We start from the raw sequence: 111,990 nt of genomic DNA, 5'->3' as shown, positions 1-111,990 counted from the left end.
TCGTGATTGTGACGATGTCAGCCAGGCGGACCTCATCGAATCTGAGCTCCCTGAGTGGGGCTGTTAACCTGGCCCAAATCAGGGAGTCCTGGCTGACAGATAGAAACCGGAGTGTCACAGTGGGCCCTATATAGACTGCTACTGCACACCATCTACCTCTTCTCCCTCATCCACCGCTCAGACACACCTTGACGTGCCCATTTACCACCAGGCAGTGGGGATCCCCAGTGGAGGGCTCTCTACGCGGGAGTCCTCCCCCTTTCTCTCGAGGATCTGGGGTGGAGGGTGCTGCACACAGTGGTCCCCTGTAACCGCAGATTGCAGTGGTTCACGGACTCCCAGCCCAACTCCATGTATATATTGGGTGTGGGTGTTTGCACCCCCTTTTTGATTTTCTGAAAAACCTCCTCCTCTCCTTTTGGCTGCACTTCAGTCCCACGCTCCTGATCTTCGGGCACCCGGTACGGAGGAGGGAGGGCAGGTCCGAAGACCTCCTCGTGGGTCTGCTCCTGGGCCTGGCCAAACTGGCCATCAACAGGTCCAGGCAGCGGGCCGTGGAGGGGGTCGTTAGGGCCGACTGCCTGCCCCTCTTCCGGGGTTACGTTAGAGCCCGGGTGTCCTTGGAGAAGGAGCACGCGGTATCCACCAACACTCTGGAGCTGTTCAGGGAGAGGTGGGCGCCGCAGGGACTGCATTATTTCCCTCTCCAACTCAATTATGATTTAATCCCTGTCCTCCCCTTCAGTGTTTGATCACAGCATTGCCCTTTGATGTGAAGGGCAGTGCTAGTCACTGGCCATTTGGGTGTTTCCTTTCTTCCTGGTGGGGGAAACTGAATAAAGATTCGTGCCCCTTGTGTCTTTCACTGTGTCTCAAAAAAGAAAGAAGAGAGAAAAAAAGACAGGAGTGTCAGACATCCTGTCACTCTGAGAGTTGGCTCTTAGGGAGCTGGATCAGTGTCAAGGTAATGGGAAGTCGGTCTCTATGAAATGATTTCACCTTTAATATCTCAGTGTAACCCTATTCACCCATTGACCCTTTCATATTCACCTAGTCCAATGGCACTAAGATGCTGCTGTGCTTTTTTTCCGGTGCCACACTTTATCGACTCTGACTTCTCCAGCATCTGCCCACCTTGAAGAAGTTTTCCTACCTCCTCTGCAGAGATCTCAGCGAGTCTCTTTCCAACTGCAACCCACTGGTCATCTCCTCCGCCCTGAAGCAGAGATGCTGCCTGACGTACTGTGCTTTCCCTAGTGCCATACTCTATTGACAATGCCATTCTCCTCCTCACATTCCAAATCCTCTAATATCATTCCTCATCTGTAGTAAATGTTCAGACGATACAAAGACTAATTGAGTTGTGGATAGTGTAGAGGTTGTCAAAGGATGCAGTGGGATATAGGTAAGTTGCAGATAGGGGTGGAGAAATGGCAGATGGAAATTAATCTGAGATGCTGCATTGAGTCATAGAGATGTACAGCACAGAAACAGACCCTTCGGTCCAACCCGTCCATGCCGACCAGATATCCCAACCCAATCTAGTCCCACCTGCCAGTGCTCGGCCCATATCCCTCTAAATCCTTCCTATTCATATACCCATCCAAGTGCCTCTTAAATGTTGTCATTGTCCCAGCCTCCACCACTTCCTCTGGCAGCTCATTCCATACACGTACCCCCCTCTGTGTGAAAAAGTTGCCCCTTAGGTCTCTTTTATATCTTTCCCCTCTCACCCTAAACCTATGCCCTCTAGTTCAGGACTCCCTGACCTCAGGGAAAAGACTTTGCCTATTTACCCTACCTATGCCCCTCATAATTTTGTAAACCTCTATAAGGTCACTCCTCAGCCTCCGACGCTCCAGGGAAAACAGCCCCAGCCTGTTCTCCCTATAGCTCAAACCCTCCAATTTTGGTAACATCTTTGTCAATCCTTTCTGAACCCTTTCAAGTTTCACAACATCTTTCTGATAGGATGGAGACCAGAATTGCATGCAATATTCCAACAGTGGCCTAACCAATGTCCTGTACAGCCGCAACATGACCTCCCAACTCTTGCACTCAATACACTGACCAAGAAAAGAAAGCATACCAAACGCCTTCTTCACTATCCTATCTACCTGCGACTCCACTTTCAAGGAGCTATGAACCTGCACTCCAAGTTCTCTTTGTTCAGCAACACTCCCTAGGACCTTACTATTAAGTATATAAGTCCTGCTAAGATTTGTATTAGATTAGATTAGATTCCTTACAGTGTGGAAACAGGCCCTCCGGCCCAACAAGTCCACACCGCCCCGCCGAAGCGTAACCCACCCATACCCCTACATCTACATCTACCCCTTACCTAACACTATGGGGCAATTTAGCATGGCCAATTCACCTGACCTGCACATCTTTGGACTGTGGGAGGAAACCGGAGCACCCGGAGGAAACGGGGAGTGTAGAAGAGTAACCCATCCAGACCCATTCCCCTACCCTATTACTCTGCATTTATCCCTGACTAATGCACCTCACCTGCATCCCTGAATACTATGAGCAATTTAGCATGGCCAATTCACCCAACCTGCACACAGACACAGGGAGAATGTGCCAACTCCACACAGATGCTCACCTGAGGCTGGAATCGAACCTGGAACCCTGGCGCTGTGAGGCAGCAGTGCTAACCACTGAGCCACCATGTTGCCTCAGGCAGGACTCGAAACAGCATTAATGGACAGAGGGATCTTGGGGTTCAACTCCATAGCTCCCTGAAAGTGGCCATGCAAGTGGATAGGATGGTAAAGAAGGCGTTTGCCAAGCTTGCCTTTATTGGTCAGGGAACTGAGTACAAGATTCAGGATGTCATGTTATATGACTTTGGCTAGGCCACACTGAAAGTATTGTGTTCAATTCTGGTCGCCACACTAAAGGAAGGATGTGGAGGTTTTGGAGTGGGTGCAAAAGAGATTTACTAGGATGCCTCCTTGATTAGAGGATATGAGCTGTAAGAGAGGCTGGAAAAACTCAGGTCGTTTTCTCTGGAGGCTGAGGGGAGACTTGATAGAAGGCTATCAAATTATGAGATGCACAGATATAGGGTTGATGGTCAGAATCGTTTTCCCAGAGTTGAAATGTCTAATAATGGGGAGCATGCACTTAAGGTGAGAGGGGGAAAGGTCCAAAGGAGATGTGAGGGGCAAGTTGTTTTTACACAGAGAGTGGAACACACTGCCTGGGATGGTGGTGAAGACAGATACAATAGGGGTGTTTAGGGGACTTTAGATAAGTACATGAATAAGAAAGACACGGAGGGGTATGGACCAAGGGCAGGTCGAAAGGATTAGTTTAATTTGCCATCATGTTCGGCACAACATCATTGGCCAAAGGGCCCACTCCTGTGCTGTATTGTTACATGTTCTCATCTGCTATCCCCTTCACCGCCTGCATCCTTTATTATCCCACCTGAACTCAACCCATTCTCCCCCTGACACTCCACCCTCTTTATACCTCACTCAATCTAATCACATTCCCCCCCTCATTCTGCAAACCTTTATATAATCAACTGTCAAATTCCATTCTGCTCCTTCGTAATTGTACCCTTTAATATTCGACTCTGTTTATCCCACTCTGTACCTGCACCCCATCTCCTTTAACATCCCACACAATCTATTCCCACTGTCCCATCACCCATTAATATTCCCAATTATTCTTACCTCTCTTTTCTCTTTAATGCCCCACCTTGTTGAATTCTATTTTTCTTGTAAAATGCACTTACTGTACTCCCCCGTGGCTTTTGTGAGTACAGGAGGAATGGTTAGTAAGTTTGCAGATGACACCGAAATTGGTGGTGTAGTGGACAGTGAAGAAGGTTATCTCAGAGGACCATCATCAGATGGAGGAGTGGCAGATGAAGTTTAATTTATATGTGAGATGTTACATTTTGGTAAGGTAAATCAGGGCAGGAATTATACACTTAATGGTAGGGTCCTAGGGAGTGTTGCTGAGCAAAGAGACCTTGAAGTGCAGGTTCACAATTCCTTGCAGGTGGAGTCACAGGCAGACAGGGTACACTTGCCTTTATCGACCAGAGCATTGAGTATAGGAGTTGGGAGGTCATGTTGTGGCTGTACAGGATATTGATTAAGCCACTTTTGGAATACCACATTCATACCTGGTCTCCCTGCTATAAAAAAGATATTGTGAAACTTGAAAGAGTGCAGCAAAGATTTACAAAGATGTTGCCAGGGTTAGAGGGTTTGAGCTATACAGAGAGGCTGAATAGGCTGGGGCTGTTTTCCCTGGAGTGTCGGAGGCTGGGGTGGGGGGGGTTATAAAAACGCAAAGGTCATTGATAGGGTGAATAGTCAAGTCCAAAACTAGAGGGCATAGGTTTAAAGTGAGAGGGGAAAGATTTAATAACGATCTAAGGGGCATCTTGTTCATGCAGAGGGTGGTGTAGCTATGGAATGAACTGCTAGAGGAAGTGGTGGAGGCTGGTACAATTACAACATGTCAAAGGCACCTGGATTGTGTATATGAATAGGAAGGGTTTAGAGGGATATGGACCAAATGCTGGCAAATGAGACTTGATTAAATTAGGATATCTGGTCGGCATAGATGATTGGACTGTACGATCTGTTTCTGAGCTGTACGACTCTATGACAGAATTGCTACTGGGAACAGAGCATAGATTCTCCATGCACATCCCTTGACAGACCCGTTCATGTGCAAAATCACTGCTCTTCTGTGGTTAGACACGAGGATTGAAGATCATAATTAAAAGCAATTCCGCATCATTTTAATAGGTTCCCATTTTAACAATGGAGGTTTCTCCCCACTCCTGTGCATGCTGGTGAAGGCTCTGTCACCACTGGCACTGTCAACTGGCATCAACCATTTCACATCTTAAAGAAACATGTCTGAACCACCAGACCCTGCTGACTGTGCAACACTGAGGGAAGTGTCAGCCTTCATTTTCGTCTCAGGTCCCTGGAGCAGGGTTTAAAAACCCGCAACTTCCTTACTCAGAGACAGTAAAGGCAGTGATGACCAACACCAAGTTTCTGCACGAGCAAGTTCAGATCTTTGGGATGGGGACAATTCCAACAAGTATGATCAGTGCGTTTGAAGATTAAAAAGGCAGTAGAAGACAAAGGTGGCTTGAGTTCGAGAATCACAGAATCCTTACAGAGCAGGAGGCCATTGGACTATTGTGACTGAGCCAGCTCCTTGAAAGAGCAATTCTTCTGGTGCCATTTTCACGAGTTCTCCCCATAAACCTGGCCATTGATCCTTTGCGAATAACCATCTAATTCCCTTTTGAATCCCTCGATTGAATCTACTTCAATCACACTGTCAGACAGCACATTCCAGATTCAACCACTCAGTTTGATGAGGTTTTCCTCACCCTGCTTTTTGCTGATGTACTCAAAATCTACGCTGTTTCATCTACCATCCTTTCAGGGGTGTTCATTGTCTAGGTTTTTATTCTGACAAGAAAGGTCCTGATCCGATCCAATCGCCTCTCAGCTTTCTCTTTGCCAATGAGAATGCTCCCAGATTTGTCAATATATCTTCATTATTATGATTCCTCACTCCGGAATTATACTCATAAATCGCTGCTTGTGCACTCTCTCCAATATCTTCATATCTTTCTTATGAAGCAACACCCAGAATTGCATGCAATACTCCTTATACAAGTTCATCATAACCTTCTTCCTCTTGTATTCTTGTGCCCTACAATGAAATCTGTGATACAAATGAAATTCCAAAGAAAGTGGTAAGTGTGGGTGCAATTACAATATTTAAAAGTCAGCCGGATGTGTACGCGAATAGGAAAGGTGAGAGATATGGGCCAGGAACAGGAAAATGGGACTAGTTTAGTTTGGGATTATGGTTGACATGGACCAGTTGGATTGAAAGGTGTGTTGTTGTGGTTCTGTTGGCCGAGCTGGGAATTTGTGTTGCAAACGTTTCGTCCCCTGTCTAGGTGACATCCTCAGTGCTTGGGAGCCTCCTGTGAAGCGCTTCTGTGATCTTTCCTCCGGCATTTATAGTGATTTGTCTCTGCCGCTTCTGGTTGTCAGTTCCAGCTGTCCGTTGCAGTGGCCGGTATATTGGGTCCAGGTCGATGTGCTTATTGATTGAATCTTTGGATGAGTGCCATGCCTCTAGGAATTCCCTGGCTGTTCTGTTTGGCTTGTCCTATAATGGTAGTGTTGTCCCAGTCGAATTCATGTTGCTTGTCATCTGTGTGTGTGGCTACTAAGGATAGCTGGTCGTGTCGTTTCGTGGCTAGTTGGTGTTCATGGATGCGGATCGTTAGCTGTCTTCCTGTTTGTCCTATGTAGTGTTTTGTGCAGTCCTTGCATGGGATTTTGTACACTACATTGGTTTTGCTCATGCTGGGTATCGGGTCCTTCGTTCTGGTGAGTTGTTGTCTGACACGACCAGCTATCCTTAGTAGCCACACACACAGATGACAAGCAACATGAATTCGACTGGGACAACATTATTATTATAGGACAAGCCAAACAGAGAACATCCAGGGAATTCCTAGAGGCATGGCACTCATCCACAGATTCAATCAATAAGCACATCGACCCAGTATACCAGCCACTGCAGCGGACAGCTGGAACTGACAACCGGAAGCAGCAGATTCAAATCCCCTATAAATGCCGGAGGAAAGATCACAGGAGCGCTTCACAGGAGGCTCCCAAGCACTGAGGATGTCACCTAGACAGGGGATGAAACGTTTGCAACACAAATTCCCAGCTCGGCGAACAGAACCACAACAACAAGCACCCGAGCTACAAATCTTCTCACAAACTTTGAAAGGTGTGTTTCCATGCTGTATAACTCTATAAATTATACACACATACAAAGTACACTAAATATGTACTTTGCTCCTGCTTTTACCAAAGAGGAAGATGTTACCCAGGGGAAATTCAATCGGCAAGTTTAAAACTGCTAAGGAAAATATATTGGATAGATTGTCCTTAATAGTCGAAAAAGCATCAGGACCAGAGGAGATGCATCCAAGGTTAGAAAGGGAAGCGACAATGGAAATTGCATAGATGCTGGCAATATTTTTTTCAGTCTTCCTTAGACCCTGGGACAGCATTAGATAAATGGAGAATTACAAAAGGTTCAAAAAAGCATGCTAGATTAGTCCAAGTCATTACAGACTAGTCAGTTTAACATTGTTAGTTGGGAAACCTCTAATAGTGAAAGCATAAAACAAAATTAGCAGTTATGTGGTTGAACGTGAGTTAATTAAGGAGCACCAGCATGGAATCATTTGAGCATTGCTTTGTTAAAGCTTTTTGTCATGCCCCTCAGGGCAACTTTAAATAATATCTACTTAGAGATCCAAAGATGTGCAGACGAGGTGGATTAGCCATGGGAAATGCAACATTATAGGTTGGGGGGGTTAGGATTGGGTGGGAAGTTCTTTGGAGCGGTAATGTGGACTCCAAAGGGTCTGTTTTCAGACCGTAGAGATTCTATGAGGGTAAATAACATTTAAACTGTAAAAGGAAGGTGCTGATTAGTTGGAAAGTGGACTCTGGTAGAGTCTCTCTGTTCCTAATTTCTCTTTAGTTATACCCTATGCTATAAACTGTCTCCATGTTCTTCCTAGTAAAATGCATCACCTCACACTTCACTGCATTGAACATCTGCCATTCTTCACCACCACCATCTTACCCTCCTCAGTTTACAATGCTTCTCAATTTCATACCATCCACAGATTTTGAAATTATTCCCTATTCTTCTAGATCTGATGCAGATCACTATATCAAGGGTCCAAACACTGATCCTCCAAACCTAACCCCATTCCAAAAAAAAAATCCATAAAATGTTATCCTTTCCTGTTCCTCAGCCAACATGTATCCATGTTGCTACTATCTTTTTATTGCATGATCTCAAGCCTTCCTCACAAGTCTGTTGTATGTCACTGTATTAACTGCCTTCTGGACATCCAAGTATCCAGATCAACGGCACTGTCCTAACCAAATCTGTTACCTGTGAGAAAAAGTTCCAGTTAATCAGTTAAAGATGATTCTACCCGAAGAAATCCATGCTGATAGTCATTTAGTAGTACAGCGCTAGTATTCTTTTAAAAAAAACATATTCCGTTTTCTCTTGCACTCATCAGGATCATCAGTTAGTCTCAGTGTGTGGTGCTTTTGCATGTCCTGGAAGCCAGGTGTTAATGCCTTAGGCTCTGCTTTTTGTAGACAGAAAGAAAATGTACCCACACTGCACCTATTTCAACTCCAACAAAATATGTGACAGGATTTCTCTGGGGATACCTTGACCAGTCAACTGCCTGGTTCAATCTTAAGCAAAGCTTGGCAGTTAACTATCAATCATCATGACACTCCTGCCTTCTCCATGGTAACACCTCTACCAGAGTCCACTTTTCAACTAATCAGCACCTTCCTTTTACAGTTTAAATGTTATTTGCCCTCATAGAATCTCTACGGTCTGAAAACAGACTCTTTTGAATCCACACCACCGCTCCAAAGAACTTCCCACCCAAACCTAACCCCCCCAACCTATAATGTTGCATTTCCCATGGCTAATCCACCTCGTCTGCACATCTTTGGATCTCTAAGTAGATATTATTTAAAGTTGCCCTGAGGGGCATGACAAAAAGCTTTAACAAAGCAATGCTCAAATGATTCCATGCTGGTGCTCCTTAATTAACTCACGTTCAACCACATACCTACTAATTTTGTTTTGTGCTTTCACTATTAGAGGTTTCCCAACTAACAATGTTAAACTGACTAGTCTGTAATGGCTTGGGCTAATCTAGCATGCTTTTTTGAACCTTTTGTAATTCTCCATTTATCTAATACTGTCCCAGGGTCTAAGGAAGACTGAAAAAAATATTGCCAGCATCTATGCAATTTCCATTGTCGCTTCCCTTTCTAACCTTGGATGCATCTCCTCTGGTCCTGGTGCTTTTTCAGCTGTTAAGGACAATCTATCCAATTTATTTTCCTTCACAGTTTTAAACCTGCCTACTGAATTTTCCCCTGGGTAGCGTCTTCCTCTTTGGTAAAAGCAGGCACAAAGTCAATACTTCAACCACATCCTTGATTTCCTGTCCCTAATCAGCTCCACTCTTTCACCGCCCTTTCAGTATATGTCCATAGAACACTTTGAAATTCCATCAGTCTTATGTTGTTACAACAGGGGGTAAGCCCCCTCTGTTAATTTTAAACCAGCAGCACAGAAAAGATTTATCCCGTGCAGTAATCTGTTAAGAGGCCAAGAACTATTTGAAGTAAAAACTAACAAATTTATTTTTACTTAAAAGCCTAACAGAGAATAATTAGAATATTGAACATTACAGCACAGTACAGGTCTTTTGGCCCTCGATGCTGCACCGACCTGTGAAATTAACCTGATGCCCATCTAACCTACAGTTTCATTACTATCCATACATATGTCCAATGCCCATTTAGATGCCCTTAATGTGGGCAAGTCTACAACTATTGCAGGCAGTCATCCCATGGCCCTCCTACTCTCTGAGTAAATAAACTACCTGTGATATCTATCCTAAATCTATCACCCCTCAATTTAAAGCTATGGCCCCTTGTGGTAGCCTTCACCATCTGAGGAAAAAGGCTCTCAATGTCCACCCTATTTAACCCCCTGATTATCTTATATGTATCGATTAAGTCACCTCTCAACCTTCTTCACTCCAACGAAATCAGCCTAAGTTCCCTCAGCCTTTCCTCATAAGACCTTCCTTCCATACCTGGCAACATCCTAGTAAATCTCCACTGAACCCTTTCCAAAGCTTCCACATCCTTCTTATAATGCAGTGACCAGAACTGTATGCAATACTCCAGGTGCGGCTGCACCAGTGTCTTGTACAGCTGAAGCATGACCTCGTGGCTTCGGAATTCAATCCCCCTACCAATAAACGCCAACACACCCTATGCCTTCTTAACAACCCTATCAACCTGGGTGGAAACTTTCAGGGATTTATGTACCTGGACACCAAGTTCTCTCTGTTCACCTGCACTGCCAAGAATTTTACCATTAGCCCAGTACTCTGCATTCCTGTTACTTCCTCTGAAGTGAGCTACCTTACACCTGTCCACATTAAACTCCATTTGTCACTTCTCCGCCCAGCTCTGCATCTTATGCCTGTCCCTCTGAAACCCACAACATCCTTCAGCACCATCTACAACTTGCCTACTTTAGTGCCATCCGCAAATTTACCAACCCACCCTTCTACGTTCACATCCAGATCATTTATAAAAATGACAAACAGCAGTGGCCCCAAAACAGATTCTTGCAACATACCACTGGTAACTGAGCTCCAGGATAAACATTTCTCATCAACCACCCCCTCTGTTTTCTTTCAGCTAGTTGATTTCTGATCCAATTCGCTAAATCACCTTCAGTCCCAAAACTCCGTATTTTGTGTGATAGTCTACTGTGTGAAACCTTATTAAATGCCTTACTGAAGTCCATATACACTACATCAACTGCTTTACCTTTAACCACCTGTTTTGTCACCTTCTCAAAGAACTCAATAAGATTAGTTAGGCATGCCCTACCCTTCACAAAACCATGTTGCCTACCTCTAAGCAAATTATTCCTTTCCAGATGATTATAAATCCTATCTCTTATAACCATTTCCAACACCTTAACTTCCAACCAAAGGAAGGCTCACTGGCCTATAATTACCAGGGTTATCTCGACTCCCCTTCTTAAACAAGGGAACATTTGCTATCCTCCAGTCTTTTGGTACAGTCCTGTCGACAATGATGACATAAAAATCAAAGCCAAAGGCTCTGCAATATTCTCCCTGGCTTCCCAGAGAATCTGAGGATAAATCCTATCTGGCCCAGGGGTCTTATCTATTTTCAGATTTTCCGAAACCTTTTGCTAAAACCTCCTCATTGTCAACCTAATCTAGTAGCCTAGATCTCTGTATTCTCACTAATATTGCCCTTTTCCAATGTGAATACTGATGAAAAGTATTCATTAAGCACTTGCCCTAGGTCCTCAGATTCACACACAACTTTCCACTGCTATCTTTGATTGGCCCTAATCCTACACTCGTCATTCTTTTTTTTCCTGATATACCTATAGAAGGCCTTAGGGTTTCCCTTGATTCTACCCACCAACAACTTCTCATATTCATTTCTAGCTCATCTTAGCCCTCTCTGTATAGCTTTTCTGGCTAACTTATAACTCTCAAGCCTGGTTCAGTTCATTCCCCCGTACCAAATCATCCTTGTCTACAGACTGTGTCAGACAACCCTCCTGCAAACATTGAACAAAAACTTATCCATCTAAACTACTTGAACTATAGTATTCCAGTCAGTGTTGGGGAGATAACGACTGTTTGTTCGAGCTCTAAGATTCCACCCTAGCTCTCTGAATTACTGCCTTAGATCCCCACTTTTCTTCCTACCTATGTTATTGGTGCCTATGTGGACCATGACTTGATAGTCACGACTTGCTCCCCCACCCCCTCAAGGATACCAAAAACATGATCAGAGACATCATGAACCTTGGCACGTTGGAGGCAACACACCAATTGTGATTTTCTCATTTAATTAACAACTATTTACAACTCATTCCTCTTCTGTAATAGTAGTCCAACAACCCCCCAATTAAGATCTACCTAAAATTCAAATTTCAAGCTGTCGAATCTTCTCTGTATCTTCCTCTAGAGATTTTCTTCTTCTTAGGGATTTCTCTTTCACAAGTCGTTGGTAGATAAATGTACCTTTAAGAGACACGTGTTTTGGGCAGTCTGTACACGCTGGTGGCTTGACATTTCTCCTCTTAACTGTTCAATTCCCCCCCCCCCGGTCTTACACCCCCAAAGCATCGGATTGTGTCATTGGCTTTTAATATTGTCAATGTACTACATTCAAACTTGATTCGAGTTTGGATTATTTTGGGATATAATTTAAATTGATTGTCTTAATTCAAATTTATTTTTGTTTCCAGACAACCAGCTACACCTCGCTGCTGGACCAAAAGGTTACATTGTATCTTGATCAGAACACTTGGTACTGTTAGGTAGTTCTGCTCGCTTTTAACTTTCTTAAAGGTACAGTGCACTTCTACAACTTCATAACAATATACTCTCTTGCTTTCTCATTTCTCCTCTGAATCTCCTATATTCAGCTTGGCTCTCAACTGTACTTTTTAAATTTGACATGCCATAAACACATCTTTTCTTCTTTACAATTTCTACCTCTTATCACCCACGGGTTTATTTGCTCTGATTTTCCCTTTCAAGAAAACGTCTCTTGATTGACAACAAATCTCTACTTTTAAGGTAGCCCACTTTTAAAGCTATCATCTTTGCTGTCCATCCTCAACTCCAATCATCCGTGTGAAGTTTGCTTTCTTTCAACTGATCATTCTTACCTGGCTTATTCATGATCCTTTTTCCATTGTCCTTAAATCTTGCAATAGTGACCACCACCACTCCAAATGTTCCCTCACTAAAAATCAGTTTGGCTCAGGTCATTCCCAAGAACCAAATCTAACTGTGCCACCTCTTGCTAAAGACCTAACGTAGGATGTTCTCTTGAATGTACTGCAGTAACTATGCATCCGTCCCCAACACAACAATCACCCATATTTGAAGTACCTTTATTATAACTTTTAGACCTAATGGACTTGTAGAATTGCTCCTCTGACAAGTTGGTGGCTTATAGATTACACTAAGCAATATAAATGCTTTGACTTAACGCTAGTTCTTAACCCTTCTGGGATGTACTCTTTTCTAGCACTGCAATGCACTCTTTTAATTGATACCATGTCTTCTGCGAATGGAGGTGGATGACAGCACCGCTCGAAGGATGAAAAAAATCAAGTCAAGACAGACACGTGAAAAGATATTTCAGACTAATTTTATTTAATTTTCACTACATGTTACGATACAAACAGCCCTCCCCATCCCTGTCCAACTCTAATTTCAAACACTGGTTCTCTAGTGTAGGCAATTATGACAAACTAAATCATTATCATAGTGTAAGAAAATTAAACAAGCCTCATTTTAAATTGTGTAACATCAGATATGTAAACTCACCCCCCCACCCCAATTCTTCTACTCTTCCACTCTCTCCCCCCACCCCAACAGCCCACAGAAAACCCTCGTTTGCTGTTTCTCTTTCACCATTCACCCTCAGCCTAGACACCAGATCACTCTGGGTCTGTTCTTTGAGGTGGCAGCTCCCCATTGTCATTATCCAGGAAGGTCATTTGTAACACCTCAGGTAAATTTAATGTTCAGCTATAGGTGACATTGTGACTGAACCATATCCTCAATGTCAAAAAAAAAAGCACCCATTTCAAGAAATCTTCAGCTAGCCATCAGACATTAACTCTGCAGGACCTTGACACTGCCCAAGAGGAAATTCAGTCAATTGTCACCCATGTTGGCAGTGTTGCCATGGCAATCATAAGAAACACACATTCCCCAGTATACACATACACACACACACACACACTCACTCTGCCTGGAACATTCTGTCCTCATGCAGCCAATCCGAAAAGTCAAAGACTGGAAATTACCCAGATGCCTGCAGTCTCCCCACCCTGTCTTCCTCTTCACACGAATCCGATGGTACCAATGACAGCATGCCCGTTGCTTTCAGTGGAGAAATTTAGCAGTGAGAATTTTTTTTCTGGTGGGGGAAAAGGGGGGTGCGGGATCAGTTACTCAGCAAAATTGGACCATTACCTGGAAAGCCAGCCGGTGAATTACAGGACACGCACTCTGCCACCCTGCCGTGAGCGGACTCGAGGCTGCAGAAGGATAAATCACTAAAATGAAAGAAAGCACAACCACGCAGGAGACGGCCTGTCTGCTCCTGTGCATCCCTTGGCAGCAAGAATCCCAGCAGCGTTGGCAAGGTGCAGGAATGCAGCATCTGTCTGAAACAGAATGCCTGAAACGCGGCTTTGAATTATGTGGTTGATGATTCACAGTAGTGGTATAGTTAATTAAGTGTGAAGATTATTTAAAGTGGGGGGGAGCCCATTCAGCTTTACAGCACAATCTCTGCAAGGCACCTACAGCCACTGAGATTTACACCTTGAGGGCTAAGCGTTTGCAGAGGTAAGGAAAAGCGGCACAGCAGCAGGAAAGTGCCTTGACAGAAGCTTCCTTCTTGTATGATCCATGATTCGGACACCAGGCACTAACCAGAGCAGCTCCCCACGAGAGCAGCAGCCTGCTGTCAAATCACAAATGGTACTTGGAGATCACAGAACTGAGTGCAACAGCCATCAGTCCCTTAAGGGAAGGGAAAACAGCAGAACAGGCTCCCCACTTCTTTAAAAGGCAGTGTTGGACTGGAAGAGCATTAAGGGAAGGTGGCCTTCACCGTGGGGAGGGGAAAATGCACCTGTGTTCGGTAAGGATAGGACCTGTATAAAGGGAAGTTTGTTTCGTTTTGAAGGGGTCTAGGGAAAGGAGGGGAAAATGGTGACTGGGTGGGCTGGAAGAAAACCAAAACAAAACTGACAAGTAATATCTGATCACAATCATCAGTGAGAAAGAGAGCGTTAAAGTGTGTTTACAGAATCTATGGATCACAAGGCAGGGCTCATCGATTGTATCTTTTTGTTTTTGAGAAAGAAATAAATTTTGTTTTTAAATGCCACGGTGCTGTCATGCTGCGATCGCGGGGTCGTGTATTCGTCTCGAGAGAGCAAACTTCTGTTCGGAGAGCGGCGGCGGCGGAGGAGGAAGAGAAGGAAGGAGGATATCGTCGGTTCATTGGGCATAGCGGGTGTCGGTAGTATTATCGTAGTCAAACTGATCATACCTATGAGAGAAAGCACATTATGTCAATACAGGGTTGGCCGGAAAGGAAAAGTTGCTCATGCATTCACCGAAGTTAGGAAGGGATTTCCAGGCTATCAGGGCTCCAAACGATGATGGTCAGGGATGGGGTTTTTATTTTCACATGGGACATGTGGGGAGAAGCAGGACAGGGCTTTCATGCGTTAGTCTTAAAATGTGCCTTCCTGCCACAATGAAAAGGATAAATATTTTCTCAGAAAAAAGCAGAATGGGGCATCTTGCCGTCCTTCTGCTCTCCCGTGCTGTGTGGGCTCAGTCACCCAAAACAGGGAGCTTGCTGCATGTTAGCCAGTGACCATGTCCTGCCAAGCTTTGAGCAATCACAGCCCAAAAGTATCTTAATGGCTGCGATGTGGTCCAAAACCTCCTAAACTGTAAAATTTCAAGATTGCTTTGCTTTTTTATCTCGTTGCCCAAGATGGCAAGTAATGATGAATAACTTGAATTTATGGATTACACTGGACTGATGGCAATATTACTGCAGAGTACTATTAAAATGTTTTACAGTTTCACAGAATATAAAGAGCTGTGTAATTGTATGTTGGAGGCAATGGAAATGGGGTCAAAACGTTTGACACATTGAGCCTGTTTGGATGCGAGACAGAGATCATCGGGAGGCCGAGATGAATGACCACTGGCCAGTGAAACAGTCTCGGGCACAAGCCTGGGTACAAATTACCTGCCTACTCACAAGTCTGCGAAACATCACTTGCTTCAGGGAGGTTTTAAGGAAACAAGGAGAGGAATGCCGAAAGAACACACCCCAGAATTGTAATTGTGACACCTGTTGGGGGGGTAAAAAAAAGGTTTCCCAAAAGCAAGCAGTTTTGCAGCCTTCTGACTGGGTTGCATCTCAGAACACAAAGCTGCAATCGTCAAGTGCAATTGTGAAAGGGTTTTGACACGCCAGACTCTCCCCACCCCAGAAATCAGACAGAAAGAGACACTAACGAAAGTCTACTACCTAAATATTGGATCCATAAACTTCACACACTAGCCCAGGAGGTGCCCAACTCTGCACTAAATAGAAAGAGAGGCTCAATGAGATTACACGCCTTCACCCTTCAAAGCCCAAGGAAGCCATAACTGTTCATAATATCAATTGCTAATACTGTAAATACTGTACCTTCCTTAAAAGGTGGTGAAACGACCAGCATATAGCCACAGGGACCTCACCCCACACACACACACGCACACACACACACATGCGCACACACACACGCCCCCTTCCAATCCATTCCCACCTCAGTATCTTGGAGTTGTAACACTTCTACAAATCGGGACAGTGGAAGGTTTTTTAAAAAAGTAAATTCTCATGAGGCTAACATTCAACAGCATTATGGTTTACTCAAGAGAAGCCAAGAGTTTTAGAACTTTAAATTCTCTCATATGGGGTATTGCTGGCTGGCCAGCCAGCATTAATTGCACATCCTTGTTGCCCCTTAAAGTGGTGGTGGTGAGCTATCTTCTTGAACTGCTGCAGTCCATGAATTGTAGGCAGTATCCGAGGAGGAGAGTCGACATTTTGAGCACAAGCTCTTCATTGGGTGTGGGGGGAGGGGGACTGAGACGAACGGGAGGGTGCTGGGGAGGTAGCCGAGAAATGTGATAGGTAGATCAAGGTAGGTGGGCGCGGGGGGTGATGGTGATAGGTTGGAATGGAGGGTGGACTGCATAGATGGAAAGGAAGATGGACAGGGACGACAGTGCCAAATTTGAGCATTCGATCTGGGCTAAGGTGGGCAGAGGGGCAATAAGGAAACTGGTGAAATCCACATTGATGCCATGTGGTTGTACAGCCCCAAGACCGAGAATGAGGCGGTTTCTTCTCCAGGCGTTGGGTGGCTAGGATTTGGCAGTGGAGGCGACCCAGGACTTGCATGTCCTTGGCAGACTGGGAGAGGGAATTGAAGTGTTCAGCCACAGGGCAGTGGGGTTGATTGGGGCTCGTGTCCTGGAGATGTTCTCTGAAATGTTTTGCAAGTTGGTGTTCTCTCTCCCCAGTGTAGAGGAGACCACATTGAGAGCAATGGACACAGTAGAGGAGGTGCTTGGAGATCCAAGAAAATCTCGGTCAGATGTGTAAGGATCCTTCAGGGCCTTGGATGGAGGCGATAGGGGAGGTGTGGGTGCAGGTTTTACACCTCTTGCAGTAGCAAGGGAAGGTGCTGGGAGTGCAAGTTGGGTTAGTTTGGGGGGGGGGCGGGGAGCACGGCGTGGTCATAACGAGGGAGTCACAGAGAGAATGGTCTCTCTGGAACACAGATAGGGGTGGAGAGGGGTGAGATATATTTCCCATCCCACCCCTAGCTGTGTTGCACAGAGACCATTCCCTCCTGCAACATCACCGTTAGGTCCATGCCTGCCAACCAACGCACCAGGCAACTTCCCTTGCCACTACAAGTACCCACACCTACCAAGGCCCCAAAGGATCCTTTCACATCTGCCAGAGAGGAGGTCTCCTCTACACTGGCGAGACAGAACACCAACTTGCAGAACATTTCAGAGAACACATCCAGGACATGTGCACCAGTCAACCTCACTGCCCTGTGGTCGAACACTTCAACTCCCCCTCCACTTTGCCAAACACATGCAAGTCCTGGGCCTTCTCCACTGCCAAATTCTACCCACCCTATGCCTGGAGGAGGAACACATCTTCTGCCTTGGGAACATTCAAGCACACGGGATCGATGTCAATTTCAGTCTCCTGATCTCCCCTCCCCCCACCTTATCCTAGATCCAACCGTTCAACTCGGCACCACCCTGTTGAACTGTCCATCTTCCTTTCCACCCATCAGCTCCACCCTACACTGACCTCTAATCATCACCCCTCACCTTCGTCAACCTATCGCATTCCCAGCTACCTCCCCCCACCTCTCCAATACTCTTCATGAAGAGCTTATGCTTGAAATGTCGATCGCCCCACTCCTGAGATGCTGCCTGACCGGCTGTGCTTTTCCAGCACTGTACATTTTGACTCTGATCTCCAGTCCTCACTTTCTCCCTGTAGACCGATAAACAATGGTCCCAGGATTTTGGATCAGTGACACTGAAGGAATTGTGATATATTCAAATCAGAATGTTGAGTGTCTTGGAAGGAAACTTGCAGATCGTAGCATTCTCATATTTCTGCTGCCCTTGTCCTTCTAGATGGTACAGGGTGTGGGTTTGGAAGGTGCTGTTTTAAAAGATTTTTATTGAATTTCAGTAGCATACCTTGCAGGTAATACACACTACTAATGAACAGTGATGGTGGAGGGAGTGGATGCGGTGCCAACCAAGTGAGGCTGCTTTGTCTTGAATGGTGTCGAGCTTGCTGAGTGTTTTGAAGCTGCACTCATCCAGGCAAGTGGGGAGTATTCCATCACAAATGACTTGTGCCTTATAGATAGTGGACAAGCGGTAAGTTACTTGGTGCAGGATTCATAGCCTCTGAAATGCTCTTGTAACTACCATTTTTATGACAAGTCCAACTGAGTTCCTGGTCAATGGTAACCCCCAGAATGTTGACAGTGGGAGATTTAGCGATGGCAACACTATTGAATATCAAGGGGCAGTGGCTAGATTGTCTCTTACTGGAGATATTCATTACTTTTTCAGAGGAACAGGTATGCGGTGGTGGTGATGAAGGAGGTAAAAATCAGCAAAAGTCCCTGAAATCATTAACAGTGGCAGCTCCATCCAAAGCTTATGGAATAAGAGAGATACTTTCGATAAAACTGAGCAGTGATCTGAGTGACAGTGTGCAGTCAGACAGCAAAATCTTTCTCCATTCACCAACATTCACTCAGCAGCCTTGATTCAATTATCATGCTGCTGTTTTTTAAAATCCAGGAGGAGGCCACTCTGCTGCTCATGTCTATGTCAATTCTCCAAACAAGTCTCACCTCACTTATCAAACCTTGGTTAAAGGGGGGGTGGGGTGGATTTGAAGTTCTCTGCTCAATGGAGAATAATCTCAGCAGCTTTGCTGTTCTGACCAGAAATAACTTTCTCCTTGGTACCACGTAAACAAATCTGTTTTATTTCTTAGACCTTGGAATAGGGAAAGATTTTCAACATGAAGGGGTCTTGACTTGACAGACTGATTGTTCGAATGAGCCAACAATTTTCAGGTGTACTGCATAGGGTTACACAGAGTATTAACTCCATGGACTATAACCTTGCACAGTCCAGCAGCTTCTAGCTCTCTGGAAGAGCAACAGTTGTGCACTCATCCCACAATATCACCACCCTTATCTTAACACAGCTCACAACATTCACCAGGCACAACCACAGCCACAAAGATTCTGGAAGCTGCAAAGCTGCCAGCTATCTCACTCTAGTTTGCATGGTTTAAAATGAAGGATACAATTTTTCCTACAATTATTCCCCCAAATTCCCCTGAACTGCACAGTCAACACACAGAAATATTTTGCCATTTTATGTCCAAAAAAGGAAAAAAGCATCCATGGTTAGCAGGAAGGTGACCTCCACTCCTACCAACACAGCATACATAGTTCTGTGGCAGTGCTTGGCAACTGCATTACTTAGTACAGAGCCTGCAAGATGTCCAAGCTGACACTACCCCTCCAAAAACAGGGCACTGCCCAAGTAAGAATGTTCAAGGGACAGCTAGTAATTCCCTGAGGAAACGGAGAGACATGTTAAAATTAACAACAGGTTAGGCTGAACTGTCCACCCCACCACTAAAACCATCAACCCCCAATTGAGAAGCCTCGAAGTCCCCCTTTGACTCTCTGGGTTTTTGGTCTGGAGCAGATACATACCTGCTGATGCTATCGTCTATGAATTTCTCAGTTTGATATTTTGGCACGGTGAGTGGTGACAGGCGGGTACGTTCGTATAGGGTGCAGTTGTTGGCCCCTACTACGGATGTGCCCAACCGGTTGGGGCTCCTCTCCCTCACATATTCAAGTGGCGTGTAAGCTGCAGCAGCACTTGCGGTCTGATAATCTTCGTAATAATCGTAATAGGAACCTTGGCCATAATCGTAATCGTAGTATGAATAGTAAGAGGGGTAATATTGAGCCTGGTACTGGTACTGGCTATACTGGTTATAGCGTGCTGAATGGCAATCTCGGGCCTGGTGACCCTGCCTTCCACAACGTTGGCACACATCCCGTTGCCCACCAGACTTCCCATAGGTTGACCGGGAGAGCTGCACCCGAAGCTTGTTCCCGTTGAATTCTTGATTATCCAGACTGGCAATAGCTTGCATTGCATCTTCCTCCTTCTCCATGTGCACAAAAGCATAGTCTAAAAAGTAAAAAGACAACATCTTAGAAGTTAGTAAAGTGTTTTCATTACTGCAACTAGCAAAGAGAAGGGTCTCACACCCAACACCTGTTGCTACACCAACAAGATACCCATCGCTACCAGGCCTATCTGCACCTGGGGGACCATCAACTCGGTGAAAAATGCTCTTTGGTCTGCCCAAAACGTGGTCTTCCAGAACAAGAAACTGACCTCAATCAAGTGCTGCAAACAGGTACATTCCGATGTCCAAGACTAAGTGCTGACGGACATTGTAAAGCTTGGGGCAGATTCACCAAGGTGCAGTGTTGAAAGATCACTGTTTGAGGTGTTCATGCCTAAGTTAATGGGGGGGGGGGCACTCAGTTATCAGACATGCCCAGTGCTTCAATGTGTATAAATATGGTCTTCTCCGATTAAGAGATGCCTTTGGTTTTTTGGGAGAGAGTTAATCTCAAAATGTTTGTTGACGTGATATGCTACTATACAGAACCAAACTACATTTGCGACAGTGTATATGTAGAGATTTACGAATAAATGTAAATTTACTTTTAAATATATAATTTTTTTTTAAATCAGGCCAAGGAAGAACAAAATGAAGGACATTCTGAACAGCACTAGATATTGCATGAACACATTGTTAGAACAGTCTGTATTTGTGCTGCAAAGCTGTCCACAAAACAATTCAGGACAAAAAAAGTTGCTGGAAAAGCTCAGCAGGTCTGGCAGCATCTGTGGAGAGAAATCAGTTAACATTTATAGGTTGAGCCACCCTTCCTCAGAACTGTTAACTCTGATTGCTCTCCACAGATGTTGCCAGACCTGCTGAGCTTTTCCAGCAATGTCTGTTTTTGTTGCTGATTTATAGCATCAGCAGTTATTTTGGGTAATTTCGCAATATGAATAAACCCTCAGCAAGCCTTGCAGTGAGTTTGATTTGTTACTTTGCAGACATCAAACAAACCTCTGGGTGAAAACTAAAAAAAAAATGTGGGTCACAAAGCATCCACTGAGAGAGAGTAACCTAATGTTGAGTTTAGATGACTCTTAAGAGTCCTAAAGCTGTCCAAAGATGTGCAGGCTTGGTGGATTGACCATGCTGACATAGTGTCTAGGAATATACAGGTGAGCTGGGTTGGCCATGGGAAATGGAGGGTTAGAGGGATAGGGTAGGCGTTAGGATGCTCTTCAGGGAGTCTGTGTGGACTAGATGGGCTGAATGGCCTGCTTCAACACTGGGGATTCTAAAATCGTGAGGGGCATAGATAGGATGAATAGTCAAGGTCCTTCTTTCAGAGTAGGAGTGTCCAAAACTAGAGGACATAGGTTTAAGATGAGAGGGGAAGGGTTTAAAAGAGACTTATGGGGCAATTTTTTCATGTAGAGGATGGTGTGTGTATGGAGGCTGGTACAATTATACAGATGCCTTTTAATGGTGTGTGTTCATGATGGAAGGGTTTTGACGTATATGGGCCAAATGCTTACAAATGGGAATGGATTGATTTAGGATATCTGGTCAGAATGAGCAAATTGGACCAAATGGTTCATGAACACACACCATTAAAAGGCATCTGTATAATTGTACCAGCCTCCATACACACACCATCCTCTACATGAAAAAATTGCCCCTTAAGTCTCTTTTAAACCCTTCCCCTCTCATCTTAAACCTATGTCCTCTAGTTTTGGACTCTCCTACTCTGAAAGAAGGACCTTGACTATTCATCCTATCTATGCCCCTCATGATTTTAGAATCCCTAGTGTTGAAGCAGGCCATTCAGCCCATCTAGTCCACACAGACTCCCTGAAGAGCATCCCAACACCTACCCTATCCCTCTAACCCTCCATTTCCCATGGCCAACCCAGTTCACCTGTATATTCCTAGACACTATGTCAGCATGGTCAATCCACCAAGCCTGCATATCTTTGGATTGTGGGAGGAAACTGGAGCACCCCCATTAAGGAGAGGAATCCAGGATTTTGACCCAGGGAGAACACACAAACTCCACACAGAACAGTTGCCCAAAGGTGAAACTGAATCCAGATCCCCAGTGCTGAAGCAGCAGTGCTAACCACCAAACCGCCATGCCACTTTATAAACTTCTATAAAAGATTACCCTCTGCCCTCAACACTCCAGGGAAAACAGATTCTATCTGTTCAGTGTTTCCCTGTAGCACAAACCCTCCAATCCGAGCAACATCCTTGTAAATCGTTTCTGAACTATTTCAAGTTTCACAACACTCTTCCCGTGGGGGAGGGGCCAGAACTGAACACAGTATTCCAAAAGTGGCCTCACTGATGCCCTGTAGAGCTGCAACATGACCGTCCAACTCCTATATTCAATGCACTGACCAATAAAGGCAAGGATATGAAGCAACCCATCAGAATCAGACACTTAAAAAAAAAATTCATTTAAGAGACGTGGAAGTTGCTGGCTATGCCCCACATTTATTTCCCATCCTTAGTTGCCCTCGAGAAGGTTGCGGTGAACTGCCTTCTTGAACCAGTGCAGCCCACATGCCACTAGGGAGGGACAAAAATCAGAAATCACACAACACCAGATTACCATCCAACAAATTGCTCTGAAGGTACAAGCTTTTGGATCATAGCCCCTTCATCAGGTGAATGAGCTACGCTCCGAAAACTTGTGAATTCAAATAAACCTGTTGGACTACAACCTTGTGCTGTGGGATTTCTGACTTTGACCACCCCAGTCCAACCAGAGCACCTCCCCATTAAGGAGAGGAATCCAGGACTTTGACCCAGCGACACTGAAGCAACTGGCGACATTAGGAAAGGTCAAGAAGGATATGAGCCAAGCGCATGGTAACGGGGTTAGCGTGGATGGACATTTTGGTCGGCACAGTTTGGGCCAAAGGGGTGAAAACAATGACTGCAGATGCTGGAAACCAGAGTCGAGATCAGAGCGGCGCTGGAAAAAGCACAACGGGTCAGGCAGCATCCGAGGAGCAGGGTTAAAAAAGAAAAATCGACGTTTCGGGCACAAGCCCCTCCTCAGGGATCGAGGCAGGGTGGAGGGATAAATGAGAGGAGGGTGGGGGTGGGGAGAAAGCGGCACAGAGTAGAGACTCCCTGAGATTCTTGTAGCAAGAGAATGAAAACTTCTTCAAGGCAGCCCCATTCCCCACTGTACTCTTTGCTACCTTCTGGATTAGTGGTGTTGGAAGAGCGCAGCAGTTCAGGCAGCATCCCAGGAGCTACCTTCCCCCACCCTCCTCTCTGACCTATCACCTCCATCCCCAGCCCCATTCCCCACTGTACTCTTTGCTACCTTCCCCCACCCTCCTCTCTGACCTATCAACCTCCATCCCCAGCCCCATTCACCTACTGTACTCAATGCTTCGGCGAGCCCGTGTTCACCTCTCTGGATGGAGGCAGTGGTGGGGCTTGGAAGGATCCTTGGTGAATTGCTGTAGCGCCTCTTGCAGACCCTACCAGAGAGCATGCTCTGTGTGTGTGTGTGTGTGTGTGATCTTCAGCATGTTTTGTTTTCGGTACAGAGTCCAGCAATTCGCTCCTAAACCATCACCTACTATTACCCACACCCCCCCCCCACAAAAAAAAAGGGGGGTGAGCTCTGTCGACGGGCCGAACGGCCTGTGAGGCGTCATGGCGGCGGCGGCGGCGGCGGGAAAAACCCTCTCGTCGCGTACCCCCCCCCCTCCCCTCCCTCCAACGACCTCCAGCCGAGACCCCGGGCGGTACCTTTGACGATGTCGCACTCCACCACCCGGCCGTACTCCTCGAACTTGGCGCGGAGCTCCTGGTTGCTGCAGCCGCCCGCCAGGTTACCGACGTAGACCTTGGTGACGGCGGCGGGCCGGGGCCGGGACTCGGCCACGTTGAGCTTCTGGCCGTGCAGCTCGTACTGGTTGAGCGCGGCGATGGCCTGGTTCGCCTCCTCGGCGCTGTCCATGTGCACGAAGCCGTAATGCCGGATGATGTCGCACTCCCGCACCGTGCCGTAGTAACCGAACAACGTCTTCAGCTCGTCCACCGTCCCTTCGCTCGGGATATTACCCACGAAGATCTTCATTTTTCTCCCTTCCCCCCCACCCCCACTTTATCCTTTAAAACGCGCCTCGATTCGAATCGATAACTCCACCCCCCCTCCTCCCTAGTCCCCACGCCAATCGCCTCAGATTATAAAGGCCTTTTTTTTTCCCTCTTAAACCCCCCCGATCGAATGGCGGGGTCTCGAACAAAATGGCGGCGGCTCCAACCGTCCGTCCGAGCGCCTTCTCTCACCAGGCCGCTCGCGCTCGCTTTGAGTGACGGCCCCAGCCCGTCCAATCGCGGCCGTCATCCTGGAGAGGCGGCCAATCGGGGCCGTACTGTCTCCACCACCAACACCAACACCCACGCCCCGCTAAAAGGGACGGCGCCGGCTATCCAATCGCGAAGGTCGTCGCGCGCCGACATCCGGGGTGGGCGCGGACCAATCAGGCGGCGCCTCCTCCCGCCCCGCCAGTCACACGCGTCCCTTCTCAGGGCTGCCCCGTGCTTGTCCAATCGCGGCCGTCATCACACGCTGACGAGCCGGAAAGGGTGGAGACCGCGACCAATCACGCTGCGCCGACCCGCGCACACCCGGGGTAGAGCCCGCCTACCACTTGTGACCGACGGCCTTCCAGCCCAATCGCAGCTAAAACCGCCTATCTTTTGTGGATGACATCCCGTTTACCCAATCAATAGCCAAGAACCTGCCCTCCTCCACATGCATTTGCGTGACAAGTGGTCACCTCTTCACATGAACGACATGGCGGCTATCCAATCAAAGTGTAAAGTCCTCGACCGACCTACAGCCACGCAGATACCGCCCACTTTCCTGACCGACAGACCAGCTGTCCAATCATAGCCACCTTTCTGCCACACATACACTCCCCCTTGGCTGCCACCGATGGATTGCAGCCCGCCTTTTCCGTCCTGACTGATGGCCATTAAATCCAACCACAGGCCAGTGGTGTCGGTACGTCAATCTAATTGGCCAGTACCCGCGGCCGGGCGCGCATCGATTGGTGCCGTGGGCTGTCCCTCAACCGAGGAGGCGGGGTCTATGGCGTGTTTTTAAAAGGTGGAGTTGGCAATGGCGGCCATTTTGAGTCGTCTTTGCAGCGGGCTGTGTGTTTCTCTCTGTCGGGGATGATGTTGTGATCGGAGCGGCATCATTTTGGGTGGGAAGAGGTGTCGTGATTGAGACCGTGATTCGGTTCCTCGCCGTCAACGACCCTTCTTCCAGTGTACCCCTTCCTTCCCCCCCCCTCCCCCACTTTACCCCGTGCTGCAGCTGAGGAACCGCGAGGAATCGGTTTTGTTGAGTCGGAGGTGAGAGGTCGCGCTGCTCCCCTCCCCCACCCCACCGTTTGGGCAGATAGGGGGCTTTCACGGTGACGTCACTGCAGCAGTGACCCCGTCGCCATTGCTCCTGTGGAAGGCGCCTGTCTGTTACTTCCTCAGGTCTCCAAATCTGAGTTTCCAAATCTGTCCCCCCCCCACCCCCTTCACCTGTCTCCCCCCCCCCCTTCACCTGTCTCCCCCCCCCCTTCACCTGTCTCCCCCCCCCCCTTCACCTGTCCCCCCCCCTTCACCTGTCCCCCCCCCCTTCACCTGTCCCCCCCCCACCCCCTTCACCTGTCCCACCTGTCCATCTTCCTTCCCAGCTATCCGCTCCACCCTCACCACCAACCTATCACAACCCCCTCTCCTTCCTAGATTCCTTACCACCCTCCCAACATTCCTATCTATCTCTCAGTCCCCTTCTTCCCCACCCTGGCATTGCTGATTAAGGTCTTATGTCCGAAGCATCCTGCTCCTCGGATGCTGCCTGATCCGCTGTGTTTTTCCAGCGTCACGCTGTTCGCCTCTGCCCTCGAGCATCTGCCATCCTCACTTTCTCCATTTCCTCGGGTCTCTCGGAGTAGGCCCAATATTTCTCCCCCATATTGCTTATTTGCCCCTGGAGGTGGTGGTGGATGAACGCATCCTTTGAATAATTGGACCGACCCGAATTGCCCGCCTGTCAACCATTTTGAAGTGGGTCTGAAGTTAAGTGTCCCTAAAGGACATTAGTGAACCGGATGGGTTTCATAAGTAGAGATTGCTGGAAAAGCTCAGCAGGTCTGGCAGCATCTGCCTGTGGGAAATAAGTTAACATCTCGGGTCAAGTGATCCTTCCTCAGTTATAGAGATGTACAGCACAGAACCAGATCCTTCGGTCCAACTCATCCATGCTGACTAGATATCCGAAATAAATCCAGTCCCATTTTCCAGAATTTGGCCCATGTCTCTCTAAATCCTTTCTATCCATTATACCCATCCAGATGCGTTTTCAATGTTGTAATTGTACTAGCCTCCAACATTTCCTGTGGTAGCTCATTCCATACATGTACCTGCGTGAAAAAGTTGCCCCTAGGTCCCTTTTAAATCTTTCCCCTCTCACCTTAAACCTCTGCCCTCATTTTGGACTCCCCACCCAAGGGAAAAGACCTTGTCTGTTGACCCTATCCATGTCCCTCGTGATTTTATAAATGACCATAAGGTCACCCTTCAGCCTCCAATGCTCCAGGAAAAATAGCCCCTGTCGATTCAGCTTCTCCCTGCCAACAGTCTTTTAAATCTTTTATGAACTCTTTCAAGTTTCACAACCTCTTTCCTATAGCAAGGAGACCAGAATTGAATGCGGCATTCTAAAAGTGGCAATTATGGTGTGGAACCATGGAAAAGGTGCAGAAGAGATTTACCAGGATTTTGCCTGGTATGGAGGGAAGGTCTTATGGGAGAAGGCTGAGGGACTTTTGAAGCTATTTTCGTTAGAAGAAGGTTAAGAGGTAACTCAGTAGAAGCACATAAGATGATCAGAGGATTAGATAGGGTGGACAGTGAGAGCCTTTTTCCCTACATGGTGATGGCTCGCACAAGGGGACATAACTTTGAATTGAGGAGTGATAGATGTAGAACAGATGTCAGAGTTAGGTTCTTTACTCAAAGACGTGGAATGCCCTACCTGCAACAGTCATAGACTCGCCAACACTAAGGGCATTGAAATGGCATCGGATGAACATATGGATGATAATGGAATAGTGTATGTTAGATTGACTTTAGATTGATTTCATAGGTCAGAGCAACATCGAGAGCCAAATGGCCTGTACTGCGCTGTCATGCTCTATGTTCTACTATGTTCCCTGTATTCCATGTGATCTAATCTTGCTAACCAGTCTAGCATGAGGAACCTTGTTGAATGCCACAGTCTTGTTCCCCCTTGAGATGTGATTGCACACAATTTGATGCAGCTCCAGCTGAGACCCATCCAGTGTTTTACAGAGATTCATTACGAGATTTTCATAAACCAAACAAAGATCTAGGATCCAACCTTGCCTCAGTGCCATCTGCTCCCTTCCCAAAAATTAATTAATCTCTCTCTCTTCCCCCCCCACCCCCACTCCACCCAACTCTCAGATTGCACCTAGAACACAAAGGAGGAAGTAATGAAAGCTATTAACAAGATGGATCTCGCTGATTTTAAAGGAATTAAGACTAAGGTTCGGCTATCCAAGACACAATCTGTCTGCGGTGTGGTGGAAAGGTTTCGACCGCTTGGAAGATCAAGCCACCAGGAAGCAGAATGCTCCAGGGCACCATGTGATTCCCTAGATAGGTACGGCCAGCAAAAGTCACTCTACACTCGTTCCCGTCCAGACGGTGTTACCCAGCAATCTGTCGATTATCGCGAGTATGTTCCGCCCAGCCCTCAGCTTGGGTCTCAAGCTGCCCATCGTGTGCGTGGGGGCGATCGGCTCCAGTATCCTGTCCCTCCAAGCCTCTCAAAGAACAAATCCCTGTACCACCGCTTCCGCCTGCCTCCGGCCCCTGCACCAAAGCCGGAAATCCGAAAACCCACAAAGAGGAAAATGCCTCAGGAGGATAAGCCTGCCTTCACCAAAAGGTCCCGTCCTTCACTTATCAATGCTCCTGCCCAAGGACAGAGCCTCCACTTAAATACTTCTGAGCTGGGAGAAAGTTCCCAACCGAAACAGTTAGGTGCTCCCATCCTGGGAGGAAGGTTTCAATCTGGTCTGTTAAACAACAACCCTGCCTTTGCAGAGAGTAACCAATCCAGCCTGTTAAATTCCCTCGCCTTGGGAATGCAGGGCCAATCCAGAGTTAATGCAGCCCTGCTTAAAGAGAGTCCTCAACCCGGCCTGTTGAACACCTCCACCTTGGGAGAAAGCGCCCAATCTAAATTATTAAATACCCTCATTAAGGGAATGCGTGCCCAATCTAGTCAGTCAAGTGCCCCTACCAGGGATCAGAGCCAACGAGCTGGTCTATTGAGATCCCCCTCACCAAGGAAGAGTGCTGAATCCGGCTTGTTGAATGATCCCTTGCTGAGAAGGAGTGCTGAATTTGGCCTGCTAGATGCTCCTGTCCTGAGAGAGAGTGCTGAATCTGGCCTGCTAAATACCCCCGGCCTCAGAAAGAATGCTAAATCCGGCCTGCTAAACGCCCCCACCCTGAGAGAGATTGTCCGATCGGGCCTCTCAAATGCCCCTGCCCTGGGGGAGAGTGCTGAATCCAGTCTGAGGCATGTGTCCTCTGGGTCTGCCTCTGCGCATCCAAAGGCGAACCTGAAAAAGCACTTGCTCAGTCTTGCTCCACGTCATTTTACACCTCCCAAGTGATGTCCATTTCTGCACCTCTGTGGTGTCAAACTAATCCCAGCCAGCAGTCTCTTCAGAGATACGTGCTGAGTTTCTGCTGTAATTGCATCACATCCTGAATTGTTAACATTTATTGTAGACTGCAAAGAAACTGATCCTGGTCAGAAGTATAGATACGGTTTTAGTCCACACCTACTCCTCTGCCTCCCACAAGTCTGCCTCACGCCAGCAACATCTGGACCTTCTGTCGGCACCTTACTTTCTTGCTCGTTTCTGGTCCCTCTGCCCTAACATTCATCATTGGCTAGAGCCCTTTTCTAGACTTCAGCAGAACAAAGCGCTGTCTCGGCATGGCTCATCGGTGTGGACTTGTTGGGCCGAAGGGCCTGTTTCCACACTGTAGGGCTTTAAAACAAAAAGTGTCCCTGTTCTGACATGAAGGCAGTGGATGTGTACAACTGCTTCCCTGCACATCTCCTCTGACATTCTTCAGTCAGTTACCTTCCCCTACTTTGCTGCATTGCATTTTTGGCTCAATCTTAAATTTTGCATACCTTCCAGCACTACCACCTACCTACTTACAGCAAGGTGACATTTATATAGTGCAGTTACAACACCAAACCGATGTTGTCCCAGTTATTCAATTGTGCGTAAATGCTTTGTGAGCTTAACTGGATGTAGCAGAGCTTGCATCTAAAGAAAGGGTATCCTTGTCATCCTAATCAGCAGTGGCTATCAGTAATGTCTCCCCTTCCTGAAAGCAGGAACAATGCGCAAAATTTGTACGAAAGCAAAAGATTAATCAAATTACATCAAGCCCCATTCACCATATAAACTGTACTGCCTCTGGTACAATGATCCCATCCATTTCTCCTGGCTTCCTCCACAATTCTGAAAACTCAAGCGGCCAGGAATGGTTAGTTCAATGACACCACCCCTCAGCCAGCACCCCCACATCCCCGTTTTCCAGCAAAGTTGTATTAATCCTCTATTCTTTTGAGGCATCCATGTCAAAATACTCATTAGAATTACTGCATATGCTTGTGAGTTGTTGCTGTTTGTTACAAGCACGCAATCATTTTGAAGCGAGCTGTGGGTTAGTAGCTGGAACCAAAATTTGATCACATTTCAATCTGCAATTCTGACTCGGACTGACTTGCATCTGAATTTACTCAACAATATTAGGCTTAAGCAGATGTGTTCCCATTTTTATCTATCGAAGAGTGAATTCTGCATCACATGATACAATGCTCCTGATTTGATTTGTTTGAACAATGCCGTCGAATATTTGTTAAGTATGTGTTCTGTTATGATCCCAACTGATGTTAGTCTTGGACAAGTCGTATCCCAGATAGAGACAAATCTTGTTTTGTTAAACATCTTTTTTCAGTCGTTAAACACATTCACGAGAATACTCCCGTTTGCTTTTAACACAATAAAACAAGGGCTACGTTACACTAGATAAGATTTAACTGCAGACATCAGAAAAACGTTCAAAATCGCAGTCCCCCTTTTATCGGAATAATATCCTTACACACCCAAACCTCACCGAAGAGTCGTCACCATCTCCATTCTAAAACGTCTTAGTCAGGCTGGCACAGCTGCAACAGATTTCCTTTTGGAAAATTTCTAGAGACTGCTTTTCTTCAGTTGGTACACCCAAAGAAACCTAAAACAAACTGCAAGCTAAACTTGCTGTTACTTTAACTTCAGGGGAAATACAAGGTCCCTAAAGTCACTTTGCAAAATTTCTTACCCGGGGCGGAGAGTTCAATATGTTTATCCATCCATAGCCAAGCACCTAACTTACTGCTTTCTGGATTGTTCTTCTCTGTGTATGTGCCTAGACCCAGTAGGCAACAGCACAGCTTCTTTCTTCTGCCATTTTATAATGTTAACCCCTTCCTCTGCTTTAAGGTTAGAAATCCTCATTAAGTACATCGAAGTGACCATATACAAAACAAATCTACGGAACAAAGCTAAAATCCATCTCCTTCCCCCACTTCTTAACACACAAAATGTAAAACATAATATCAATTTAACTTAAATTATGCATTGTTCTTGACAACACCTGTCAAAACTAAAATGGAAAGCTATCTGTAAGAGACATTTTCATTTTCTATTTGTGTCGTCGTTATTTCTATTACACTTCTCCAGTTTTTATTCACAATAACAATGCATTTACTTCAAATATACAAGGACTCTTCATAAAAAAAATCACATTCTGCACAAGTCTATTTTGACTCCTCCATTTTGTTTTCCTCCATATTTGCTCTTGATAAAACATCTGCTTTGATATTGTCTCTTCCTGTGACATGAATGGTTTTAAAATTGTATGGTTTCAGCATTAAACTCCAACAAAACAGTTTCTGATTCTTGTTATGAAATTTTGTAAGGAAAGTTAAAGGACTATGTTCTGTTGAAATAATAGCCTGCAGAGTTATGTGTCGACTACAAAGTGTTTCAGAGCCAGCACCGAACTCAAAGTCACCTTTTTTTTCCACAGTTATTTCTGATGGCAACAGATCAATTTTTCTGAAAAGTAACTGACTGGCTGTTCATTCCCCATCTCATCCTACTGTAATAAAACTGCACTAACATTCATGTAAACTGGCAACAATAGCGAGTTTAACATAATTTGGTGGCAGTACTCACTACAAGTTTTCACGCTGTCAAAGGCCACTCTTGATATTGCACTGTCCATTGAAATTTATTGGCCCTTTCTTATCAAGATTATCAAGTGAATCACACCCAGTGCTGAAATTTGGATCCAATTTCTGATAGAACACACTCTCACTCCTATATCATTAATTTGTTGTTTTGTCTCAGGCACAGAAAATTCCAGGATAGTCTTTATTTGCTACTTGGCCATGTCTCTCAGTGTTGCCCAAACACTGTAAGTTACTTCTGCTTTGGCAAGTTCGTCTTTGAATTCAATTTGAAGATGACCAAATTGGCCCTTTGTAGCCGATCAAACCATTTGCTGAAGTATTCTTTCCAGGTTTGGCTGAACGCAATCCAAATATATCAATATCTACAACCACAGTTCTGTAATCCTTCAGTAACCTTGTTGGTTAACCTGTGGAATGTTGCTGGTGCATTTATCATCCTGAACGGGCATTACATCACATTGATAAAGTCCATCTGAACTTACAAAATTGCTTCGGTCGTATTGGTCAATGGAACTTGCCGATCTCCCTTTAATAAATAATCACTGTAATAACCTTGCTTGTCCATTTTTAATGTAATCCTCCAAACCTGGAATCGAATGTGTATTTCTGCATTGACTTGACGATGATCTCTACAGAGTCTTGTGACCTCGCTGGTTTCTCTACCATAACAGTAGGTGAGCTCTAGCTATTCTGATTTGCATTTTGACAGATACTTGATCTCCTCTCTCACTTAAGATAACTTACCTGATTAAGTCGGTAAGGATGTTACTTTATGTCTGATGCATCCCCTACATTAACATCAACACAGCAGGGATTCTATGATACTGAAATATTTTTCCTGACTAACTTACATACACGCATGTTTGAGTCTGTCATTGCTTCCAGCAGTTACCTTGAAAGTCGTCTGAGAGAGACAGCATCATCTTATCTCTTGACTTTGTAAGCACCTCTGTATTATCCATTTTGGAGGGTCAAATTTAGAATTTTCAAAATCTGATCCTTTCTCAAATCGCTCTGATTTTACTCCCTACTTCTTTCACCATAAACACAGGACTCTCCTGACTATCCTCCATGTAACTTTAACAGATTAACTTCAATTTTTCTTCCAGTACTCACTACATAATTCCCAACTGCTTAATTCATGAAGTTAACTTCCCTTATGATTTGTTAAGGTCCAGTGAACTTTGCTTTCACCAGAAACAGCTGGCATTGTTTAATACCTTATCCCGAGCAACAAAATTTCCAGTGTGGGCACTTCCATTCACAGTTTGGCAGTTTTCAAATGCTTTTTGGTCACCTCACACTTTGAAAAGTCCCCCATTTACCCTGTCAGATGGAATCAAGTTAACAGAAAACACTCAACAGGTTCCTGTGCTTAACAATGGCTACTTTTCTTGTACAAATAAATAAGTTCCAGATACAGGTAAACAGGTTATGAACTGTCAACATATAATTATTAGATAAAACATAAACCCTGTTTTAAACCCTCAAACACACATTTTTACATTGGTGTTATGGCTGGGACAATGAGTTCAATGAGATGTTCCCTTTACTTCCCAAGACTTCCTGTTCTTCGATCTCTGTCAGGTTCTTTCACTTCTTTGCAGACGGCACAGAGTGATTGGTACACCAATTAAAGTCTCTTCATTGCTGCTTAAAGGCAGCAGCCTACAGCAGCTGGTGGGAGAAGATAACTGGCTTTCTTCAGGCTTCAGGTACTTTTACTGTGGACAGAGAGAGAGACACACACAGAATCTGCTCTTTCAGCAATCCAAAGGCTTCTCCCCTTCTATTGGAAACGCCCACGCTGACTCCTGTCCAGGAGCTAGTCACAGAGCTATTGTCAGGGCTGATAATCTCTGGTATTCACAACGGGTCACAAGTGCACAAACCAGTCAGTGAACTGTTGCTGGCCAAACCTCACTTGCGTGACCCCTGCGCAGTGCCGTTTATCTCACTATTTGCAAAGCAACGATGTAAACACAACTCTCAATGAGTTCCAGAAACTAGTTTTCAAAAGCGCAGTAATTCCTTCTGCATCCTTGGTTTTTAAAACCGTCCTTGGAAGTAAAGAAAATAAAACACTGTGATCCTCATAATAATAAGTAGATGGATGTTCTGACAGGCTGCTGTATACACATTCATAACTGTATCTGTCAGGACATTGTATAACAGAGGTCTTTCAGCCCACTTCAATTTTTCACAGCTATCTCTTCAAATAAGGTAACATTTTTCAGGTGTATCCTCTAAATTTAGGCACAAAGTGAAGATATTTAGTTAAATTCGTCCATGGAATCAAAATAATCTTTTGAGCTATTGTCTTTCTTCCTTTCAGCTTTTCTTCAGATGACTCATGTCTGATTTCTCTCTTCTCTCTCTCTCTCTCTCTCTCTCTCTCTCTCTCTCTCTCTCCCTGGAGTTCTAGGTTTTTCTTAAGTTACACTTCCCACTCCATCGCTTTTTTCTTTCTCCTCTCCTGACGGTTCAGCCTTTTATTTCAGCTTTCCATTCCATTTCTCTTTTTTTTTTTCCCCAGCTTTGTTGTTCCTGTTTCTTCCAATTCAAGTTTTCTCATTCCGATCTGAATCTCAGCTAGTCTTAGATCAGTTTCAGGTTTCTCTCCATTTAACTCTAAATGCTGGGTAATCACTTTAAACACATCATCCTCACAAGATCCTCCTTATATTTCTACTTTCAAATATTCCACAAACTCCCAGTTTATTCTTCAATTTCAAATGGTCTTCTATTACATCTTCTACGCCCAGGGAAGTCTTGGTAGCAATCAAAGAACAATACAGCGTAGGGACAGGCCCTTTGGCCTACCAGGTCTGCACCAATTCCTAATTCTTGTTTAGACCTGCTACTTATTGCCCATACACTGTTTCTATCCCTCTGCATCTTATCAAGCTATGCCTTAAGGTTGCGAATGTGTTTGCTTCCTCCACCTCCACTGGCAGTGCGTTCCAGGCACCTGTCACCACTGTGTGAAAGATTCTCCCTGTACTCGTCCCGTAAACCTTCCCCCTTAAACCTGTGCCCTCTTGCAGTTGACCTTTCCACGCTGGGAAGCAGCTTCTGATTACCCACCCTCATAAGTTTGTAGACTTCTGTCAGGTCGCCCTTCAGCCTTTGTCTTTCAAGTGAAAACAATCCAAGGTTGTTCAATCTCTTTTCATACATTAAACCTTCTAGACCAGGCACCGTCCTGGTAAATGTTCTCTGCTCCCTTGTTCCTTTAAGAATTCACAGATGTCTTTAAGTTTGAGGCCACGTTGTTATGATCCCAGTTAATGTGAATTGTGGATGATTCAGATCTCCGAACGAGAACCTGTCTGGAACAGAGTTTTTTTTTAATTAAGCATGGAGGTCAGTAATAAATTTACAAGAATCCACTAATATGCATTTAACCCAAATAACTATTAAACAAGAATAATAAAACATAAACTAGACTATTCAAAAAGCAGAGTTTAAGAGAGAGATTGGACAAAACAAAATCTCAGGGGTCATGCATCTTTTAAACTCTTCCTCTGAAAAGATGGTGGAAGTAGAGTCCTAAAATATTCAGAGGTAGGTAGATCCCTCTTAAACAAGGGAATGAAAGGTTATTGGGGTAAGGCAAGGATGTGGTTTTAAGGTTACAATCAGCTATCACAACCTCGTTGATTGACTAGATATACTCCAGGACCTGAATAGTCTACTCCCAGTCTTGATTTGTTTGTGTGTTAGTCAAAAAGGTTGGAAGAATTACACTATAGATTGCAGAAAACGATTCAAAATTATACTACCTCTTTTATCCATTGGTCTGGTTAGTTTAGTTGGCTCGGTGAATTGAAAGTGGTGCAGAATCAAGGTTAATAAACACAGGTTCAGACCCTGTACCGACTCTAGCAGTTCATGTTGGTGGGCCTCCTCGTCTGATCCCATGCTCGTGGAGCGGTCACATAAATCAATTTTCTCTGTCATAGAGACATACAGCACAGGAATCAATGCAACTAGTCCATGCCGACCATGTTCCCAAACCAATCTAGTCCCACCTGCCTGTGTCAAATCTTTCCCATTCATGGACTTATCCGAATGTCTTTTAGCGTTGTAACGAATAAAAAGGATTGCTTATGCTTATATGACACCTCATGGGCGCCCTGTGCTGGAACACGAGTCCTGAAGTCAGCTCAAAACTAAAAGCTAAGCTCAACATGCACAGAACCCCTGTATTACCTGTCTTTTTGTAGACCCAGGTTAACGGGAAATAGGGGCTAAGTTTCTGCACTTAACAAAAATGACAATTTATTACAAATGAATAGATCCCAACCACAGATAAACAACAATGAGCTGTCGATATAACCTGTACCAGTTGAAACTATCTTTCGCAAATTACCCTTGCACAAAAAATATACAGACACATGCTGACAGACAAAAAAAATCAGTGCCAAGATCAGTGGATACAAAAGCTAGTAAGGAAGATCAATGGTTCCTGTCCACAGGGTTCACTAAGACCATTCTTTACTCGCTAGTTTTTTCAGTCTTGTCTGCTGCAAATACTTCTCCCACCTTTGCATGAGACACAGTGACTGGTTCACAAATTATAAATCAGTTCAAAGCAGCTGATTATAGCCACTGGTGGGAGAAGAACGTTGCCTTTCTCCAGTTTCAGATATCTTTTATTCACTGAGAAACACACACACCACTTCCCTTTCTGGAGGTCGGGAAGCTTCTGGCGTTAGTGTTTATCCCTACAAGTTGCCTAGGAACCAATCGCCTAGCAGTTAGCAGGCAAGTGCCCTTTGTCATCAGTTGGACACCCCACCATAAACCAATCTGCTACGTATTGCCAGTCGACTCTCAGTTTGCACCCATGCCCTGGTGCCAGCTCATCTGCAACCAACTAGTGTAAACACCACTTAATCGAGCTTCAGTAAGTTGCTTTTCAAAATGCAGCAAATCCTTCCACAATCCTCAGTTTTTGAGAGCAGTCCCGTTTTCCATTCCAGTCCACGATCGAATATGGTATTTACACATTGTTGTCTATCTGTACCCCTTTTTATCTCAGCAATATCCTTACAAACACTCAAGCCTCAGCAACCATCTCCATACTAAGGCTTCTTGGTCAGGCTGGCACAGCTGTAACTGGCTTCCTTTTGGCAAATTTCTGTACATTCACCAGATGCTGTTTTTCTTCAGTTGGTATTTGTCCCTGACAAACCTAAAGCAGACGCCGAACTAAACACTTACTTCAGAGCAAACACGAGTTCCCTAAGCTTAGCAGTTTTCTGCCACATTTCTTGCTTTACTGCAGCAACCTCCTCTCTAGCACGCGCACACACACACACACACCAGATATGTGGGTTTGCTCCTCTGACAGTGATTTCTTCAACAATTCTCTATTTTACTGCACTGTTAGCTCCCGCCTCCACTTTAACAGCACTGAAGCATCATTAAGATGCACACACACACATCCAAGTCTCCAGACCCCTCAGTACCGGGCACAAAACAACTCTATGGAATCAAACGAAAAACCATGCCTCACCCCCACCACCTTTACACACGAAATGTAAAGTTTAAACTTAACGTGATTGTTTTTTAAAAAAAGTATCTATGGAAGATTTATTAAGCAAGAATATTCCAACACACAGCGATCCCATTTTTAAAGATTCAAATGTTGACCTGCAGTTGAAAATTGAGATATTTTCTGATCTGCAGGATCACTGGCCAAACAATTCAAACCAGACCAGGTCAAACTTTGCATCCAGATTTACTCAGCAGTATCGAAACAGAATACTCAGCTGGTTGGGCAGTGTAAGTGGAGAGAGAGAAAAGGGAGTTAAGATTTCAGGTAGATGGTTTTTCCTCAGCATGGAGGGGAGACAGAAATGCTATCGATAGGTTCTGAGCGAATGAAAGAAGTGGAGAATAATAAAAAAGACTTGCATTTGTATAGCGCCTTTCACAACCACCAAAGTGCCTTGCATTTGTTAAAAACAAATTTGAAGTGTAGTGATTGTTTTAATGGGGCGGTTGGTTTGCATTCAATAATCTACAAAGAGCAATGCGATATTGACCAGATAATGTGTTTTTTTTCAAAAAACAATTGTGTATCAAAGCCAGCCCATGCCAAACCTAACCCCCAAAGTAAACGAGTCCCACTTGTCTGTTCCTGGCCCATATCCCTCCAAACCCTTTCCTATATTTGTCTGTGTGGAGTTTGCACATTCTCCCCGTGTCTGCGTGGGTTTCCTCCGGGTGCTCCGGTTTCCTCCCACAGTCCAAAGATGTGCAGGTTAGGTGAATTGGCCATGCTAAATTACCCGTAGTGTTAGATGAAGGGGTAAATGTAGGGGAATGGGTCTGGGTGGGTTGCTCTTCGGAGGGTCGGTGTGGACTTGTTGGGCCGAAGGGCCTGTTTCCACACTGTAAGTAATCTAATCTAATCTAATCTTATCCAAATGTCTTTTAAATGTTGTAACTGTACCCACAATCCACCACTTCCTGAGGAAGTTCATTTCACATGCGAACCACTCTCTGTAAAAACATTGGCCCTCGTGTCCTTTTTTAAATCTCTCTCCTCTCACCTCTCACCCCCTAGTCTCAAAATCCCCCACCCTAGCAGGATGACAGTAGACTGCTTGGTCCTTTAACCCTGCTCCATGACTCAGTATTTGTGATCAGTAAAATCATGTCTGATCTGGTTGTGGTCTCTATGTCTGTTTGCACCCCATAATCCTCAGTTCTGTTATCCGTCAAGCAGCTATCTAATTCGGCCTGGAATAAACTTAAAAGGCCTGTAGCACCATAAAAAAGTTACAGTCCAAAAAAAGGCCGTTCAGCCAGCCAAATAAACAAACCGCCCATTCTAATCCTACTCTACAGCACTTGACCTGGAGCCTTGTAGGTTACAGCAGGTATAGATCCAGATTCGTCTCACGTGAATTGAGGATTTCCACCTCAACCGCCAACTGGGCAGTGAATTCCAGACACGTACCTTCCTCTGGAATAAAAAAAAAGTCTCCTCAAAGCTCCTCCAACCCTTCGACCGATCACCTTAAATCTGTGCCCCCTGGGAGTTGACTTTTCCCCGAGGGAAAACCTGTTTTTCTTGTGTACTCTCCTCAAATCCCTCATGATTCTGCACAACTCAATTAAGTCACCCCACTGCGGCCTCTGTTCGAGGGAAAACAATCCTAGTCCCACCACCTTTTCCCTGCAATTACAATTTTCAAGCACTGGCAACTTTCTTGTAAATGGGACTTTCCCTGGAGCCTGAGAGATGACCTGACAGAAGCTTATAAAATAATGAAGGGTATAGACAGAGTTAGTGATAGTTGTCTTTTCCCTGGGATGGGGAATTTCAAGACGAGGGGACACATTTTTAAGGTGAGGAGAGGGATTTGAAAAAGACACGAGGGCGAATGTTTTACACGGAGGGTGGTTTGTGTTTGGAATGAACTTCCTGAGGAAGTGGTGGATATGGGCTTAAAAGACACTGGATAAGTGCATGAATAGGAAAGGGTTTGGAGGCATATGGGCCAGGAGCAGGCAGGTGGGTCTAGTTTAGTTTGGGATTATGGACTGGTTGGGCTGAAGGGTCAGTTTCTGTGCTGTATGACTCCGTGGAGGGGGTTAGATTGGACTCTCAGGCAATCAGCTGGGGTGTGGGGAATGGGCAGAAAGGTTTAGTTTAGTTTAAAATTGTGGTCAACATGGTCTGGTTGGACCGAAGGGTCTGTTTCCATGACTGTGACTCTAGACATTGTTCTTAAAAGTATATATATTCTTTTAAAATATTAAATGATATTTCACACAGACTCCACTACCATCTGGGGCTGAACATTCCACATCCTCATCGAGAAAATATTTCTCCTCACCTCTGACTTAAACATTAAATGATGCGCCCTAATTTTAGTCTCCCTACAAGGAGAAACGTCCTTTAGGTAAATCAGTACTGACCAGGATATAGGGGATAACTAACCAGATCTTCTACAGCATACTAAACACAGAGGGTGGTATGTAGAATGAACATCCTGAGGAAGTGGGGGATGTGGGTACGGTAACAATGTTTAAAAGACATTTGGATAAGGACGTGAATAGGAAAGGGTTTGGAGGGATATGGGTCAGGAGCAGGCAGGTGGGACGAGTTTAGTTTGGAATTATGAACTGGTTGGACTAAAGGATCTGTTTCCGTGCTCTATGACTCTATATTGCCGTGGCAACTTTTAAAGCTACCTGTGTAGACTTTGGTTTCACCTCTCATTGAGAGATGTCGCCTGTGACAGTGCAGCACCTCCTCTGTGTGACACTGGAGCTTCAGCCTCATTCTTTTTCACGGCGTAGCCTTGAAGTTAGACTTGAGTCTATCGATTCTAACCTGGCCACAGGTGACATACACAGAGCCATCCATGGAACTGTGCTGTGTATAAATCGCCTGCCCTGTTTCGTACTTTTATGTTTCAAAAGCAGTGTAAAAGACGCTAGGGCATTGTGAAAGGTGCTACAGAAATGCAATTCTTTCTTCTTTCTCAAAGCTGGAAATGGCATCGAGGTTCCCCTGTGGAAAGAGTTGAAAGCTGCACAGTTCTTTTTAGGTTGGGCAATCTCTTTATTCCTGATGAAGGGCTTTTGCCCGAAACGTCAATTTCGCTGCTCGTTGGATGCTGCCTGAACTGCTGTGCTCTTCCAGCACCACTAATCCAGTATCCCCAACTGGCTGCCCTGTACAGTCTTTTCTTGTCAAGTCTGCACCCGTTAACATGGGAGAAGATGAGATTCTCCTTGTATTCCCTTAACCTGTCCACTGGACATTTGTTGGTATTGCTATATTCCTCATGATCAATATCCTGGGAGCCACCGTTGACCAGAAACTGAACCAGGTCAGCTGTATAAAAGCTGCTGCTACTACAAGGGCAGCTCAGAGGCTAAGGAATTCTGCAGTAATTAGTGTGCCTCCTAACACCCTCCCCCTCAACCCCAAAAACTTGTCCACCATTGACAAGACACACGTTAGGAGTGTGTTGGAATACTGTCCACTTGCCTGGGGGAGTGCAGTCCCAACAACACTCCAGAAACTTGAAACCACGCAGGACGAAGCACCACGTCCCAACACCTTCCACATTCACTCTCCACGACCACCTTTTCAACTCAGCTGGGGTTTTGTGTAGAGTTCTGGCTGCCACACTCCAGGAAGGGTATGAACGCATTGGAGAGAGCGCAGAAGTGATTTACAAGAATGAATGATTAGGGGGATAAGACGAGCAGGCGCTGGCCTGGTGGTATTATCACTGGACAGCTAATCTAGCGACCCAGGTAACGTTCTGGGGACCCAGCTTTGAATCCCACCTCGGAAGATGGTGGAATTTGAATTAAATAAAAACCTGGAATTAAAAGTCTAATGATGACCAGGAATCGATTGTTGGGAAAACCCATCTGGTTCACTAATGTCCTTCAGGGAAGGAAACTGCCATCCTTACCTGGTCTGGCCTACATGTGACTCCAGACCCACAGCAATGGGGTTGACTCTTAACTGCCGTCTGGGCAGCTAGGAAGGGGCAATAGATGCTGGCCTAGCCAGTGATGCCCCCACCCTGTGAATGCATAAAAAAAAAGACTTCATTGCAAGAGGGCTGGAGTTTAATAACCGGGAGGTTATACTGCAGCTGTATAGGGTGCTGGTGAGGCCATACCTGGGAGTCCTGTGTACAGTTTGGGTCTCCCTACTTAAGAAAGGATGTACTGGCACTGAAGGGGGTGCAGAGGACGTTCACTAAGTTGATTCTGGAGTTGAGAGGTTGGTTTCTGGGGACAGATTGAGTCGACTGGGACTGTACTCATTAGGATTTAAAAGAATGAAGGGGGTGGGGAATCTTCTAGAAACATATAAAATGACGACGGGGATAGATGAGATAGAAGCAGGGAGGTTGTTTCCACTGGGGGGGGATGGGTGAAACTAGAACGAGGGGGCACAGCCTCAAAATAAGGGAGAGCAGATTTCAGACAGAGCCCAGGAGGAATTTATTCACCCCAAAGGGATGTGAATCTGTGGAATTCCCTGTGCAATGAGGCTATGACACTGAATGTTTATAAGGCAAAGAAAGATATGTTTTTGAACAGTAAAGGAATAAAGGGTTATGGTGAGAGGGCGGGTAAGTGGAGCTCAGGTCATGAAAAGACTCAGCCACCATCTTATTGAATAGTAGAGCTGGCTTGAGGGGCCGAATGGCCTGCTCCTGCTTCTAGTTCCTATGTTCTTAAGACGCTTATCTGCCTCCTGAAATGAGCAAGTAAATACTGGCCTTGTGGACAGTGTCCAAGGTGTCGCCTCCTTTAACAGCTTCCCCGTGGCTCTCTGAGAAACCATTTATACCCGAGGGAAGCTGGGAGTTGTGTTCCTGCTCTCGAGTCCGTGGACCCGGGTTCAAGTCCCACCTGCTCCAGGGAGTGGCGATACTGTCCCTGATCAAACTGATTCAAAAATATCTGCTCTATCACTCTGAGTGGGATGTTTGTCAATCTCAGAAACCCTTGGGAGTTCTGCAACGATTTCCTTACTCCCTAAAACCCGTCCGCCATCAACAAGGCACAAGTCAGGAGTGTGATGGAAAACTCCCCCACTTACCTGGAGGAATGCAGCTCCATCAACACTCAAGAATCTCGACAGCATCCAGGACAAAGCATATTTCATTGGCATCACATTCCACTGCCAATGGCTGGCGATATTGGCACAATTTCCTGTGCTTTACCTGTCTTAGGAGTGTCTGATGGGGGCAGAGTCTAGGGACTTTCACTCCAGTTTGAGAGTTGGGGAGATTACTCTGTATCTAACCCCATGCTATCCCAGGAAGTGTCTGATGGGGGCAGTGTCAAACACACTTTACTTTCAGTTCAGAAGTGTAGAGAGAGCTTTACATTGCGTTTAGTAGCGGGAGCTTTACTCTGTATCCAACCCTGTGCTGTCCCTGTCCTGGGAGTGTTTGATAGGGGGACAGTGTAGAGGGAGCTTTACTCTGTATCAAACCCTGTGCTGTCCCTGTCCTGGGCAGTGTTTGATAGGGGCACAGTGTAGAGGGAGCTTTACTCTGTATCTAACCCTGTGCTGTCCCTGTCCTGGGAATACCTGATGGTGAAAATGTTGAGGAAGCTTTACTTTCTGGTTACATTCAATTCAAAGAGAGTAGGGAGTGTTTTACACTGTATCTAACCCCACGGTATTCCCAAGCTTTGAGTGTTTGATAGGGGCAATGCCAAGGGAGCTTTGTTTTGAGTTTTAAAGAGTAGAGAGAGCTTTACTGTGTCTGTAGACATATGAATCATAGAATCCCTATATTGTAGAAGCAGGTCATTCAGCCCATTATGCCCACATTACCCCTTCACAGGACATCCCACCCAGACACACCTTCTCTACCTATTCCTGTGACTGCATTTCCCATGGCTAATCCACCTAGTCTGCACACTATGGGCAATTTAGCATGGCCAATCCACCTAACCTGCACATCTTTGGACTGTTGGAGGAAACTGAGTACCCAGAGGAAACCCACACGGACAAGTGGAGAATGAGCAAACTCCACGCAGTCAGTTGCCCGAGAGTGGGATCAAATCCCAGTCCCTGGCACTGTGAGGCAGTAGTGCTGATCACTGAACCACCATGCTTTCCCCGTCTTGGAGTGTTTGATGGGGATGTAAAGTAGAAAATGGTCCAATCTGAACACCAAAATCCCCCACTGAGATGGAACATAGATATCAGGCAGCATAACGCATATCCAAAAAAAGGTAAGTCAAATTCATTTATTTGTAATTAATGGTTACGTGTCATGTGATAAACCATATAGTGTATAACTTAATGTGTGTCTGCTGCTCAACTGAAAAATAAAGCAATGCTAAATATAAATTATACAAAATCTCCTGTCTTCTAACATAGATTTCAGAATTCTAACTTTATAACATGAACATGAGTTTTGTTTCAAAGTAACAAACATCTCAATTTCATTGTCAGCAAATTACATTGCCAGCTACAAGAGATGAACAGGACAGAAATCCTGGATCACATACTGACTCTTACTTGGGTATGGCTCTGACACACACACTGACCCTTATCAGGGTCTGGGCCACACACATGTACACATACAGACTCTCACTGGGGTATGGACACACACACACACAGACAGACTCTCACTGGGGTATGGACACACATGGACACGGACACACACACAGACTCTCACTGGTGTATGGACTCACTCACACACACACACAGACTCTCACTGGGGTACAGGCTGCCACACACACACACTCTCACTGGGGTATGGACACGGACACACACACAGACTCTCACTGGGGTATGGACTCACTCACTCACACACACACACACACACTCACTGGGGTATGGACACGGACACACACACACACACACACAGACTCTCACTGGGGTATGGACTCACTCACTCACACACACACACACACACTCACTGGGGTATGGACACGGACACACACACACACACACACACACACAGACTCTCACTGGGGTATGGACTCACTCACTCACACACTCTCACTGGGGTATGGACACGGACACACACACACACACACACACACACACAGACTCTCACTGGGGTATGGACACACACACACACACTGGGGTATGGACACAGACACACACACAGACTCTCACTGGGGTATGGACTCACTCACACACACACACACACACACACAGACTCTCACTGGGGTATGGACACACATGGACACGGACACACACTCTCACTGGGGTATGGACACACACACACACACAGACAGACTCTCACTGGGGTATGGACACACATGGACACGGACACACACACAGACTCTCACTGGTGTATGGACTCACTCACACACACACACAGACTCTCACTGGGGTACAGGCTGCCACACACACACACTCTCACTGGGGTATGGACACGGACACACACACAGACTCTCACTGGGGTATGGACTCACTCACTCACACACACACACACACACACACACTCTCACTGGGGTATGGACACAGACACACACACACACACACAGACTCTCACTGGGGTATGGACTCACACACACACACTGGGGTATGGACACGGACACACACACAGACTCTCACTGGGGTATGGACTCACTCACTCACACACACACAGACTCTCACTGGGGTATGGACTCATTCACACACACACACACAGACTCTCACTGGGGTATGGACACGGACACACACTCTCACTGGGGTATGGACTCTCTCACACACACACACAGACTCTCACTGGGGTACAGGCTCCCACACACACACAGACTCTCACTGGGGTATGAAATCTGATTCTGAACAGGGAGAGTTTGCCCTGATTTGGCTACGATTGCAGATAAAAGAAAATTGACTATGGCAGACTGCGTCAGAATGAAGAAACAATCTCTTGCTCAGAATTCCCGAGCAGTGGATTGAGACGACAGGAGAGCTGAGGCCGCTGCCTGCCTGTCGATTGGAATTCGGAATGCATCAGGAAACCAAGACGGTGTGGGAAGGGGAGCTCCAAAAGTGACCAGATGCAATGCTGCTGTGTGTTCTCTCCTCCCTCCCACTTTACCAATCCCTCCCTCTCATCCCAGACCCTGCCTGCCCCGCTCGGGAATCTGTGCGGTCATGAGGCTGCTCTAAGTCCCCGAACAGCGCCACGGGAAAAGAAATCGGCCTTCCTGACCCCTAACCGCCCCATTTAGGTAACGGGAGCCCAGTCTCTCAGCTCACCACCACTTCCACGGGGGATGACAATAAATGCTCGCCTCTGCCGGTGAAAAAACACACCGCAGGAATGAATTTTTGTTTTTACAAAAGGAAAGGCAGAAGCGGTATCAGCGAGAGCGTCTGTTGTTTATATTGTAATGTGGAAAGAATCCTGCAGCCACTTGTCCCGGGAGTTCTGCGTCGGGGGGACTTTCAGACTCTTGTGCGCCATGTCGTCCTTGCAGTGGTCCGAGCCGTCCTCGTCGGCCTCCAACTCATCCTCATCGTCGTAGTCGGCATTTTCCGAGGCATAGGAGTGCATGGACGAGGTCATGTCCTGGTACAGGCCCTTGTAGTCCTGAATGGACTCGTGCAGCGACCACAGTTGGCAGAGGAGGGACATGTCGAGCTGTCGCAGGCCTACCTGTAGAGGAGAAGAGACAAGGTCGGGCAGAGGCAGGGGAAACACACCTGGCGTACCAAAGGGGTGTGGGGGAACAACTGTGAGCTGCCCCCTCCACCACCCCCCGGCGCCAACGACAGAAGACCACAGCTGGGTTTCGAGGCTTTAGGGGAGAAGTCTTCCCGACGATTGTCCGGTGACCCCAGGGGAGAATTAGCCATGATTCCTCTGCTGCCAATCACTGTCCCCAGGGTCAGAGGTAATCAGCCAGGGGTCAGCTGCTCCCAATCTCCACCCCTCCCTGAGAACCCAGCCAGGCGTCCCATTCCCGATCGCGGATGGAAGACCCCAGGGTTAGGGAGAGGGAAGGGAAGGGTGCATCAGTCTGGAAGCCTGCTTATCCAAACCCCATGTCTTCAAACGCTCTTGATTAAACTGTGCTCAGGAGAAGCACAGAATGGAGTGCTTGGGCTAGGGAGGGTGTAGCAAGGGCTGGACTGTCAAGGTGGGATGGGGTGGAGCCCAGGGCTCATAAAGCCCCTCGTGGCTGTTCCTTCTGCACAGGAGCTTGGCAAGTGCAGGGAGTTAGTCCATGCAGAACCTTTCAGCTGGAGAGTTTGCCTGTTTGGAAGTTAGAAGGAAGGGTAGGGGGCTGAGGGAACTGTCCTGATTAACTATATTGCTGGTAAGCGGGTTATTCAGGATGTCCTGTGAGCCAGATGCAAGGACAGGCTGGACAGCCTGAATAAACAGAAGCAGATGTGACTGCAGATCCACTGGGCCTTAAACACAATCCTCGCCTTCCACCAGCAGGTGCTGAATCTGACAGAAAGAAACAAAGGGCCCTTTCAGGCACAGCATGAGCAAAAGCAAACTAGGAAGACATTGTTCACACAAGGCCAGGCCAGGACAGGCACAGCTTGTTCAGAGCACTCCCTGTGCTGAGCTCAGCTCCAGGCCAATACGTACATGCATAGGAAAGGAAAATAGTTCAGCTGTAGTTTGTACAGTATCATGATCTGCAAGCCCCCACCCCAGTGAGAGTGTGTGTGTGTGTGTGTGTGATCCCGTGCCCCAGTGAGAGTCTGTGTGTGTGTGTGGGATCCCATACCCCAGTGAGATTCAGAGAGAGTGTGTGTGTGTGTGTGGGATCCCATACCCCAGTGAGATTCAGAGAGAGTGTGTGTGTGTGAGATCCCGTGCTCCAGTTAGTGTCAGAGTCAGTGTGTGGGAGAGATCCCGTGCCCCAGTTAGAGTCAGAGTGTGTGTGTGTGTGTGTGTGTGTGGGATCCCATGCCCCAGTTTCAGAGTCAGTGTGTGTGTGTGGGATCCCATACCCCAGTGAGATTCAGAGAGAGTGTGTGTGTGTGTGTGTGTGTGTGTGTGTGTGTGTGTGGGATCCCGTGCCCCAGTTTCAGAGTCAGAGTATGTGTGTGGGATCCCATATCCCAGTGAGATTCAGAGAGTGTGTGTGTGTGTGTGTGTGTGATCCCATATCCCAGTTTCAGAGTCAGAGTATGTGTGTGGGATCCCATATCCCAGTTAGAGTCAGAGTGTGTGGAGGATCCCGTGCCCCAGTGAGATTCAGAGGGAGAGTGTGTGTGGAATCCCGTGCCCCAGTTAGTGTCAGAGTGTGTGTGAGGGATCCCGTGCCCCAGTTAGAGTCAGAGTGTGTGGGAGGGATCCCATGCCCCAGTTAGAGTCAGAGTGTGTGGAAGGGATCCCATACCCCAGTTGCTGTCAGAGTGTCTGTGGGATCCCGTGTCCCAGTTAGAGTCACAGAGAGTGTGTGATCCCATGCCCCAGTGAGAGTCAGAGTGTGTGTGTGAGATCCCATACCCCAGTTAGAGTCACAGAGAGAGAGAGAGAGAGTGTGGGATCCCGTACCTCAGGGAGAGAAAGGAGAGAGTGAGTGAGAAAGAGAGTGAGTGAGTGAGTGAGATAATGTACTCCAGTAAGAGTGAGTGTGTGTATGTGGGAGCCATACCCCAGTTAGAGTCAGCATGCCTGCAAATGGATCCCAATACGAACATCAGCTAAAAACTGGCCTATGGAAACCTGTGTGTGAACTGAATTCCAGTCTGACAAAGACTTGAACACACAATGCAGGCTGACATTGGCCTGGCTGTAGTGAGGGAGTGTTACCCTCTCGGATGAGCCTTTTTTCAAGTGAGGCGTTAAACTGAGCTTTTTTCTACCTTCTCACATGGACGTATACAAAGATCCAGCAGATGTAGGAACAGAAGTAGGCCATTCGGCCCATTGGGTCTACTCCAGCATTCAATGAGATCATGGCTGATCTGATTATCTTCAACTCCACTTTCCTGCCTTTTCCCCTAACTGATTAGAAATCAGTCTTTGCTCGCTCTGAATCTACCTAATAACCCAGCACTGAAAGCTCTCTGCAGTAAAGAATTCCTCAGTTTCCCCATCTTATGTGAGAAGAAATTCCTCCTCATCTCTGTCTTAAAATGTGTGACCCCTTATTCTGAAATTATTCCATCAGACCTGGACACTCCCACAAGAAGGAACAACAAAAGGATATTATAAGCTGGAGAGGGTTCAGAAGAGCTTTACCAGGATGGGACTACAAGGTTTGAGTTATAAGGGGGACTTCTTTCTCTGCAGTGTAGGAGGTTGATTAGATTAGATTCCTTACAGTGTGGAAACAGGCCCTTCGGCCCAACAAGTCCACACCGCCCCGCCGAAGCGCAACTCACCCATACCCCTACATCTACCCCTTACCTAACACTACGGGCAATTTAGCACGGCCAATTCACCTGACCTGCACATCTTTGGACTGTGGGAGGAAACCGGAGCACCCGGAGGAAACCCACGCAGACACGGGGGGAGAATGTGCAAACTCCACACAGTCAGTCGCCTGAGGCGGGAATTGAACCCAGGTCTCTGGCGCTGTGAGGCAGCAGTGCTAACCACCGTGCCGCCCAGTAAGGGGTGACCTTATAGAGGTTTATAAAATCATGAGGGGTATCCGCAAGGTGAATGACAGGTGTCTTTTCCCCAGGGTGAGGGATTTCAAGGCTAGGGGTCACTTTTTTTTTAAAAAGGTGAGAGGAGAAAGATTTAATAAAGACATGAGGGGCAATGTTTTTTTTTAAAACAGAGTGGTTCATGTGTGAAATGAATTTCAAGAGGAAGTATTGGATGAGAGTACAGTTACAATGTTTAAAAGACATTTGGATAAGGACATGAATGGGAAAGGGTTGGGGGGGATATGGGGCCAGGAGCGGGGAGGTGGGACGAGTTTAGCTTGGGATTGTGGTCGGCATGGGCCGGTTGGACCAAAGGGTCAGTTTCTGTGCTGTATGACTCTGTAACCTCTGCATATCTACTCTCTCAAGCCCTCTACGAATCTTGCATGTTTTAATAAGGTTGCCTCTCATTCTTCTAAGCTCCAATGAGCACAGACCCAACCTCCTCAACCTCTCCTCATTAAAAAAAAATCCCTCCATAACCAGGATCAGTCAAGTCAACCTTACCTGGACTGCCTCCAATGCTTTAGATAAGGCAACCCAAAATTTACACAATACTCCAGCTGGAGTCTGACCAATGCCTTGTATGGTTTTAGTAAGTGCTCCCTGTTTTTATGCTTCCATTTCCTTTGAAATAAAGGCCAACATTCCATTTGCCTTCCCTATTACCTCGGAATTTGGATTCATCGCAAGGACATCCAATTCCCTCTGCATTGCAGCATTTTGCACTCTTTTCCCATTTAAATAATATTCAGCTCTTGTTCCTGCCAAAGTGCATAGCCTTGAATGTTCCCATATGCCTGGCAAGTTATTGCCAGTTCGCTTAGCCTGACGATATCCATTGGATATAGGAGCAGAATTAGGTCATTCGGTCCACCAAGTCTGCTCTGACATTTGATCCTAGCTTCTGTGTTCCTCAGCCCCATTCTCCTGCCTTCTCCCTGTAACCCTTGATCCCCTTACCAATCAAGAACCCCTATCTCTGACACTCAGTCACTAGGCTTCCACAGCCCTCTGTGACAACGAGTTCCACAGATTCACTGCCCTCCGGCTGAAGAAGTTTCCCTTCATCTCCACTCTCAAGGGTCGTCCTTTCCCTCTGAGGCTGTGCTCCTGGTCTCTGCTAATAGTGGAAACGTCTTCTCCATGTCCACACTATCTAGCCCTCTTTCTGCAAGTTTCAATTAGATCACTTGAGGCTGGTACATGTACGGAATGAGCTGCCAGAGGAAGTGGTAGAGGCTGGTACAATTGCAACATTTAAAAGGCATCTGGATAGGTATATGAATAGGAAGAGTTTGGAGGGACATGGGCTGGGTGCTGGCAGCTGGGACGAGATTGGGTTGGGATATCGTGTCAGCGTGGACAAGTTGGACCGAAGGATCTGTTTCCATGCTGTACATCTCTAGGATTCCATCACAATCTCAGGCAATACATCCCAGAACCGAACCACTTGCTGTGTGAAAAAAAAAGATTTTCCTTGTCTTAACTTTGCTTTATTCCTAATTATCATAAATCCACATCCCCTCATTCTCAAACTTTTGATCAGAGAGGGAAATGGTTTCTCCTTAGCCTGCCCGAGACCCTTCAGAATTTTTAAAATCTCTATCAAATAACTTTCCTCCGAGGAAAGCAGCCCCGATCTGTCCACGTGACCAACGTTCCTCATCCCTGGAACGATCGTCCGATAAGGATGGCAATAGAGCACCATCAACCCAGAGTCATGGGTCTGCATTGTGTGGTCAGGTACCCTGAAGATACAAGGTGGTAAATGCCAGGAGACAATGGTGTAGTGGCAACAACACTGGACAGCTTTAGCACAGATATTGTGAAACTTGAAAGAGTTCAGAAAAGGTTTGCAAGGATGTTGTCAGGGTTGGAGGGTTTGAGCTACAGGGAGAGGCTGTTTTCCCTGGAGCGTCAGAGGCTGAGGGGTGACATTAGAGAGCTTTATAAAATCATGAGGGGCATGGGTAGGGTGAATAGCCAAGGTCTTTTTCACAGAGTAGGAGAGTCCAAAACTAGAGGGGTTTAGGGTGAGAGGGAAAAGATATAAAAGGGACCTAAGGGGCAACATTTTCCACAGAGGGTGGTGCGTGTATGTAATGAGCTGTCAGAGGATGTGGTGAAGGCTGGTACAATTAACATTTAAAAGGCATCTGGATGGGTATATGAATAGGAAGGGTTTAAGAGGGATGTGTGCCAAATGCTGGCAAATGGGACTAGATTAATTTAGAATATCTTGTCAGCACAGACAGCCTCCAACACTCCAGGGAGAATAACCCAACCTATTCACCGTCTCCCTATAGCTCAAACCCCTGGCAACAGCCTTGCAAATCCTTTCTGAACCCTTTCAAGTTTAACAACATCTTTGCTATAGCAGGGAGACCAGAATTGGACACAGTGTTCCAAAAGTGGCCTTACCAATGTCCTGTACAGCCGCCAACATGAGATCCCCACTCCTGTACTCCACACACTGACCAGTAATGGGAAGCCTCACAGTTGGACTGAAGGGTCTGTTTCCCTGCTGTATGTCCCTGTGCACTTGCAAGGCACGCAAGGCCTGGGACATGGTTGTTAAATTGGGCAAAAGTGAGGATTGGAGATCAGAATCTAGATGAGAGCGGTGCTGGAAAAGCACAGCAGGTCAGGCAGCATCCAAGGAGCAGGAAAAATCGACGTTTCGGGCAAAAGCCCTTCATCAGGAATGAAACCTGATGAAGGGCTTTTGCCCAAAACGTCGATCTTCCTGCCCCATGGTTGTTAAATTGTCCGTAGTGTCAGGTGCATTTGTCAGAGGGAAATGGGTCTGGGTGGGTTACTCTTCGGAGGGTAGGAAGGACTTGTTGGGCCGAGGGGCCTGTTTCCACACTATAAGGGAATGTAATCTAAAAAAAAAGCAGGGCTTGATGGGCTGACGGTCCTCTCTTCCCAGTGCTCTATGACTTTTTTTTGCCAATGGGTTGGGTTGGGGAGAGGGAGGGAGGATGGAGGGAGAATGGAGGGATGTATAGTAGGTGCCTTGGCTTACCATCTCCTTCCTCAATAAGGCCAGGGCTGCGTCCAGATTGGCCGGCTTGTTCCTCAGGAACTTCTCAGTGGCCAAGTGGGGCCGGCTCAGCTCGTCCTGGATCATGGTCTGCTTGGCGTAGAGCCTTTCCACGTCCCTCCAGGAACCGCCGCTGGAATTGAGGATCCCGCTCAGACCCTTGGGCAAGGGGGGAAGCCCCTCGATGCCAGAGACCAGGCTCCCAGAGGAGTCCTCCTGACTCCCGTTCATACCCTCTCCTTCTCTCAGCTGTCTACCTGGTGCATGCAGCAAGGTGTTTCCCCAAGCAGTATCTTCACCCGGTATCTCAGTCAAAGTTTCCTCTTTGTTGCAGGAATCTCTTCCTCTCTCTCCCTTCCTCCCCCTCTCTCTCCCTCTTCCTCCCCCTCTCTCTCCCCCCCACTCCTCCTCTCTCTCCCCCCCCACTCCTCCTCTCTCTCCCCCCCCACTCCTCCTCTCTCTCCCCCCCCACTCCTCCTCTCTCTCCCTCTTCCTCCCCCTCCCTTTCTCCCTTCCTCCCCTCTCTCTTCTCCTCCCTCCAGGAAACGCTACAACCTATGAACACAAGTTCGAAACCAGTCTTGCACTCACTCTGTCTCTGTCTCTGTCTCTCTCCCTTTCCTTCCGATTCTTTCCTTTTTGTTCAAAGCTAAACCTCTCGCTCTCTTCCAGCCGCGCACACACAGAAAGAGCAAATCTTTCAGCCTCTGAGTTGCTGTTGAAAGAGGGACTGGTTTCCCCTCTGGTACAGACCCTGTTCTTTGTTTATATACCGACACGCCCTAAGACTGACCCAACGCAACGTCAAAGGCGTGAGGGCTATTTCCTTTCAAACTTTAAACTTCTTTGCGACACCTCTGTCCCGCCCCATAATAATTTACAAACACCCCTCCAAAGCCCAGGCTAAAAATTCACGCTATTTCCGCATCTGAGTTTTGTTTTCACACAAAAAAAAGGATTTTTGTTTTCTGTATATGTGTATTAAATCCCACTGGTAATTTCTGCACGATCTTTACTCTCCTCCCAGCTTTCTCTTATAATTCCTTGAGATTAGCCACGATCCTCTCACACTGTCTTCCACAGCCGCGCCTCTCTCTCTGCGCTGAGGTGCTGGCAGTAAAGAGGCCCTCGTCGCGCACAGCAAGATCCCACGAGCACGGTGAGAAATAATCCCAGCGATGTACAGCCCGGAAACAGACCCTTCGGTCCGACTCGTCCATGCTGGCCCAGATATCCTAAATTAACCCAGTCCCATTTGCCAGCACTTGGCCCATATCCCTCTGAGGAGAAAGTGAGGACGGCAGATGCTGGAGGTCAGAGCTGAAAAATGTGTTGCTGGAAAAGCACAGCAGGTCAGGCAGCATCCGAGGAGCAGGAGAATCGACGTTTCGGGCATGATTCCTGAAGAAGGGCTGATGCCCGAAACGTCGATTCTCCTGCTCCTTTGATGCTGCCTGACCTGCTGCGCTTTTCCAGCAACACATTTTTCAGCCCATATCCCTCTAAACCTTTCCGACTCATATTGCTATCCTTTTTAATCGGTGTGGGCTGCAGTGCTAGTCACTGTGGCTCAGTGGTTAGCACTGCTGGATAGGATAAATAGACATCCCTGGGGTGATGGACCGAAAGGTCTTATCAACGTTAGGGGCAAACCTGACCTGGAAGATAACTTTGCATCAGGACCACCACAGTCTTGATCCCCTTATTGAGAAAGGTCGTGATTCTGGAATTGAGAGGGTTGCCATATGGAGTCATAGGGTCATACAGCATGGACAACAGACCCTTCGGTCCAACCAGCCTATGCCAACCATAATCCCAAACTAAACTGGTCCCATTTGCCTGTTCCTGGCCCATTTCCCTCCAAACCCTTTCCTATTCACACAGCGCTCCAAAAGCTTGTGCATCCAATTAAACCTGTTGGACTATAACTTGGTGTTGTGTGATTTTTAACTTTGTCCACCCGAGTCCAACACCGGCACCTCTACATCATGGATTTTATAAGGATGTTGATTAGGTCACTTATGGAATACTGTGTTCAGTTCTGGTCTCCCTGCTATAGGAAGGATGTTGTGAAACTTGAAAGGGTTCAGAAAAGATTTACAAGAATGTTTCCGGGCTTGGAGGGTTTGAGCTATAGGGAGAGGCTGAATAGACTGGGGCTGTTTTCCCTGGAGCGTCGGAGGCTCAGGGTTAACCTTAGGGGTGGCATGGTGGCTCAGTGATCAACACTGCTGCCTAACAGCACCAGGGACCCGGCTTTGATTCCACACTCAGGCAAATGTCTGTGTGGAGTTTGCCCATTCTCCCCGTGTCTGAGTGGGTTTCCTCTGGGTGCTCCGGTTTCCTCCGACAATCCAAAGATGTGCAGGTCAGGTGAATTGGCCATTGCCCCATAGTGTTCAGGGGTTTGTAGGTTCTGTGCATTAGTCAGGGGTAATAGGATAATAGGGTCGGGGAATGGGAATGGGTCTGGGTGGGATACTCTTCAGAGGGTCGGTGTGGACCTGTTGGGCCAAATGGCCTGTTTCCACACAGTAGGGATTCTATTCTATTCTTAAAGAGGTTTACAAAATCATGAGGGCCACGTATAGATCATAGGGAGATATATAGCATCAGGCCACAGATCAGCAATGTCTATTCCGTAACTCATTGTCAAATTTTTACTCCACAATGGTCATGTCGCTTTTACCTCGAGGGATTTTCTCATTGAATTGTGAAGCAGGCTTGAGGGGCTGAATGGTCTCCTCCGGTTTCTATGTACCTATTCCAGATACTAAGGGGATTGACAAAGTAGACATAGAGCAGACGTTTTCCCCCTTGAGGGGACTATTAGAATGAGATGTCATAGTTTTAGGATAAGGGGTGACAGGTTTAAAATAAGAGATGAGGAGAAATTACTTCTCCCAAAGGGTTTCGAATCTGTGAGGTGGGCACAGGGACACCGAATAAATTTGAGGAACAGATAGGTTTTTAGTTAGCGATGGGTTGAAGGGTTATGGAGAGTGGGCTGGAAAGTGGAATGGAAGCTGAGATCAGCTGTGATCATATCGAAAGGTGGAGCAGACTCAATGACCTATGAGTGCTCCTAATTTTTAATGTTCTAGTGATTAAAGAGAGGGTAGCCAGAAGAATCATTCCATAGAATCCCTTCAGTGTGGAAGCAGGCTATTCAGCCCATCTGAGTGCACACCAACCCCCTCAAGATCGTCCTATCCAGACCCTTCATTTCCCATGGCTAACACACCTAGCCTGCACGCCAAGGGCAACTTAGCATGGCCGATCCACCTTAACGTACACATCTTGGGACTTTATCGGTGAACCCGGAGGAAACCCACGCAGATACGGGGAGAACATGCAAACTCCACAAAGTCACCCAAGGCTGGAATTTGACCAAGGTCCCTGCCGTTGTGAGGCAGCAATGCTAACCACTGAGCCACCGTGCCATTGACTTTAGGCATGTAATAAATAATGGTTGGAAGTTTGGGAGCGGTTCTTCAGGAGTGTCTTCAGGAAGTCCCTTACGCTGCCAGTGTAGGTCACTTCACACTGCACAGACCCCTGTCCATTTATGACATTCTGTATCATGAATAACCACCCCTTAGCTGAAGTAGATTATGCCAAATTCAATTGTTACAGCGTAGGACTTTCACATCTGTGCCAGCTCTGAATGAGCATCTGATCCAGTGCCTCACCTGCTCACTGTAATCCTGCACATTCTTCCTATTCAAATGAGCATCAAATTCCCTCTTAAAATTCCCTTGAACAAATCTGCTTCCGCTACACCCTCATGCAGCACATTCCAGACGCAAGTCGCTCCCTGCAGGAAAGACATTTTCTTGATCTGTTTTACTTATTTTCCCAAATACCTTAAATCTGTGCCCTCGCTCTCCATTCACAAGTGAGAACATTTTCCCAGTTACTGTGTGCAGATCTGTAAGGATGCTGAATGTGACAATCAAATATCCTTCAGCCACAACATCAATCACATTCCTCATCTCTCAAATTGTTCTTGTGAATATCTTCTGCACTCTCCAATGCTTTCACACCCACATATAGAACCTGTTAAGAAGTAGAGGTCTCGACTTAAAACAGCTGTGACCAGAATGTTACGAATGAATTTGTTCCGGTGATCCACAATACTGAAGCAGTCAAATCAATACGAACACAAGCTGGTACCAATGCAAAGCAGTCCCAACTTTATTAGGAACAAAGTTACAATAACCTTTAATACCAAACATATTGTCTCTACTCCACTGTAACTTAAAGTTACAATAATTCCTGAGTCTTTTGTAGATTTATGCAGTCACTCTCTGGCTCTGTTTCTGGGTCTGCAAAGTTGCCTTCTCTTTCCTTCCTCTCTCTCTCTCTCTCCTTCCACTCGCTCTCTGTCTGGCTCGTCAGCTGATCTCTGCTCTTGCATTGCTGATCTCCTTGGAAAGTCTTATATGATCCCAGAGGTTCCGAAAGTCCGGTCTGCAGGTGAATCCTGTTTTTAATGCCTTTTAGACGGTTTTCTGGAAATTGCTATAGTTCTGGCCAATCATGGAGGCTCACTTAATAGCTTGAATCCATGTCTGTCATTTGGATGGCTTGCTACTGTTTGTCTGTTTATGTAGCAGGGCCCAGTGCCTTTCTGTCTGGGCACTCCTGATGAAAGGCGTTTCCCCGAAACGTGGACCTTCCTGCTCCTCAGATGCTGCCTGACCTGCTGTGCATTTCCAGCACCACACTGATCTGGGCTCTCCTTTGTTTAGTTGTTAAGTTGTTGGGGGTATGTCTGTCCGGGATAACTGTTGCCTTTTACATTATGCTCGTATCATTAGGATCTGGCTGCTGTGTTTGCACGTGTGTGGGTTTTGTGATTCCAGAGTTTTACTTGGCCAATATACGCAGCATCCCTTGCTGTTTGGTCAAGTTAGCAATCTACCCATGTTTTAGCAGGGAGGAGGCTAATACGAGGTGGATAAGGTTATAAGGGGCATGATAAGACTGGATACAAAGCAGCTATTCCCCTTAGTTGAAGGGTCAATAATAAGGGGCCATAATTTTAAGATGAAAGGCAGGAGGATCAGAGGGGAATTTGAGGAAAACGTTCTTCACCCAGAGGATGGTGGGAATCACTAATGCACTGCCTGGCCGGGTAGCGGAGGCAATCTCTAAAAAGTACTTAAATGAGCAGTTGAAGCATCATAATATTCAAAGTTTAAAAATCACACAATACCAGATTATAGCGAGCTACCTGTTGGACCGGCTATGTAACTTGCAATATCGCCTACACCAACAAAGAAGTGCAGCACACAGAGCATTTCCCAACTCTGACAGGCCAGTTGAATTAAGTTTATGATTATCTGTAAGAGAACAACTTTTCTTCCATACCTGAAAAGAACTAGCAAAATAAAAATAAACGTGTTGGACCTTAGCCTGGTGTCGTGTGACTTTTAATCTGTCCACTCCAGTCCAACACTGGTATCTCCACATCATAATCTTCAAGGCATGATGGCTCAGTGGTTAGCACTGCTGCCTCACAACACCAGGGACTTGAGTTCAATTCCAGCTTGGTGTCCTCTCTGTCTCTGTGGGTTTCCTCCCGCAGTCCCAGAAATGTGCAGGTTAGGGTGGATTGGCCAAGCTAAATTGCCCCATAGAGTGCAGGCTAGGTAGATTACCCATGGCAACTGCAGGGTTACAGGGATGGTGTGGGGGTCCTCTTCTCAGGGCCAAATGCCCTGCTCCCACACTGTAGGGATGCTAAGGGCCAAGTGCTGGAAAGTGGGACCAGTGTAGATTTGAACTGGAGTCAATAGTCCAGCCACAGCCAAACCAGTGTCTCTGTAAGTTCAACATAACCTGTTTGTCTTTGTAGTTCCTGGCCTTATTAATAAAGCCTAGGATGCTTTATTAGTTGCTTGTGCAATACGTCCTGTCACCTTCAGTGTTGCGCTCAGAAAGCTCGTGATTTCAAATAAACCTGTTTGGACTGTAACCTGGTGTCTTGTACCTTCTGACCTTGTCCACCCCAAGTACGACACCAGCACTTCCACATCCTAAACAACATAAAGGTGGAGAACTCTGATCAAGTGTATCCCAGGACGTTGCAGAAAGCTGGAGGTTGTTGAGCCCCTAGCAGAGCGAGGAGCTGGAGAACTGGAGGGTGGCCAATGTTGTGCCTTTATCTAAGAAAGGCTGCGAGTCCAGAACTAGAGGGCATAGGTTTAGGGTGAGAGGGGAAAGATATAAAAGAGACCTAAGGGGTAACTTTTTCATGCAGAGGGTGGTACATGTATGGAATGAGCTGCCAGAGGATGTGGTGGAGGCTGGTACAATTGCAACATTTTAAGAGGCATTTGGATGGGTATATGAATAGGAAGGGTTTGGAGGGATATGGGCCGGGTGCTGGCAGGTGGGACTAGATTGGGATGGGAAATCTGGTCGGGTTGGACCGAAGGGTCTGTTTCCATTCTGTACATCTCTATTACAAACCCTGGAAGTATAGAGTAGCAAAGTCTGACATCAATACTGGCTAAGTTGTTGGGGGGGATTCTGAGAGATAGGATTCACATGCATCTGAAGGGACAAAGAATGTTCAGGGATAGTCAGCATGGCTTTGTGGGTGGGGAATAGTGTCTCACTAATTTGATTCAGTTTTTTGAGGATGTGACCAAGATAAATGATGTAGACATTATCTACATCGACTAGTAGCGCCTTTGACAGAGTTCTGCATGGTAGAATGGTCAGTAAAGTTCGATCACATGGGATTCAAAAACAGCTTGCCAATGGAATACAAAATTGGCTTGACTGTATGAGATAAAGGGTAGTGGTAGAGGGTTGTTTTTCAGACTGGAGGCCTAGGACTAGGTGTGTTCTAGAGGGATTGGTAACAGGTCCACTGTTGTCTGTCATTTATGTAAATGATTTGGATGATTAGATTAGATTACCCACTGTGTGAAACAGGCCCTTCAGCCCAAACAGTCCACACCAACCCTCCGAAGAGTAACACACCCAGACCCATTTCCCTAACACTACAGGCAATTTAGCACGGCCAATTCACCTGACCTACATCTTTGGATTGTGGGAGGAAACCCATGCAGACACGGGGAGAATGTGCAAACTCGACAGAGACAGTCGCCCGAGGCTAGAATTGAACCCGGGACCCTGGTGCTGTGAGGCAGCAGTGCTCACCACTGAGCCACCTGAGAATTTAGGAAGCATGGATAGTAAATTTGCGGATGACACCAAAATTGATGGTATAGTGAACAGCGAAGGAAGTTATCCAAGATTACAAAGGGATCTTGATCAATTGGGTGAATGGGCTGAGGAGTGGCAGATGCAGTTTAATTTGGATAAACGCAAGGTATGGCATTTTGGTATAACAAACAAGGGCAGGTCTTATAATGATATGGCTCTGGGGAGTGCTGTTGAACAGAGACCTTGGAGGGTTCATGTACATCGTTCTTGAAAGTTGCATCACAGGTAGACAGGGATAGTAGTGGTGTTTGGCACGTTTGCCTTCATTGCTCAGACCATTGAGTATAGGAGTTGGTATGTCGTGTTGCAGTTGTACAGAATATTAGTGAGGCTACTTTTGGAGTATTATGTACAGTTCTGGTCGCCCTGCTATAGGAAGGATATTAAATTGGAAAGGACGCAGGGAAGATGTACAAGGGTGTTACCAGGAATGGAGGATTCGAGCTATAAAGAGAGGCTGGGATATTTAGGAGGTTGACCTTCTAATAGTTTTGCAAATCATGACAGGTATAGATAAGGTGATTGCAAGGGTCTTTTTTCCGAAAATAGGGGAGTTCAAAACTAGAGAGCACATTTTTTTAGATTTGAGTGGTGCTGGAAAAGCATCGCAGGTCAGGCAGCACCGAGGAGCAGGAAGATCGACGTTTCGGGCAAAAGCGTTTCACCGGGACGTCGATTCTCCTGCTGCTCGGATGCTGCTTGACCTGCTGTGCTTTTCCAGCACCACTCAAATCTAGATTCTGATCTCCAGCATCTGTAGTCCTCACTTTCGCCTGGCACATTTTGTAGGTGAGAGGAGAAAGATTTAAAAGGGACCTGGGAAGCAACTCTTTCACACGGGGGGGAGGTAGTGGTGGTTCATATGTGGAATGAGCTGCCAGAGGAAGTGGTGGATGTATGTACAGTTACAACACTTAAAAGACATTTGAATGTACATTGATAGGAAAGGTTTAGAGGGAGATGGGCCAAACACAGGCAAGTGGGACTAGTTGAGTTTCAGTAAGCTTGGTCAGCATGAATTTGTTAGACCGAAGGATCTGTTTCTGTGCTGTATGTCTCTAATGGAGAAGGGAGACTTAAAGACAGGATGAATGATTAATATGGCAGGATTTAACTGGGATACTGCTCAAATCCTTTATCTCCAGGGTGAACTACTGGCCCACTTTGGGACCCTTCCTTCTTTCACCCTTACTGTTGCCCCTCCTGAGGTCTCTCATGTCCTGTCCAGGGGTGCTGCTCCCAGAGAGACCGCACAGATCCACCCCTCAAAGGTTGTGCCTTTTTGGAATTGGCACCAGCTCAGGTCCCCGTCTGTGCCTGACCCTGGAGACCCACAGGGCCCGAGAAACCAGCAGCACCGCAAGAGAAATGCAAATACTTTATTAATTTAAACCAAAATACAAAAACAAAACATTTCCAGTGGGGTTGGGTGGAAGTGTAGGGAAGAGAGAACTATCTCTGGTGACCATACAGAGTCCCATCAATCCCAGCATGGGCTCAATGTGCAGTGGAACAGCTTAGGATCCAAAAGGTATCTCCACACAGTGCAACATCTAACGGAGATGTAGATTCCAAAGGGGAATTCTCACGGTACTAGCAATGGACTCGAGCCACAACCTTAGCCATCAGTTTGACCTAAATCATTTTAAAAATGTAATCCAACTCCCCTCTACAATTCCATCTCTCTACTCCTTGGAGTGATTCAGACGGAACTCGAGGTCAAAATTCCAGCACTGACCAATTCTGTTAGGCAAACACTCCCAAAGTAGGTCCAGCACAGGGCTGGATACAGAGTAAACAGTCCCTCTACTCTTTTAAGCTGAAAGTAAAGCTTAAAAGCTCTACACTGACCCACTCAAAACACCCCTAGGTGAGGTACATTGTGGGAGTCGATAGAGTAAAGCTGCCTCCACATTGTCCCCATCAAACACACTCCAGGAGAGGGACAGCACAGAGTTAAATAGAGCTCTCTCTGCACTGTCCCCAGACCCAAAGGTTAATGTGTCTTATTGACCGTTGAAACACCCCCCTCCCCCCCCACAACAACTGTGCAAACTTTCAAAACCTCTATTCAATTCCAGACAGGATTTCCCATAACACTCCGGGACCACAGGAGGAATGTCAAACCTCCAGGAAGTATCCTACAGGCTCCAAAACACTAAAGATTAAACAGTTTTCAAAATGAACAACCATGGTGTGGGGGGGGGGGGGGGGGGGGGGGGCGCTGACGGTTCTGTTTATTAGTTCGGGAGATATCGGACAAGGGAGAACGTGAAAGGCTATTAGACTGGGTTAGGAGACTGTTTTAAATGATGTTGTCTCCAACACTATGAGGGAGGCAGACTAGAATATACTCCTAATTTCACCACAGCTAATTGCTAAATGTCACATGGACAATCTAGACATCATTGCTCCCCAGAAGTGCAAAGTTAAATATGGCTGGAGGTCAGAGCAGGACATTTCTGTGGCTTGGAGGGTGCACCCGGAGCCAATGAAACAGAGATTAGCACCCTCTCCCCGCAACCCTGGTGTGCCACGGTACACTGGCGGATTCAGGGCACGGACCTCTGACAGAGAGTGCCGCCCCCTGGAGTCCCAGAGGGTGACTAGGCCAGCCGCTTCAAGCTGTGCAGCGCGTCGGCGCAGTTCCTGATCAAGAGGCAGAGCTGAGAGCTGTACTCCACTGAGCAGGCCTGCTCCAGCTCACCGCAGGCCCACGCCAGCCTCTGCAGGGAGCACCCGCTCGGCCTCCCGGTGGGCACCGGCACGAGGGGTTCCCAGGTGGGCTGGCCCCAAGGGCGCGTCGCCTTCGGCCCGGGGAGGGGCCAGCTCGGGGGGCTCCTGGCCAGGGGCGGGCAGAGACCTGGCTTCGAGCGAGAGTTCCGGAGTGGAGCGGGAACACAGTGGCTCCTCCTGCCCGTTGAGGACGCGCTGTCGCTCCCGAACCTGAGACAGGGCCGCTTGCGGGTTCAAAGCTGCGAGAGCGAAAAAGGCAAAGATCAAATCAGGGCAAGGGGTTTTGCAAAAGACACACAAACACCTCCCACATCTCAAAAGTTCGATAAATGTATAAAATACATAATAATAATAAAAATAAAAATAAACCTATTTTTCTAATCAACCTGGGCAGGAATGTTATTGAAGGGGGACTTGAACTCGGGCCTCCAGTTCCAGGGTTAGGGTTAGGGTCACTACCATCGTGCTACAAGAGGGTCCCTAATTTTTTTTTGGCCTGTTTTAGAACCAGGTCCCCGTTGCATGTCAAGCAGACATGATAACCACGATACTATCTTCACAGGGAGCTGTGCATTTATATAACGCCTTTCACAACCCGGGGGTGCCCCCAAATGCACAACTATTTACATTTGACGAAGCATTATGAACGTGCAGTTATGTCTGAAGCACAGCGATTAAATTGGACACAAGTATCCCCCGACAAACAGCATCAAGAGGGATAAATAAATAAATAGGCAGAACCCTTCTGGGCCTAGTCCTTTCCAAAAAGTGGCCTGCTGATCTTTCGGTTTCACCTGTGCCCTTGATTCTAGAAACACAAGAGCTGGAGTAGGCCATTCAGCCCATCGAATCCATTCCTCCACTCAATACAATCATGCCTTTTACCCGTAATTTCTCCTCATCCAGAGAATAGAGGCCAGTACCTCAGAAGGTAGTAGAGGCCAAAGTGCTGTATGATTTCAAGGAGGATTTGGATATAGCACTTGAAGCTAAAGGGGCAAGCAGGAACAGGTTACTGAGTTGGATATCAACCATGATCATAATGAACAGCAGAGCAAACTTGAAGGGCCAAATGGCCTACCCTTGTTACTGTTTTCTATGTTTCTTTCTCAGACTTCAGTGGCATCCTACTTATTATTGAATTGTGTCCCTCTAGACTCCTCAACTGCTGCGCTTACATCTACCCACTTTATATCCCTTTCAATATTCAAGTTTCAATGAAACCTCATTCTTCAAAACCCTTGAGTGCACAGTCTCGAGCTCTCTTCTGTCATGAAGACATGGGTGTACAATACCTTTAAGAGTTAAAAGTAACAGAACTACCTGACAAGTGTTCTGAAAAAAATATATAATGTAACCTTTTGGTCCAGTAGTTGGGATAGCTAGTTGCTAGAGATTTGAATTTGGCCAATTAGTTTAAATTATACCCCCCAAAACAACCATACTCCAATTCAATTTGAATTTAGTATATTGACAATCTTAAAAAGCTGATGGCACCATTCGATGCTCTGGTGGGGGGGGGGGGGGGTATAAGACTGGGGAAAATTGAACAGTTGAGAGGAGAACTGCCAAGCCACCTGCATGTAAAGACTGCTAAAAAAATAGCTCTCTTAAAGGTACCTTTATCAACCAGTAACCTGTGAAGCAGAAACCCAAGACGACGAAAAGACAACAGGAATACAGAGAAGAACCAAAAGTTGCCTGGTTTTGAGATAAGAAGTTTTGCTTTGTAAATCTTAATTGGGATTTTTATCGGGCCAGTAACGTAGAGGAGAAAGTAAAAGATAGGTTAGAGGAAGGATTTATAAATTGTTGTTCGTTAATTATTCTCTGTTATACTTCAAGAAATAAAGTTGTAAATTTTTACTTCAAAGAGCTCTTAGACTCTCGAATGTTCACAGATTACTGCACGGGATAAATCTTTTCTGTGTTGCTGGTTTAAATTAAGCAGGAGGGTTACTTTGTGTTGTAACACTTCATAGCACAGTCTCTCCACCCTGGGAACAAGTTTGATGAACCTGCACACACTCCCTCTAAGGCAATCATACCTCTGCTAAAGTAAGGAGCTTCTCAGAGTACTCCAGATGTGGTCTAACCAACCCCTATACAAAAGCTACAGGTACATGTCACTGGAAAGTAGGGCCCCTGTGACGATGCCACACTCCCTGAGTATTGGCACCGGGAGTGTTGTGGTAGCCTTGAATCGTTTGCTCCTGGAGTGAGACTTGAGCCTACAATCTTTTAACTAGAGGGATGTGACACTCCTCCCTAATCGTGGTGTTACAGAGCGAAACAGTCACAGGCTAAGCGAAGGAGGCGATTTTAAAATTAAAGCACCATTCTGGCTCCTCTGACACTTGAGTCCTTTTACCTGGGTTATCTTTGTCCACATCGGAATCCAGCTCCTGACATGCGACGCAGTAGTTCTTCTGCTTCTTGTCTTGAAGGAGGACAGTCTGTCAGGGAGAACAACGGATGGGAGGTCAACCCACCAGCCTGATGAGCCACTGAGCCCTCCCGGCATAGAAAGAAAAGCCACCTCCTTGCCCACATCTCTGCAAATACCACAACAACCCTGCCCTTACAACATAATGCCGGCTGGGTCACCAACAAGTATTTACTGCTTGCACGGGGCGGGGGGGGGAGGGGGGGCTGCTGGTCTTAGGTGTGAGGCTTCCTGTGGTCAAATTGCCAGTTGGGGTTCCTCAGGCACCACCAACACAATTATCATTAAAATAGCAACCTGTCCCCATTTACCAAGCGGTTTCCTAAGTCCAGCGCAGAGAGCAGTCAAGACAAACACGTTGCTGTGGGTCTGGAGTCATATTTAGGCCAGACCAGATCAAGGATGGCAGATTTCCTTCCCTAAAAAGGTCAGAAGCACATCAGATGGATTTTACAACAGCTGATAGTTCACAGTCACCTTTGGTGGAGTTCTGGATTCCAGATTTTGTTTTTTAATTAGCCAGATTTTAATTCCACTGTCATGTTGAGATTTGAACCCCTGCATCCACACATCGGGCACCCCTTCCCAAACATCACAGAGAAGGGACAGCAACACACGGCACAGATTTAAGGTGAGAGGGGAAAGATTTAAAAGGGACTTAAGGGGCAACTTTTTCCACACAGAGGGTGGAGTGCGTATGGAATGAGCTGCCAGAGGATGTGGTGGAGGCTGGTACAATGACAACATTTGAAAGACACCTGGATGGGGACACAAATAGGTTTAGAGGGATACAGGCCAAATGCTGGCAAATGGGACTAAATTAATTTAGGGTACATGGTCGGCATGGACGAGTTGGACCAAACAGTCTGTTTCCAAGACTTACGAGTTACTCCCTCAGTCACACAACGAGATAAAGAGCGAGTCTGGGCAGGTTGTATGGGTGGGAGAGTCCATTCTCTTACAGAGCTATAAATGAAGCTAGAGGCTAGGAGACAGGTGGCATGGGGATTCTGAGACTCCAACCCAGGATTATTCAGCTCAGCAAGGCACTTAGGTTACAAGCTGGGGTTACATGCTTCTGCAAACTTGCACCAAACACTGCTCTCCACCCACCCCCCTGTCACTCATTGTAACTGTACAGAGTCAATAAAGGTCACTCGCTGTGTAACTGTACAGAGTCAGGGTTTATTCAGCAGGGTAAGGGTCACTCACTGTGTAACTGTACAGAGTCAGGGTTTATTCAGCAGGGTAAGGGTCACTCACTGTGTAACTGTACAGAGTCAGGGTTTATTCAGCAGGGTAAGGGTCACTCACTGTGTAACTGTACAGAGTCAGGGTTTATTCAGCAGGGTAAGGGTCACTCACTGTAACTGTACAGAGTCAGGGTTTATTCAGCAGGGTAAGGGTCACTCACTGTGTAACTATACAGAGTCAGGGTTTATTCAGCAGGGTAAGGGTCACTCACTGTGTAACTGTACAGAGTCAGGGTTTATTCAGCAGGGTAAGGGTCACTCACTGTGTAACTGTACAGAGTCAGGGTTTATTCAGCAGGGTAAGGGTCACTCACTGTGTAACTGTACAGAGTCAGGGTTTATTCAGCAGGGTGAGAGTCACTCACTGTGTAACCGTACAGTGTCAGTGTTTATTCAGCAGGGTAAGGGTCACTCACTGTGTAACCGTACAGAGTCAGTGTTTATTCAGCAGGGTAAGGGTCACTCACTGTGTAACTGTACAGAGTCAGTGTTTATTCAGCAGGGTAAGGGTCACTCACTGTGTAACTGTACAGAGTCAGGGTTTATTCAGCAGGGTAAGGGTCACTCGCTGTGTAACTGTACAGAGTCAGTGTTTATTCAGCAGGGTAAGGGTCACTCACTGTGTAACTGTACAGAGTTAGGGTTTATTCAGCAGGGTAAGGGTCACTCATACTGAAACACAATGATTATTCAGCATTGTGGCCAACACTCACTCCACACTCCTGACAACTGTCTGCGAGCATCTTGTAACCCTTCAGCAAGTAATCCCCCATCAGCTTGGTGATCTTGTCCTGTCGCTCACGGCGAGCCTCAATCACCTTCATCTCTGCCTCAGACGGGGGCGTCCACATCATCTCCTCATCACCTGCACACAAACAGCCGACAGGCACAAGTTACAGTTTGTCGTCCTCCAGTGCATCAGGAAGATATTGCACTCCCTCCAGACACCTCATGAGAGGAATGTTGACCCCCTCAGTCTCTGTCCCTCACACTCACCCCTCATCTATGTCTGCCTCCTCCAATCTCCCTCCCTTGTCCTTCACTTCCCCAGTGCCTCCACTCTCCCTCTCCCTCTCTTGCCCATTTGCACTCTCTTTTCCTCACGATTACCTCTCTCTTTTCTCCTCAGTGTCCTTTGCCCATTACACACTCTCTCTTCACCCCTTACCAGTTACTCTGTTCTGTCTCCCTTACCCATAACCACCTCTATCTTCCCCTCCCAGACCCATTCTCTGTCTTTGCCTCCCTGACCCACTGCTCTTTCTCCTGCCCAGTCTCTTCCACCTCCTCCCCCCCGACCTTACCCATACCTCCCCCCTCCCCTTCCCTAGTCCACTGCCCTTTGTCATGGCCTCTCTGTTGCCCAGTTTATCTCCTGCCCCTTTACCCATTAATCTCTTCCTTGCCTCTCTCTCTTTCCCCCTCCTTGGCCTACGACATTCTCTATCTTTCTCTCCCTCCACTATTCTTTCTCTCTTTATCCTCCCTTGTCCAGCCTCTGTCTCTCACCAAGCAAAACATAATTCAAGAACCACGGATGCTGGAAAGCTGAAACAAAACAGAAAACACTGGAGAAGGGTCACTGGACCCAAAAGGTTGACTCTATTTCTCTCTCTCTCTCTGGATGCTACTAGACCTGAGTTTCTCCAGTAATTTCTGTATTTGTCTCTTCCCCCAGTCACATTCCCCCCTTCTTCTTGTCTTCCTCTGGCCCGCCCCCGCCCCTCCCCTGCCCCTCCCCCCTTGCCCCCACCCCTCCCCTCCCCTCCCCCCTTGCCCCCACCCCTCCCCTCCCCCTCCCCCCTTGCCCCCGCCCCTCCCCTCCCCCCTTGCCCCCGCCCCTCCCCCCTTGCCCCACCCCTCCCCTCCCCCCTCCCTTGCCCCTCCCCCCTTGCCCCACCCCCCTTGCCCCACCCCTCCCTTGCCCCACCCCTCCCCCTCCCATGCCCCCCCTTGCCCCACCCCTCCCCCTCCCATGCCCCCCCTTGCCCCTCCCATGCCCCCCTTGCCCCTCCCCCTCCCTTGCCCCACCCCTCCCCCCTCCCTTGCCCTCCCCCCTCCTTTGCCCCAACCCTCCCCCCTCCCTTGCCCCAACCCTCCCCCCTCCCCATCTCCTCCTCCCTTCTCCCCTACTCCCTCTGCCCCATTACCACTGTTCAAGGCCATGCTACTACTTCAGGCACCCTCAGTGATGTCGGAAGTGACGTCTCACGGAATTTGGTTTCAACCAATTCGCACCGATAAGGGAATACGCCCCCCCCCGCAGTAAGGCGATAATGGAATCGTCCGGTTAGGGGTCGAGGTCTGGGCGGATCAGGGGCGGGGTCAGATTCGGACTGACAGGCCGTGAAAGGGCGGGGTTAGATTCTGGGTGACGCTCAATGAGGGGGCGGGGTCAGATTCGGACTGACAGGCCGTGAGGGGGCGGGTACCGTAGCGGTGAAGGGGCGGGGTTAGATTCAGGATGACGCACAGTGAGGGGGCGGGGTCAGATTCGGACTGACAGGCCGTGAGGGGGCGGGGACAGTAGCGGTGAAGGGGCGGGGTTAGATTCAGGATGACGCACAGCGAGGGGTGAGGGGTCAGATTCGGGCAATGCTCTGTGGGGCATGATTTGGAGATGCTGGTGTTGGACTGGGATGTACAAAGTTCAAACTCACACAACACCAGGTTTGGTTTCAGATTCCAGCATGCGCAGTAATTGGAGTTGTCCTGAGAGCATGAGGATGAGCTCCTCACCCAGACCTTCCCCACATCTCCACTACTTGCCTTTAAACAACTGCCAAACCTCAAACAGATCATTGTTCGTAGCAAGCTGCCCGGCTCTCAGGACAACTCCATACAACCCTGTCAGGGTGGGCGCTGTAAGACGTGTCAGAGTGTGGACATAGATACTACCATTACGCGTGGGGACACCTCCCATTATGTACATGGCAGGCACTCATGTGACTCAGTCAACGTTGTCTATCTTATACGTTGCAGGTAAGGATGCCCGGAGGCATGGAGCATTGGGGAAACCGGAGCAAAGGCTACGACAACGGATGATTGGGCACCGCACAACAATCAACAGACAGGAGTGTTCCTTCCCAGTTGGGGAACACTTCAGTGGTCCAGGACATTAGACCTCGGACCTTCGGGTGACCGTCCTCCAAGGTGGACTTCGGGACAGGCAGCAGCAAAAAGTGGCTGAGCAGAGGCTGATAGCTAAGTTTGATACCCATAGAGAGGGTCTCAACCAGGACCTTGGGTTCATGTCACATTACGGGTGACCACCATTGCACTATACACACACACACAGACACCCACACACACCCTTACAGAGACACACACTCCCACATTCACACATGCACCCCCTCACAGACTTAAGACACTCTACACTCACTACATACACATACATTTTCAAACACTCACAACCCCCAACCCAGACAGACACACACACAGACAAAGACCCACAAGCACATACAGTAGCGCCTCGACATACGAATGACCCTGTTCAGGGACAAATCGGTTTACGAACAGGATGTACGTAAAATTTTGCTTCAACGTACGTACGAAATTCAAGGTATGAACGAAGGTACGAACGCAAAAAGCCCGCATGCGACCATGTGGTTTCATTGTCCTGCTTTGCTACACGCTTGTTGAATGCAAAAGCTCTCGGGGGCCCCGCGTGTTCTCAATCGGTTCATCTTTGGCGCGTGCGATGTGAACAGCATTCGTTGCTATGTACAAACATTCTTACACTATCCGAACAATAGGAAAAATTGATTCAGTTCGCGAACTTTTCGGCTCCCGAACCGGGTTCCGGAACGGATTAAGTTCGTAAGTCGAGGCGCTACTGTATATATTTTGTGGGGTGAATTTGTACTTGCAGGGTTACATTGTACTTTGCTCAAATACTGCATGTATTCACGTAGAACTCTGTTATCTCACTTTTTAGATTAGAATCAATATAAACATCATGGCATGGACAGAGAACACAGGGGGCTAACACCCACCTCCCGAGGACCCCTTCACCCACCTCCAACACACTGCATCCATTTGGACACCCCGTGCTGGCCTATTATCTGCCCTCGACCTCTTCGTTTCCAACTGCTGCCGGGGCATTAACTGCCTCAACCTGTCTACGCCCCTCCCCGCACTCCAACCTCTCACCCTCACAACGCGCAGCCCTCCAATCCCTCTGCTCCAATCCCAACCTCACCATCAAGCCAGCAGATAAAGGGGGCGCAGTGGTAGTCTGGCGCACTAACCTCTACACCGCTGAAGCCAGACGGCAACTTAAGGACACCTCTTCCTACCGCCCCGTCGACCATCACCCCACCCCCCATCACCAAACCATCATCTCCCAGACCATACAGAACCTCATCACCTCAGGAGATCTCCCACCCACGCTTCCAAACTCATAGTCCGGGAACCCCGCACTGCCCGGTTCTACCTCCTTCCCAAGATCCACAAGCCTGACCACCCTGGCCGACCCATTGTCTCAGCATACTCCTGCCCCACTGAACTCATTTCTACCTACCTCGACACTGACCTATCCCCCCCAGTCCAGGAACTCTCCACATATGTTCGAGACACCACCCACGCCCTCCACCTCCTCCAACACTTCAGTTTCCCCGGCCCCAAACACCTCATCTTCACCATGGATATCCAATCCCTTTACGCCTCCATCTGCCATGACCAGGGCCTCCAAGCCCTCCTCCGTTTCTTCCTCTCCCAACAGTACCCTTCCACCGACACTCTCATTCGTTTGGGTGAACTGGTCCTCACCCTTAACAATTTCTCCTTCGAATCCTCCCACTTCCTCCAGACCAAAGGGGTAGCCATGGGCACACGTATGGGCTCCAGCTATGCCTGTCTCTTTGTTGGCTTCGTGGAGCAGTTGATCTTCTGTAATTACACTGGCACCACTCCCCACCTCTTCCTCCGCTACATTGATGACTGCTTTGGCGCCACCTCGTGCTCCCGCGAGGAGGTTGAGCAATTCATCAACTTCACCAATACATTCCACCCTGACCTTAAAATTTACCTGGACCATCTCTGACACCTCCTTCCCCTTCCTGGACCTCTCCATCTCCTTTAATGATGACCGACTTGACACCAACATTTTTTACAAACCCACCAACTCCCACAGCTACCTGGATTACACCTCTTCCCACCCTACCTCCTGCAAAAATGCCATCCTGTATTCCCAATTCCTCTGCCTCTGCTCCCAGGAGGACCAGTTCCACCACAGAACACAACAGATGGCCTCCTTCTTTAGAGACCGCAATTTCCCTTCCCACGTGGATAAAGATGCCCTCCAACGCATCTCGTCCACATCCCGCATCTCCACCCTCAGACCCCACCCCTCCAACCCTAACAAGGACAGAACGCCCCTGGTGCTCACCTTCCACCCTACCAACCTTCGCATAAACCAAATCATCCGCCGACATTTCCACCACCTCGAAACGGACCCCACCACCAGGGATATATTTCCCTCCCCACCCCTTTCCGCCTTCCACAAAGACCATTCCCTTCATGACTACCTGGTCAGGTCCACCTCCCCCCACAACCCACCCTCCCGTCCTGGCATCTTCCCCTGCCACTGCAAAAATTGCAAAACCTGTGCCCACACCTCCTCCCTCACCTCTATCCAAGGCCCTAAAGGAGCCTTCCACATCCATCAAAGTTTTACTTGCACATCCACTAATATCATTTATTGTATCCGTTGCTCCCGATGCGGTCTCCTCTACATTGGGGAGACTGGACGCCTCCTAGCAGAGCACTTTAGGGAACATCTCTGGGACATCCGCAGCAATCAACCACACCGCCCCGTGGCCCAACATTTCAACTCCCGCTCCCACTCTGCCGAGGACATGGAGGTCCTGGGCCTCCTTCACCGCCGCTCCCTCACCACCAGACGCCTGGAGGAAGAACGCCTCATCTTCCGCCTCGGAACACTTCAACCCCAGGGCATCAATGTGGACTTCAACAGTTTCCTCATTTCTCCTTTCCCCACCTCACCTCACCTCAGCTCAGCTCAAATCTTCCAGCTCAGCACTGTCCCCATGACTTGTCCGACCTGCCTATCTTACTTTTCCACCTATCCACTCCACCCTCTCCTCCTTGACCTATCACCTTCATCCCCTCCCCCACTCACCCATTGTACTCTATGCTACTCTCTCCCCACCCCCACCCTCCTCTCATTTATCTCTCCACGCTTCAGGCTCTCTGCCTTTATTCCTGATGAAGGGCTTTTGCCCGAAACGTCGATTTTCCTGCTCCTCGGATGCTGTGCTCTTCCAGCACCACTCTGATTTAAACTCTGGATTCCCAGCATCTGCAGTCATTGTTTTTACCTTCGACATATTGTCTAGCTATCACCATTGTTAACAGCTAACCTGAGAATGCAACTTTTTAAAGAAAGGTTTTGTGATTTACACATGGAAGAAGTGAAACTATCATGGTATTTAAACAGATGAAGATGAAAGTTTTTAAATCTATTATTTCAGTTACATTTTTGCTATAAATTCTGTTAGGATTGAGCCCTCCACTACCACCTCGACGCTCTGAAAGCTAGTGCTTCCAATTCAACCTGTTGGACTATACCTGGGCATGTGTGATTTTTAGCTCTGTGAAGGGGCGGGGTCAGTGTCAGTGAAGGGGCGGGGTCAGTGTCAGTGAAGGGGCGGGGTCAGTGTCAGTGAAGGGGCGGGGTCAGAATCGGGCTGAGATGCAGTGAGGGGGCGGGGTCAGTGTCAGTGAAGGGGCGTGTTCAGAGTCGGGCTGAGATGCAGTGAGGGGGCGGGGTCAGTGTCAGTGAAGGGGCGGGGTCAGAATCGGGCTGACAGGCAGTGAGGGGGCGGGGTCCGTGTCAGTGAAGGGGCGTGTTCAGAGTCGGGCTGAGAGGGGGCGGGGTCCGTGTCAGTGAAGGGGCGCGTTCAGAATCGGGCTGAGAGGCAGTGGGGGGGCGGGGTCCGTGTCAGTGAAGGGGCGTGTTTAGAATCGGGCTGACAGGCAGTGGGGGGGCGGGGTCCGTGTCAGTGAAGGGGCGTGTTCAGAATCGGACTGAGAGGCAGTGAGGGGGCAGGGTCAGATTCGGGCTGACTGGCAGTGAGGGGGCGGGGTCCGCGTCAGTGAAGGGGCGTGGTCAGATTCGGGCTGGCGCGCGTTGAGGGGGCGGGGTCATCGTGGGGACGGGTTTCGAGTTTGGGGACATCCAACTGGGAGTGAAGGGGCGGTGTCGGAGTCTAGAAGGGGGTGGGATCGGATTCGGGTTGACCGTCAGAGGTGGGGGCGGGGTCACAGCGGGCGAAGGGGCGGGGCCAGACTGGTCCTGGTGCCGTTACCAGGGAGACGCCGGGGCCTAGCCGACCGTTTGAGGCCTGTCGTGAGGGATCTCAGATCCCCTTTCTGACCTCGACCCTCTTTCAGGTCAAGTCCAAGTGCTGCTTTTACAGCGGGACCTAGGGAGCAGAGAGTTACCCATTGTAAAAAATAAGAAGCAGCTATTCGGCAAAGGGGACATCACTTACCTCAGTTTCCTCCCCCTCACTTTTCTGCACTCCCAGTAGCTGTCCATTAATCCCATAGTATTCCCATTGCCTCATCCAAATCCCATAGTATTCCCATTGCCTCATCCGTCCAGAGCCCTGACAGAAAGGTTTGCAACACAGAAAGAGGACATTGTGCCCATCTTGTTTGTCCCTATCATCTGCAAAAGGGACATCTGGTCTCATTCCCATCTTCCAGCTCTTGGTCCAAATGGTACAAGTGCATATCCAATTTTTTCTCTCTCTGGTGCAATGAGGCACTTACTACCTTTTCACATATCGTGTTTCAGATCCCAATCACCCTTTGAGTAAAAAGATATACCCATGACATCCACTAACTTTTCCCCCCCCCCACCCCCGGCAAAAAAAGCTTTCTGTTGCTTCCTTTAAATCTGTGCCTCATTTTACATTTTTTGTCAAGGAAAGTTGGATATCTTGAACCCTCGTGATTCCATACACCTTGATTTGATCTTACCTGTTCCAAAGAAATGAAATCCTCATCTCGCCTCCTTGTTTACAATATGTCATTTTGACAAAGATCTTGCTCTGCTCTCTCTACTGTTGTGATCACATCCTGTTATGTGGCAATTGTCATTTGCATGCACCATCTGTGGTCTTAACTGCTGTTTAGTACAGCAGTTTCCTGTCTCCAAATTCAATTGCTTGCTGTGACATTGTGGTGGCCATGCAGTCTCAGTACTGTGTTTCCCTGGCTAGTATACAGAAGGCTCACAGGGTCATCCATGACCTTGTCCACCAGACTCCTGTCCTCACTAACTCCACCCTTGACAAGCGTGCTGAAAGGAAGATCTTCCTCAAGTGTGAGCTTTTCCAAAAAACAGGATCATTCAAGGTAGGATGCTGTTGAGACATTGAAATGTGTTGGGAATGAAATGAAATAGGCAGTGGCTGACTCACTCGTAGCGGTCCAATTTAGGGGAAAGTAAATCGCACCACACAAACCTTGAACTATTGACTTTATTCGTGAGCTTATGGGGAGAGACAAGTCGACCAAATGTTCACAAGTCACTCTGACAAGATGCTGAGAGTTGCGTGATTATATACGTTACAATCATTTAACAATTAGCAAACTGTTAATTGCAGGATAATTAGCAAGTTAGGCACTTTATACTGGATTAGTGGTGCTGGAAGAGCACAGCAGTTCAGGCAGCATCCAACGAGCAGCGAAATCGACGTTTCGGGCAAAAGCCCTTCATCAGGAATAAAGCACTTTGCCCAGTCACTAGCCCCAATCACGTAGTGTCTGGACAGTGTTGGTTAGTAGCTGATAAGCAAATTTTTTTTGCCTGAAACGTAGATTTTCCTCCTTCTCTGATGCTGCCTGACCTGCTGTGCATTTACAGCACTGCACTCTTGACTCTAATCTCCAGCATCTGCAGTACTCACTTTCACCTAATAGGTTTTTGCAAAAGAGAAGAACATTCCCACGCAAGGAAGAAGTCATTTGTCAGGTAGCAGTACAGCTGCACGTCCAACCATCTCGCTGAGCCTGGGAAAGTGCGAGATTAGCAAGCAGACACTAATATGAGATTCAAAATGGTTTCCAGGCTTTTAATATGTGACAAAATGTCTGCTTCGAATCTAACAAGTCTCCCACAAAATGCCACCCCAGTCCAGCTGCTTTGATTTGTTGCTAATTCAGAAACAGGACAGGGATTAAGAAATAGAATTGGATCTGGGCTTTGAAACACACAATCTCAATGCACCCAAACCCTGAGAAAGTGTGTAGCCTTAAATTTGCTGCAGAGAATGCAGGAAAGTACTTGTTCAGAAGAATTGAGGACATCTGTTCTTAGTGTCAATGGATCAGTGTAAATAAGGTGATAACATTTGTTCACTTGGGGAATGTGTGGCAGTACTTCCTTCTTATGCCAGAGGCTGGAAGTGTGTATATTTCACATGTCAGATAATTAAATTGCTACTTTATATCAAAGACTCTTATCAAAACTTATACTCAATAGGAAAAGAACTTGTAATTTAATAAGCTGAGTGGAATATGCACGTAATGGAACAAACCTGATGTATTTTCATGTGTACCACACTGAGCAGATTTGAATTTAAGAAGCTCAGCTCCCTCATCTTGGAGTGAATGGGAAGTGAATGTCTCATTACCCTTACAGGCTAGGAAAACACAAAGGCTGAAAGTTGGAAGATGTTCATGTGTGAGTGAGAGAGAGAGAAAACATTCTTCTGTAAGTTACATTCACTGACTGAAGGGTTCAAGGGACACAGAGACAGAGAGAGGATGGAAATAGACAATAGATGCAGGAGTAAGCCATTCTGCCCTTCTAGCCTGAGAGGTGGAAAGATTAACCCTTTTTGGTCTGATTTGAGAGAACATTGGCTTGTCATGGATTGAATGTTTATAAGTTGTTCCCTGGAGCTTGAGATCCGCGAAGGTTATGAATTTAATTTGCATTCTGGGAATCTAAGATGATTTTAAAAGAAAAAGCCATTTTGTAGGACAATGATACTGGACATGCTAGCTGAGCAAGGTTACCTCATGGCCTTTCCACATAGTTTAGACTAGTCCCTCATTATGATGCCCTATTAAAAGGGAAGGTTATCTAGCCAAAGCAATCAGCCATTTGGGGCCCGGCTGGATCAAGCGTGTCCCACTTTGATATGCATTTGGCTTAATTAGTCAAGCGTACACAGATCTGTCAATGAGCTTCTCTTCCTCTGCAAACCTTTGCCATTTCATTGCTTCTTATCTGACTAAGGACATGTGGTGTTTTTGTAATTTTAATGCCAATATCTGTGTAAAGACAGCAGCAATAAGGGAGCAGCCTGAGACAGTTCTGATGGGGTAAGAGCTGGTGCTGCTCCTCTGCTAAAGGTTTTAGAACCTTAGCTCAAGCCTGGATTGGAGGTATCTGTGTTAGAGTGCTTCCTATTCCCTCCCATTGCACATGATCACAATCAGCTGAACTCCTTATCATTCACTCCATTCTACAGCATCCTAATGGACATAAATCCCTTCCCACTGTAGATATTCCCATTGGAACTAAACCCCTTTCCATACTCCCATTGTACACAATCCCAATTAACCAAACCACTTCCCATGCACTCCCATTGTACACAATCCCGATTAACCAAACCCCTTCCCATTCACTCCCATTGTACACAATCCCGATTAACCAAACCCCTTTCCATTCATTCCCATTGTACACAATCCCGATTAACCAAACCCCTTTCCATTCACTCCCATTGTACACAATCCCGATTAACCAAACCCCTTTCCATTCACTCCCATTGTACACAATCCCGATTAACCAAACCCCTTTCCATTCATTCCCATTGTACACAATCCCGATTAACCAAACCCCTTTCCATTCACTCCCATTGTACACAATCCCGATTAACCAAACCCCTTTCCATTCATTCCCATTGTACACAATCCCGATTAACCAAACCCCTTTCCATTCACTTCCATTGTACACAATCCCGATTAACCCAACCCCTTTCCATTCACTCCCATTGTACACAATCCCGATTAACCAAACCCCTTTCCATTCATTCCCATTGTACACAATCCCAATTAACCAAACCCCTTTCCATTCACTCCCATTGTACACAATCCCGATTAACCAAACCCCTTTCCATTCACTTCCATTGTACACAATCCCGATTAACCCTTCCCCTTTCCATTCACTCCCATTGTACACAATCCCAATTAACCAAACGCCTTTCCATTCATTCCCATTGTACACAATCCCAATTGACCAAACGTTTCCCTTTCACTCCAATTATATGCGATTCCAGTCGGTCACATCCCCTTTCTATTTCATCCCAATGTACACAATCCCAAGAGATCAAACCTTTTCCCATTTACTCCCGTTGTATAGAAACAGTTATCGTAAAAATCCAGGCTATTTAACACTACGGCTGGGCTGTACCAAGGCTGGGTCAAAGTTATAGAGTCCTACAGCACAGAGCCACACTCTTCCGCCCAAACTGGTCCATGCCGACTAAAATGTCCATCGACACTTAACCCCATATCCCTGCACTTGGCTCATATCCTTCCAAACCTTTCCTATCCATGGATTTGTCCCGATGCCTTTTAATTGTTGTTAATGTACCTGCCTCAACCACTTCCGCTGGCAGCTCATTCCATATGCGTCCCCCACCCCGTGTAAAAAAAGTTGGCCCTCAGGTTCCCTTTTATTCTTTCCCCTCTCACCTTAAACTGATGCCCTTCAGTCCTCAATTCCCCAACCCTGGGAAAAAGACTGAGTGTATTCACCCTGTCCGTGCCTCTCATGATCTTATACACTTCTATAAGATTCCCCCTCAGTCTCCCATGCTCTAAAGAAAAATGTTCTAGCTTGTCCAACCTCTCCCTATAACTCAGACCCTTGAATCCTGGCAACATCCTTGTAAATTTCTTCTACACTCTTTCCAGTTTAATAACATTCTTCCTATAGCAAGGTGACCAAAGCTGAACACAATGCTCCAAGTGTGGCCTCACCCATGTCCTGTACAACTGCAACATAATTTCCCAACTTCTATGCTCCGTGCCCTGACAAATGAAGGCCAGTGTACCAAAGACCTTCTTTACTGGCCTGTTTACCTGGGACTCCACTTTCAGAGAACCGTGCACCTGAACCCCAATGTCCCTCTGTCCCACGACACTCCTTAAGGCCCTACCATTCACCATGAAACTCTGACCTTGATTTGATGTTCAAAAATGCAAGACCTCACATTTATGGGGTCTTAGATATAATTCAGGAGCCAGACCAGTTAAGTGGTACTGCACTCTGCTGGTAAAACATTAGGATTACCATCCAGGTGAACAACATGCATTTTTATAGCAATCTTAACGCAGTAAAACATCCCGATAAATTATCAGGAAATATTTTGCAAGAGTTGAAAGGAAATATTAGGCCAAGTGACCAAAAGCTTGATTAAAAAGGCAGATTGTAAGAAATACCTTAAAGTCGGAGGGAATTCCAGTGTTTAGGGACCCAGGGAGCTGAAGATGTGGCCCCAGGGGTGGTGCAAGGGACATCAGGGTTCCTTGTGATGCCAGAATTGGCGGAATTCAGAGGTCGTGCAGTGTTTCGGGGGCTGGAAGATGTGACAGATACCGGGAGGGGTGCTGAGGAATTCATGGAGAGGTTTGAACAGGAGGAAGAAAATTTTAAATAGTTTCCTCTTCACCAGTGAGTTGATGAGGTCTGTTACTCCTTCCAGATCCGAGGAGCCCTGAATGCAGTGGCCAGCCTCAGCGAGAGGAGGCAAAATGGCAAGGAAGTTCCAGCCGTGGTGACTCACAGTAGTGGAAATCATGGACAGGCACTGGCCTTGGCTGCTCAAATGCAAGGTAGGGAGAGCAGAAAAGGCCAATTAAGACCTGTCCTCACCAGTATTATACATTGACAGATCTGTCCGTACCAATACTGTACCTCAGAATGATACAAGAACAGAGCCTTCTCCATCAGTCCAGTATCCTGGTGGTATATAGCAACAGACTGACTCCCACCAGTACTCTACCATAGTGTTGTCCAGTACTGGACCTGTGCCCACCAGTACTGTACCTTAATGTTATACAACAGACTGCCTCATCCGAAGGGCACAATCCCAAGGGTTTCTCACAGTTGAGGTTATTGTTGAAATGGTGAGCCAGTGATGGGGATGGTGAAGATAGGGGATGAGGCAGATCTTGGGTCATCTTGTCTCTTCCTCATTGGAAGCAGGTGCAGTAAGGTTAGGCGGACTGCTGTTGTTAAGTCCCGTGTAAATGTGTGTGTTTTGAACTGTCTCAGGGATCCCTTCATATGTGGTTGTGCCCCGAAATGCCCCGGCGTGCAAAAAGGCTGCCATCCTGGAGTATGGCGCGCACATTGTGGAATGTGAACCCAGCGACCAGGTAAGGCATCACCAGTTCACTTGTGTGGACTGACTTGTGACCGCTGGAGGGAGGGGGGGAAAACGAAGGGGCAAGGGTGTTTTGGGGGTTTGACAGAGACGCCAGTCAGGCTAAGAATCTCTGTGGTCTTTACTATACAACTCGTTCCCAAAAAGTGGTGGTGAGTATGTTGATGTTATATCTATCTATTTACTGCTGTTCCCGAGTTGCTCCTTGCTTCTTTGTGAACTAGTCTCTGTTTTCTATTTGTGATGGGTGATTCTGGTCTCCTTTAGAAGTAGGGACACCTCCACCTGTACCCTTGATTGGGTAGCTTGCTGTAAAGAGACATGAAGTTGGAATTTTTCAATTCCTTTCGAACACAAACCACAAAATACAAAGCCCTGTGAGTGAATGTACTACCAGCACGTGTAAATTAATCACACTGGAAGATAAACACACAGGTTTGAATAGGTGCCTGGAGATAGCCAATCTGTACTGCATTTTGTTTACTCATACATGAGGTGTGGGCATCACCGGGTGGACCAGCATTTATTGCCCATCGCTAATTGCCCGGAGAGCATTTAAGATTCAACCACGTTGCTGTGGGTCTGGAACAGGTAAGGATGACAGATTTCCTTCCCTAAAGGGCATTAGCAAACCAGATGGGTGTTTTTCCTGACACTCACCAATGGTTTCATGGTCATCAGTAAACTCCCATTCCCAGATTATTATTGAATTCAGATTGCACTATCTGCCATGGCAGGATTCGAACCCAGGTTCCCAGAATATAACCTGGGTTTCTGGATTAATGCTCTGCCAATAATGTCACGAGGCCATCGCCTAGCCCTAACCCCCACAGCAGTACTGTGAGCAGTCAGAGTTGACTCACTTGGTTTGAATTCCGTACAGAAGAGGCACTTCAGCCCCCTCAAGTCTGTACCACCAAAAACATACTACCACCTGCATTAGTCCCACTTTCCCACACTAGGCCCAAGCCTTGAATGTTAAGACACTACAAGTCTGCATCCTCGTACTTTTTAATGGTTGTGAGGGTTCCCACCTCAACCCACCAAGTCAACTCATTCCAGACCCCTACCACCCTCTGGGTGAAAACGTTTTTTCCTCAGATCCCTTTGAAACCTCCTGTCTTTTACTTTAAAATCATGCCCCATTGTTAGTGACCCTTCAACTAAGGGGAATGGCTGCATTCTATTCACCCTGTCCATGCCCCGTGTAATCTCATATGCCTCTATCTGGTTCCCCCTTAACCTCCAAAGGGAGCAACCTGAGCTCATCCAGTCTCTCTACATTTCTGAAATGCAACATTCCTGGCAACATTCCAATGAGTCTCCTTTGCACCCCCTGCAATCCCATTGCGTCACAGAATGGTGGTCAGTCAACTAAGGTCAAGTTCCTGTTGCATCTTTATGTCATCCAGAGTCCAACCCATCTTTGATGGTGTTGGCTGCCTATTCCAGCCAGCGGGAGGTATCGATGAAGTCAATGACTGGAAGGTTGGCTTGCATGATGGACTCTCTCTCTGTATTGTATTACGGTTCTCTATTTCCATGCTGTGTAAAAATTGTTGTTCCCTTTCCAGCCCGTTAGGCCGATGAGTGCAAGATGAAAAGCTCCAACTTCATGTCCCTTTTTAGCAACATTTATGTTCTAAACGGCCAAACAGTGATTAGTTTGAAATCCTCAATCAGGTCATCCCCTCAGGCTTCACTTTTCTACAGTTCGAAGGCCAGTGCGGTCCACCTATCCTAATACATTAGGTTCAAGCAACACGGCTAACTGCTAACAAAAGGATTAGATCCCATTAATTTCAATGAATATATTTTATTTGATTTAATATTTTATTGTTATGTGTATCTAGGTGAATAGTTTTAGTTTACATGCAGTACAGGTAGATCATACCAAGCAAAGTGCATAAGGGCAGAGTGAGGAAGTCAGTGTTTTTTTTTAAAAGGATATTTTTATTGAAAATTTAACATTTTTACAAGTTTACAAAATAAAAAAAACCAAGTATAAACATTGATATATGATTAAATCTTAAATAAATAATAACCAAAATTTAACAAAAGAAAAATACCGAGAGAAAAAAAAAGCAAAACTCAACTAACTACTAATCTAACCTACAACTAACCAGAGTGTATAATTAAGTCTCTTACATTATTCAAAGAAGAGAAAAAAACCTGACAGATAACACAGAAATTAGATAATGTATTAACATCAAATGTAACAAAACCCATATTCGTGCGGGATTCCTCTCCCAATGGGCCCCAGACGAGCCAGGTTCGTTATCTCAATTAAATAAAAGCCCTTGTTAGGATGGCCGAAATATCTGTATTTATATAATTCAAGAAGGGCTGCCATATTTTATGGAATAATTCGGTCTTTTGGTGCACCATATTTGTAAGGAAGTCAAGGGGAATACATTCCATAATTAATCTGTGCCAATTTGAAAGTCCAGGGGGGCCCTCAGCCACCCAGTTCACCAAAATATTTTTCCTTGCAGAGAAAGAGAGAATAGAAAATAATCTCTTCCCGTGCATATCCAGGGAGGGAAAGTTCGAAAAGCCCAAAAGGAGAGATACAGGGTCCACTTTAATTTCCGTTCCTAAGATTTCTGTCAGAGCACTTGCTACTTTAGTCCAATATCTACGGATCTTATGACAGGTCCATAGGCAATGTACAAGAGTGCCCACCTCTATTTTACATTTGGGACACATTGGAGATGCTCCTGTCTTAAATTTTGCCAATCGAACCGGTACTATATTGGCCCTATGAAGTATCTTCAGCTGGATAGCCTGAGTTCTGTTGCAGATGGTGATTCTTCTGGCGTTTTCCCAAATGTCGTTCCACATTTCTCTAGAGATTTCTGGTCCCAAATCCTGATTCCATGTTTTAAGCAGATTGTCCATATCTCCCGATACTTCATCATGTAGTAAATGATAAATAGTGCTGACGGAAGATACCCCCATTGGCCATAGCACTCTACTTTCTCTATCTGATTTGTAAAGACTATCTAATAACGTAGTCTTCTTCTGTATGAATTTGGAAGTATCGAAAGAGGTCTCCATTAGGTAATCCGAATTTCTGACGCAGCTGTTCAAAAGACATCAGGACCCCATCCTTAAATAGGTCCCCTAGACATGAGATACCCCTGGATCTCCAGAGTTTAAAAGTGGCATCTGTAAACCCCGGTTGGAATCCCCATGCTCCCACTATCGGTGCATAGGGGGATGTTTTATGTGAATTACCCTCATTTTGCCGCATTATATTCCAAGCTTTAATTGTGTTTAGTATTATAAGGTTTTTACAGTGATCCGTAATGATTTTCCTCTTGTCTGAAAATAAAAAGTTAATAAGTGGGTATTTTACTTGAGAAGCCTCGATGTCCAACCAGATTGATTGTGGATCAGACAAGACCCAATCGGCTATGTAACTTAATAGGGAACTTAACTGATATTTCCTGAAATCTGGGAAATCCAATCCTCCCATTGTCTGTGGAAGCTGTAGCTTCTTCAGCTTAATAAGGGGCCGTCTATGATTCCAGATAAAGGAACCCAACCAGCCATATAATTTACGTAGTGCCAGCCTCAGCAACATTCTCATAGGGTATAGGAGACAGGGCAGGACGTTCATTTTAATTAGTGCTATTCTACCCAGCCAGGAAATTGGAAGGTCTCCCCATCGCTGGAGGTCCTGCCTTATCCTTTCCAGTAAATGCACAAAGTTAGCCTTATACAACTGACCAAATACTGGGGTAATAAAAATGCCTAAATATAAGAAACCCTCCAGGGACCACTGAAAGGGAAAGTGGGATCCGTCCAATAAGTGGGATATACTAGCAAGACCACCCATTGGCATAGCCTCCGATTTTGACAAATTTATTTTATAGCCTGAGAATACACTAAATGTATTAATAACTTGGATTAAGCGAGGTACGGACATCCGAGGATTACTGAGGAATAGAAGAACATCATCTGCATAAAGGGTAATTTTATGTTTACTTGTACCAATCCTTGGGGCCGTTATATTAGGGTCAGCCCGTATAGCTTCTCCTAGTGGTTCAATTATTAGCGTAAATAACAACGGCAGCCCCTACCCACACTGAAGCTATCCGAACCTAATCCATTGGTAACCACAACTGCTTTGGGATCACTATACAATGTTGAGACCCATTTGGTAAACACCTGTCCAACGCCAAACCTTTCCAATGTGTAAAACAAATATGACCATTCAACCCTATTAAATGCCTTTTCCGCGTCTAATGAAACTGCTACTCCTGGTATCTTTCCCTGATGACAGGCTTGAATTACATTCAAAACCCTTCTAACATTATTGGATATTCTACGGCCCTTAATAAACCCCGTCTGATCCTCCTTTATGATGTGTGGCAATACCCTTTCTAGCCTCAATGCTAATGTTTTAGAGAGGATTTTAAAATCTACATTTAGCAAGGATATTGCTCTGTATGATGCGCAATCTTCTGGATCCTTTCCTTTTTTAAGGATAAGAGAGATATTTGCCTCTTTCAGCGAAGGCGGGAGACAGCCCTGACTGTATGAATAGTTATACATGTCCATAAGTGGACCAGCCAATATTCCTGTAAACTCTTTATAGAATTCAGCTTGAAAACCATCTGGGCCAGGTGCCTTACCGCTCTGAAGTTGCCTGATTGCGTCAAGTATTTCTTGGATTGTTAGGGGAACATTCAAGACCGATACCTGTTCCGGAGTTAGGTCCAGAAAGGTCAAGTTTTTAAAAAATGATTGCATCCTCCTAGTCCTGTCTTCACAATCCTGCGATTTATATCAATCAGAATAAAATTTTCTAAAGATTGCGTTAATCCTTTTATGATCATGAGTCAGAATACCCGTACTTTCCTTGATAGATGTGATAGTTTGAGGGGCCTTCTTTTTCTTTGCAAGAAATGCAAAGTATCTACCAGGTTTATCGCCAAATTCATATAACCTTTGTTTTGCAAATAATATTTCCCTCTTAGCCGTTTGAGTAAGCGTAGTGTTTAGAGCTGTCCTAAGAGCCGTAATCCTTTGCAATTTGATAATAGAAGGTCTATCAGTGTATGCTGTTTCAGCTGCTTTTAAGCGATCTTCAAGCAGACGCTGTTGTTCTCCCTTCAATTTTTTCTGGGTCGCTGAGTAGGAGATGATCAAACCTCGCGCGTAAGCTTTGATGGTCTCCCACGTCATTGATGGGTTACTAGCCGTACCTGAATTAATTTCTAAAAAAGTTTTAAATTCTTGAGAGAAGTACTTTACAAATTTACTGTCTTTCATTAGGAAGGGGTCCATACGCCAACGCGGAGGGGATGTCCCATTGTTCCTCGCCTTAGTTTCCATATATACAGCAGCGTGGTCGGAAATTGCTATACTGCCTATTTTACAGGATGATATGGAATTTAAAAAAATCGAGGGGGCAAAAAACATATCGATTCTGGTATGACATTTATGTGGATTGGAGTAAAAAGAAAAATCTCTGCCCTGTGGATGGAGACATCTCCATACATCTACTAATCCTAATTCTTTGTTCAAATCCACCAATTGTCTAGATCTGGGAGATACTCCTGCAGTACTCTTGGGAATCCTATCTATTTCCGGATCCACAATACAATTAAAGTCTCCCCCTATAATTGTATGACGAGCATCGATAGCCATCAATTTTGAGAAGGCTTCCGTTGTAAATTTAAAAGGATGTGCCGGGGGGCAATATAAATTTAAAATCCCATATTCCTCTCTATTTATAAGGGCTTTAATCAGAATATATCGTCCAGACTGGTCTTTTATCTGATTTAGGATTTTGAAAGGGAAATTCTTCCGAATAAGAATAACAACTCCCCTGCTTTTTGAGCTAAAAGAAGAAAGAAAGGCCTGGTCAAATCCACCCTGTCGTAATTTCAAGTGTTCTTTATCCAATAAGTATGTCTCCTGTAGGAGAGCTATATCAACCCTTTCTTTCTTGAGGCTTGATAATATTTTCTTTCGGGTATCAGATCTCACGGTGGGAGAACACTCTGGTGACAGTGATCACAGCTGCCTCACATTTACCATAGCCTTGGAGAGGGAAAGGAGCAGTTACCGAGAGAAGATATTTAGTTGGGGAAAAGGAAACTATGATGGTATCAGACAGGAGTTGGGAAGTACTGACTGGGAGCAATTATTCCACAGAAAGGGGCACAGCAGACATGTGGAGACCGTTTAAGGAGCAGTTGTGAGTGTTGCACAAATCTGTCCCTTTGAGACAGGGAAGAAGGGGTAAGATTAAGGAGCCTTGGATGGTGAGAACAGAGGAGCTTCTAGTCAAAAGGAAGAAGGCAGCTTATGTAAGGTGGAGGAAGCAAGGATCTAGCCCAGCTTTAGAGGATTACAGGCTTGCTAGAAAAGGAGCTCAGAAATGGACTGAGGAGTGTCAGGAGGGGGCACGATAAAGGCTTGGCAGAAGGATTAGGGAGAACCCAAAGGCATTTTATTCATACATGAGGAATAAGAGAATGATCAGGGAGAAGGTAGGGCCAGTCAGGGATAGCGTAAGGAACATGTGCGTGGTGTCTGAGCAAATAAGGAAAGCCCGAAATGGGTTTTTTGCCTTGGTTTTCACTAAGGAAAAGGAACTTGTTGTGAATGAGAACTTTGAGGAGCTGGGATACAGCCTTGAACAGATCAAGATTGATGAAGTTGATGTGCTGGAAATCTAGGCAAACATTGGCTCTGGGATTCGAGAAAGGAAGTTGCTAAGCCACTGGCGAAGATCCTCGCTTCCTCACTCTCCACGGGAGTCGTACTGGATAATTGGAAGGAGGCGAATGTTGTTCCTCTTTTCTAGAAGGGTAACAGGGAAATCTCTGGCAATTACAGACCAGTCAGTCTTACGTCTGTAGTCAGCAAGGTTTTCGAAAGAATTCCGAGGGATAGGATTTATGAGTATTTGGAAAAGCATAGCGTGATTAAAGGCAGTCAGCATGGCTTTGTGGTGGGGTAGGTCATGCCTACCTAACCTTATTGAGTTCTTTGAGGAGGTGACAAGACAGGTCAACAAAGGTTGAGCAGTGGATGTGGTGGATGTGGATTTCAGCAAGACAATTGATAAGGTTCCCCATGGTAATCTCATTCATAAAGTCAGGAGGTATGAGATAGGGAGATTTGGCTATCTGAATTCAGAATTGGTTGGCTGACAGAAGGCAGAGAGTGGTTGCAGATGGAAAGTATTCTGCCTGGAGGATAGTGTTGAGTGGGGTCCCGCAGGGCTCTGTTCTTGGGCCTCTGCTCTTTGTAGATTTTATAAATGACTTGGATGAGGAGGTTTCGAGGTTGTTTAGTGAAGGTTGGAGGTGCCGTCGATAGTTTCGAGGGCTAGTTCATGCTCTGGATTACAGTGGTGCTGGAAAAGCACAGCAGTTCAGGCAGCATCCGAGGAGCAGGAAAATCGACTGGAAAAGCACAGCCGTGAACTGCTGTGCTTTTCCCGCACCACTCTAATCCAGAATCTGGTTTCCAGCATCTACAGTCATTGTTTTTACCTATTGCAGGCTGCAGTGCAACATAGACAGGATGCAGACTGGGCTGAGAAATGGCAGATGGAGTTCAACCTGGATAGATGCGAATTGATGCATTTTGGAAGGTCAAACTCGAATGCTGAATATAAGATTAAAGACAGGATTGTTGACAGTGTGGTGGAACAGAGGGATCTTGGTGGTCAAATACATAGATCTCCCAAAGTTCCCACCCAAGTAGATAGCGTTGTTAAGAAAGCATATGGTGTTTTGGCTTTCACTAGCATGGGGATCGAGTTTAAGAGCCGCGAGGTTTTGCTACAGCTCTACAAGTCCCTGGTGAGAACACATTTGGAATATTGTGACCAGTTCTGGTCACTCTACTATAGGAAAGATACAGAGGCTTTGGAGAGGGTGCAAAGAAGGTTTACCAGGATGCTGCCTGGACTAGAGGGCTTCTCTTATGAAGAGAGGTTGACTAAGCTCAGACTTTTCTCTCTGGAGAGAAGGAGGAAGGGAGGTGACCTGATCGAGGTGTACAAGATAATGAGAGGAATAGATAGAGTCAATAGCCAGAGACATTTCCCCAGGGCAGGACTGACTGGTACGAGGGGTCATAGTTTTAAGATATTAGGAGAAAGGTATAGAGGAGATGTCAGAGGAAGGTTCTTTACGCAGAGAGTTGTGAATACATGGGATGCGTTGCCAGCGGTGGTGGTGGTGGAAGCAGAGTCATTAGGGACGTTTAAGCGACTGCTGGATATGCACGTGGACAGCAGTGAGTTGAGGGGTGCATAGGTTAGGTTATTTTATTTTAGATTAGGATTAAACCTCGGCACAACATTGTGGGCCGAAGGGCCTGTTCTGTGCTGTACTTTTCTATGTTCTATGTTCTAACATCCCGAGCATAGAGCATACAAAATTCACAAAAATAAAGGCTCTCTAATACACTCACAACAGTATAATAAAAAAACTATTTCTAAATAAAAAAAATATAAAACGTATTTAAATGGAGATTTTCCCCCTTGTTCCTGGGGGTATCACTTCCTTTCCAAAAGTCCATCGTATCCTCTCCCAACCAGTGCCCCACCCTTGACCCAGGCGCTCCTCAATAGGATGAAGAAAATTCAAATATAGTACAAAGCTACAGTTAACAGTGAGCACCCTATCCCCCCCCCCCCCAACCACCCACACCAGCACCTGTATATATTTAGTAATGTTAATACCATGTATAAACATACATAACTATAAAATTACAACCTCAACAAGTAATAATTAAGTATAATAATACAAAATAACAAAGGAAAACAACCCCGCTCCTAGAGACAGAGGTAAAATAGAATAAGGTAACCACCTCCCCCCACCAACATTAACTACATCCCCCCCGGCCTATATATATAGAATAAAAAAAGGGGGGGAGAAAATCGTTAAGTAGAGAACAAATAAATAAATCCCTCTCCCCACCCCCCAAGATAATATGAAACAGTATAGTTAAAAAAAAGGGATTAATATATAAAATAAAAGGGGAGGGGGCGATGTAAACTGGAGTGGGGGGAGAGCAAACCAACATCAATTATCTCTTACAATTTATTTAAGAGAGCCCAAAACTTCCTTGGCCTTTTCCGAAGTTATACATGGACCCTTCATGGTTAAAGCGTAGCATCGCTGGGTAGCGCAAGGAGTACTGAATATGTAAGTCCCTGAAACACTTCTTCTCCTCATCAAACACCTTCCTCTTTCGGACCAGAGCTGGGGAAAAGTACTGGAATAACATGATCTTGGATCCTTTATAAATCATGACTTGGGGATCTTTCCCAAGATTTCTGGAGACTTCCAAGAGCATCTGCCTCACCTTATAGCTCTGCAGCCGGAACGTGACCGGCAGGGGTGCTGGTTCGAGCCGGGCCCGCGTATTGCAACCTGGTAGGCCCATTCCACCCTTACCTGGCCTGATCCAGCCTCCAGATTCAAAAGCTGTGGAAGCCACTGTTCAAGGAATTCTGTAAGCTGGCCTTCCTCTTTCCGTTCGGGAAGGCCCAGCAAACGAATTTTTTTTGACGACCTCGATTCTCGAGGTCATCGCTGTGATTCTCTAAGGTCCGGACTCGCTGTTCAAGAGTCCAGACTCGATCCACGGCCGATTGTGCTGTAGTTTCAGAGGTCGCGGCCTTTAGCTCCGCCCCTCCGACTCTGCGCTCAATTTCCTTAATGTCTCGGTCGTGCTTTTGCAGCGCGGCTGAGAGTGAGTCCCATCAGCTTCGGGACTCTTCAATAAAAGCATCGATCGAGTTTGGAGGTTATTTCCACGAGGCTCGCCACCGTAGGTAAGTCCCTCAGGGCAGCTGGAGAGGGTGGGGGAGGGGTTCCTGCTTGCTGAGAGCTGCGGTTCTTTTATATCTTTTATAAATTCAAAATTGAATTTGGTTCTCAAAATGCAGGAAACGTCGATTCTCCTGCTCCTTGGATGCTGCCTGACCTGCTGCGCTTTTCCAGCAACACATTTTCAGCTCTGATCTCCAGCATCTGCAGTCCTCACTTTCTCCTTGAACATAACGTGGTAGGCAATGGCCTGGTGGAATTATCACTGGACCGTTAATCCAGGAACCCAGGTAATGTTCTGGGGACCCAGGTTCAAATCCGACCAGGGCCGACAGTGCAATTTGAATTCAGTGAGTATCTGGATGAATCCATTGTCAAGTGTCAGGAAAAACTGATCTGGTTCCTTTAAGAAAGGAAACTGCTGTCCTTGCCTGGTCTGGACTACCTATGACTCCAGACCCACAGTTGACTCTTAACTGCTCCCTGGACAATTAGGGATGGGCTATAAATGCTGGCCTAATCAGCAACGCCTTCATCCAGTGCATGAATAAAGAAAAAAATGAAGTGGGAAGAAGCTGTTCTTGAATCTGTTGGAACAGGTGTTTAAGCTTTTGTATCTTCCTGACGGAAGGGGTCGGAAAAGATTATAAGCGGGGTGGGAGGGGACTTTGACTATGTTGGCTGCCTTTCCAAGGTAGTGGGAAGTATAGAGGGGAGGTTGGCTTGTGTGATGGTCTGGGCTATTTTCACAACTCTCTGTAGTTTCTTACAGTCTTGGGGACAGCAGTTGCCCAAACCATGATGCATTCAGATAGAATGCTTTCAATGGTGCACCAGTGAAAATTGGTCAGTGTCTTTATGGCTTTGCTGAATTTCCTTAGCCCCCCTGCGGAAGGAGAGGTGTTGTTGTGCTTCCTGTAGATCAGGACTACAGCGAATTAGTTGCTGTTGAAGGAAGTGACGTACTGTTGAACCTTTTTGCCTTGTCCACATCAGGATGAAATTGCCAGAATGCCAAATCTCAAAGGGAACAATATTTTATATTGCATTAGAAGAGGGTGCTGACTGGCAAATTTACTGTGTTTGTTGAGGTACTGCCATGGCAAGTGCGCCAAGGGGTTGGCTCTAATCTAAATCCCCAAGCTTTAATAAAAACAAAATACTATGGGTACTGGAAATCCAAAATAAAGTGGAAAGCTCAGCAGGTCTAGCAGCATCTGTGGAGAATGAAACATTTACGTTTTGAGTGCAGTCTGCCAGAGCTCTGAAGAAGACTTGAGCCGGACTCGAAACATGAACTCTGCCTCTGTCTTCAGAGGTGTTGCCAGACGTGTTGAGTTTCTCCAGCACTTTCTGTCCCCAAGCTTGCTTTGGTTGAAAAGACACAATGCCTAGGCATGTTTTTTTTTTCTCTGTTTGCAAAGCACATGGCCCTGTGTGTAAATCTGTCTGTAGCTTGTAGTATGTGCGAGTGAGCCACACTGCTCTGAAATTAATTCTTGCTTTGTTATTGTTTATCTTCCATAAGTCAAGAATGGAAACCGTGTCCAAGGTCATCGCGGAGACCAAGGGGATTCAAATCCACTCTAACCAAGATCCCCTTGTGATTGCTGGTCAAGGCACCATTGGACTGGAGATCTTGCAACAAGTAACCGGAATCGTTGTGTCTAAGTATATAGAACAGATGAAGGAGCCATTGTGTGTAATAGGGATTTGGGTAGAGTGTATACCATTGACCTGCACCCAACCTCTGTGCAATTGTACCTTCTTCTGCAACACGGACCAATCTTGCTTCAATTGCATAGGAGCTTAGATAGACCAGTCTGGAGTTCTGTGTGCTGTTTGATCTCCTTATCTCAGGAAACATATTATTGCCATCGAGGGAGTGCAATGAAGGTTCACCAGATTTATTTCTGGGATGGCAGGACTGTCCTATAAAGAGAAGTTGGGCTTGAATTCACTAAAGTATCAAAGAGTGTGAGGTGACTTAGTTGAAATCAACAAAATACTGAAACGGATAGAGATTGGTAAGATGTTTTCCCTGCTCGGGGAGTCCAGAACTGGGAGGTACAATTTAAATGTAAAGGGATAAACCCAAACTATTTAGGAACAAGATAAGAAATTTGTTTTACTCAGAGGGTTATGAATCTTTTAGAATTTTCCACCACGGAGGGCTGTGGAAGTTCACCCTTGGATTATGTTTAAAATCGAAGTTGATAAATATTTGATTATCAATGGCACAAAGGATTATGAGATCAGTGTGGGGATAGGGTGTAGCAGTGTGGGCTGAATGGCTTATCGCTGCTCCTGTGTTGCTGTCTAAATGCTCTGTTCCAACATAACTGCTCTTCCCATGGGCTCTTACTTGGTCTCCTGTCAAACAGGTCCCAGATGTACAGGCTGTGGTGGTTCCAGTTGGTGGTGGAGGAATGGTCTCTGGAATCACAGTTGCCATCAAGGTAGGATATATGGTTGGGAGATGAGCCAGTGATGGGCACTAACTATGTTGCACGCAGAGAGCTGGAGCTAACAGTGTGAACACACAGTGTGTTATACGTGTTCTGTTGGATATCACGCTCACACCTTCCGTTCTTGTCCCCTTCTACCAACCACCTCCGTCCTCCGCAGACTCAACGTCCACAGGTCAAAGTTTATGCAGCAGAACCGGAGAAGGCAGATGACTGTTACCAGTCCAAGCAGAGTGGCTGCCTGACCCCCAACAGGTATGCTCCTGTGACAATAGCTGATGGAGTGAAGACTAGCATTGGGGAGAAGACTTGGCCCATCATCAGGGACCTGGTGGATGATGTGTTCACCGTCAGTGAGGAGGAGATTAAGGTACCTGCCCCTCAATCTGCATGTTGAACTTTGGCCATATCATATTTTGACATAGAATCATACAGCATGGAAATGAATCCTACGGTCCAACCAGTCCACGCCAAACATAATCCCAAACTAAACTAGTTCCACTTACCTGCTCCTTGCCCATATCTCTCCAAACCGTTCTGATTCATGGACTTATCCAAATGTCTTTTAAACATTGTAATTGTACCCACATCCACCACTTCCTCAGGAAGTTCATTCCACCCATGAACCACTCTCTGTGTTAAGAATTTGCCCCTCATATCTTTTGTGAATCTTTCTCCTCTCACCCTAAAAATATGACCCCTAGTGTTGAAGTCCCCCATCTTAGAGAAAAGACAGCTACCACTGACTCTATCTGTACCCCTCATTATTTTATAAACTTCTATCACGTCACCTCTCAACCTCCTACTATCCTGCGGAAGAAGTCCCAGCTTATCCAACCTTCCATACCTGGCAACATCCTGGTAAATCTCCTCTGAACTCTCTCCAGTTTAATAATATCCTTCCTATAACTGGGTGACCAGAACTGCACACGGTGCTCTAGAAGAGGCCTCACCAAGGTCCTGTACAAAAGCAACATGACGTCCCAACTCCTATACTCAAAGGACTGAGCAACGAAGGTATGTGTGCCACTGTGTCCATATGTGACACAAATGTCAAAGAGTTATGTACCTGCTCCCCAGCTCCCTCTGTTCTACAACACTACCCAAGGCCCTAACATTCCCCTTCCTCGCCAATTCAAGGGAGCAGCTGGAATGAGGATTGACAACCTCCTTGGCACCCCACCCAGCTACACGTGTTATCAGATGGTGCAGCATGGCATTTGTGAATGCAGGGTAGAGTGAGAAACGTGATGTTTTCAGCCAGTATCACTGGCTCGATGTCAAAATCCTTGACAGATCATATATCCCAAAGGCACTGTTCACTTATTGTCTTGGGTCATCAAGGAAACTGCAACTACAGTTTTTAGATTAGATTAGATTCCCTACAGTGTGAAACAGGCCCTTCGGCCCAACTAGTCCACGGCCGACCCTCCAAACAGTAATCCACCCAGACCCATTTCCCTCTGACTAATGCACCTAACACTACAGGCAATTTAGCATGGCCAATTCACCTGACCTGCACATCTTTGGACTGTGGGAGGAAACCGGAGCACCCGGAGGAAACCCACGCAGACACGGGGGGTAGAATGTGCAAACTCCACACAGGCAGTCGCCTGAGGGTGGAATCAAACCTGGGACCCTGGTGCTGTGAGGCAGCAGTGCTAACCACTGAGCCACCAGTTGTGATCACGTTGGCCATGACTCACTGGGTGGCACTGTCACCCAAGTCAGTGAGTTATGGGTTTGAGAGCCCTAGGGACTGGAACATAAATTCTGGATTAGAGCGGTGCTGGAAGAGCACAGCAGTTCAGGCAGCATCCGAGGAGCAGGAAAATCGACGTTTCGAGCAAAAGCCCTTCATCAGGAATACTTTTGGCCGAAACGTCGATTTTCCTGCTCCTCGGATGCTGCCTGAACTGCTGTGCTTTTCCAGCACCGCTCTAATCCAGAATCTGGTTTCCAGCATCTGCAGTCATTGTTTTTACCAACTGGAACATAAATCCCAGGCTGACTCTCCCAGTGCCTGTACTGAGGGAGTGCTGCACCCATCAGAGGTGCTGTTGTTTTTGGTGAAACTGAGGCCTCGAGCTGCCTTTTCATGTGGGTATAAAAGATCACTGCAGTATTCCGACAAAGAGGGTGGGGGTGCTGTTCTCACCACTGTCTTGTCCCTTTGTGGATATCACAGAGCAAATGTTTTGTCGTTATTTCATGTTGTTGGCATCTTTGTGTGTGCCAGATTTCCTGTGTTACAGCAGTGACTACACTTGACAACAAACGTCAGTGGCTGCAAAGTGTTTTGGGACATATTACACCTGGTAGGCACACAGAAAAGCCAGCCCAATTCGTCCATATTGGTGTTTCTGCTCCACATAAGCCTTCTCTGACCTTTTCTCACCCAAATCTACTGCCGTTATATGTTCCCTTCTTTCTCATTTGATCATCCCTTTTTAAGTGCTTCTGTACGATTCATTTCAGTCTCACCCCATGGGAGGGAGTTCCACATTCTCACCACTCTCTGGGTGAAGGTGTTTGGCTTGCATTCCCAATTTGGTTTGTTGGTGGCCATCTTATATTGATCGGGTGGAGTTAGGCTCTACCTCTGGCAGTGTGGCAATTGAGTAAAGGTAACTATAAAGGAGCTGCTCACAGTTGATTGGAAGGGCAGCCTGGCAGGGAAGATGGTGGAGCATCAATGGCACGATAATAGAGTCATAGAGATGTACAGCACGGAAACAGACCCTTCAGTCCAACCTGTCCATACCAACCAGATATCCCAACCTAATCCAGTCCCATTTGCCAGCATTTGGCCCATATCCCTCCAAACCCTTCCTATTCATATACCCATCCAGATACCTTTTAAATGTTGCAATTGTACCAGCCTCCACCACTTCCTCTGGCAGCTCATTTCATACACACAGCACCCTCTGCTTGAAAAAGTTGCCCCTTAGGTCCCTTTTAAATCTTTCCCCTTTCATCATAAACCTATGCCCTTTAGTTCTGGACCTCCCCACCCCAGGGAAATTGTCTAGTCACCCTATCCATGCCCCTCCTGATTTTATAAACCTCCATAAGGCTCAGTGGTTAGCACTGTGGCCTCACAGCACCAAGGTCCCAGGTTCAATTCCAGCCTTGGGTGACTGTCTGTGTGGAGTTTGCATGTTCTCCCTGTGTCTGTGTGGGTTTCCTCCGGGTGCTCTGGTTTCCTCCCACAGTCCAAAGATGTGTAGGTCAGGTGAACTGGCCATGCTAAATTGTCCATAGTGTTAAGTGCATTAGTCAGAGGGAACTAGGATTGGGTTGGTTACTCTTCAGAGGGTTGGTTCGGCAGAAGGGCCTGTTTTGAAACTGTAGGGAATCTAATCTAAATTATATTTTTTTAAAAAGTCACCCCTCAACCTCAGACGCTCCAGGGAAAACAATCCCAGCCTATTCAGCCTCTCGGTGTAGCTCAGATCCTCCAACCCTGGCAACATCCTCGTAAATCTTTTCTGAACCCTTTCAAGTTTCACAACGTGGCAGATTAGTGGGAGTAATTTGGGAGGCACAGCAGAAACTCATCCCAAGGAAGGAGAGGCATGCAGAAGGGGAAGACAAGACGACCGTGGATAACTGGGGAAGTCAGATACAGCAGAAAAGCAAAAGAAGAAGCATACAATGTGGTGAAGACTAGCGGGTGGCAAGACCTTCATACTATACCAGAAGGTAATGAGTAAAGCAATAAGGGAGGGACACATGAAATATAAGGGTAAGCTAGCTAGTAATCTCAGAGAGGGTTGCAAGAGTTTTTGTTTTAGATATATAAAAGGTAAGAGTGGACATTGAACTACTGGAAAGTGAGGCTGGAAAAGTAGTAACAGGGAGCAAAGAAATGGCCGAGGAACAGAATAAATACTTTGTATCAGTTTTCACAGAGGACGATGCCAGCAGCATCCCAGAACTTTGAGAGAATCTGATGTAGAGGTGAGTCAGTGGGTCAGAAGGTGGAAAATATCACCCAGATCAGATGGATTACACCCCACGATTCTGAAGGAGGTAGCCGAGAAGATCGTCGAGGCATTAGTGGTGATATTTCGGAATCAGTCGAGCCGGGGGGTGAGAGGACTGGAAAATGGTTAACGTCGCATCCCTGTTTAAGAAAGGAGGGGGGCAGAAGACGGGAAACGGTAGGCCGGTTAACCTGACCTTGGCGGAGAAGATGTTTCCACCGGTAAGGGAGACTAGGACCTGAGGGCAAAGCCTCAAAGCGAAGGGACAACCCTTTCGCTGTGAGATGAGGAGGATTATCTTCAGCCAGAGTTGGGGTGGGGGGGGGGGGGGGGGGGGGGTGGTGGAGGATGGAGGATCTGTGGAGGCCATTACAGCAGGAGGCCGAGTCATCGAGTGAATTTAAGACAGTGATGGATAGGTTCTCGATTAGTAATGGGATCAAAGGTTACAGGGAGAAGGCAGGAGAATGGGGTTGAGAAACAAATCAGCCATGATGGAATGGCAGAGCAGCTGCGATGGGCCAAATGGCCTAACTTTGCTCCTGTATCTTATGGCTTCACAAGAGGATACATTGTCTCTGTTTCTGCTCTGTCGAAAGCTACCAGAAGTTGACACACTTCTGTTAGGTCACCTCTCCGCCATTTTGTTTTATAAGAGACCCGTCAGAGGCTGAAAGGTTTACAAAATTATGAGGGGGCATGGATAGGGTAAATAGACAAAAGTCTTTTCCCTGGGGTCAGGGAGTCCAGAACTAGAGGGCATAGGTTTAGGGTGAGAGGGGAAAGATATAAAAGGGGCAACTTTTTCACTCAGAGGGTGGTACATGTATGGAATGAGCTGCCAGAGGATGTGGTAGAGGCTGGTACAATGACAACATTTAAAAGGCATTTGGATGGGTAGATGAATAGGAAGGGTTTGGAGGGACATGGGCCGGGTGCTGGCAGGTGGGACTAGATTGGGTTGGGATATCTGGTCGGCATGGACAGGTTGGACCGAAGGGTCTGTTTCCATGCTGTGCATCTCTATGACTCAATGATTCTAAGAGTCCTAGCCTTTCCTAATGTGTATCCCCCTTCATTTCTGCGGTCGCTGTGAATAGCCCTTCCTCACATCCTCTCCAACACCCCTACGTCATTTTTATAATCTGGCGGTCAGGCTTGTGTATGGTGTTTAAGGACATCGCGAAGGGGTGAAACCATTCTACAATTGGCGCTCTTTATCTTTTGCAGCGGGCTACCCGGCTGATGTGGGAGCGGGCGAAGCTGGTGATTGAGCCCACCGCAGGCGTCGGGATCGCAGTGGTCCTCTCCCCCAGGTTTCGAAACCTCCCGGGCAATCTCCGCAACGTCTGTGTGGTGCTGTGTGGAGGCAACGTGGACCTGGACTCTCTTGAGTGGCTGAAGGTCACTGAGTGAAACGTTTTTGACCTCTTGATGAAGCCAAATGATGGATGGGTGGTGGGCGAGTGTGTGTGTGAGAGAGATAACAGTCAGAAAATTGAAGGGGAAACGAAGATAATAATCAATGGCTCAAAGATATTAATTGTATAATAATGATGGTTAATGATATGCAGGAAGTGAGAATATGGCATAACCAGTGTGCTAATGTAACTCATGAGCATCACAAGGGCTGGAGAGCATTATTCCCCCCTCCAAAATTACATTTTAATTTCATTTTCTTTGGCTTGCTTTAAAGTTTTAATTTTTGTACAAAAAGCCCCTATAAGGGCCTGTCACTCTGCAACATTATTAATTGGTTTTGATGGAAACTTTTTTAAAAAGTCAGAAGAGTTTCTGAAACCGAGTTAGGAGGTGTATGCTTATCATCTCTCACTCTGTAAATAAATGTAAGACTGTGTAAAGATTGGCACCAGTACTATCCTTCACTTTACAGGTGATAATAAAGGAGGGGGGAGAGAGATTTGTGAAGTGTAAGTAGATTAGAGAGGCTGGAACTGTTCTCCTTGGAGAAGGGAAGATTAAGAGGTGCTTTGATGGAGGTATCCAAAATTACGAGGTGTCTGGATAGAGTCAATAGAGAGTAAGCGTCCTCGTTGGTGGAAGAATTGAGAACCACAGGACACTGATTTTAATTGATTGGCAAAAGAAGCAAGGGGGACGTCAAGAAAAACACTTTTCACACAGCAAGTGGTTAGGATCTCGGGTCTACTGCCTGAGAAAATGGTGAGGAAGTTAAATCATGGCTTTCAAAAAGGAATTTGATAATTATCTGAAGAGAATGAGCCATGGCCTTATTGAGTAGCAGTGGAGACTCTAGGTGCTGATTAGCAGCTTCTTGCTCCTAACCCGCGCGTTCATATGGGAAGACATTTGCAGGGACTGTTATGGATCAGACCAGACCGTCTAGGCCCTAACATTTTTCTTATTTTAACAGTAGATGTGAAGTAGCGTGTTCCAGATGCAGTACAACTGGTCAAACTACTCAATGTTAAGAAAAACTCAATTTATTAGGGTGTATAGTTAATGAAGTGGGAGTGCTACACGGGGCACACAGACACAAGATGGCCGCTGAGCCATAAGTTGGTCACTTAGCACACAAGATGGCCGCTGACCCATTACATGGAAAGTACAGCAAAGCATACACAGATACTGCCTGAGGCCAACAGGATACCAGCACAATAGACACAGAATATAGATAATTAATTTAAGGTGGGTGGGGGAGAGAATACACATCAGTAACATCTACTACCTGCCGGAGTGTCTGAGTCCAGCCACCACCTTCAATAGAAATGTTAACTACCTGATCCTGCTTGTATACATGTATTAATACCTTAGATTTGCAGTAATGGAAAACGATCTTCCTTCTCAGGAAGGATGATCACGACCAATTACTGCAGCAATGGACTTCTGGGTAGCTGCTGAAACAATGACTCTGTAACATTCCTCTGAAACCCACAATGACTCTGTAATGTTTTCTGTAAGCAAACCATGCTGCACAAACAAAGACTCACTATCTGGACCATGATACCATGAAATGTATAAAACATCGTGATATGTACTCGGGGTGGGGGGGGGGGGGGGGAGGAGAGAAGACTGGCAGCTGACAGTCAGGCTGCCGGATGTCTCTCTCTCTCTCTCTCTCCTCGGAGCTCTGGTTTCTCTGTACAATGTCACTGAATCCCGATTCTGACTCTGAAACTGGTGATTTTCCCCACAACAATTAAAATACAAACAAGAGAAATACTTAGCTATCGGAAAATGTAACCAGATAATATTATTACTAATTAACTGTTCCAATATAATAACATCCCCATAAACACATGGCAAAAGGCACATTCAGACACAGATTCTTACATGCAGTTCTCCAATCCCAGAGGGAAAAAACATCAAGAGGAAATTCAGAGAGCATAGCAGGTAGGAATCATTCACTGAAGCTTCCAGCTCTTCTGAGATCCCAAAGGGCTTCTGCTGCTTCAAGCTGAATAAAACACTAGAAAGCCTGGTCTGTGAAAGTTGCTTCCATTCTTCCAACATTTGAAAAAAATCCTGAAGGTCTCACAAGTTGTTCATATACGTGATTCGGTAGGCATTTCGTCACCTCTGTCTTACAACTTCTCAAATAAAAACAGGACTAAATAACCTTTTAAAGCGACAGCATTGGTCACAGGATATAGCCAGGGAGCGTGAGTAGCCAAGGCAGTCATGCTGACAGGAGGCAGAGACACGACCGGCTGAATTAACACCAGTAACCATTCTGTGACTCTGATTTGAACAACAAAGGGTGTGGAAGCAGCACTTTAGAGGAAAGGTCTAAAGATCAGGAGAGGTTGGTCGGAGTACCTGGTGAATCAGGAGCCAGGGAGGGATGGTGGGGTACTATCAGCAGTAAATACTACTCCGTACAAATGTTCGGCACAACATCGTGGGCCGAAGGGCCTGTTCTGTGCTGTATTGTTCTATGTTCTATCTACTCGGAAGAGCAAAGGTTTGAACTGAGATTTCAGTGAGGTGTGAATGTTTGGCCTTGAGGCAGCATCTTACCAGTGTGGCCAGAAGGTAGCCTTAACAAAACCACAAATGAGTAGACCATAATTGTATCAGTCCTGGGTACCTTGTCATTTACATTATCTATTTGTACAGGTATCTGTAAAACAATGATATTTTGTGTCAACCCAACAGCAGAATAATAGCCAGAATGTCTGTGGTAACAAACATTTTATTGATTTCAAATGATAAAGCTGTTGTTTCTCTGCTCTGAGTCAAAGTAATACAAACTGGGTAATAGCCTTTAGTGCTGTACATGGACAGCTTTAGTGTCAGCATCTCTGGACAAGTGTCAGGACAGAGAGCACTTGCTTGGATGCAGTCAGTTTAGTGGAGAAGATGTCACACACCCTGCTTACTCGCACTGCACTTAGGTTGCCAATGGGGGCTTTAAAGTCCTGTTCCCTTGCTTATTTCTGAACTTGCGCCCCCACCAGAGTTTTTCCCCATTCTTCCTTTGACTTCTCAAGTTTCTTTTGTGAAAGAAAAATTGCCATTTCACCACTGCGAATAGATCTATCCAAACCCCTGCCTTCTCCATTCAGTGGGATCATGACCAATCTTTTATTTCAACACCATTTTCCTACACAACCCCCAGACAATGATAGGTCGAAGGAGTAAATTGTTTTGTTCCCAACCTATTCATTATTCCTTGAATATTTGTGGCATAAAATTTGAACTTTGATCTGATTGTATTGCTCGGGTAATCCGAACGCTTCAGAAAAAGTTCTGTGTCACTATTTTGCCGTAATGTTTCCCCAAAGGTTCTGCTCTGCAGTAATATCCATAATTTTATGACATACCTGATTTGGTGTAGTTCATCTCAAGGGTGTGACAGACTCCTGAAACAGTGTCCAGGTATCTCTTTCCCTCTCCCTGACATGTCCAGAGTGTCCACAGCTTAGGCTCCAGCTCATTGAGAGTCATTGAGTCACGCAGCATGGAAGCAGACCCTTCGGTCCAACCAGTCCATGCCAAACTTTATCCCTAACTAAACTAGTCCCACCTGCCTGCTCCTGGCCCATACCCCTCCAAACCCTTTCCTATTAATGTACTTATCCTAATGATCTTGACCAGATGGGCCAATGAGCTGAGAAGTGGCAGATGGAGTTTAACTCGGATAAATGTGAGGTGCTGCATTTTGAGAAAGCAAATCTTAGCAGGATTTATACACTTAATGGTTAGGTCCTAGGGAGTGTTGCTGAACAAAGAGACCTTGGAGTGCAGGTTCGTAGCTCCTTGAACGTGGAGTTGCAGGTAGGTAGGATAGTGAAGAAGGCATTTGGTATGCTTTCTTTTATTGGTCAGAGTATTGAGTACAGGAGTTGGGAGGTCATGTTGTAGCTGTACAGGACACTGGTTAGGCCACTGTTGGAATATTGCGTGCAGTTCTGGTGTCCTTCCTATCGGAAAGCTGTTGTGAAACTTGAAAGGGGTCAGAAAAGATTTACAAGGATGTTGCCACGGTTGGAGGATTTGAGCTACAGGGAGAGGCTGAACAGGCTGGGGCTGTTTTCCCTGGAGCGTCGTAGACTGAGGGATGACCTTATAGAGGTTTACAAAATTATGAGGGGCGTGGATAGGATAAATAGGCAAGGTCTTTTCCCTGGGGTGGGGGAGTCCAGAACTAGAGGGCATAGGTTTAGGGTGAGAGGGGAAAGATATGAAAGCGACCTAAGGGGCAACTTTTTCACACAGAGGGTGGTGCGTGTATGGAATGAGCTGCCAGAGGATGTGGTGGAGGCTGGTACAATTCCAACATTTAAGAGGCATTTGGATGGGTATATGAATAGGAAGGGTTTGGAGGGATATGGGCCGGGTGCTGGCAGGTGGGACTAGTTTGGGTTGGGATATCTGGTCGGCGTGGACAGGTTGGACAAAAGGGTCTGCTTCCGTGCTGTACATCTCTATGACTTCATGACTCCAAATGCCTTTTAAATATTGTAACTGTACCCACATTCACCGCATCCTCTGGAAATTCATTCCACACACGAACCACTCTCTGAGTAAAGAATTTGCCCCTTGTGTCTTTTTTAAATCTCTCTCCTCTCACCGAAAAAATGTGCATCTTGAAATCCCCCACCCAGGGAAAAGACAACTACCATTAACCCTATCTATACCTCTCATTCTGTAAGGTCACTTATCAACCTCCTACACGCCATCAACTCTGAGCTGAAATTCCTTGAGCAGTAAAAGTGGTCACAATGGAAAGCCCTGGGGTCCAGCAGCCTCTACATACTACAGCTGCAACGCATCGGCTTCCATCTTTACTCCGTGTAGTTAATTCATTGATTTGGAGCATGGAAAATCTCCCTATTCTGTGGGACTATCCCTCGTCTACGAGCTCCTCAGACTGGTGACTAAAGAGCCCACCCCAGTCGCCCTGATTCGGACCCCCACCGGTGAGCTGCTCTCAGCACTTCTGGGCCCCAGTTCCCCCTTCGCTGTCTTCCCTCTGATCTTGGTCAGGAGATCCAGGGCGATGGAGTCCCATTCTTCCGGCAGCAGCAGCAGCAAGAAGGCCAGGCAAAGGACAAGTAGGGCAACTAGTCTCACGTCACCAAGGCCTGGCATCGTACCGCAATAGACATCAGTGACTGTGAACGAGAAAAGGGTGAGATTGAGAAACGGTGGTGACAAAAGTGGTGGAATTATCTTGCAATTTTTATTTCCAATGCTGGCTTATTTCCCTGGTCAGTTTCACCACATCTCTGTAGGTGTTAATTTTGTGTATATCTTCCATTCCTCGTAGATAATGGTGAAATCTCACCGTTTTTACCGGGAGACACTGGAATTGCTACATGAATTCTGTTTGCTGAAGTTGGTAGAATCTTTTTTCTCTTTTTACAGAAAAAGAAGAGAAGCAGAAAAAAGGCAGTACAAAACAGGCCATAACATAATACCATTGATAATAAATGACCTACTATTCTACCAGAACAAACAGAACAATTTACCTTAAACTAAACTAATCATATTAAATAAATACTAACTTAAACTAAATTTAAATAACTTAAATTAAATAATACCTCGCTACTTTATTCTATCTCACTCATTAGACCTCCACTGAGGCTCCCATCCCTGGGATCTCCATCTACAGTGCCAGTATTCTTTCTCCCCTCCAGCCTGTTCCCCTGGGGCCTGACAGACACCCATACTGATTCCCACGGCTACACCACGGCCCTATTTAATATTGCTGAAGAATCTTTTTTTTAAAAATCATTTGCTGCAGTTCTGTTTAAATAGATTCTGTAGACTGTTTGAGTAGGACACTGTTTAAGCAGACTCTGGGATCTCTTAGCTGTAGTGCGATGTTCACATAGCTGTTTGGTGACAGTTTGCTTATAATGTTAAGCGTGAATTGACTCTGTAGACTGTGGTCCTGGGCCTCCTTCACCGCCGCTCCCTCACCACCAGATGCCTGGAGGAAGAACGCCTCTTCTTCCGCCTCGGAACACTTCAACCCCAGGGCATCAATGTGGACTTCAACAGTTTCCTCATTTCCCCTTCCCCCACCTCACCCTAGTTCTAAACTTCCAGCTCAGTAACTGTCCCCATGACTTGTCCGACCTGCCTATCTCCTTTTCCACCTATCCACTCCACCCTCTCCTCCCTGACCTATCACCTTCGTCTCCTCCCCCACTCACCTATTGTACTCTATGCTACTTTCTCCCCACCCCCACCCTCCTCTAGCTTATCTCTCCACGCTTCAGGCCCACTGCCTTTATTCCTGATGAAGGGCTTTTGCCCGAAACGTCGATTTCGAAACTATTTGGATGCTGCCTGAACTGCTGTGCTCTTCCAGCACCACTAATCCAGACTGTTTGCTGTCATGCTGTCTTCACAAAGGCTTTGTCTATTGCAGTCATGTGCTAATGTATTGATGGGATGTGGGCATTGTTGGCTGGTCCCGCATTTATTGCCCATCCCCAGTTGCCCTTGAACTGCTGCGGTCCACCTGCTGTGAATTGACACACAGCGCCATTAGGGACGGAATTCCAGGATTTTGACCCAGCCACAGTGAAGGGACGGCGATATATTTCCCGAATCAGAATGGCGAGTGGCTTAAAGGGGAACTTGGAAGATGGTGGTGTTCCCTTTATCTGCTACCCTTGTCCTTCTAGATGGGAACGGGTGTGGTTTGGAAGGTGCTGTCTGAGGATCTTTGGTGAATTTCTGCAGTGCATCTTGTAGATGGTACACACTGCTGCTGGTGAGCATCAGTGGTGGAGGGAGTGGATGTTTGTAGATGTGGTGCCAATCAAGCAGGCTGCTTTGTCCTGGATGCTGTCAAGCTTCTTGAGTGTTGTTGGAGCTGCAATCATCCAGGTAAGTGGGGAGTATTCCATCACACTCCCGACTTGTGCCTTGTAGATGGTGGACAGGCTTTGGGATATCAGGAGGTGAGTTACTTGCTGCAGTATCCCGAGTCTCTGACCTGGTCTTGTTGCCATTGTATTTATGTGGTGAGTCCATTTGAGTTTCTGGACAATAATAGCCCCCCAGGATAGCGGGGTTTTCATTGATAGTCATGCCATTGAATGTCAAAGGGCAATGGTTAGATTGTCTGTTATTGGTGATGGTCATAGCCTGGCATTAGTGTCGCGCAAATGTTACTTGCCATTTGTCAGTCCAAGCCTGGGTATTATCCAGCTCTTGTTGCATTTAAACTTGTTGACTGCCCTGGTGTAAATCGACTCTGTAGTCTGCAGTACTGCATTAGGAGACTGTTTGCTGCAGTGCCACATTTATATAGATTGTACAGTGTTTTCTTGTCTAAATACTAATTTAAGTATACTCTTTGGTCAGGGACTACAAACCCAGATGCAGCGCTAGTTAAAATTTGGTGTGTCGCATGAGATGTGCTGCATTATGAGGGAGCTGCTGTGTTAGCCTCACCAGCGTTCACAGGTATGCTCAGAAATGCTCCCAACGACACCAAGACAGGGAAAGTTACTGTAGCTCCACAGTTGATCACAGCATTGAATACTGAAAGAGAAAGAACATTTTTGTGGGTCAATGTAGGAGTTCAGCCGCCAACTCACCGTCAAGCCTCTGTCACGATCCTATAGTAACAACACAAGATTCTCTCTACTGTATTATTAATCATTCCCAGGCAATTCTTAGAATCTGGGAGCAGGGGTCGGCCACTCAATATGATCAGAACTGATCATCCAGTACCCTCTTCCCTCTTTCCCCTTATGTCCTTTGATTCATTTAGACTTAAGAACTATATCTACATCTTTCTTGAAAGTCTTCAATGCCTCAACAGTTTCCTGTGGAAGATAATTCCCCAGACTCACCACTCTCTGGGTGAAGAAATTCCTTCTTATGTCTACGCTAAATAGCCTACCGGTAACCTGAGGCTGTGACCCCTGGATCTAGACCTCCTAGTCATTGAGAACAATTCAGAGTAAATCTCCATCTGTGCTGTCCACATCTAACACACCTGGGATAGTTACAACACAGGGTTAGATAGACAGTACCTGTAGTCCCCATCAAACGCTCCCAGGATTGGTATTCCAGTAAGCTACAAGTGGGTCCCTTTTACATTTCTCACATCAGCTCTCATTGCAGCCACAAAGGGTTGCTTGTTGGTGCTGAATTAGAAGCTGTTTCGTGGTGTAGGACCAGGCAGTCTAACCTTATCACCTACACTCCTCACAGTCAGCAGAAAAGGCAGGGTTCTTTACAGTTACAGAGATCCAGACAGACCCAGGTTTGCCAATGGGCATCGTTTGGTTTTACCACCTCAGACTAATCCAACGCCGTGCATGAGGGTGAGGTGAAATACACTCACGTACCTAAGAGGAGGGCAGCCAGTCCACACAGCTGCTCCCAGGGCACATCCCTGGCAGGAGGCCAGTGTTCCACTCTGGTGACGTACAGGATGACAGCGACCCAGCTGAGGAAGAGGAGGTTGAAGGCACCCAGGGCAGTGAGAAAGAGGGCCACTTCCCTGCAGCTCACTCTGCCAAGTAGGAGCTTAAACAGGACCTGTTGGCCAAGGAACACTTGAGTTAACTCCGGGCTAACGACCATTCTTCCTATACTGTACTCTTCTTATTTAAGACCAACTTGGATAAATGTCCAAAAGACATCAAATCCACACCAATGCCTCGTTTCCCCGTCCTAGAACCAGGAAATCCTTGGATCTGCTTGAAGTGAATACAAGCCTGATCTTTGCAAACTCTCCTCGTACTTTAGCTGAATGTCGTTGCAATGAACGTGGCACCATTTGATTTGATTTATTATTGTCAGATGTACCGAGATCCAGTGAAAAGTATTGTTTTGAGTGCTATCCAGACAAATCATACCTTACATAGGTAAATCAGGGTAATGGACCAGAGCATAGATTCTAGTGTTACAGCTACAGAGAAGGTGCAGTGAAAGGTCAATTGTAATATATGAGAAGTCTGTTCAATAAGTCTGTTAACAGCTGGGAAGAAGCTGTTCTTGAATCTGTTGGTGCGTAGGATTTAGCAGGAGGAGTAGACCATCTCGACTTTCAATAAGACCATTGCTGACCTGGTTGTGGTCTCAATTTCATTTTGCAGTCTGTCACCACATAACCCTTGTCTATTAAAAATCCATCTAACTCAGCCCTGAATAAATCCAGTGCGTCCACTGTTTCTGGGAAGAGAATTCCACTGGCTAACAACGGTCTGAGAGAAATAAACCTCTCCTCATTGCATCCCCTCCAAAGTTAAACTATCTCCGACCTGAAGTTTGATGCTCAAGCTAGACCCAGTTACTCAAGATGGGACTGAACGAGAACTCTGTGTAACTGTAGCACCACGCCCATCCACTTATGTCTCAGCCCTGTTGGAATAAACAACATTTATCCCTAAGGTATTCCCTGCCACTGTTCCCATGCCAATTGACTTGCTACTCTGTGGGAAATTAGGGTGGGCTACACAACACTCCCCTTTGCAAGTGTAACAGACCAACAGAGCCACCCTCGGCTGTAGCCACCTCACTCTCGAAGCACGCAGTTGTGGGTTCGAGACCCGGCACGATCCAAGCCGACAATTCCTGCTCCCTGCTCCCGGGGAGGGGGAAGTATTGTATTGTCAAAGGCGATGTCTTTCAGATGTGATGTTAAACTCAGAACCCTGTCTACTCTCTCAACGGGGTATAAAGGATCCCACAGACTCTGATGGAAGAAGAACAGTAGGGGGAGCTCTCCCCTTAGTTGGGGTCAGGATTTATCCCTCAGTCATCGAGTCATACAGCACAGACATAGACCCTTCAGTCCAACTTGTCCAAGCTCCCCAAACTGAATTAGTCCCACTTTCCTGCGTTTGGCCCATATCCCCTTAAACCTTTCCTATTCACGTACCTGTCCAAATGTCTTTTTAAGGACGCAGATCTTATCAGATCGAGTAGATCGGTTGGAGAGACAGATAGAAGCGATGAGGAATTTGCAACAGCAACAGTATGTGATGGGTGGAAGTTATAGGAAGGGGGGAAAGTCTCCGATACAGTCACATAGATGGGTTAACTCCAGGAAGAGTAAGAGAGGTAGGCACCTAGGGCAGGAGTCTTTTTGTGGATATACCCATTTCAAACAGGTATGCTGTTTTGGAAAAAATAGGGGGTGATGGATTCTCAGGGGAATGTAGCACAAACAGCCAAGTTTCTGGTATTGAGGCTGGCTCTAATGCAACAAGGGGTACGTCGGCTTCCAAGAGATCAATTGTGTTGGGGGATTCTGTAGTCTGAGGTACAGACAGACGTTTCTGTGGCCAGCAGAGAAAAATCAGAAAGGTGTGCTGTTTCCTTGGTGCCAGGATCAAGGATGTCTCCGAGAGGGTGCAGAATGTTCTCACGGGGGAGAGGGGCCAGCAGGAGGTCATTGTCCACATTGGAACCAACGACATTGGAAGGGAAAAGATTGAGACTCTGAAGGGAGATTACAGAGAGTTAGGCAGAAATTTAAAAAGGAGGTCCTCAAGGGTAGTAATATCTGGATTACTCCCAGTGCTACGAGCTAGTGAGGGCAGGAATAGGAGGATAGAGCAGATGAATGCATGGCTGAGGAGCTGGTGTATGGGGAAAGGATTCACATTTTTGGATCATTGGAATCTCTTTTGGGGTAGAAGTGACCTGTACAAGAAGGACAGATTGCACCTAAATTGGAAGGGGACTAATATACTGGCAAGGAAATTTGCTAGAACTGCTTGGAAGGATTTAAACTAGTAAGGTGGGGAGTGGGACCCAGGGAGATAGTGAGGAAAGAGATCGATCTGAGATGGGTACAGCTGAGAACAGAAGTGAGTCAAACAGTCAGGGCAGGCAGGGACGAGGTAGGACTAATAAACTGTATTTATTTCAATGCAAGGGGCCTAACAGGGAAGGCAGATGAACTCAGGGCATGGTTAGGAACATGGGACTGGGATATCATAGCAATTATGGAAACATGGCTCAGGGATGGACAGAATTGGCAGCTTAATGTTCCAGGATACAAATGCAACAGGAAGGATAGAAAGGGAGGCAAGAGAGGAGGGGGAGTGGCATTTTTGATAAGGGATAACTGAGGAAAGATATTCCCGAAAATACATCCAGGGAAGTTATTTGGGTGGAACTGAGAAATAAGAAAGGGATGATCACCGTATTGGGATTGTATTATAGACCCCCCAATAGTCAGAGGGAAATTGAGAAACAAACTTGTAAGGAGATCTCAGCTATCTGTAAGAATAATAGGGTGGTTATGGTAGGGGATTTTAACTTTCCAAACATAGACTGGGACTGCCATAGTGTTAAAGGTTTAGATGGAGAGGAATTTCTGAAGTGTGTATAAGACAAATTTCTGATTCAATATGTGGATGTACCTACTAGAGAAGGTGCAAAACTTGACCTACTCTTGGGAAATAAGGCTGGGCAGGTGACTGAGGTGTCAGTGGGGGAGCACTTTGGGGCCAGCGACCATAATTCTATTCGTTTTAAAATAGTGATGGAAAAGGATAGACCAGATCTAAAAGTTGAAGTTCTAAATTGGAGAAAGGCCAATTTTGACGGTATTAGGCAAGAACTTTCGAAAGCTGATTGGGGGCAGATGTTCGCAGGCAAAGGGATGGCTGAAAAATGGGAAGCCTTCAGAAATGAGATAACAAGAATCCAGAGAAAGTATATTCCTGTCAGGGTGAAAGGGAAGGCTGGTAGGTATAGGGAATGCTGGATGACTAAAGAAATTGAGGGTTTGGTTAAGAAAAAGAAGGAAGCATATGTCAGGTATAGACAGGATAGATCAAGTGAATCCTTAGAAGAGTATAAAGGAAGTAGCAGTATACTTAAGAGGGAAATCAGGAGGGCAAAAAGGAGACATGAGATAGCTTTGGCAAATAGTATTAAGGAGAATCCAAAAGGTTTTTACAAATACGTTAAAGACAAAAGGGTAACTAGGGAGAGAAAAGGGTCCCTCAAAGATCAGCAAGGCGGCCTTTGTGTGGAGCCACAGAAAATGGGGGAGATACTAAATGAATATTTTGCATCAGTATTTACTGTGGAAAAGAATATGGAAGATATAGACTGTAGGGAAATAGATGGTGACATCTTGCAATATGTCCAGATTATAGAGGAGGAAGTGCTGGATGTCTTGAAATGGTTAAAAGTGGATAAATCCCCAGGACCTGATCAGGTGTACCCTAGAACTCTGTGGGAAGCTAGAGAAGTGATTGCTGGGCCTCTTGCTGAGATATTTGTATCATTGATAGTCACAGGTGAGGTGCCAGAAGATTGGAGGTTGGCAAACGTGGTGCCACTGTTTAAGAAGGGCAGTAAAGACAAGCCAGAGAACTATAGACTGGTGAGCCTGATCTCGGTGGTGGGCAAGTTATTGGAGGGAATCCTGAGGGACAGGATGTACATGTATTTGGAAAGGCAAGGACTGATTAGGGATAGTCAACATGGCTTTGTGCGTGGGAAATCATGTCTCACAAACTTGATTGAGTTTTTTTGAAGAAGTAACAAAGAAGATCGATGAGGGCAGAGCAGTAGATGTGATCTATATGGACTTCAGTAAGGCGTTCGACAAGGTTCCCCATGGGAGACTGATTAGCAAGGTTAGATCTCATGGAATACAGGGAGAACTAGTCATTTGGGTACAGAACTGGCTCAAAGGTAGAAGACAGAGGGTGGTGGTGGAGGGTTGTTTTTCAGACTGGAGGCCTGTGATCAGTGGAGTGCCACAAGGATCAGTGCTGGGCCCTCTACTTTTTGTCATTTACATAAATGATTTGGATGCGAGCATAAGAGGTACAGTTAGTAAGTTTGCAGATGACACCAAAATTGGAGGTGTAGTGGACAGCGAGGAGGGTTACCTCAGATTACAACAGGATCTAGACCAGATGGGCCAATGGGCTGAGAAGTGGCAGATGGAGTTTAATTCAGATAAATGTGAGGTGCTGCATTTTGGGAAAGCAAATCTTAGCAGGATTTATACACTTAATGGTAAGGTCCTGGGGAGTGTTGCTGAACAGAGAGACCTTGGAGTGCAGGTTCATAGCTCCTTGAAAGTGGAGTCGCAGGTAGATAGGATAATGAAGAAGGCGTTTGGTATGCTTTCCATTATAGGTCAGAGTATTGAGTGCAAGAGTTGGGAGGTCATGTTGCGACTGTACAGGACACTGGTTAGGCCACTGTTGGAATATTGCGTGCAATTCTAGTCTCCTTCCTGTCGAAACGATGTTGTGAAACCTGAATTGGTTCAGAAAAGATTTACAAGGATGTTGCCAGGGTTGGAGGATTTGAGCTAGAGGGAGAGGCTGAACAGGCTGGGGCTGTTTTCCCTGGAGCGTCAGAGGCTGAGGGTGACCTTATAGAGGTTTACAAAATATGAGGGGCAAGGATAGGATAAATAAGCAAAGTCTTTTCCCTGGGGTCGGGGTGTCCAGAACTGGAGGGGCATAGGTTTAGGGTGAGAGGGGAAAGATATAAAAGGGATCTAAGGGACAACCTTTTCACACAAAGGGTGGTACGTGTGTGGAATGAGCTGCCAGAGGGTATGGTACAATTGCAGCATTTAAGAGGCATTTGGATGGGTATATGAATAGGAAGGGTTTGGAGGGATATGGGCCGGGTGCTAGCAGGTGGGACTAGATTGGGTTGGGATATCTGGTCGGCATGGACAGGTTGGACCGAAGGGTCTGTTTCCATGCTGTACATCTCTATAACTCTAAATGCTGTAACTCCACATTCGAACCACCCTCTGTTTGGAAAAAAATTGTCCTTCAGGTCTCTCTTAAATCTTTCTCCTCTCGCCTTAAAAACCGCCCCCTAGTTTTGAACTTTCCCACCCAAGGGGAAAGACCTTTCCTATTCACCCTGTCTATGCTCCCCATGGATTCATAAACCTCTATAAGGTCGCCCCTGAACCTCCTCCTGCTTCTCCTTATAACTCAAGCCCTCCCGTCCCAGCAACATTCTGGTGAATCTTTTCTGAACCCTCTCCTGTTTAACAATATCCTTCTTATAGCAGGGTGACCAGAATTGTACGCTGTATTCCAAAAGTGGCCTCACCAACATCCTGTGCAACCTCAACACGACGTCCCAATTCAATGGTCTGAGCAAGGAAGGAAAGTGTGTTAAACGCCTTTTTAACCCCCCTCCCCCGTCTCCATGTGATGCAACTGTCAAAGGACAAACATTCCATTTCTCCCATTGCGGGTTTTGGGATCTTGTTGTGGGCAAACTGAGGCCGGCCCGCTTCCTCCGTTACGATCCAGACGGGAAAGTAGTTCTACTGGCTGTGCCGAGGCCACGCAAGGCGCTAGACGAACGCGAGCGCTTTAGCCGCGTTCCCCGCCTCCCCGCGGGTGAGGGCGCTCACCTTGTAAAGGGCGGAGGTAGATGCGGACGCCACGACCAGCGCCACCCCCACGATGGAATCCCGGCGGAAACCGTCCACGGAGGCGATCAGCACGATCCCGCTGATGGAGAGGATCGCAGCCACGATCTGTATGAGGCCGAGCGACAGGAAGGTGAATCTAGCCCTGCCCATTCCCCTGGAGAGAGGCACAGCAAGAACCCAGGACAGCAACCAAACTGGTTCATCAGTCAGCAGGAGGCCATTCAGCCTGCTGTGCCTGTGCTAGCCTCTTTGAGAGAGTTACACAATTCAGCCCACTTTCCCCTGAGACACTATAATTTCCTTTTCCCTCTTCCAATTATATAGCTTTCCAAACTTGTTGCATGTAGTAACAGACCTTCGAGCCTCCCCCATCCTGCTGTTTCAACATTTTCTTCCTTCTTCATGTGTTCCAGCCGATGTCCCAGCACAGGGGAACCTCGATTATCCAAACGTGATGGGTGGGTACTATTTTGTTAATCAATTAATTGCCCTTACTCTGGGGCTGGGAGTTTGTAAAAGTCAGCTCATTGTTCAGGAGACGACAGAAGCACAGAGGGCGCAAGGCCCCGACCCCCAAATTTGGGCAACGTCACCCCTCCCACCCCCGCTACCCTAACACCACCTCCTCCCCTGACCCCAACACCCTCCCAAACACCGTGCCCCCACCCAGCTCCCCCCCTACCCCACCTCTCCGGCGCAGCTGGACTGGACACCAACAGTAAGACTGCAGTTGCCTCTGTGGGCTAAGTCTCCAAATAGCACACACACACGCACTCACACACACACAGACACACACACATAGACACAGACACACACACACAGACACACACACATAGACACAGACACACACACAGGCACACACACATAGACACACACACATAGACACAGACACACACAGAGACACAGACACACAGACACAGCCACACACACAGACGCACACACACAAACACACACACATAGACACACAGACACACACACACAGACACAGCCACACACACAGACACACTCACACACACAGGCACAGCCACACACACTCACAGACACACACAGACACACTCACACACACAGACACAGCCACACACACAGACACAGACACACAGAGACAAAGACACACAGACACAGCCACACACACAGACACACACACACAGACACATACACA

General features: G+C 46.5%; 6 protein-coding genes across 10 annotated transcripts in view; 2 read left to right on the top strand and 4 right to left on the bottom strand.

The window, feature by feature from the left end:
• Positions 1–12,865: 12,865 nt before the first annotated feature.
• On the bottom strand, positions 12,866–24,181 carry LOC140457072 (RNA-binding protein 4B-like). Its single transcript, XM_072551043.1, has 3 exons — positions 23,823–24,181; positions 19,612–20,101; positions 12,866–14,804 (listed from the first exon to the last, which is right to left on the bottom strand). Exons 1-3 carry the CDS (start codon positions 24,151–24,153, stop codon positions 14,753–14,755), a joined length of 873 nt encoding a protein of 290 aa, XP_072407144.1. The 5' UTR covers positions 24,154–24,181; the 3' UTR covers positions 12,866–14,752.
• Positions 24,182–24,269: 88 nt separating this feature from the next.
• On the top strand, positions 24,270–31,140 carry LOC140457070 (uncharacterized). 2 transcript variants are annotated; one of them, XM_072551038.1, is made up of 2 exons: positions 24,270–25,442; positions 27,573–31,140. In XM_072551038.1, exon 1 carries the CDS (start codon positions 24,304–24,306, stop codon positions 24,787–24,789), a length of 486 nt encoding a protein of 161 aa, XP_072407139.1. In that variant the 5' UTR covers positions 24,270–24,303; the 3' UTR covers positions 24,790–25,442; positions 27,573–31,140. The 2 variants fall into 2 exon arrangements, with proteins under 2 accessions (XP_072407139.1, XP_072407138.1); XM_072551037.1 differs by having other exon boundaries at positions 25,203–25,442.
• Positions 31,141–43,189: 12,049 nt separating this feature from the next.
• On the bottom strand, positions 43,190–51,962 carry fam89b (family with sequence similarity 89 member B). The gene is made up of 2 exons (XM_072551047.1): positions 51,576–51,962; positions 43,190–45,572 (listed from the first exon to the last, which is right to left on the bottom strand). The coding sequence occupies exons 1-2, from the start codon at positions 51,822–51,824 to the stop codon at positions 45,297–45,299; spliced, it is 525 nt and encodes a 174-aa protein (XP_072407148.1). The 5' UTR covers positions 51,825–51,962; the 3' UTR covers positions 43,190–45,296.
• An 8,237-nt stretch (positions 51,963–60,199) lies between these two features.
• znrd2 (zinc ribbon domain containing 2) lies at positions 60,200–67,528 on the bottom strand. The gene is given in 5 exon segments (XM_072551046.1): positions 60,200–61,570; positions 61,572–61,813; positions 63,946–64,030; positions 65,987–66,138; positions 67,424–67,528. Coding segments are annotated over 5 exon segments (621 nt in total). The 5' UTR covers positions 67,440–67,528; the 3' UTR covers positions 60,200–61,444.
• Positions 67,529–67,887: 359 nt separating this feature from the next.
• Positions 67,888–96,840, top strand: LOC140457071 (serine racemase-like). 3 transcript variants are annotated; one of them, XM_072551041.1, is made up of 7 exons: positions 67,888–67,943; positions 78,026–78,155; positions 78,598–78,701; positions 90,050–90,169; positions 90,906–90,980; positions 91,150–91,359; positions 96,209–96,840. In XM_072551041.1, the coding sequence occupies exons 2-7, from the start codon at positions 78,149–78,151 to the stop codon at positions 96,392–96,394; spliced, it is 702 nt and encodes a 233-aa protein (XP_072407142.1). In that variant the 5' UTR covers positions 67,888–67,943; positions 78,026–78,148; the 3' UTR covers positions 96,395–96,840. The 3 variants fall into 3 exon arrangements, with proteins under 3 accessions (XP_072407142.1, XP_072407141.1, XP_072407140.1); XM_072551040.1 differs by lacking the exon at positions 67,888–67,943 and adding an exon at positions 68,451–68,835; XM_072551039.1 differs by lacking the exon at positions 67,888–67,943 and adding an exon at positions 72,586–73,661.
• A 2,299-nt stretch (positions 96,841–99,139) lies between these two features.
• The window catches only part of LOC140457069 (solute carrier family 35 member F3), a 33,956-nt gene continuing 21,105 nt past the window's right edge, over positions 99,140–111,990 (bottom strand). For both annotated transcript variants that reach the window (XM_072551036.1, XM_072551035.1), the window contains 4 exons: positions 110,811–110,936; positions 104,785–104,977; positions 103,880–103,969; positions 99,140–101,580 (listed from right to left, as the gene is read on the bottom strand). In XM_072551036.1, the coding sequence (XP_072407137.1) occupies positions 101,321–101,580; positions 103,880–103,969; positions 104,785–104,977; positions 110,811–110,936 (669 nt within the window). In that variant the 3' untranslated portion in view covers positions 99,140–101,320. The remainder of the gene's footprint in view (positions 101,581–103,879; positions 103,970–104,784; positions 104,978–110,810; positions 110,937–111,990) is intronic.

The sequence above is a fragment of the Chiloscyllium punctatum genome, chromosome 31 (assembly GCF_047496795.1).
Source record: "Chiloscyllium punctatum isolate Juve2018m chromosome 31, sChiPun1.3, whole genome shotgun sequence".
Classification (NCBI taxonomy): domain Eukaryota; kingdom Metazoa; phylum Chordata; class Chondrichthyes; order Orectolobiformes; family Hemiscylliidae; genus Chiloscyllium; species Chiloscyllium punctatum.
The sequence above is the reverse complement of the archived record's forward strand: the minus strand, read 5'-3'. Positions and strand labels throughout refer to the sequence as shown.

What these genes read in the sequence shown, in the direction of transcription:
- LOC140457070 (XM_072551037.1), top strand. Translation starts at nt 27,602, where the DNA reads ATGAAAGCTATTAACAAGATGGATCTCGCTGATTTTAAAGGAATTAAG.
- LOC140457071 (XM_072551039.1), top strand. Translation starts at nt 73,494, where the DNA reads ATGCAGTCTCAGTACTGTGTTTCCCTGGCTAGTATACAGAAGGCTCAC. An exon ending in AAAAAACAGGATCATTCAAG is followed by an intron (nt 73,662 to 78,025) that starts GTAGGATGCTGT and finishes TACTCCTTCCAG; the next exon opens with ATCCGAGGAGCCCTGAATGC. An exon ending in CTTGGCTGCTCAAATGCAAG is followed by an intron (nt 78,156 to 78,597) that starts GTAGGGAGAGCA and finishes GAACTGTCTCAG; the next exon opens with GGATCCCTTCATATGTGGTT.
- fam89b (XM_072551047.1), bottom strand. Translation starts at nt 51,824, where the DNA reads ATGAACGGGAGTCAGGAGGACTCCTCTGGGAGCCTGGTCTCTGGCATC. An exon ending in CCTTATTGAGGAAGGAGATG is followed by an intron (nt 45,573 to 51,575) that starts GTAAGCCAAGGC and finishes TCTCCTCTACAG; the next exon opens with GTAGGCCTGCGACAGCTCGA.
- LOC140457072 (XM_072551043.1), bottom strand. Translation starts at nt 24,153, where the DNA reads ATGAAGATCTTCGTGGGTAATATCCCGAGCGAAGGGACGGTGGACGAG. An exon ending in GGAGTGCGACATCGTCAAAG is followed by an intron (nt 20,102 to 23,822) that starts GTACCGCCCGGG and finishes TTTACTTTTTAG; the next exon opens with ACTATGCTTTTGTGCACATG. An exon ending in ATAGACGATAGCATCAGCAG is followed by an intron (nt 14,805 to 19,611) that starts GTATGTATCTGC and finishes TTTCTCTCATAG; the next exon opens with GTATGATCAGTTTGACTACG.